The sequence below is a fragment of the Culex quinquefasciatus genome, chromosome 2, assembly GCF_015732765.1.
Source record: "Culex quinquefasciatus strain JHB chromosome 2, VPISU_Cqui_1.0_pri_paternal, whole genome shotgun sequence".
NCBI lineage: Eukaryota > Metazoa > Arthropoda > Insecta > Diptera > Culicidae > Culex > Culex quinquefasciatus.
In genome coordinates this window covers 141,405,346-141,549,524 of record NC_051862.1, presented here as the reverse complement: position 1 = coordinate 141,549,524, position 144,179 = coordinate 141,405,346, and the positions used below count along the sequence as shown (strand labels likewise).

General features: G+C 36.3%; 3 protein-coding genes across 8 annotated transcripts in view; all 3 read left to right on the top strand.

Moving 5' to 3' along the window:
- The first annotated feature begins 27,448 nt into the window (after positions 1–27,448).
- On the top strand, positions 27,449–90,758 carry LOC6037123 (tyrosine-protein kinase receptor torso). 5 transcript variants are annotated; one of them, XM_038253111.1, is made up of 22 exons: positions 27,449–28,020; positions 43,378–43,472; positions 47,870–47,894; positions 47,959–48,158; positions 54,658–54,799; positions 56,392–56,554; positions 60,128–60,324; positions 60,510–60,535; positions 60,773–60,797; positions 60,903–60,931; positions 61,042–61,163; positions 61,482–61,548; positions 67,668–67,833; positions 71,093–71,247; positions 73,836–74,020; positions 75,005–75,072; positions 75,370–75,511; positions 80,600–80,667; positions 80,964–81,105; positions 85,188–85,293; positions 86,296–86,401; positions 89,897–90,758. In XM_038253111.1, exons 2-22 carry the CDS (start codon positions 43,410–43,412, stop codon positions 90,175–90,177), a joined length of 2,478 nt encoding a protein of 825 aa, XP_038109039.1. In that variant the 5' UTR covers positions 27,449–28,020; positions 43,378–43,409; the 3' UTR covers positions 90,178–90,758. The 5 variants fall into 5 exon arrangements, with proteins under 5 accessions (XP_038109039.1, XP_038109042.1, XP_038109040.1 ...); XM_038253114.1 differs by having other exon boundaries at positions 43,365–43,472; positions 75,008–75,072; XM_038253112.1 differs by having other exon boundaries at positions 43,365–43,472; positions 80,603–80,667.
- A 16,057-nt stretch (positions 90,759–106,815) lies between these two features.
- LOC119767625 lies at positions 106,816–116,782 on the top strand. 2 transcript variants are annotated; one of them, XM_038256583.1, is made up of 3 exons: positions 106,816–107,044; positions 115,845–116,128; positions 116,650–116,782. In XM_038256583.1, exons 2-3 carry the CDS (start codon positions 115,866–115,868, stop codon positions 116,765–116,767), a joined length of 381 nt encoding a protein of 126 aa, XP_038112511.1. In that variant the 5' UTR covers positions 106,816–107,044; positions 115,845–115,865; the 3' UTR covers positions 116,768–116,782. The 2 variants fall into 2 exon arrangements, with proteins under 2 accessions (XP_038112511.1, XP_038112510.1); XM_038256582.1 differs by having other exon boundaries at positions 115,793–116,128.
- A 5,746-nt stretch (positions 116,783–122,528) lies between these two features.
- The window catches only part of LOC6037124 (unconventional myosin ID), an 83,796-nt gene continuing 62,145 nt past the window's right edge, over positions 122,529–144,179 (top strand). Inside the window, exons 1-2 of the mRNA XM_038251617.1 lie at positions 122,529–122,724; positions 136,559–137,133. Coding sequence (XP_038107545.1) covers positions 137,036–137,133 — 98 coding nt within the window. The 5' untranslated portion in view covers positions 122,529–122,724; positions 136,559–137,035. The remainder of the gene's footprint in view (positions 122,725–136,558; positions 137,134–144,179) is intronic.

Genomic DNA, 144,179 nt, shown 5'->3' with positions numbered 1-144,179 from the left:
CGGCAGATTATTTTATTTTGAGGGAACCCGAGTTTTGGCTTCTCTCCGAGGAATGCCATATAAAATCACTTGAAAATTGGCCAAAAATGTCACTGCGATTTCTCGGAAATGGCTGAACGGATTTGGACACTTCCGGTTGCATTCGATCCCTCTTAGCTTCCGATAAGTCGCTATTGAAAATCTTCCCGTAGCCCTTTCCTGTCAAAAGATATTTACGAAAAACGATTTGCAAAACTAAAATCAAAAACAAAAACGATGAAAAATTTTCAAAATTGCTTCATTTTTGCACAACTAGGTAGTCTGGAATGTCCTCCATCCCTGGCTGAAACGGGACAAAAATCCATTGAAATTTGCCAAAGTTACAGCCACTTTAAGAAAACTGTTAGCATTCAGACGCCTCCAAATCGACTAAAACGAGGCCAAAATCAACCAAAATGTTGGCATGTTGCACATTTTTGTAAAGCTCTTTCAAAACCCAATCCACTGAGATACATATCTCGACGAATTATTAAGCTTAGTCGTTAATATCTGCGCTAAACTGGTATTTTTGACGATACCAAGGCATTATCACATGCTGGTTCGCCCATCCGGCTAAAAAACCCAGAACTATTATACTTCACTCGAAAGCATTTTTCATCGTGCTTCGAATGTCATCTTAGGAAATAAAATTCCCTTTGTAAATCGCGTCCAGCATGCAAAGATTCCACCCGACCTCAAATCAGGTCCAGCATAGCCTCAAAAGTCGAGCGGCCGGAAGATTGCTCGAAAACTCAAGTCGAGCACCTTCCGGCCGGAAGATTGCTCGACTACGCGCAGAGAGAAAAAAACAAACATATCAGCTCAGAGAGCGAGCAGCGGAGAGAACGAGATTCGAACCCACGGGGCACACACCGGCCAAAAATAAAACTCTGGTGCGCGCCCTAGCTCACTACACCGACTCGACTTGCTGAGAAGAGTGCAACAAAAACGCGACCAACTGGTCGCAATTGGTTTACGGCAGATTATTTTATTTTGAGGGAACCTGAGTTTTGGCTTCTCTCCGAGGAATGCCATATAAAATCACTTGAAAATTGGCCAAAAATGTCACTGCGATTTCTCGGAAATGGCTGAACGGATTTGGACACTTCCGGTTGCATTCGATCCCTCTTAGCTTCCGATAAGTCGCTATTGAAAATCTTCCCGTAGCCCTTTCCTGTCAAAAGATATTTACGAAAAACGATTTGCAAAACTAAAATCAAAAACAAAAACGATGAAAAATTTTCAAAATTGCTTCATTTTTGCACAACTAGGTAGTCTGGAATGTCCTCCATCCCTGGCTGAAACGGGACAAAAATCCATTGAAATTTGCCAAAGTTACAGCCACTTTAAGAAAACTGTTAGCATTCAGACGCCTCCAAATCGACTAAAACGAGGCCAAAATCAACCAAAATGTTGGCATGTTGCACATTTTTGTAAAGCTCTTTCAAAACCCAATCCACTGAGATACATATCTCGACGAATTATTAAGCTTAGTCGTTAATATCTGCGCTAAACTGGTATTTTTGACGATACCAAGGCATTATCACATGCTGGTTCGCCCATCCGGCTAAAAACCCAGAACTATTATACTTCACTCGAAAGCATTTTTCATCGTGCTTCGAATGTCATCTTAGGAAATAAAATTCCCTTTGTAAATCGCGTCCAGCATGCAAAGATTCCACCCGACCTCAAATCAGGTCCAGAATAGCCTCAAAAGTCGAGCGGCCGGAAGATTGCTCGAAAACTCAAGTCGAGCACCTTCCGGCCGGAAGATTGCTCGACTACGCGCAGAGAGAAAAAAAAACAAACATATCAGCTCAGAGAGCGAGCAGCGGGAGAGAACGAGATTCGAACCCACGGGGCACACACCGGCCAAAAATAAAACTCTGGTGCGCGCCCTAGCTCACTACACCGACTCGACTTGCTGAGAAGAGTGCAACAAAAACGCGACCAACTGGTCGCAATTGGTTTACGGCAGATTATTTTATTTTGAGGGAACCTGAGTTTTGGCTTCTCTCCGAGGAATGCCATATAAAATCACTTGAAAATTGGCCAAAAATGTCACTGCGATTTCTCGGAAATGGCTGAACGGATTTGGACACTTCCGGTTGCATTCGATCCCTCTTAGCTTCCGATAAGTCGCTATTGAAAATCTTCCCCGTAGCCCTTTCCTGTCAAAAGATATTTACGAAAACGATTTGCAAAACTAAAATCAAAAACAAAAACGATGAAAAATTTTCAAAATTGCTTCATTTTTGCACAACTAGGTAGTCTGAATGTCCTCCATCCCTGGCTGAAACGGGACAAAAATCCATTGAAATTTGCCAAAGTTACAGCCACTTTAAGAAAACTGTTAGCATTCAGACGCCTCCAAATCGACTAAAACGAGGCCAAAATCAACCAAAATGTTGGCATGTTGCACATTTTTGTAAAGCTCTTTCAAAACCCAATCCACTGAGATACATATCTCGACGAATTATTAAGCTTAGTCGTTAATATCTGCGCTAAACTGGTATTTTTGACGATACCAAGGCATTATCACATGCTGGTTCGCCCATCCGGCTAAAAACCCAGAACTATTATACTTCACTCGAAAGCATTTTTCATCGTGCTTCGAATGTCATCTTAGGAAATAAAATTCCCTTTGTAAATCGCGTCCAGCATGCAAAGATTCCACCCGACCTCAAATCAGGTCCAGAATAGCCTCAAAAGTCGAGCGGCCGGAAGATTGCTCGAAAACTCAAGTCGAGCACCTTCCGGCCGGAAGATTGCTCGACTACGCGCAGAGAGAAAAAAACAAACATATCAGCTCAGAGAGCGAGCAGCGGGAGAGAACGAGATTCGAACCCACGGGGCACACACCGGCCAAAAATAAAACTCTGGTGCGCGCCCTAGCTCACTACACCGACTCGACTTGCTGAGAAGAGTGCAACAAAAACGCGACCAACTGGTCGCAATTGGTTTACGGCAGATTATTTTATTTTGGGGAACCCTGAGTTTTGGCTTCCTCTCCGAGGAATGCCATATAAAATCACTTGAAAATTGGCCAAAAATGTCACTGCGATTTCTCGGAAATGGCTGAACGGATTTGGACACTTCCGGTTGCATTCGATCCCTCTTAGCTTCCGATAAGTCGCTATTGAAAATCTTCCCCGTAGCCCTTTCCTGTCAAAAGATATTTACGAAAAACGATTTGCAAAACTAAAATCAAAAACAAAAACGATGAAAAATTTTCAAAATTGCTTCATTTTTGCACAACTAGGTAGTCTGAATGTCCTCCATCCCTGGCTGAAACGGGACAAAAATCCATTGAAATTTGCCAAAGTTACAGCCACTTTAAGAAAACTGTTAGCATTCAGACGCCTCCAAATCGACTAAAACGAGGCCAAAATCAACCAAAATGTTGGCATGTTGCACATTTTGTAAAGCTCTTTCAAAACCCAATCCACTGAGATACATATCTCGACGAATTATTAAGCTTAGTCGTTAATATCTGCGCTAAACTGGTATTTTTGACGATACCAAGGCATTATCACATGCTGGTTCGCCCATCCGGCTAAAAACCCAGAACTATTATACTTCACTCGAAAGCATTTTTCATCGTGCTTCGAATGTCATCTTAGGAAATAAAATTCCCTTTGTAAATCGCGTCCAGCATGCAAAGATTCCACCCGACCTCAAATCAGGTCCAGAATAGCCTCAAAAGTCGAGCGGCCGGAAGATTGCTCGAAAACTCAAGTCGAGCACCTTCCGGCCGGAAGATTGCTCGACTACGCGCAGAGAGAAAAAAACAAACATATCAGCTCAGAGAGCGAGCAGCGGAGAGAACGAGATTCGAACCCACGGGGCACACACCGGCCAAAAATAAAACTCTGGTGCGCGCCCTAGCTCACTACACCGACTCGACTTGCTGAGAAGAGTGCAACAAAACGCGACCAACTGGTCGCAATTGGTTTACGGCAGATTATTTTATTTTGAGGGAACCCGAGTTTTGGCTTCCTCTCCGAGGAATGCCATATAAAATCACTTGAAAATTGGCCAAAAATGTCACTGCGATTTCTCGGAAATGGCTGAACGGATTTGGACACTTCCGGTTGCATTCGATCCCTCTTAGCTTCCGATAAGTCGCTATTGAAAATCTTCCCGTAGCCCTTTCCTGTCAAAAGATATTTACGAAAAACGATTTGCAAAACTAAAATCAAAAAACAAAAACGATGAAAAATTTTCAAAATTGCTTCATTTTTGCACAACTAGGTAGTCTGGAATGTCCTCCATCCCTGGCTGAAACGGGACAAAAATCCATTGAAATTTGCCAAAGTTACAGCCACTTTAAGAAAACTGTTAGCATTCAGACGCCTCCAAATCGACTAAAACGAGGCCAAAATCAACCAAAATGTTGGCATGTTGCACATTTTTGTAAAGCTCTTTCAAAACCCAATCCACTGAGATACATATCTCGACGAATTATTAAGCTTAGTCGTTAATATCTGCGCTAAACTGGTATTTTTGACGATACCAAGGCATTATCACATGCTGGTTCGCCCATCCGGCTAAAAACCCAGAACTATTATACTTCACTCGAAAGCATTTTTCATCGTGCTTCGAATGTCATCTTAGGAAATAAAATTCCCTTTGTAAATCGCGTCCAGCATGCAAAGATTCCACCCGACCTCAAATCAGGTCCAGAATAGCCTCAAAAGTCGAGCGGCCGGAAGATTGCTCGAAAACTCAAGTCGAGCACCTTCCGGCCGGAAGATTGCTCGACTACGCGCAGAGAGAAAAAAAAAAAAACATATCAGCTCAGAGAGCGAGCAGCGGAGAGAACGAGATTCGAACCCACGGGGCACACACCGGCCAAAAATAAAACTCTGGTGCGCGCCCTAGCTCACTACACCGACTCGACTTGCTGAGAAGAGTGCAACAAAAACGCGACCAACTGGTCGCAATTGGTTTACGGCAGATTATTTTATTTTGGGGGAACCCGAGTTTTGGCTTCCTCCGAGGAATGCCATATAAAATCACTTGAAAATTGGCCAAAAATGTCACTGCGATTTCTCGGAAATGGCTGAACGGATTTGGACACTTCCGGTTGCATTCGATCCCTCTTAGCTTCCGATAAGTCGCTATTGAAAATCTTCCCGTAGCCCTTTCCTGTCAAAAGATATTTACGAAAAACGATTTGCAAAACTAAAATCAAAAACAAAAACGATGAAAAATTTTCAAAATTGCTTCATTTTTGCACAACTAGGTAGTCTGGAATGTCCTCCATCCCTGGCTGAAACGGGACAAAAATCCATTGAAATTTGCCAAAGTTACAGCCACTTTAAGAAAACTGTTAGCATTCAGACGCCTCCAAATCGACTAAAACGAGGCCAAAATCAACCAAAATGTTGGCATGTTGCACATTTTTGTAAAGCTCTTTCAAAACCCAATCCACTGAGATACATATCTCGACGAATTATTAAGCTTAGTCGTTAATATCTGCGCTAAACTGGTATTTTTGACGATACCAAGGCATTATCACATGCTGGTTCGCCCATCCGGCTAAAAACCCAGAACTATTATACTTCACTCGAAAGCATTTTTCATCGTGCTTCGAATGTCATCTTAGGAAATAAAATTCCCTTTGTAAATCGCGTCCAGCATGCAAAGATTCCACCCGACCTCAAATCAGGTCCAGAATAGCCTCAAAAGTCGAGCGGCCGGAAGATTGCTCGAAAACTCAAGTCGAGCACCTTCCGGCCGGAAGATTGCTCGACTACGCGCAGAGAGAAAAAAAACAAACATATCAGCTCAGAGAGCGAGCAGCGGAGAGAACGAGATTCGAACCCACGGGGCACACACCGGCCAAAAATAAAACTCTGGTGCGCGCCCTAGCTCACTACATCGACTCGACTTGCTGAGAAGAGTGCAACAAAAACGCGACCAACTGGTCGCAATTGGTTTACGGCAGATTATTTTATTTTGAGGGAACCCGAGTTTTGGCTTCCTCTCCGAGGAATGCCATATAAAATCACTTGAAAATTGGCCAAAAAATGTCACTGCGATTTCTCGGAAATGGCTGAACGGATTTGGACACTTCCGGTTGCATTCGATCCCTCTTAGCTTCCGATAAGTCGCTATTGAAAATCTTCCCCGTAGCCCTTTCCTGTCAAAAGATATTTACGAAAAACGATTTGCAAAACTAAAATCAAAAACAAAAAACGATGAAAAATTTTCAAAATTGCTTCATTTTTGCACAACTAGGTAGTCTGGAATGTCCTCCATCCCTGGCTGAAACGGGACAAAAATCCATTGAAATTTGCCAAAGTTACAGCCACTTTAAGAAAACTGTTAGCATTCAGACGCCTCCAAATCGACTAAAACGAGGCCAAAATCAACCAAAATGTTGGCATGTTGCACATTTTTGTAAAGCTCTTTCAAAACCCAATCCACTGAGATACATATCTCGACGAATTATTAAGCTTAGTCGTTAATATCTGCGCTAAACTGGTATTTTTGACGGTACCAAGGCATTATCACATGCTGGTTCGCCCATCCGGCTAAAAAACCCAGAACTATTATACTTCACTCGAAAGCATTTTTCATCGTGCTTCGAATGTCATCTTAGGAAATAAAATTCCCTTTGTAAATCGCGTCCAGCATGCAAAGATTCCACCCGACCTCAAATCAGGTCCAGCATAGCCTCAAAAGTCGAGCGGCCGGAAGATTGCTCGAAAACTCAAGTCGAGCACCTTCCGGCCGGAAGATTGCTCGACTACGCGCAGAGAGAAAAAAAACAAACATATCAGCTCAGAGAGCGAGCAGCGGGAGAGAACGAGATTCGAACCCACGGGGCACACACCGGCCAAAAATAAAACTCTGGTGCGCGCCCTAGCTCACTACACCGACTCGACTTGCTGAGAAGAGTGCAACAAAAACGCGACCAACTGGTCGCAATTGGTTTACGGCAGATTATTTTATTTTGAGGGAACCCGAGTTTTGGCTTCCTCTCCGAGGAATGCCATATAAAATCACTTGAAAATTGGCCAAAAAATGTCACTGCGATTTCTCGGAAATGGCTGAACGGATTTGGACACTTCCGGTTGCATTCGATCCCTCTTAGCTTCCGATAAGTCGCTATTGAAAATCTTCCCCGTAGCCCTTTCCTGTCAAAAGATATTTACGAAAAACGATTTGCAAAACTAAAATCAAAAAACAAAAACGATGAAAAATTTTCAAAATTGCTTCATTTTTGCACAACTAGGTAGTCTGGAATGTCCTCCATCCCTGGCTGAAACGGGACAAAAATCCATTGAAATTTGCCAAAGTTACAGCCACTTTAAGAAAACTGTTAGCATTCAGACGCCTCCAAATCGACTAAAACGAGGCCAAAATCAACCAAAATGTTGGCATGTTGCACATTTTTGTAAAGCTCTTTCAAAACCCAATCCACTGAGATACATATCTCGACGAATTATTAAGCTTAGTCGTTAATATCTGCGCTAAACTGGTATTTTTGACGATACCAAGGCATTATCACATGCTGGTTCGCCCATCCGGCTAAAAACCCAGAACTATTATACTTCACTCGAAAGCATTTTTCATCGTGCTTCGAATGTCATCTTAGGAAATAAAATTCCCTTTGTAAATCGCGTCCAGCATGCAAAGATTCCACCCGACCTCAAATCAGGTCCAGAATAGCCTCAAAAGTCGAGCGGCCGGAAGATTGCTCGAAAACTCAAGTCGAGCACCTTCCGGCCGGAAGATTGCTCGACTACGCGCAGAGAGAAAAAAAACAAACATATCAGCTCAGAGAGCGAGCAGCGGGAGAGAACGAGATTCGAACCCACGGGGCACACACCGGCCAAAAATAAAACTCTGGTGCGCGCCCTAGCTCACTACACCGACTCGACTTGCTGAGAAGAGTGCAACAAAAACGCGACCAACTGGTCGCAATTGGTTTACGGCAGATTATTTTATTTTGAGGGAACCCGAGTTTTGGCTTCCTCTCCGAGGAATGCCATATAAAATCACTTGAAAATTGGCCAAAAAATGTCACTGCGATTTCTCGGAAATGGCTGAACGGATTTGGACACTTCCGGTTGCATTCGATCCCTCTTAGCTTCCGATAAGTCGCTATTGAAAATCTTCCCCGTAGCCCTTTCCTGTCAAAAGATATTTACGAAAAACGATTTGCAAAACTAAAATCAAAAAACAAAAAACGATGAAAAATTTTCAAAATTGCTTCATTTTTGCACAACTAGGTAGTCTGGAATGTCCTCCATCCCTGGCTGAAACGGGACAAAAATCCATTGAAATTTGCCAAAGTTACAGCCACTTTAAGAAAACTGTTAGCATTCAGACGCCTCCAAATCGACTAAAACGAGGCCAAAATCAACCAAAATGTTGGCATGTTGCACATTTTGTAAAGCTCTTTCAAAACCCAATCCACTGAGATACATATCTCGACGAATTATTAAGCTTAGTCGTTAATATCTGCGCTAAACTGGTATTTTTGACGATACCAAGGCATTATCACATGCTGGTTCGCCCATCCGGCTAAAAACCCAGAACTATTATACTTCACTCGAAAGCATTTTTCATCGTGCTTCGAATGTCATCTTAGGAAATAAAATTCCCTTTGTAAATCGCGTCCAGCATGCAAAGATTCCACCCGACCTCAAATCAGGTCCAGAATAGCTTCTAAAATGTCTTAGCCAAGCCAAGACAAGTCAAGTCATTTCGGGAAATGACAATATGTAATGTGTTCTTAGATACCTTTTCTTGAGCCATCGATCGACTCCGTTAGCGATACACTTTTTACCCTTTCTTAAATTTTCGCTTTAGCTACGGAATGTGAGAGCGGAATGCGAGAGAGGGAGAGAGTTTACGGAAATTATGAATCGTTCGAGCACTGCATTAGTTTTTAAGCCGTGACAGCATTAGACAGCTCGCGTGCACTGGTTACATGGATTTTCGTCGACAGACCGTAGGCCTATTTTACTTTTACTGGTATAAATATCATTCGATTTAGTAAGTCTATAGGCTATATACTTTGTAAAGTAATATTCTTTCTGTCAAAAAGGATCACAAAGTTTTTTCTTTAAATTGTTTTAAAAATCCATTTTAAATCCTTTGCGGTCGTATAAAGTGTCATGGTACACAGAAAATTAAGCTTTATCATTGTGAACAATAATATTAGCAATTTAGTTGAATCAACGAATCGTATATATATATATATATATATATATATATATATATATATATATATATATATATATATATACAATGTATATTATACTTGTACATTCTCAATACACAAATTTTTGTATGAACCGAGAAGAGGAAGCCCCCATTCACCTAGGTGGATTAAGTAACGTTTTTTTTTCAGAAACACGTTAGCGAGGTTAAATCTTCATCAAAAATACTAGCTCAATATCATTTTTGAAATTTTTTAGCTAAAAAATACAAATTTTACTCCCTAAAACGCTCTGCCATGCCTAAACACAAGCTTTTATGGACCATATCTGTACAGGAATTTGTTCAGGGGACATAAAACTATAACTTGAAGCCCAAGGCGACCAAATTTGAATGACTTTTGTGTGATTGTTACGCGCATTTCTGAAAGATACTCGAAAAATGCACTTTTTTCATTCATGCTCCGCGCGCGATTTGTAAACCATTTTTGGGATTTTGGAAAATTTGATATTTCGGTCATATATGACCCATCAGGCTCGAAAGGGTTAAAACAGAAAGGGTATATTTCCCCTAGCTGTAAGTTCGCCATACATCGTATATGAACGCAGTAATTACATGACGGTGAGGTAGCCGAGATGGTTGAGGCGCGGACTTGGTAATCTGGATATGACTTTCCGACAAGTTTAACGACTGTAGATAGTGGTTCTGCTTTTTGTTGGCTGTGACAGTCGGGGCAAATGAAACACCGTTTTTTCAAAATTACTCGACGTTTCGACTCTCTGGTTTGAGTCTTCTTCAGGAGGATCTAGGGTTTATTGAAGACATAACTTAGTTTAATCCCTCCCAAATGTGTCCAGCCACTTACTTCGTGTCAGACAGTGTCCCAAGTCCAAAATGCTTACACAAAGCTTGGTCGGGGTGGGGTTTTGGAGATCCTTTCGTCCAGACCGGCTAGCAAAATCGAGTAGGAAAATCAACACATCGCACAAGAAGTTGTTTTGTTCCAGACTCACCCCAAAATAGTAGTGAGGCCACCGTGAAATCTGGAGTTCGCTCGATTTTGCCAGGGGGAATTGCGCCATCAACACTTCACTACACAACGGGTTTTGAACAGTGAAGGCTGGTGACGTAACTCGGGAGAAAGTTTGTAGTGTTGTGCGTACGTAGCTTATTGTGTGTGTGTGTGTGTGTGTGTGTGTTCCCGAAAAAGGGGTGTTTAGATGGGTGGTATCACGGTACTATGTGTTTTGGTGTGTGTTTGGTTGTTGTGGATTGTTTACATTTTGTGTTCTATTGAGTTTCATGGATTTGATAGTGTGAAGAATGCCCTGGTAGGTAGAACTGATCCGGTCGACATCTGTGCGACGGTTTACCACATCCGGAGTGTTCAGAATGTGGAACATTTCCAAAAATTACAGATTCCACGGTTTGAAACTGCGATCCACAATTTGTGTTTGTTGTAGACCAAACGAGTGTTGTTCGTCTATGCAGTGTTCAACCAGAGCCGTCCGCTCTCTTAATTGAACCATAGCTGTATCGTCCGCCGTCAGTCCTCTGCAAGAGTACAGTTGAAGTTTGTTGATGTCGGATTGGTGTCCGTACAGTCTTTCTCGCAGCTGTTGGGTGGTCATTCCAATGTACGATTGTGAGCAGTCGTTGCAAGGGATTTTGTAGATGACGTTACTGTGTTGTAGTGTTTTGATGGGATCTTTTACATTAGTGAAGAAAGTAGCAACGGAGTTGGTATTGGTGTAAGCAATTTGGATATCGGGATAGTCTGTTTTGAGTGTTTTGGTGATTGCTGGGCTAATTGTGTGTATGTAAGGAATGGAAAAATATCGTTTGGATTGATCAGCTGTTTGTGTATGTGTTGGTGTGATCATATTCTGTTGTTGTGATGATTGGGGTGGTGGGCACTGTACAGTACGATTGACGATCCTGTTTACCAAACCGATCGGGTAGCCGTTCCTCGTGAGTTGTTTTACAATTGTGTTCTTGGTTTCTTGGGTACGGCGCACTGTTGTCAGCGCGGCAACCCGGTTCGCGAAGTTGTAGGCTACGTTAATCTTCAGCTGTAGTGGGTGGAAGGAGCAGTAACTCAGCAGGCGGCCGGAAGCTATTGGTTTGGCGTACCATTCAGTGGCCAAACTTTGATCTGGTTGTCTGATGACCACGGTGTCCAAGTAGGGGAGGCGGCCCTCCTTTTCCTTCTCGATCGTGAACTGGATGCTCGGGTTGTAGGCGTTGAACGTTTTGAGTGTGTGTTCGATCTGGTCTTCTGGCAAGGCCAGCAGCAGGTCGTCCACATACTTTTTAAGTATTGGTATGTGGAAGTTGAGTTGGCGAGTTACGTGGAGTAGCAGCATGTTGAGCACAAGGTCCGCTAGAATTGGTGAAAGCGAACTGCCCATCGCAGTGCCAAACAGCTGTAGGTACACCTTGGACTGGAACGTGAAATAGCTGGAGTTCAAGCAGAATTCCACCATCTCCAAAAACATGACCAGATCGATGTCAGTTTTCGGTCCTATCACATCCCAGTTCTCAATGACGTCGTGCATTACCAGGTCCTTGGGGATATTAGTAAACAAAGATACGACATCGAAGGACACTAGCACATAACCCTCAGGGAGTGTGAGTACCGTGATACCACCCATCTAAACACCCCCCCCCTTTTTTCGGGAACACACACACACACACACACACACACAATAAGCTACGTACGCACAACACTACAAACTTTCTCCCGAGTTACGTCACCAGCCTTCACTGTTCAAAACCCGTTGTGTAGTGAAGTGTTGATGGCGCAATTCCCCCTGGCAAAATCGAGCGAACTCCAGATTTCACGGTGGCCTCACTACTATTTTGGGGTGAGTCTGGAACAAAACAACTTCTTGTGCGATGTGTTGATTTTCCTACTCGATTTTGCTAGCCGGTCTGGACGAAAGGATCTCCAAAACCCCACCCCGACCAAGCTTTGTGTAAGCATTTCGGACTTGGGACACTGTCTGACACGAAGTAAGTGGCTGGACACATTTGGGAGGGATTAAACTAAGTTATGTCTTCAATAAACCCTAGATCCTCCTGAAGAAGACTCAAACCAGAGAGTCGAAACGTCGAGTAATTTTGAAAAAACGGTGTTTCATTTGCCCCGACTGTCACAGCCAACAAAAAGCAGAACCGGATATGACTTTCTCCAGATTGTTGTTATTTGTACACAAAGGTGATGTGCATACTTTTGCATGCAATTTTACCATCAGATTTTTGGCTGTGTTGTTGAACGAAAAGAACCTCCAAAACACAGAAATATATTTTTTTTAAATTATGCTTCGCTTTGAAAAGGTCCAAAAATAGATAATTTTCCTTAGCTTATATTTTGACAAAATTTTAAATATATGCTTTTTAAGTTTAAGATAGGGTTTTCCGTTTTGTTATTCTCACCAGCCCGGGATGGAAAAAGATCCCCTAGAGCAGCGATTCTCAACCTTCTTCTAGGCCGGTACCCCCTGCCATGTAAATCAAGTAGGCCCGGTACCCCCGTTGAGAATCGCTGCCCTAGAGGTTTTTTTGTAGCATTTTTTCGAAAAATGTGTGTAACACAATCCAAACAAAAGTGTTTCCCAAAGTGGGTACTGGGGCCTGACAAGTTCCTGAAAGGGCCGTGGGCATCACTGGGCCCCACCGTTGATGTTTGGATGGGCAACAAATGTTTGGGAATCAGTGCCTTATACTGTGAGTTTGTTTTTATCCCACACGCTGACGAGATACAAAGTAAGGGATCAAGTAGGGTAGAGTAGTCATCAATGAGACACGGGGAACAATGATAAAATGGCTCTCACAAGTCGTAGTTTCAACCAATCAGGCTCATATTTGGGGGAAAGGTGTGTCTACTGGATATACGTCTGCCATAATAGTGGCTTTGGTTATGGACGCTCCCTTGACAAGTTATTCATAAATGTTTGATTCTGGGGTGTAAAAGTAAATTATGGACAAAACATATTTTTTCGCTCGTAGGCTGCCATTTACACCAAAACTAACATTTCTTCAAATTTCTTTTGACGTTCCATAGGGATTAAGTTGGGTTACAATGTCCTTTCATTAGATTTGGCCAAAATTTAGAATATACCCAGAATCGAGGGCTGTCTCATTGTTCCCCACTCCTTTCAGCCTATGGGTAACAATGAGACACTTTGATTTTTCATCAATAAACTTTTCAAAATCGATGGAAATCTTTCAAAACATGAATTAAAAGTGATTTTTGGCATATTTATAGAGTTTAAACTTCATTTAACCTAAAATACAAAGTTATTTGGTATTAATATGTCGATTTTACAAAATTTAAATACTTTTTAGTGTAACTTTTGTTAATAAAAGTTTCATGTTGGCAAAATTGCTCTAAAATGTTCAAGGCAAGTCACCTGCAATGGAAAAATACAAAAACATGATGTTTTGCTAGAAAAATGTTAATTTTCGTAGAGTGTCTCATTGTTCCCCAGCTGTCTCATTGTTCCTGCCAAGTGCGTCTACAATGAGACAGTTGAATAACTCTGGCTGTAGTCGTCAGATCGATCTCATATTTTGGTCAATGTTAGAACACATTAAAAGAAAGATAATGCAACTAAAAGCTCATTAAAAAATGCTGATGAAAAAATTAGAAAAATCGTTGAAAGTTGAAAACCAAAAGTGTCTCATTGATGACTACCCTACCCTACTTTCGAGAATCAAGTCTCCCCACACTATCCTACATGGATTGGGGTGCAGGATACTCTGCTCGAAAAATATTTTATGAACACCGAGTTTCATATTGTTCGGTGTAAACGGGATTGATTTATTTCTATAACTTTTCCTGTTGTTGTTAACATGGTTTAATTGATGCAACTTCATTTGCATGCATGGGTTTTCATATTATTGTGTAATGGAATGGTGTAATGGAAAGAACATTCGAGCATCAGATATGTTTATTGGTTGACCTGTTTTCCGAAGCCAATTGGATTTTCCAACAGTTTTTTGTTTCGATTTTTATTTTTGTATCAATAAAAAATCATATTCAGTTGATGTTCATCTGATTTGATTGAGGCAGAAAAAATGTGAAAAGTCACACAGATAAAATATACCAGAATTACATTCTCAGTTTCTGAGAGCAACACCTTCCAAAAGTATCGTCACTTTCAAGCTGATGCACGTTTGCTCATTAGCGTTCACTAATGACGATTTTCGCACCATTTTTCAAACGCTTTCCCGTTAGATCCTGACGCGCGTAACGCAAACAACTAATCAGTTTTCCACGCAATTTTGTACTTTTTCACAGCTAGCTGAGTTTCCAGCCAAACGTTCAGTCTTTTTTATGTTTATTTGTTGTTTTTTTTTTGCTAAATAAAACAAGACCTGGAGCGACAGTTGGATTGACTAGAAACCATAGGATGTAACAAAATTGAGTTTTTGCGGGCACTAGGGCGGTCCAAATCCGGGCGCTCTCGGGGCTACCCCCTGAAATCAAAGATTGGGTTTTATCCCATATTCCCGAATCCCACTTTCCCGAATCCCATATCCCCGAAAATCATTTCCCCGAAAATTCCACATTCCCGAAAATCATTTCCCCGAAAGTGCCATTTCCCCGAAAATCATTTTCCCGAAATTTCCACATCCCCGAAAATCATTTTCCCGAAAATTCCATATCCCCGAATGTCATTTACCTGAATGGCCATTTTACCGAACTGTCGTTTTCCCGAATTTACATATACCCGAATGGTTATTTCCCCGAAAGTTCCATTTTCCCGAATGATATTAACTTAGATATAAACTAAATTGTTTTTTATGGATATTTTTACAAAAGTATGACCTTAATATTAAATTCTCCTACGTGTGTTTTTAAATATGAAAAAAAAAAACAAATGACCGTATTCATAAACCACGCGGAAACTTCAAGAAAGCGAGGTTTTGAGATCATCCATGTTCAATAAAAAAGATTTTTTTTGTATCGGACAATTTTCAGCAAAGCACAATTTTCCAAAACGGTATCCACGTGGTAAGGATTGCACAGCACCGAAATGATCAATGTATCAAATCGACCCTGTCGTGCTATCTTGTCGTTTGTCGCTTTTTGACGTTCCGAGAAAAATGCGTGTTAGTGTTTGACCTTGAATAAACGAAAAATAGAGCACGCTATGTAAACAATAACAATCACGTTATATTTTGTTGACCATTCTGTGCATTGTCCTGAAATTTGTTTGAATTTGGTTGCTGAGGCCCCGAGTTATAATTACAATCGTTTACGGTAGTCGGGCATGTACGTGTGTCAAACGCATTCTGATCTGAAACCTCTTTGGCCAGTTGTCTCACTTACAGCAATTTTCAGAGTGTGTCAAGTTAGCACGAGACAAAAATTTTCGGTTTTTATTGAATATCTCAGAATTGAAATCGAGTTTTGGGCAATGTGAGCTGCACAAAATGGCTTTCTTAATTCAATTTGGCCCAAAATCGACGTACGACAAGTTAGCTCGAATGCGACGAAATGAGAAAAATAGGCAAATGAATTAAGCGGCACGCAGCTATTTAGATTTGTTCATTAGAAATAAGGAGCGTTCTTTTATTACGTAACGCAAAATTTGGGATTTGGGAGAAACTCAAGTGGAGCTGGAATAAAACGCTCGTAAAAATCTCGGAATTTTTTGAACGTTCAATTGTGGACATGATACTTTATTGATCGCCACTTCCCCGAACCCGGTCAGGCGGGTATGCCCGTTGTCCAGAACCGCGCGCGCGGTTCTGGGCAACGGGCATACCCGCCTGACCGGGTTCGGGAAGTGGCGTTCGAAATGGCCGTTCGAGGATATGGTCATTCGGGAAAATGATTTTCGGGGATGTGGAAAATTAGGGAAGTGGCCATTCGGGAAAATGGTTTTAGGGAAGTCGCCATTCGGGGATGTGGCCATTCGGGGAAATGGATTGTTCGGGGAAATGATTTTCGGGTAAATGACATTTCGGGAAAGTGTCTTTTCGGAGATGTGGCATTCGGGGAAATGTCTTTTCGGGAATGTGGGTTTCAGGGAAATGTCATAGATTCCAAAGATTGACCCATCACTAGGATAAATTCCAAATTTGAGCTCGTTCTGACCACGACCCTCTAATCGCTTGATGGTATGGGATCGTATGGGAAAAATCGTCAACATGTATGGAGAAAAGCAACTGTTTCAGTTTTTTACCTGTGGAGGGTGCTGTAGTCGTCCAATCTTTATCAATTCTCAGATGTAGGACCTTCATCAAATTAAGAACAACTTTCCCCAAGACACCGTATTTTTTGTTGTTTTGCTGAAAAGTTATTAGCTTCCGATAAGGACCATTAAATTTTAAATGCACGTGCTTGCTCGCTTGCCTGTCTGTCTGCGTGGCAGTGCGGCTGTTATGTTGCCCCTTTGAGCCGGCCGCGTAAATCTTCCATGCGAACTATCGTTGAATAGGTTTTTTATCAGACCTTGCCGATGAGCCAGAAATATTGAAGGTATGCGAACCCTATCAAAAGAAATGAGTAATAAGGTTGATTTGTTAAACATGTTAATCGGGAATGTTGCTATTTTTACTGAATGTATTGACTTTATGAATGTGAGGGAGGCACCAACCACCGAAAGGTGGATCAAGTAACGTTTTTAAAGAAAAAGTAAGCTGGAAACTTCTTCAATACTGAATGGATGCAAATCTCACAATATAGATTTAAAGCCCTTGAGGTATGGCCTTATTTCCACCCAAGGGGGAATTCCTCACCGGTTGAGAAACATTGGTCTACGGGGACAAGCCCCCAAAGGCCGGCAAATAAAGTCATGTTTGTTACACCCTTCTAGTCACACTGAAAATCAATTTTATAAATTAAGGTAAACATAGCTCATGCATCTCATAATTTGTATCGAAAAATCAACAAAGGTATCATGATTACTTTTACAAGGTGTCATCGACGGAGATGGAACATCAAGTGCCATGCTAGTCCGTTTCGTGCATCATTTGTAGGGATGTTGGTAAGGGAGGCAAACTTTGCCAATATGATTTTTAATTTAGATGTTCCACAACTGGATACAATAACATTCCACCATTTGCAATTACAAAAGATTGTGATTTTAAAATTAATGTGAAAAATCAGCTACGCGCAGTCTTTTTTTTGGCAGAAAACCTTTACATACATGGCACCTATTTTTTTTACTTAAAAATAGATGGAAGTCACCAGCTAGTGGAAATTCTCGTATGTTTGGCAGGTTAAGCACTCGCTCCTAACTCCATCCAATTTGCTGATTTTCACTATTTAAACAACTGATTTTGCAAAACTTTTGATAGAAACTTGCTTGCTCACTTCTTATTGAGCTATTTATCATTCGATTTCAGTTGAAAACGCTTTTAATTTACTTTAATTGAACGACAAAGTTCTGACCTACCAACATTAGAGGCACGCTGGAATTAGATGCTGTTCCTCTATAGATTATACGTGTTGAAATTTAAAATTTAAATATTTTGATTTATATACCACAGTTTAATAATTGCCAAACAATATCCTCGTGAAAAATATGTTTTGCAATAAAAAAACTTTGTTGAAATAAATTTCACTAATTTTGAACATATTTTTAAAGGGGACAAAACATGATAAGGAAAGTGTTTTTTAAATGGCCTTCAGTAGATTGCACTTCAAACAGAAATACAAAAATGTCTATGTTCAATTCAAAATCACATGGTAATTTAACTCAACCAATCTTTTTGCCTTCCTCACTGAGGAAAGGCTATAAAATCACTCGATAATTGAACTTCTTAAGGGGTTTCATACATGTAAATCGTGAAAATTTTCCGAGGTTGGTATGGGCACAGACTTAAAGATTTTTTAAATCCTTTTGCAGGGCATTAAAATAAACATTTTCATCAATTAACAAAATAAATATAAAAACATTTGGACGTACTATTGCCGAGATATAGATATTTTAAGTTAGCAGTTTCAAAAAACGGGTGCCACGATATCTCAACACTGCTTTGACCAAATCGGCTCAAAATTTTGGTGAAGACTTGTTAAACCGATCCTGTGTGCATGACGAAGCCTGATTTTCAAAAACTTAATTTAAAAGAAAGATAAAAATATATTTCTGCTTTTCATATATTTTTTTCTGTTTTTGATTTTTATATTTTTAAACAAAAGTAATATTTCAAAATCGGGCTTCGTCATGCACACGAGATATGTTTTGGAAGTTTTCACCTCGAATTTCAGCCAATTTGGTCCATCTCATCTCGAGATATCGTGGCACCCGTAAATCAACTCGGTGTTTAGAGAAAATCGTTCACAAAGTTTGACAGTTCGCATTGCGAATGGCAAAATTGTGAACATAAATCGTCTCTTACTCAGTTTAGTCATGGAATATCTTCATGAAACTTTCAGGAGTGATTGTTAATCATTTTTTTAGTGAATTTAGTGATATATTTTTATTTTCTACATGTATGTAACCCCCCCCCCCTGGAGGGCCCCGTGGCGCGGTGGTTATCGGCTTCGGCTGCCGATCCCTACGTTGCTGTAGTGCGCGGGTTCGATTCCCGCCTTATCCTCCTGGCCTTCTATCGGATGGGGAAGTAAAACGTCGGTCCATTTGCGTAAAAGAGGTTTTGGGTGACTCACCACACATAACCTTCGGACGCCTAGAAATGAGCAGAAACTTGCAACAGAGCCCACAAAAGACCCGGGGGTCGTTAAAGTGGATTGCTTTTTTTTATGTATGTAACCCCTCAAATACACCTCCTAGATAAAGCTACACATATACATATACATATACTCAGAATCATTTTCGGATCAACTCGGATCGGGTTTTACCCTTCGACGAAGTTGAGGGGAATTGAATTTCCTACAAGAATCTCACACTTGGACCGTTTTGAGCGAGACCCACGCCACCTGGCAGAAAAATACTGAGACGATGTTTTTCTCCATACATTTTCGCGATTTTCTTTATATAAACTACAACGATAAAAAGCGACCTCTTAACCTGAACCGATTTGGCTCAAAATTGGCCCAGTTAGGGGAAAGTGGGGCAAGTGTAACAAGCTAAGGAAATGTTCGTTATAACTAGGCTTAGTGATTTTTCACGCTCAAAAATTGCAAATTTCACGGGGACCTCAATTTCAAAACACCAAATTTCACGCAAATTTCGCGGATCTTGAAAAATATTAAAATAACTCTGAAAATCCAATGTTAAATTCACAGAAACTACTATTTATGCTACATTATATATTGTTCTTCAATAAACTAAAAAAATCTTCACTAAATTTGAATGCGACGCAAAAAAAAAATCCTCCTGGTTTATGGATGGGCTCTATATATATTTTGAAACAAAATGTAGGGCATGCGTCCGGGTCCGGTGGTTTAGTGGTTAGCGTGGTAGCCTCTTAATCCCAGTATGGCCTGGGTTCAATCCCAGACGGACCCGGTGGCATTTTTCGAGACGAGATTTGCCTGATCACGCCTTCTATAGGATGGGGAAGTAAAACGTCGGTCCATTTTCGTAAAAGAGGTTTTGGGTGACTCACCACATATAACCTTCGGACGCCTAGAAATGAGCAGAAACTTGCAACAGAGACCACAAAAGACCCGGGGTCGTTAAAGTTGATTGCTTTGCTTTTTTTTGTAGGGCATGCGTATTCTCATTAACTGAACTGCTCTTATAATATTCGACTAATAAAGCTATAATGTTTTCTGTCATATCATTTTTCATTTTATTGAATTTCATATCAAAGTAAGATTTAACAATCTTGTCCAGTCAAAATGAGTAAATAAATTGAATTTTCTGCGACATTTAGCCCATTAAGCATATTTTTAAGGGTTTTAGCTTACTTTTCTAAAACTAAATTTAAAATCAATTTGCAAAAATAATATATTTTTTTGCAAAAGAAAATTAAAAAAGTAGCATTTTTTTACTTTCTAGTTAAAATTAAATGGGCCCAAAGGAAATTATATGTTTTTAAAATGTGATTCCTAAGATAAACAATACTTTTCATTTTATTTTGAATAAAACAAAGCTTGATTCTTTTAATTTCTTTCAAAACTATACCTTTCAAATTAAATAGCAGTGAAATGTTTGATAAAGCGATTGAAAATATTGCTAAATTTAGTTAGTTTCTAAAAATTTTAAAACTCTGAACATTTCTTCAAATGATTCATATCAACTTGACATACATATATATTCAAGCTTTTTAATTGAAAACTAATAAAATTTAATCAAATAGTCTTTTTGGATGAAATATTTATTAACTTGTTATGATTTGAGATAATTGATAAATTTCACGAATTTTATGCCGTCCACGAAATCGTCAAAAATCACTAACCCTATATTAGTTATTAAACCAGAGTATTCACTCGCTTAATTCTACAGTAGTTCATGAGATTATTTTTATTCTTTTTTGAGTTTGATAAATTATTTTGAGAGAATCGTTACATTTTCACACAAACATAAAATTTCACGGGATTTCGCGGAAAAATCCAAATTTCGCGGATTTCACGCTGTCCGCGAAATCGTGAAATTTCACTAACCCTAGTTATAACTCATTAAAAACGTTAAAAATCTCTCGGATTTTTTTAAAACCATCTTATTCTAGGTCTTGACTAAGACTTTGATAGACAAGTTTTTAAAAAATCCTGTATTTTAATGTAAAAAAATGATTTTAAAATTTTTGATTTTCCGTACGTTCTACTCATCTAGTGGGGCAAGACGAAAAACCCGTTGGGGCAAGAGGAACAATGCATTAAACAACATGTTAATTTGCTAACAATTGAGCTGTTATCACTTAGATACATTAGATTAGAATGTATTTTAAAGGTTTCTTTCATTTTTAGATCAAATAATAATATTTTACTAAAAATTGGATCGTTTTTACGAAAAAAAATATTACTTCGATGATAAATAGTAAATTTTCATAATATAACTATATTTTGCGTGAAATTTTTTTTCACAATTGTTTATCAGTTTTTAAGTACATTTATGTATTTATTTCCCAATAAAATATGTTGTTGCAGCAATTCGTATTATTTTCCATACTAAAAATCCATATGGTACACTTGCCCCATCTAAACAAGATTTTTCAAAATCTCCTAACAAAAATAACCAAAATTTAAATCATACTTTATAATAGGTGCAAGTCATTGGTAGGGACACAACTGATCTAGGAAAAATAGAATTTTGATAAAATGAGCCTTAAAACGAAACCTAAGCCTTATTTTGTACTGTCCAAATATTAAAAGAAAACAAAGGTTTTGAAAAAAAAACTTCATTAAATCTTATGCCCCGTGGCATTTACGTCGTTTTGGTGGCTATGTGGTAGTAGAATCAGCTAATTGCATTACTAGCAACAATTTCTCATACTGGAAATAATCAAAATCTTAAAAATTACGGCCGTACGAGCGATTGTTCCTTTTGCCCATATGGTCGTCTTGCCCCACCTTCCCCTACTTATTATTGCCTAAAGAATCGAGTCAAGGGGTATCTGATGTTGATTTTTTTTTATTGTCACCCTAGTGGCCACCCTGTCATAATAGGGTCTGAAGACCCTATTACATTCTACTAAGGCTACCAACTCTTGCTGAACAAAAATCCGTACACTTTGCCGATATGACAACATGGTATAACAAAAACTGTCAATGAATTATTTAGATATATTAAATTTCATAAATTTGAGAATTAAAAATATAAAACTGTGTCGTTTTTACAGCTAACAAATTTCACTAAATGCTATCAGAGTGCTTATGACTTGCACGTTTAAAAGTATTCATAAAATAAACCGTGATTTGAATCAATCCTTATGTTTTTAATTTTTTTTTTAAACGTTTAAAAGTTTACGAAATGTCAAGTTTGCTTTTACGAATAATATCGTTCTTTGTGTTTTCACGAACACTTTTCCAGAGTTTTTTTTAAATTGAAAAGGTCCTATAACATGTGAAACACAACAGTTTATAGGACCTTTAAAAAAACTCTAGATTTGTTAATTGAAATGTTCAAATGTTTTCACAAGTTTTAGAAAGGGATAAAAAAATTTAGAAAGGAATTTCTAAAAGAACAATTCCAGAGTTTTTTTTAAAGGTCCTATCAACATATGAAAGACAATAGTTCAAAAACTCTAGAATTATTGATAATCAAGTTTGAATTGAGGAAACCCCGAAAAACTCTCCCCTTTTAAATCGAACTCACAGAAAAATAAAAATTTCTAGTCAACAAAAGCAATTCAATGATTAAAAAGTTGTTAAAATTCCGTACAAATCCGTATAAAGCGTAAAATTCCCTACAAAAATTCCGGCCTGTTAAAAATCCGCGAAGAGGTTCAAAAATCCGTATGGTAAGGAAAAAATCCGTACAGTTGGTAGCCTTACATTCTACCCTATTATACCAGGGTGGCCACCAGGATGACAACAAAAAAAAAACGACATAAGAAATGTCCTGGCTGTTGAAGTTTAGTGAAGTATTGTGGGAAATTTGGTTAATAGAGAATTTTAAAAATTGTGGACCGTAGTAGCCTTTAGCTCAAATAGTGGAAATTTCAATTGCCATACTTCGCTCTGTTGAATTACTAAACGCTAGGTGTTGGAGGTGTTTGACCTTTGCGCGCCAGGACAACAATCGATAATTGAAAACGACGAATGTGATTAGTTTGCACTAATTGCAACGAAGAACTTCTGAATTCCATCAAAGACTACTTATTGTAGACATCGCACACGTTGTGTATTTCCCGAGGGGATATTACGAACATGAAACTTTCAGCATTTATCCTGGATAGAGTAATGCATAATTGGGTTCTTAAATTGAAAAAGATAATTAAAAAAGTGACAGCGAAAGATTTTCTAGCATTCCTATCGTTGTATATTAAAATTAGAATGGGGATTTAGGACCCTATTGAATGTTATGTAATTCGATGCATCTGTGCTCTTTTGTCCTAAGCTTGCTGGGAGATTCCAATCTAGTTAGCACAAGGCAACGATTTGAGGGAGCAAATGGATGTTTTGGCGTAACGGGGGAGGTGTAAAAATGTTTGATCCGTTGTCCGTGATCTGGTTCGCAAAAAGTTGTTCAGATCGATCTGAAAATTAAATTAAATGGTGAAGGTCGATTCTTCATTTAAAAATAGGCAGATGGCAGAAATTTTTCATGCAGTGCAGTGCAGAAACAGGAGCTTTCAATTTTTAATCAAAACTCACCTATGGAGTGTTCATTTATTACGTAACGCAGTCGAAGGCTGTCTTACGCTTCATTCATTTTTTAACTTGTACTGCAATTTTGTTAGGATTGGTGGGTTGGTCAAAAAGAACGCTCCCCTAGGTGCAGAAAAGTGAGAATGCGTAACACGTTTTTCGAATAATCCCCATTCCCCACTGATCTGTAAACATTAACAAAGTACGGGGAATTGTTCAAGCTCAAGCGTGACATAGCTTTTACTGTAGCAAGCTGAGGTTTGGAATAATGGTACTAGTTGCACTGTAAAATTTAGTTTAAGTTGTATACCAAAAGTTATAAGGTGAATACTCAATACTAAATATTCAAATATTATTTTTTGGTTTTCACAGGAGTTTTCCTTCAGGAGAAATTTAGCGATTCAAAAGTGCCAATGACTCAACTGACCCAACGGCTCAAAAAAAAACTTGCATTATAGCTATTGAAAATATACCAATCATATCTTCGACCAAATAAGCTGTCCGCTTAGTAAGCGAAAGATCATGGGTTCGAATCCCATCTATTCCAACCTTCCATCGAATGGGGAAGTAAAACGTCGGACCCGGCCTTGGTTGTTGTTACGCCGTTAAGTCATTCCAGGCGTGGGAGTAGTCTCCCTGCTATAAAGACAAACAACACATCAAACCGAGCCTGTTCCGGATCGCTGGCGGCGGTTGGACTCGCAATCCAAAGGTTGTCAGTTCGAACCGTGGAGTGGAAGGTTTCTTGGAGTAAAAATAGGTTTGGGTGCTCTCCCGATTTAAGCCTTTGGACTCCTAGGTACGAGCAGAAACTTGCAATAGAGACCACAAAAGGCCTGGGGGTCGTTACTGTAGATGGTTTGATTTTTTGACTCCAACACAGGGTACATTATCATTTATGGTTATGCATTCCCGGACAAAATGCAAGAAAAGTCTTACCCGGTGGCATTTTTCGAGACGAAATTTGTCTGATCACACCTTCTGTCCCCTCTCCCCTCTCCTTTCTCCCCTCTCTCATCTCCCCTATCCTCTTCCCCTCTCCACTCTCTGCCTCTCATCTCCCCTTTTCCCTCTCCCCCTCTTCTTATGACAGCTGTCAAAATTGTATGCTAGATTGTGTTGATAGATTGTTTATAGTAAAAAAAAACTCCGTTGCTATTTGAAGAATTACTCCCAACGGTTGTTCAATATGGTTTGTTTGTGTTTTGTGGCCGTAGTTGAAAGTTGAGAGTGCCTAATAATAATGTTCGGGTCAGGCTCTTTTTAGTTGGATCCATCCTGTTGAATGTTCCTCGCTTTCACGATGCTAATAGTAGGGGGAAATTAACCTATTTTCAGCACACTAAACTTATGGCCATACTCCCATTACGTTTGCAGTTTTACACTAGCCGCCGTTCGCTAATGACGTAGTATTGTAGAAAGGGGCGAAGGGCTGAGGGTGCGTTACGATTCCCTCACATCCTCCCCTTTCCCCGTAAGTACGATTACTGCAGGGACAGCTTTAAAAATTGTATGATAGATTGTAAATATGGATGAACAACTTTTATAGTAGAAAAACCTACGTTGCTTTTGGGAGAGTTGCTCTCAACGGTTGTACAGCATGGTTTGTTTTTGTTTTGTGGCCGTAGTTGAAATTAGAGCGTGCCTAATACTAATGTTCGGGTCAGGCTCTTTTAACATTCCAACGCCCAAGGCTCCAAAAAAGTTGGAACGGTAACTTCAACTCAATGGTTCTCGGGCATAACACAACCAATCAAGATGATTCTTCTTTCCAGTGATTTGTTAGGATGTCTAGATGATTCTGGAACTTTGCAGAACTTATTTTGATCAAATCTGTATTTTTTGCGATCAAAAACATCGTTCCAACTTTTTTTATGGCGTGTAAAAAAACTTCACCAAAAATTCCGCAGAGGCAGTTGTTTTAAAAAAGGTGGAATGATGTTTTCGGTCGCAGAAATTACAGATTTGTCCAAATCAAGTTCTGCAAAATTTTAGGATCAACTAGACATTCTTACAAATCACTGGAAATAAGAATCGTCCCGATTGGTTGAGTAATGCCAGAGAACCAGCGAGTTGAAGTTACCGTTCCACCTTTTTTGGGAGGCTTGGGCGTCCGTGTAAGTTGGACATGCATTGGGCGTTCCAGTGATAATAATGTTCGGGTCAGGCTCTTTATAGTTGGATCCATCCTGTTGAATGTTCCTCGCTTTCACGATGCTAATAGTAGGGGGAATTTACCTATTTTCAGCACACTAAACTTATGGCCATACTCCCATTACGTTTGCAGTTTTACACTAGCCGCCGTTCGCTAATGACGTAGTATATTGTAGAAAGGGGCGAAGGGCTGAGGGTGCGTTACGATTCCCTCACATCCTCCCCTTTCGCCGTAAGTACGATTACTGCAGGGACAGCTTTAAAAATTGTATGATAGATTGTAAATATGGATGAAAAACTTTTATAGTGAAAACAACTACGTTGCTTTTGGAAGAATTGCTCTCAACGGTTGTTCAGTATGGTTTGTTTTTGTTTTGTGGCCGTAGTTGAAATTAGAGCGTGCCTAATACTAATGTTCGGGTCAGGCTCTTTTAAGTTGCATCCATCCCGTTGACTGGTCCTCGTTTTCACGATGGTAATGGTAGGGGCAATTTACCTATTTTCAGCACACTGAACTTAGCGACCTACTCGCATTACGTTTGCAGTTTTACACTAGACGCCGTCCGCTAATGACATAAAATTTTGGAGAGGGTGAACGTATTTGTATGGGCAAAATGCTATTTGTTTCGGGCACCTATGAACAATTTTGAATTTGAGATTGTCGAAAACACTCTCAGAAAGCTGTATTCAATGCCAAAGTTTTGATAGGCCGGAAACAGTCATGTGAACAGAATAGGCATACTGCCCTTAGCTCGGTACCGGTCGGGACGCACTTCTGATTAATTCTCTAGAGTTTCGCTTTATTTTCGAAACATATAATTTTGTAGTTTTGGGTTTGCATGAAACTTTGCCCATATACCATTAATAAGTTTTCCCATACAAGTTTTGATACAGATTTGTGAATTGGTCGCGAAGGAATTTCCTGATCGATTTGGTGTCTTCGGTAAAACTTAGGGTTAGGGAGTTAGGTAGCGTTAATTTATTATGTAACACAATTTTGTTTTTGACATTTGTATGAAAATGTTGTTACGATGGGGCCCTCCCCCGGGAGCCGATATAAAATTCATTTTTTTTGCATTACGTAATAAAAAAACGCACCCTTATGACTAGGGTTGTTAAAAAAGGAAGCACGGAAAAAACTATTTTCTGTTAGAAAAAAAAACATGCTAAAATACGTATTACCTATGTGTAAACGAAAATTATTTGATTTTGGTCACAAAATATAAAAGCGGTAGACCGGGGCTCAGACCAAGCTCAATGACTTCTCAATTTTTTGAAGAACGCGCCCCATTTCCAAGTGGTAAGCATTATTTTGGTTTACATTTTCGGATAAACAGTTTTTGCAACATAAAAAATCATTCTTGGATTGATTTTGGATTTTTTTTTCAGCTGTTCGGAAATAATTTAGCGGGGTGGTTCTCCTTTATAAATAGTTAAAACTACTGTTTTTCGGGAATTCAAACCAAAAAATGTATATTACTAAACAGTAAAAAAAGGGTAAATTTGGAAGGTGTAATTTTGGAAGGTTGAATATTATCTCTTTAATGTTGTCATTTTACCTCAATTTATAGACAAAAAGAGGCATTACACCAGAAAAGTGGTAAAATTACACATTTTTTCTAACATAAAAGATATAACCCTGATTTTTTACTGTGTACTTTACACCCCAAAAAAATCGATGATTTTACAAAAATGTTTTTGCGTTAAAACAAAAAAGTGAAATAAAAAAACAGGATTTTTCATGCACCATTTCGTTCTAAAAGTTCAAATCTTTATTCACAATTTTGCCCATGACAAAAAAAGTGTATGGAAGTAGATATGCGAAAACGTAGAGAACTACCATACGTCATACGCAACAGCGCAGTCAGGGGGTAAACATATCTTTCGGCTGGCTGATAGCTGCCAGTTGCACTTTGGCGGTCGGACCGTTTGGATGTGTACGGAAATTTCGCAGCAACTTCCGGCGGAGCACATTTGCCATATTTATCGTGTGGACTCGTGACGATTCGCTCGCGGAGTTTGTTTTGTGGCGGATTTTCTCGATTTTCCCGGAAGTGGGAATTTCGCGCCCTTTGTGCTCAAGTGGCTCCCCGGTGTGAATGGTGGTGTGGTAAATGAAGCAGACTATTGGTCCTGTCGGTTAACCTATGGTCCATGGTGACTCGTGATGGATTGAACGGCAAACGCAAAAAAAAAGTGGAATTAATTTAGTCGCTTCCGTCATATGTTTATTGGCACTGGTGTTTTGTGTAAATGTTGATGGTGCTAATATTTGTTATTAGTTTTATTGATGGTGAGCGACTGAGGCGTGTTGATGAGGGCGGTGTAAATATCTATTACCATAAGAAGAGGGAGTTCCACGTAGATACATTTTCCAATCGACTTAATTATAGTGGTTGAAGGTGACTTGTTACGTTGAATTTTGTGTAATCGTACAGCAGCATATTTAAGGATATTCATAACACTCAGCATCAACTGTGTATTTCTTGGTAAGTCTATAGTTTTATTGGTTGCTGCACGTTATCTGATAACTTGTGATCGTCTTAATCAAATTCTGACTACAATTTAAAAAAAGATTAATATTAATTACGTTAACATGCTTATGCCATAGAGCATAAATGGCATAGTTTAAAATCCGCTTCGGTTGCTCCAATTGATAAATAGCAACAATCGATCAAAATCAGTATCGGGTTAAAAAGGCAGATGTAAAAATGGAATAAACATTGAATAAATCTCAAGTGATACACAGTAAACAAATCACGATAATATTACATCTGGAAAGAGGTACATCTTTTATGTCAGAAAAAAGTGCAATTTTGTTCCTGAAAATTCGCAATTTTACCACTTTTCTGGATGTCGCTTTTTCAGTCATAAAAGAGGTATTACTGAACTGGGAGCGGCCGTGGCTGACTGGTTACGGTGATCGCTTTGTAAGCGAATGGTCCTGGGTTCGATTCCCATCGATTCTGCTCTTAACGAGAAAGTATAGGAAATATTAATCTTGAAACTCTGAACATGAACGAAATATCAAAGTCACTCGAGTCGGGGTTAGATTCCCCGTCCTTTGGATTGGTAAGCAAAAATGCTTACCACTAGGCCATCGCGACTTGGTGAGCAATATCTGGAATTAGGAATACTGTTACTACCAACGCTGGGTCCTTGTCCATTTGACAAGGGTTCTGACATTCTAAATAACATTTGAATTCGATTGGTGCAAACGTTTTTCAGGGCGGAGCTTGTCGATAAAGCTGAAGTACCGTAAAACGGGGTGACTTTGATAGGTTTGCGATTTTCCTGTAAAATGAAGAGAACAATTAAAATACGTAAGGAATGGTTCAGAAACATACTGACCGTGGTAGAGAAGTGTTCGAAGTACCTCAAGAAGAACTTTTCATAAATTTTTGAAAGGTTTATAAAGTTAGTTAACTATAGCTAAGAAAATGTTGATGGAAGTCATTATTTTAAACTTCTCAAAGTGTCATGATTTTCTCAATGAACATGATTTTTAATCGTAAAACGGAATGCATTTTCGGATTCTTTGGACAATTTTCCACTAGGAGAAGGTTAAATAAGTTTGTAAATAATAAATAATATGTGTTTTTGAAACACAATTAAAAAAAATCTCCAAATTTATAGGCAATTTCAGTTGAACAAATTTCATGTAAAATGTGAAAACTTGTGATTCGTGCTTCGAATTCAGTATAAAATGCAATATAAATCGATAATTTTATTAACAAAACTAGTTTTAACAAATTTCAGGCAAAATTTCAACTTTTTAACAATTTTACCTAAAATTTATATGTGGGTAATTCTCTACCAACTCACACGAAATCGGGAAAAGTTGCCCCGACCCCTCTTCGATTTGCGTGAAACTTTGTCCTAAGGGGTAACTTTTGTCCCTGATCACGTATCCGAGGTCCGTTTTTTGATATCTCGTGACGGAGGGGCGGTACGACCCTTCCATTTTGAACATGCGAAAAAGAGGTGTTTTTCAATAATTTGCAGCCTGAAACGGTGATGAGATAGAAATTTGGCATCAAAGGGACTTTTATGTAAAATTAGACGCCCGATTTGATGACGTACTCAGAATTCCGAAAAACGTATTTTCATCGAAAAAACAATAAAAAGTTTTAAAAATTCTCCCATTTTCCGTTACTCGACTGTAAAATTTTGGAACATGTCATTTTATGGGAAATTTAATGTACTTTTCGAATCTACATTGTCCCAGAAGGGTCATTTTTCATTTAGAACAAAATTTTTCATTTTAAAATTTCGTGTTTTTCTAACTTTGCAGGGTTATTTTTTAGAGTGTAACAATGTTCTACAAAGTTGTAGAGCAGACAATTACAAAAATTTTGATATATAGACATTAGGGGTTTGCTTATAAACATCACAAGTTATCGCGATTTTACGAAAAAAAGTTTTGAAAAAGTTACTTTTTGCGTTTCTCTTTGTTTCGTCGTCCGTGTCTGTCGCGGGTGACCATGAACGGCCATGATCGATGACGACCAACTTTTTTAAAACTTTTTTTCGTAAAATCGTGATAACTTGTGATGTTTATAAGCAAACCCCTTATGTATATATATCAAAATTTTTGTAATTGTCTGCTCTACAACTTTGTAGAACATTGTTACACTCTAAAAATAACCCTGCAAAGTTAGAAAAAACGAAATTTTAAAATGAAAAATTTGTTCTAAATGAAAAATGACCCTTCTGGGACAATGTAGATTCGAAAAGTACATTAAATTTCCCATAAAATGACATGTTCCAAAATTTTTACAGTCGAGTAACGGAAAATGGGAGAATTTTAAAACTTTTTAGTGTTTTTCGATGAAAATACGTTTTTCGAATTCTGATTACGCCATCAAATCGGGCGTCTAATTTTACATAAAAGTCCCTTTGACACCAAATTTCTATCTCATCACCGTTTCAGGCTGCAAATTATTGAAAAACACCTTTTTCGCATGTGCAAAAATGGAAGGGGTCGTACCGCCCCTCCGTCACGAGATATCAAAAAACGGACCTCGGATTCGTGATCAGGGACAAAAGTTACCCCTTAGGACAAAGTTTCACGCAAATCGAAGAGGGGTCGGGGCAACTGCTGTGTGAGTTGGCGGAGAATTACCCGTATTTTGTTAAAAAGCTTATAAACTTAGTTAACTTAACATAAACATTGATTTTTTTCTTACAAACTATATCAGCTACTTTAGTGATGGTACATTTAACGTACAAATAAAGTTTGAACATCTTAAATATGATTTTAACAAGAAAAACTATGATTATCAAAGTCACCCCGGAATTAAAACTAAGAATTTTTAACGTAACTATTTTTCTAAACACTATTGAAAAAACATTTTTTCCAAAATAGTGCATGGACTTTGTGTGGCCTACCCCAGTACATATTTTAAAAATAATAATCTTGAGAAAAATCTTACCTGTTGGAAAATATTCTAAAAACAAATTGAAATCCTATCAAAGTCACCCCGGTTTACGGTACCTCGCGCTCGGCTAGCTAGCGTAGAAATGGGTCACCGAAGGTCGGCAGAGCTAACACCTTGCAAATGCCAATGCGAGTTATTTGCATGTATAGAATGTAGATCTAAAATACATGGAAACAACTCAATTTGTAAGAAGCGGCCGCGTGGTCCCGTTTGGTTGGTTGAACACACACACGCGAACATAAAGGAGGTATTATTGAACCTTCCAAATTTGCACAATTTTTTACCGTGTTCCCCTGACCCTATTCTTCAGGCAAAAATAAGCAAATGTGCCAATTTTGAGCCCATAAAAACTTCAACGATCTATACGATCCTAATGCATAAACCACGTGGCACAGGGGGCGAGGCTTGGTACACGGAGAAAAAAGAGTTCCCAAAATCGTGAACAAGCGTTCATGAAAATGGGAACCTCGAACAAAGTGTTCAAATCCCATGGTACGATTTTGAAAAACGTACCATGAAATTTGAACACTTTGTTCGTGGTTCCCATTTTCATGAACGCTTGTTCACGATTTTGGGAACTCTTTTTTCTCCGTGTAGGCTCGTGGTATGCGAGATTTTCAAATCAAACCAATGAACCTTTTTTTCAAACTTTTTTTTTATTCAGGTGTTTTCTTATCTTTAGGTAGTCGTGAGTCATCAGTTCTATTTATTACGAATTTTGAGAATTTTGAGATTTACTTTTGATTATTACTTGAAAAATAAAATTGTTTCTATTTAGAAACTTGCAAAAAAATACTCGTTTTTCGCTAATTTTTCACTATGAAAGGGCGTATCTCCATAACCAACTCACATCAAGCTTTGAAATTTTGGATTTTTCTTAGGGGAGCATCCACAAACCACGTGGACACTTTTTTGAAATTCTCAACCGGGGGGGAACTATCCATAACCTCATAGTTCCTAGTTAGAGTGATTATTATCGACAAAAAAAACCAAACAATATTTTATCACCTCGTCATCGTCGTGCTTACTTGTCGTACGTGCATTTTGGGTAAAATTGAGTTAAGCTTGCCATTTTTTGCAGCTCACAATGTCTCACCTTTTGACCTTCATAGATCACCAAAATTCGATTTCAATCAAATCAAAACTTGTTTGGTATTGTTTACATTGCGTGCTTCTATTTTCGTTTATTCAAGCTCAAATATTAAAATTCGTTTTTCTCGGAAAGTTGAAATGGCGTTTGCAACGAGAAAGCACGACGGCGTCGACCTCAAAATATTGTTTGGTATATAATAAACACTCTAACTAGGGACCATCCGTAAACCACGTGAACACTTTAGGGAGGAGGCGGTTGGCGATTCTCCACGCTCCATACAAAAACAGCCCGGGAGCATGTTGACAGCTCCCATACAAACTGTGCGTACCCCGTTTTGTGGGCCCAGTGGGCCTAAGATGGCGGCCTTCGATATTACCTAGCCAAACTTTTTAAAATGGCGAATAGTTTAATTAAATATAATTTTTGCCTTGTTTTGGTTTAAAACGATAAAATAAGCATTATGGAATCATTTTCTTTAAAAACTTGTTTAGAGATACGCCACGTTCAAATATTAGTCTAGAACTGTTGAAGTGAGCGTGCCACAAAAGCCGTCACGAAAAAAAAGTTTGCCATGCAAATTTTGAGTTGCGTATTTGATGGGCGTACACCGACGAGGCCCACTTGCCATCTGTCGGTGGATACGCGCAACTCACGAAAACTGTCATGTTAGGGGACGGTTGTACAAAAAAGATTTTATTTGTATGGAAATTATTCGCAAAAATAAACTTTCCCGAATACACCATATTTTTATTTTTTTTTTTTGAATTAAATATACTTTATTGAATCTTTCTTATAATAATTACATTTGGTTTACATAATAAGTGGTCAGCTGTGGCTCTTCAGCTTTAGTTTGCTTTTCGTGATTTAAACACTGTTCATATTCATAACTTTAAAAGAATATGATTTATCATTTTTGTAACACTAGGTACAATGAAGAAAAAAAAAATAAGAAAACATAACCTAACCTAAAACTAACTTAATCTTACCATAAACTAAACCAATCCTTGAATCAAGGGGTATTCAGATATAGCACATTTTTCCCTGAATTTCAAACATTTTTCTTGAATCTTCTGATCCAACATTTTTACTTCTGCTAATTCATGAACCTCACTTGATCTTGTCCAGCCAGGAACATTCAAAACCATTTTGAGTACCTTGTTTTGGACACGCTGGAGCTTCAATTTATGAGTTCTAGCGCAACACTCCCAAACAGGTACTGCATACTCAATAACGGGGTAAATTATTTGTTTGTAAACTGCTAGCTTATTTTTCAAAGATAACTTTGATTTTCTGTTAATTAAAGGATACAAACACCTGATGAGAATGCTGCACTTGTTCAATATTTTATCTACATGCTGTCGAAACAATAGTTTCGAGTCAAGTATGAGACCTAAATATACAACTTCCTTTGACCAGGGTATTGAAACATCATTCATTTTAATCAAAACATCATCCTTTGGGACAAATCGGGCCGATTTGGAAAGTGGAAAAATGATGGTTTGAGTTTTGGCTGCATTTATGCGAATTTTCCAGTCGCCAAAGTATTCGGAAAGAACGTCAAGACCCTTCTGAAGACGGCCAACTAAATATCTGGTTATTTTACCCTTATAAATAACGGCAGTGTCATCAGCAAAAGTGACAACACACCATTACCAGGAAGAGTAGGCAAATCAGATGTAAAAATATTGTACAGAAGTGGGCCAAGAATACTTCCTTGGGGAACCCCAGCATCAATGTTGAATAATCCAGAAGCAATCCCATTCAGAAAAACCCTGAACGATCTCTCCGAAAGATAGTGCTGGATAATTTTGATAAGATACATTGGAAAACCGTATAAATACAGTTTATGTATCAAACCATCATGCCAAACATTGTCAAAAGCCTTCTCAACATCCAACAAAGCCATAGCAGTTGATTTAGACTCAAGCTTGTTCTGCTTGATGATTTTAGTTACTCTCGTAAGCTGATGAGCAGTATTATGCCCTTTCGGAAGCCAAACTGCTCATTCAAAATTATATTATTATCGTTGGTAAAATCCAAAAGCCTTGAATAGATGACCTTCTCAAAGAGTTTGGACAGACTACTCAAAAGACTAATGGGACGATAACTTGTTGGCGATGTTGGATCTTTTGAGGCTTCAAAATTGGTATGACTTTGCCCAGCTTCCAATTGGTGGGGAAGTAACCAAGTTGCAAACATTTATTGAAAATATTGGCTAGATGTTGAAAGAACTGATCACTCTGTTTTTTCAACACTAGATTAAAATGTTATCAAAGCCAGGAGCTTTCATATTTTTCATTTGTTTAACTGCAACTTTGACTTCCTCACCAGAAACATGGGAATCTGCAGGAAATTCAAAGGTAGAGTCATTGATTGTTGAAATACTATTGGCAACTGATGTTTCTTTACGGCTGGTCATGGAAGCGCCAAGATTATGTGAACTAACAAAATGAAGCCCAAGTGCATTTGCCTTTTCCTCGGATGTAATCAAAGGAGAATCCTCAACAATAAGAGGAGGAATAGGCTTTGGTTTGTTTTTAAGAACTTTTGAAAGTTTCCAAAATGGTTTTGAATAATTCCCAAGCTGGCTTACATGTTTTGAAAATTCTTGATTTCTGATATTGTCAAGTCGGTCTTGTATGATTTTGTTCAAATTGTTAACTGAAATCTTTTGTCATAGTCCCCAGTCCGTTGATATTGTCTCCTATAAACATTCCTAAGTCTAATCAAGTGTTTAGTATCTACGTCAATATCAGTTACCTTAAAATTAACAGGAACCTCCCGAACGTTGGCAGCCTCTGCTTGGTTGATAGCCTGCTGGATCACCTCCAGCGAACGATCAATATCAGCAGAAGTTTCCGGGTGTTGATCATAGTCGATGTTGCTGTCTACCACTTGCTGAAACTGCTGCCAGTCAACGTTGTGGTAATCTTTCCGGGTTGGTTGCCGCTGCGGAGTAACGGAAGCTCCAACCTCCACAACCACCGGATAGTGATCAGAACTCAACTCTTCAAACACCTCAGGATGAGCCACGTTCTCAGCCATATTGGTAATGAAGAAGTCGATGATTGAGTGATTCCCAGACCGAGCCACCCTCGTTGGACGATCCGGACTCACAACGTTGTAGTATCCGTTTTGCAGATCGTTGTGCAGAATCACTCCGTTCCGATTCCTCCTGCTGTTGCCCCAAACTTCATGCTTCGCGTTGAGGTCACCAGCGATGATGTACTTTGCGCTCCGCCGTGTCAGCTTCTGGATATCGCTCTTCAGTTTTGCTGCTGAACCATCTCTGGCATTCACCTGACGTGGGCAGTATGCAGCAATGAAGAGTACTGGGCCAACCGAAGTGGGAATTTCCACCCAACGGCCTCGATGATGTCCAGCTTAAAGTGTGGCAGCCGGCGTGGCTTGAGATCACGATGAACAGCGACAAGCACACCTCCTCCTCCAGAGGTGGTCCTGTCGAGCTGCGTCGCGATCTTGTAGTTTTGCAGATAAACTTTTTCACCGGGCTTCAGATGAGTTTCCGTGATGGCAGCTACGTCGATCTCCTTCTCGCGAAGAAAATCCACCAGCTCTAAGTTCTTCCTCCTAATGGAGCAAGCGTTCCAATTCAGCAGCTTGAGGGACCTACGATCCATACTGGATGACGAACGAGGTCAGCACTTCAATCTGCTGGGTCTTGGTTTTGCATCCACGCAGTGCAGCGGACATCTGTTTGAAAATATTGAGGAGTTCGGTTGAGGTGTAAAGATCATTACCATTTTCCTCAACTGCTGGTTCTTGGGTTGGTCTTGGCTCCTGGCTGAAGCCCGGTGGTGGCGGTCTCGGCTCCTGGCTGGAACCCGGCCGTGGATGATTCATCTCAGCTCTCTTCCTGGGATCCAACGGCAACGGTGCCAAGTTCGGGACCTGGCGTCGCGGTTGAAGAGGTGGAAAATTTTGCTCCACCAGGGCTGGAGGAGTTCTACGACGCTGAGGCTGATTCTTCGTCGATGCTTGCTGCCGAATTTTCACGAACTCAGCTCTCTTGGGGCACTTTCGGTCGGTTGACGAATGCTCACCGTTGCAGTTGAGGCACTTCACCAGCGAATCTTGGATGCACTGGGACGTGATGTGCGCATCAGTACCACATTTGGCGCAACGACGCTTCAGGTGGCAGTTCTTACCTCCGTGCCCGAAGCCCAGGCAGTTGAAGCATTGTGTGACGTCACGATGCACTGGTCGGTATCGCTCCCACGACACGATAATGTTGAAAACCGCTCGGATTGCCTTCAGCTCAGGAAGCGTCGTCGATCCCTTAGCCAAATGCAGCAGGTAGAGCTGGTCACGGTACTTGATGTCTTTGTTGCGTCGGCTCATTTTGTGCACGGCCAACACATCCAGTTTCAAAACTTTTAGCTCGGCAGCTAATTCCTCCACTGGCATGTCGTACAGACCTCTGACGACGATTTTGTACGGCTTATCCATGACGACATCATGGGTAAAGTACTCCGCCTCGTTTTCGGTCAAGTAATCCTTGACCAGTTGATAGTGCTGCCTGGATTGCACCAGCACCTTAAATCCGTCCTGACACAGACGAATGTTGCCTTGGACTTTCCCAGACTTGATGAGTTCAACCAGCCCCGCTCGAAAGTCGATCGTTGCTGCTGATTGCCGCACATAAAAAGGAGGCAGTTTCTCCTTTCGCTGTTTCACTTCATTCTCCTTTGCTTCCGCTACCTGGTCCTCGTCAGGCAGTCCAGCAAACTTGTTGTTCTTCAAAAGCTGCTCCTCGTGCGATGAAGAGTTCTCCTCCTCCTCATCCATCGGTACAGTACCGTCGCTCTTTTTCGTCTTTTTGCTGTTCGATGTCACTTCCAAAAGCACCTTCCTTTTGGAAATTCCCGGTTTTTGGCCATCAGTTGAGGCCTCAACCTTCCTTTTGGAAATTCCCACTTTTTTGCCTGCTTGAGCCGCAGGTAGGGCAATATTGCCGGCGTTTTGCGCCGGGACGCGACGAGTCATGTTGATTCAGACAACCTTCACCAACGAATGCTCGGATAACAATGACCATATTTTTATGATTTTTTGCTCATAAGGTATTTGTCTCATTTCCGCGCGGACCGCTCTAAGGGGCTACCTGGAAACAATTATTTTAAAACTCACGTGCGTGTAAGCTTGGCTGCCTGACTGGCATTGCACCTGTTATGTTGCCCCATTGAGCCGGCGGCGTATGGTCTTTTTCGGAGGCTAATAACTTATTAGCATAAAATCCTATAAATATGGTGTCTTGGGGAAAGTTTTTCGAAATTCGATGAAGGTCTTAGTTCCGAGAATTGGATAGTTATTGCGCCAACCACGGGTAAAAAACTGAAACAGTTGCTTTTCTGCATACATTTTGGTTGATTTTCCTAGGGACCTACAGATTTTCCAATGCAAACTTCAAGCGATTGGGAGAGGGGATCCCGTGATCAGAAAGAGTTGAAATTTGGAATTTGGTCAATCTTTGTTTTCAAGGGGTCACTCTATTTCGGAGAACAGCTTCTAATTCCAGCGTGCCTCTAAAGTTGCCATATCATCAATTTGACACTAGATTACAGCTCTTAAAAATCGTTTTCAACTTTTTCTTAGTCGGCATATACGAGCACGTTGAGATTGTATCTAAGAATGAAGGAAACATCTTTTACGTGCAGATTGAAAAGAAGAGGAGATGGGAACCTTTATTGTAATCACCCCGTAACTGACATAGATTGATTCTGAAAATGCATTTTTGAAGCTTACGTGAGACTTAAACCATGCCAGAAGGTTTTTTCTCATTTTTTTTTTTCAAAGGGTACCGTAAACTGGGGTGACTTTGATAGCCCGGGGTGACATTGATAGAAATTTAAATTGGCCACTAATTTTGATACATCCAATGTAACAGTCTCATTGTTGCATATATGCTCGATAATAAGCTATCCCTTAATGCTTACATACGCAAAATTCTCAAAAATGTTTAGATATTAATTTGACGGGCATTTGAAAACCCTATCAAAGTCACCCCGGGCTATCAAAGTCCCCCCCGTTTATGGTAATGTTTTTTCGTCAAATGCTCAGCTAAAGTCCGTGTAAAGCTTGTTCAGCCAGAGTTTGAAGCAGGCCTGCCCAACGTTCGGCCCGCGGGCCGGATCCGAGATTCCGCAAAAAAATGCCGGAAGTGATGCAAAACTTGGAGGCATCATCCTAATATATCATCCTGCAAAAGTAGTTGACCTGGTTAAGTTAAGGTGCCGGTTCCAATTGGCCACAAATCGACATCAGCTCAGTGCAACGTTTCCGGTTGAAACTGAAAGTTTGTTTGGAGAATTAGTGCTGTTCGCTTCTCCAACAAATTGCATGCAATTTATGCTTTTATGCAACAGGAATGAACCGCCCTTATTCTCCATACAAACTGTGGAGAAAAACCATTGGGCCCTGTATAAATATTTTTGGAACGGTAACTTCAACTCGCTGGTTCTTGGGCATATTTCAACTAATCAGGACGAATGTTTTTTCTCAATAGTAACAAAAGCGCTATCTATTGATGAATTTAGGAAAACTGTTAAGATGTTTTGCAATAACAAGTTATAAACCAACCTTCAAATTTAAATAACACAACTTTTTCAATAGACTGTGTATCCCGAATGCTGAAAACCTGAGGAGAGAAAATTTGCTGCAGCTTTGAATTTGAAGAAATTAATTTCAGTTGGTGGAATCTTTTGGCTGTGAAGTAATTGAATTTCTTCCAGCCAAATGTTTTGGCGAGTAAACTCTCTATATCCCAACTTTGCATTTTTATGGAGTAGAGTAAAAATCGCCGACGACATCAATTTCATTAAAATTGAGTTGTTGACAAATCATTGGCCATTTCATTTTGAGAATTCATAGATGATTTTTTTTGCAGAAATGATCGAAAGAAAGTTTGCAGAAATGGTTCTGGAAATACATTAAACATGTTTATTTTCCACATATATACAAAAAGACGTGTATGAACCAATAAACCTAATTTAATTATTTTTGCAATCGTATTCAGTAGAAAGGTTTCAAAAACACTCAAAAAGCAAAAAAAAAAAAAGTTTCAATGAATTTATTAGGTTTACCACATCACAACTGTAACGTCTTTTTTATATCGTTTTATATCGTTTTATGTGCCCCCACTGAAGTGTCTATTAGTTTCATAATCTTGAAATTTTCTGCTACTTGCCCTTGCAGTTTTTGGGAACAGCCTTAGATCGATATCAATTTTGGCTTTCAGTAAACTGATTTTTACACATGTTCTATGAATACAAAAATTTCGTGCAGCTGCCTTTTCCTTAGGTGGTTGGAATTTTCTGAGGAATATTACTTCTGAGAATTTCTTATCAGCAGGTGACTTTCAATGTAGCTATCGTGAAGAAACCTGTCGCCATCGCCTTGCCCAGGGCAGTTTTGTGTCGTAAAGGAGGGGCACTGATAAGATTACTTGCGCTCTGTGGACTTCTTCTATATTATAGGCGTTGTTCCTGATAAGAAGCCGATGTCATTATATTGTAAATGATATCAAGCTATGAAAACACATTGGATAACGTGTTTTGAATTGGGCCGTGCTTTCGCAATTAAGGTGAGTGCGACCTCTCTGTCAGCGTGATTTAGTACAATCGTTTGAAATTGCAGAAATAAGCTTAAAAGTAGTTTGTTTTTGAGACATATGTTTTCTAGATATTTGCGATGAGAATAATCGTGTCACATATTTGAATTAATTCGTTAATTCTAATTAGAAAAAGCAAAACATGATTTTAGTACAACAGTTACCTTGATCAATCTGTTGGGCTGCCAGAAATTGGCAAAACCACTCTGTTTAAGGACCGCTCATTTTCGTTCGCTCTTTAAAATTAGCGGCATATTTGGTCGGCTCTTTTTATTTCATTGAACTTTTATAAATTAATTGACTAAAAAAAGAAGATGCGCATGAAAAACCATAAGTCTTCGCGGTTTATTTGTCAAGATTTTTACTCGAACCTAACCGTTCTAATATTTGCATGGCATTCACGTTTTATAGAAAACCGGATCAAAGACCTTATATGCGGAATGTTCAGAGTTATATAAACTTTTATAATAAATTATTAGGATGGTACAAATTTTAACTAAAGTTAACCAAAGTTTTTGTCAGACGTTGGGGCAAAAAATTAGGTGGCAAAGGTCTCTATTTAAAATCAGCAAGTTTAGTAAAGTACTTAAAAAGTTATGCTAAAAAACCGATTTTGGCGTATGTCCGGAAGATTGTAAAAAGGGTGGTTTTTGCAGGAAAACCTATCATGTTATTTTCAGAAAGAAATTAAAAAGACCTTTCCAATGAGCCCAAAACATTGAAGATCTGACAACTCTATCAAAAGTTATTGGCACTTAAGTGTTATTTATACACTTTTTGGAGGCCGGATTTCAGATATTTCAATGAAAATGATGTCCGGGTCCATCATGCGACCAGTCGTTAGTAGGATAATCGAAAGAACTTTCAAATGAGCCTAAACCATCGAAGATCTGACAACCCTATCAAAAGTTATTAGCACTTAAGTGTTATTTATACACTTTTTAGAGGCCGAATTTCAGATATTGTAATAGAAATATTGTCTGAATCTTCCATGTGAACTATCGTTGAATAGGTTTTTTATCAGACCTTGCCGATAAGCCAGAAATATTGAAGGTCTGCGAACTCTATCAAAAGAAATGAGTAATAAAATTGATTTGTTAAACATGTTAAGGGGGAATGTTGCTATTTTTACTGAATGTATTGACTTTATGAATGTGAGGAAGGCACCAACCACCTAAAGGTGGATTCAGTAACGTTTTTCGCTGAAATGTTTGTTTTCATCAAATCTTAAATTTTTTGAAAACTAATTGCAAAACAACTGGACTACTGTAAAATTCATTTTAAAAAACTTTTTGCATACAAACTATAACTTGTTATTTAATTTTTATATATATTTTTTAATATGTTTAGAAAATCCATTTACTTTTGGGATTTCAAAGAAAAAAAAGGAAAACTGAAAATATGAGTTGGAAAACTTTCAAATGGTGTTCAAATATTGGCATCAATGCTATTTAGCCTGCCGTTTTTTATCCTAAAGTACTTAACAAAGAAACCGTGAGACAATTTTGGGATTAAATTTCATAAGCTTTTAAATATTTGATATTTCATTTTCATTTTTCGAAAACGAATTTATTACACCATTTTGTTGTAAATTCAATAAATTATATTTATAACCATATAAATAGACAGAAGTTGAAACACCTTTCCATCTTGGAACGGTTCTTTCAAAGACCGGAGTGTCAAAAAGAATCGCGGTTCTTTTTGTGTAGGTCATGGTTCGTACGCTTTTTTCAGTGATCGGTTCTTTGAACGACTCGCTCTTTTTTTGCCCACCTCCAAGCGGTGTATTCTCAGGGTGATTGCATTTAATTGTAGCATTCTCGCAATCAAATAAAGTCCACAAGTTAGTTTCAAAGGTTCACTAACAGAAGGACATATATGAGATTCTTAATCTTATGTTTATTTGTTAAGGCCTAGCTTGTGATGTTACACTACCATTCCTGTACTAGTCATCGAATATAGGAAAAGATCAAAATCAAAATCATCTTTCAAACGAGTCCAACATTTTTATGATTTGGCCATCCTGCCCATAGGTATGATCATTTAGGCGATATTTATGTACCGTAAAGCGGGGTGACATTGATAGGATTTCAATTTGTTTTTGGAATATTTTCCAACAGTTATGGTTTTTCTCAAGATTATTATTTTTAAAACATGTACTGGGGTAGGCCACACAAAGTCCATGCACTTTTTGGAAAAAAAGTTTTTTCAATAGTGTTTAGAAAAATAGTTACGTTAAAAATTCTTAAATTAAATTCCGGGGTGACTTTGATAGTCATAGTGTTTCTTGTTAAAATCATATTTTAGATGTTCAAACTTTATTTGTTCGTTAACGTGAAGACTTCCATCATTGTCATGATTTTTCCTTCAAAGATATAAATTTTGCGTCGCTTTCAATATTTTGACAAAATTCCTTCAACAAGTTGTTTAGAATAGTGCCCTACACATGCTGATTCCTTTTGGTAACGATTATCCAATTCCTTGTAAAGTTATGGAAATCGTCATTAATCAATGATTGCCAACTAGGACGTTAATGACTGTGCCACAAAATTATATAAATTTTGAAGCAAAATTGATTTAGATCAAAAATTCCTTCAGTGGCTTCAAGAAGGAAACAACCGGCACATGTTGATTCCTTTTGGTGCTGAAATTCGTTAAATTGAATTTAATACAGAATATTTTATAGTGATGGTTAATTTTCTTCGAAAATGATCAACGGCTTCACCTTAAATGTACCATTACTTAAGTAGCTGATAAAGTTTTTAAGAAAAAAAAAAAATCAATGTTTGTATTTAGTTAACTAAGTTTATAAGCTTTTTAACAAAATACAAACAAATTTTAGGTAAAATTGTTAAAATGTTGGAATTTTGCCTGAAATTTGTTAAAACTAGTTTTGTTTATGAAATAATCGATTTATATTGCATTTAAAACTGAATTCAAAGCACAAATCACAAATTTTCACATTTTGCATGAAATTTGTTCAACTAAAATTGCCTATAAATTTGGAGATTTTTTTTAAATAGTGTTTCAAAAACACATATTATTTATTATTTACAAACTTATTTAACCTTCTCCTAGTAAAAAATTGTCCAAAGAATCCTAAAATGCATTCCGTTTTACGATTCAAAATCGTGTTCATTGAAAAAATCATGACACTTTGAGAAGTTAAAAATAATGACTTTTACCGACATTTTCTTAACTATAGTAAACTAACTTTTTAAACTTTTCAAAATTTTATGAAATGTTCTTTTTGAGGTACTTTGAACACTTTTCTACCACAGTTAGAATGATTCTAAACAATTCCGTACGTATCTTAATTGTACTCTTCACTTCATCTCAAACATATCAAAGTCACCCCGGCTATCAAAGTCACTCCGTTTTACGGTACTAATTTTCAAGCCGAATCTAACTTATCTGTTTGAAAACTATGTCTGGATCAATCAACCGATTTATCGTTGGATACCTTATCAAAAGACCTTGGAAACGAGTCCAAAATGTTAAAGATCTGGCAACCCTGTTGTGATGCTTTTCTGGTGTTCTGGTAGAAATTTTAGAAGAAGTTTCGGTATTGATTGGCTTTCAAATTAGGCATGAGTTGATTTGTTTCGGACTTTTTGCACAATCCAGTAATGTTTCGTATAATTCGAGTATCTTTTGTTTTCTCCATTGCAGGTGTCTCATGTAGATGCACGAGAATGAAAATTCCCATTGCAGTTCATGGATGAACTAATAGGACAATTTTTACTCGTTTTCGCAGTATTTGTGCTTTGGATGAAGCCGGTAAGTAAAACAAACAATTCTTCTTGTTAGAAAAAAGCTCAAAGGGTCAAGTGTCAATATTTTGTAATTGTTTTTATTTTTTAAAAGCTACATTATACAGAAACATCAGCAAATATAAATTTAAAAAAAATGATGGTTAACCTAACCAAAAGTTTGGGTTCAACAAATTTAAGCATTTTATCAACATTTGTTTGTTACATTTGCTAATCGGAAATAGTTCGATTTGCCATTGGGTCATTCCAGGTCAGCTGGTACCCCGAGCAGGTGGAAATAACTGGAAATGTTCAAGTTCTGTTATTGTCAGGAGGTCTGAACTTAATATTAAAACACCTAGATTAGCTGTTTTAATAGCTCAAATAATAACAGAGATTTGATCGAAAAAATCTGTATTTGAAAATGTCTTATTTTCAAGGGAAAAGTGTATGGGATCACCCGAAAATTGTTCAACTGTATATTTTTCCATGCTATTTTCCACACTGAATTGAGCCAAAGTGTAAAAAAAGATTTTCGGTCATATCTTGGATTTCTATGTAAAGTTATCATAAACCCAAAATATGACCAAAAATCGATAAATTTTGTTAACACTCTTTCATTGCATATGATTCAATTACTTTTGAGTCCTATCTACTCATCGTTCTTCAATTTCTGAAAAAATGTATTCAGATTTGCTCAAAAGTTTACTGAGTTATTTCTTGCAACAGCACTTATTATTGAAATATTATTTAACTTTTAATAATGAAATATTATTTAACTTTTAATAATGAAATATTATTTAACTTTTAATAATTTATTTTTTTTGTTACTTTTAATATTAACATTTCCTTTCATCACAACTCTTGAATCGGAAATTTTGTTTATTTAGTTGTTTTGGCAAAACCATCAGTGCACTAATTTAATGAAGCTGAGATATAGGGTGCCCTTCAACAGCTAATTATTTGGGGTACAGGTTTACTGATTTATGGACCAATTCTTGAACTCACACGAAATCGTAAAAAATGTCCCGAGCCCTCATCGTTGTGTCATGTCATTCCATCGAAAACTTAATGTACTTTTCGCATTTGCAATTATCCAGAAGGATATTTGTTTATTTTGAACAAAATTTTTCATTTCAAAATTTCGTGTTGTTTAGAAATCTGCAGAGTTATTTTTTAGTGTATTTGTTTCAGAAATGTCCGTAGAATTTCCTACAATTTTGTCTTTGACAACTTTTTGATACGTTGCAACGGCTTCGAGATACAGTAATTTTTAAATTGCAAAATACAAAAATATTTCAATAACTTACGCCCTTCTCAAATGTTATTTTCGAGTACACTTGGCTCGATATGCACAAACATGGTTTATATAGACCTAGGATCAAAATGTATACAAAGTTTCATTGAAATCGGAGAGGGTCGGGTACAAAAGAACCAGAAAAATTTCTGATTTGAGCTGGAATTGCTCATCAATATTCAACAAAAATTTAGAACATGGGTAATTCCAACCCCACTTCAATTTGCATGAAACTTTGTCCTAAGGGGTAATTTTTGTTCCTTATCACGAATTCGAGGTCCGAGGGGTCGGGCAACTTTTCCCGATTTCGTGTTTGTTGGTAGAGAATTACCCCCATACAATTACAAAAAAATGATATGTAAACATAAGGTTTGCTCGTAATCATCACGAGTTATCGCGATTCTTCAAAACTTCGAAATAGCTAAAAGATGGGGGATAGTTAATGGAAAGAAGGCCACGGCGTGTTTTCTAGAACAACCTTATCAGGAAAAAATAGTCATCGCCACTTTCAAATGTGTCTTATAGGAAATTTTCCAAGCGAAATGTTTCATCGGGAAATTTCTGAGATATCTCTATTTTAAGTTTTTTGGTTTTAAATTCCTTTATTATTTATTGTTAACTTTATACTAACAGTTCAGAAAACTTATCAAATGATGTGTTTCATGAGTCATTTACTCATCAAAATATTTGCACATTTTGATGAGTAAGATAAAAAACAATTTTGTAGAAGGTTGCAAACCGCTAAACATTTTGAAAATTATGTTTTGTCTAAGTTTTTGAATATATGGGATTTATTCAGAAATTAAAATCATATAACAGTGTAAAAATGTATTTTTACAAGAATTTTTTGATATTTACATATTTTTTGTGTACAAATATCACTTGTCTACTCTGATTTAGCTTGTTCAACCGAAACTTTGGCAGGTTTGTGATTATTAATGGTATTATTGAATTTTAATGAATAAATTTGATATTTTCTTAAGCAAACATTAACCTGGAACATAAATACAAATTTGATTTGAAATCGAAAATGTACTACATATTACTGTAGCAAGCTACAAAAGTCATATTTTCATGAGTATAAAATAAAGATAAAATTTATAAAATGTTTTCTGTAGAAAATGCACTTAAAAGTAGCAATAAAACTTGAGTCTTCCAACTCAGAATTCTGAAAACACCGTCACAAACATTTATTTCTATTTGAACAAAAATTAAATAGTATTTTGACAAAAAAATCTAACAGAAGCTTTCTTTCCAAACTATTTGAACAAAAATCAAGAAATATACATTTTTTTAAAATGAGATTGAAGATGAGAGTCTTATAAACTTCTAAAATATTGCTAATTCCTTGATCATTTAATACAAAAAAACTGAAACAATTATTTCATACTAATGAAAAGTAAATCTCCTAAAGCTAGCAACAGTAATTTGCAGTATAATTTCGAGTATAAAACATGTTTTGTATCCATGCAACTAGTTAGTGTTTGATTAAGGAAATATGATATTTATTCATAAAAATCTTGTAATATCCTATCAATCTCAAACCTGTAGAAATTTCGGTTTATCAGCTAATTCCAAGCTGAATCAGAGCAGATCGTTTTTTTTTGTACAAAACAATTATGTAATAATCTATTTGTTCTTGTAAAAATAATATTTCGATACGGTTTTATTATTGTATTATTTGAATAAATCTCACATATTCAAAAATTCGGTTAAAACCTAATTTTCAAAATGTTTAGCGGTTTGCCACCTTCTACAAAGTTGTTTCTTGTCTTATTTTGCACATTTTGGTCAGTAAAATACACATGAAACACATCATTTGACAAGTTTCCTGGACTGTTATTTAAAAGTTTCCAATAAATGATCAAGGACTTTAAAAGAAAAAACATAAAATAGAGATATCTCAGAAATTTCCCGATGAAACATTTCGCTCTTAGAAGCATTGAAAAGCTGAGAAAATTACCTATAAGACACTTTTGAAAGTAGTGATGACTATTTTTTCTCCTTAAGGTTGCCCAGACAACACGCCGTGAGGCATTTACTATTCTAATTTCACAGCTCAAGGGAATCAACAAGATTTTATTCGTCGTGTGCACGGTGCTTTTCAATAATTAAGTTTTCTAATTAAAATCACAATAGGTTGCTGATAGTTGGCCCACAAGTCTCTTCTACTCCCCCTCCCCTTTCTCTCACTCCCTTCTTATAAAACCCCCAACTCTATCGCATCATAGGTTCTCGTGGCGAATGTTCTCCTGTTGCTCTTCATAGTTTATCTCCTGCAAGGAAATCATCAACAAACCTACTCATCAATTCCTCATCCACTTGATGTTCACTTTGATTTGCTCTCGTTCGAATCCTTGCTTCAAATGATAGATTTGAACAAACTCAAGTCCATCTTTTATACATTCATTGCAAATTATCAACATTATTTTTCCACCAGCTGTCAAATATATTCAACCAACAATGTTTTTGATTGAACTAAAATCAAAGCTAACATTTTAGAACGTTTTCGATTCCGGGAAAATCTGTCAGCTTTTTGTATTCAACATTAAGTTGACATTATAGGTGTAAAAAAAAGAATTTAGATATGCACAAAACAAAATGATTAGCTATGTACTAAGATAATAGGATTTTAAAAGTTATTTTGAAGGTAAGGATCGAATTTCGATGTTCGTGAAACTATGTAGTTTTGGTTCCGTCCACGGATCCGAGGTTCATTTTTCGATATCTCGTGACGGTAGGGCGGTACGACCCTTGTCATTTTTCTGGATGTTTACTAAACAATTTTTTTTATTGATTTATAGGTTGAAATCGTGAAGAGATATGAATTTGGTATTTAAGGGACTATCATGTAAAATTGGACGCCCGATTTGCGTTGTACTCAAAATTCATCAAAATTCATACTTTTTGAACTTGAATAATTCAATATGCTTTTTGAATCTGCAATAGCCCAGTGAAGCCATTCTTTCATCTAGAACAAAAATTTTCACTGTTCTGTATATACTTATAAAATAAACAATCCATCGCATGCTTGCAAAAATAAAAAGAAAATATCTTACATGCAACATGGAGTTTACTTAGATATTCCGGATTTGGTGCTAACATATTCCATTTGTTTTCCTTTCCAGGAATCGTTAGCCGAGAACACCCATGGTATAAGTAGCTACATATGCGGAAAGAAGCCAGTTACAAATGACAGTTTAAATGTTTCTTGCAGAGCTCAGCATTGGTGCTGTTCGCCTAGACAATGCTTCCAGAGTGCTTCAGTTGAATATTTCGTGGGAAGGGGCATTTGCGGAGAAAAGCTCTCTATACGATGTGAAAATAAATCACATCCCAACGAAGAATTGCTCAATCGAGCGATCCCTATTCGCCGATCGATCGGACATCAAATGCGCTCCGGTTGTGGCAGAAACGGTAAGTACTGCGTGACAATTAGATTGTGAACAACAGATTGTGTGGAAGTGGTAATATTTAATAACTCACGTCAGTTAATGTTCACAACAGGAACTAGCAGAATAGAGTCTTTGTTTAAAATAAGACGCTAAATAGCGTCATCCATTGTGTTGGGAAAACTCTGCTGTCTTCTCAAAATCTTTAAGGATAAGAGTAAGGTTTCCAGATTTTAGCTCAGTTTACGTTACGACTTCTTGCCATAATATTTGCTTTTCAAAAGTTGATTTTTGGCGGTGAAGCTCTGCTCGAGCTATCGTTCAATTTAGCTCACATCCGAAATTTACACAGATAAAATAATAGTAACAATACATCTGGGAATGGGGACATTTACATTAGCAACTAGTTAAATTTTCCTGAGTTTTTGTTGAATTTCACGTTGTAACACATTATTTTGGTAAGATTACTAAAGAAACGATTTTTAAGTTTTAATTTTTGTCAAAAGAAGGCATTTTGTATCATTAGTTTTTCTATACAAGTCTTCATGCAATTTTCTGGGCTGGTTATAGGTTATTTCGGTAAGTTGTTGATAAATTGATCCTTTTTATGATTTTTTTATCACTGGTTTATTGGTATGCTTTAGGTGACAAAAAAGTGTGGTTACGTTACACATGACCAGTATGTCAAAGATTTTTGCACAAAGCTCTCGAAATAAAATATTTTATTTTTATGAAATTAAAACTAGATGCAACTGTCAACCAGCTTATGTGCCTTTCAAAAATGTTTTTTTTCAGTTTTGGCAATACCATTGTTTCTTGATTGAAATTTCTTAACATTCCAACGCCCAAGGCTCCAAAAAAGTTGGAACGGTAACTTCAACTCGCTGGTACTCAGGCATATCTCAACCAATCAAGATGATTCTGTAATTTTTGCGATTAAAAACATAGTTCCAACTTTTTTTTCGCGTGTAAAAAAAATCGCCAAAAATTCCGCGGAGGCAGTCGTTTTAAAAAAGGTGGAACGATGTTTTCGGTCGCAGAAATTACAGATTTGTTCAAATCATGTTCTGCATAATTTTAGGATCATCTAGACATTCTTACAAATCACTGGAAACAAGAATCGTCCCGATTGGTTGAGTAATGCCCGAGAACCAGCGAGTTGAAGTTACCGTTCCACCTTTTTTGGGAGGATTGGGCGTCCGTGTAAGTTGGGCGTTCCAGTGTTAACGGGACAACTGTCAATCGATAAAGAGCAATTTAGAGCGTCCAGTTTCCCGGGAATTCCCGGGATTTCCCGAAAAAATATATTTCCCGTTTCCCGGGAAATTTGTTAATTTCCCGGGAATTCCCGAAATTTAAGCAAAAGTACACATTTTCTATACATTTTGGAACCGTTTTTTAGATGCTCAAAAAAAAATAAATGAAGATGATTTTGTTCATTTAAATTTATTGTATAGCTCATGTACAATTAACAGTCAAGTTACTAAGCCCCGTTTTAGCGTTACATGGATTTTCAACAAGCTGTAACTTGGTGAAAATTACATCAACTTCATATATACCATTGGATTCGTAAATCAATCAACTTTAATATAAAAATATTTCAAATGGTGGTTTAGGGGGGCGGGTCTTCGGGGGGAGGGGCCAAAGGAAAAAAACAGCGTTACATGGAATTCATGGGCCCAGAGCACATCGTAAAATGACCCAAAATACCAACTTATATAGGTTTTTGGAAAGGGGAGAACCTCTACTTTAAGAGAAAAATATTTAAAACATGATAAAAGTTTTTAACAATTTTTGAAAAATAGTTATCAAAATAGCATATCAAAATTCATAAAATTATTCCAGGAATCGATATATGAGCAATTCAACCTGATTCGGTTGAACCGGTAAAATTACCGGTACCGGTTGAACCGATTCCGGGGTTGTATCACTAACCTTGTCATGCGACGTGTCAAATCTCTTCAAATAATCTCAACAAACTATTCGTGATAAATTTTAACCGTTTTAGTTGAACCGGTTCAAATAACCGGTACCGTTTGCACCGATTCCTTGTTTTTACAGCAAACCATATAGTGCGACGTGTCAACAATCTTCAACAATCTATTGGTAATGAAACAATCAACAATCTATTGGTAATGAATATGAACCGATTCAGTCAAACCGGTTCAAACAACCGGTACCGATTTGAACCGATTCGTGTGTTCACTGCAAGTCATGCCATGCGACGTGTCAAAATTCTTCAAATAATCGTGATTTTTTCGTGATAAATTTGAACCGATTCAATTAAACCGGTTCAAATAACCGGTACCGTTTGCACCGATACCACGTTATTACAGCAAACCATGTAGTGCGACGTGTCAAACATTTTCAAATAAACACAACAATATATTGGTTATGAAATTGAACCGACATGGTTGAACCAGATCAAATTACCGTAAGATTAAATATCAAAACATGTAAGACTGATTGTGATATGATGTTGATTCCAAATATTTGAGAACATTGAGTTGTTTGAAGTAAACAAACAAGAGAAGTTTGATTTTTGCTTTGCCATTTTGTCTAAGAACAGAAACCATTATGATTTTTTTTTAGAAAAGTTATTTGTCCTGAAAAACATAATTTGTGCATGTTTTTTTTCAACTTTTTGTATCAAACCATGCTCTTACTGGTCACAGAGGCAAGAAAATAATGTGTATGATTGTAGAGTATGGATTCATTTTTGGGGAAATTCTCGTAGGTTTCGCAGTTTAAGCACTCGCTCCTAACTCCATCCAATTTGCTATATTGTATTTAAACAACTAATTTTGCAAAACTTTTAAAAGTAACTTGCTTGCTCACTTCTTATTGAGCTATTTATCACTCTATTCCAGTTGAAATCGCCTTCAATGAGTTGTAATTGAACTTCAAAGTGCTGACCTGCCAACCTAAGAGGTACGACGGAATTAGATGCTGTTCCTCTACTCACTGTCTAATTACCTTGATAAAAAAATAAATGAGATTATTTTTTGATTTATTGTGCTATTGGAGCTTATAAAATAAGAAAAAGATAACATTTTCTTGCAGTTTTATGATTTTTTACATGCAGTTAAGCTGTTAATTGATCTTCACACTTGTTTTAGCCTTTCAGTCGCTGTTCTAAGCAACTTAGTTGCAGCAGAACCAAGATCAAAACAATTTTCAATAAATTTAAATTTCCCGGGAATTCCCGGGATTTCCCGGGAAATTGGTTGAAAATTTCCCGTTTCCCGGGAAATTTGTAACCCCGGGAAATTGGACGCTCTAGAGCAATTCCATGCGAAATAGGAAATCGGTTGTACCTGACCCTCTCCGATTTCAATGAAACTTTATAGACATTTTATCCTACGCTTATATAAGCCATTTTTGTGTATATGGAGCCAGTTACACTCGATAATGACATTTGAGAAGAGCGTAAGTGTTTTAAATATTTTTGTATTTCGTAATTTAAATATTGCTGTATCTCGAAGCCGTTGCATCGTATCAAAAAGTGGTCAAAGACAAACTTGTAGTAAATTTGACGGACTTCCCGAAAAAAATACATTGAAAAAAAAAACACTTCACTTTTATGAGATTTTTTGATTTTTAAGTTTAAAAGTCAAATTTGAGGGTGAGCCCACGATTTTTTTTCGTTCAAAATTTTTGTGAAAAGAGCCTAAGATGTTACAAAAAGACCAAAGTACTATCCAGGTTACTATACTACACTGAAAAAATATTAAGTTTTCAGTTCTGAGCAATGTAATTAGCTTATATCTGTAAGCCTATACATCAAATTGAAATGTGGTCAAAGACAAACTTATGGGAAATTGGACGAGCTTTCAGATAAAAATATTTTCGGGACTGAAAAATCAAGTCTGTCATATAGAAATTGCGAAAAACCATCAAAAAACCTATTTTTTCAACATTTTTATTTTTAAAACCACTGTAACTTTACAAGGATTGGAATTAGAACAATGGCCAAGCCAACTTTTATGTAAAATTTTCCGAAGAATCCACTCTCGTGTTCGGTTTTTGAAAATTTTGATGTTTAGAGCACTTTTGAAAAAAAAAAAAACAGTTTTAGTAAATGATTTTTGTATTTTTTTTTAGGTGAGTTGCTCCGTCCTGCATTTTTCGTGAGTCTTTTTGTAACGTCTTAGGCTATTTTCACAAAAATTTTGAACGAAAAAAAATCGTAAGCTCACCCTCAAATTTGACTTTTAAACTTAAAAATCAAAAAATCTCATAAAAGTGAAGTGTTTTTTTCATTCAGTGTATTTTTTTCGGGAAGCCCGTCAAATTTCCTACAAGTTTGTCTTTGACTACTTTTTGATACAATGCAACGGCTTCGAGATACAGCAATATTTAAAGTACGAAATACAATTTAAAATTTAAAACACTTACGCCCTTTTCAAATGTCATTATCGAGTGTAACTGGCTCCATATATACAAAAATGGCTTATATAAGCGTAGAATAACATGTCTACAAAGTTTCTTTGAAATCGGAGAAGGTCGAGAAAAAAGTACTTAAAAATTTCCTGTTTTGGGCTGGAATTGCTCTAAATTGTCATTAATCAGAATTGGCTTTTTGTGTCAAATTAGTAAATGAAAAAACTTTCCTATTATTCAGATTCCTTAACCCGGACGTTACTTCTAAATTTAATCGGATTTCGCGGCTGGACATGGTCGGCAGAGTTTCCGGCCATCCCTATGAAGATGTCATTCACACAGCTGTTCATGATGTGCATGGGGAGCGTTCTTTTATTACGTAACGCAAAAAAAATGGATTTTTGGACCCCCTCCCCCCCCCCCTCGTAACAAAATTTTCATACAAATTTTAAAATTTTTGTATGGAGCGTAACACGTCCTCCGACCCCCCCTCCCCCCCTACTGCGTTACGTAATAAAAGAACGCTCCCATGGCTTTGAGCGAAATTCCAGTGTCCGGGTGGACGATCTGCCAGGGGGAACCTTTCCTTAGGGCACTGTCCACTCCAGGCTGTGGGAAATGTTGTGAATATGACCATTTTCATTTCCAGTATCAAAAACCATGAATTTTGATGCACATATTGTCCAAAGTCTTATGGTCCGGTAAATGTCCCCCCGGGAGAATCTTCTTCTGGGGTAGTTTTTCTCATGGTTTTACGATTTTTCTTTAACAAACTTTTGTCACCGATAACTTTTGCCCAGAAGGCCAACAAGATGGCAAATTTGGGTTTTAATTTCAACATATTCGGAATCCTCCGGAAATTCCACGTAAGATGTTGAAGTTGTAAATCTCATCTCATGTATAGACAAACAAACGCTGAAAGTATCATCCAAACCAGAGTGCCTCGATACGAACTGTGACTGAGGTGAAAATCTCGCTCTTAAGAAAGTGACCGAGATTTCGAGTTAGCTTTTTTACGACAGCAAACTGGCGATGATAGTGCGACATTTTTACAAAAAAAAAAAGTATTGGCGCTAAAAACACTCAGAATCAGGACGAAGTTATTTGTCAAGAAAGCACAAGTACAGCAATTCGTGGCTTACTTTTTTCTTAGGGCACAACACTTTTGTAAAAAAAGTGTATCCCTCTCACTCCTTACGCAAACTGTCATTTAAGTGAAAGGGATACACTATTGTTTACAAAAGTTTTGTGCCCTTTTGAAATGGTATGCTCCAATTAACGCCGCGTTGTCAGTTCTATGAAAACTGATGAACAAAATTGCCAGTAGCAGCACTTGAACAGCTAAGTGCTGCATAATAAGCGCTGACGGGCACGTTCCCGTGCTGTCTCATGACTAATGTGGCACTAGTATGCCAATTGATTGTTGTTTAAGTTTTTATTTTAGTGCTGGATGGTAACTTGGGTAGTCAAGATGGGTAGCATCAGTAGAATTACCTTCAGTTTTCATTTGGTGTTTTATATAAAATATGAAACCTGAATACTTCTTCAAAACAAACAATGTGCCATGGATTTGCTTGGTATATAGGACCTTTTGAAAAAGTAAACGAGACTGTCAATTGATTTAACGATTGTGTTGATTGTTCGGTTGTCAAATTCCCAAGGACAAGGTAAATCAGCGTTCATTAAATGTCCATTTATATTCATCATAATTATATGCAAAATTATTCTTTTGAATGATTCCCAAAGCAAAAACAACAAACTGTGCATTTTAGCACCGATGAAAATCCGATGGAAAATCCCAGCGTGTACATCATCTTTGTGAGAAAAGGCATTCATTATTACAGTTTGCAAGTACTGTTTTCTACACTAAAAAAAACTCAAACGGGATTTGAACTCAGCTCTCACTGAAAGGCTGGCGCATTAGCCCGCTTGATTATCAATTCCTCGTGCGTCAAGAAAATAACATCACAAAAATATTGTCACGAACTTTTAAAATATGTAGTGCCATGTGCATAAGCTTTGCGTTAGGTATTGTACTATTTGATCATCAAGCGTCGACATGCTGTATGATTCACTCAAATTTTGATCCTGGCAGGCAAATCGTAACGAACAACTACTCCTCCTTGGTGTCTCCCAAACAGGAATTGACAACACTTTTACTGCCACGGGACACACGAGCACTGCACAAACACGAATGTGAAATTTTACCATCGTGCGTCTACGAAGTGGTGGTGAAACCGCTGGATTTCATCAGCACGCTGAAACGAGTGTACCATGTACCAGGTAAGTGTTATTAAAGTGTAATTAGTAGTAAATATTTAAGTAACACCCCTGGGGGAGGGGGATAGGATCATTCTTTAAAAAGTCGATGAAACATCATTGAAAAAAGAGAATCAATAATACAAAAATGCAAAAATACAAAAATACAAACATACAAAAATACAAAAATACAAAAATACAAAAATACAAAAATACAAAAATACAAAAATACAAAAATACAAAAATACAAAAATACAAAAATACAAAAATACAAAAATACAAAAATACAAAAATACAAAAACAGAGGTGATTTTTGTGAAATGTGTCCACGTGGATAACGAGCCCAAACATGCTTTATATGATTATCAACGCTGCAAATTTCATTTCCATTTTTTTCAGTTGATTTTATCTTCTATTTCCACAATAATTTGGAAACATTTTGATTTTTTTTTTCAGTTGTTGCCATCAAAATTTTTTCCGAACAGAATCGATTTTGGGCAACGTCCTTAGTTTTGGAGAAAAAATGGGCTGTCAGTTTCAATTAGTAAGTTTGCGACTGTTATTTTACCAGTTCCAAATTAGTGAAATTATCAATATGTTAGATGATTCGACTGAAAAATTTGTACTCTCACCATCTAATGGGAATCGGTCAATTTTAGATAAAACTCCTGTCCGCGCATGGTATCCGACTTTTTTTCCTTCAAAATCTGTTATATCTTATGTTTTTGTGATCTGTTCACCTGTAAGACCAGCTCAGTTGAAAACCGTTTAAAATACTGTAAAATTAAAAGATAAAACTTTTAAGGTTAAGCCTTTGGTCATTTTCGAAGAAAATTGATCATCACTCTTAAATTCTCTGTATTGAATTCAATTTTACGAATTTCTGCACCAAAATTAATCGGCAATAGGGTGACAAGAAAAATTGAAAATTTTGGAAAATCTGAACCCCCTGGCCAGATTCTATAGGCAATAATAAGTATCTGTGCAAACTTTGAACCATATCGGTTAAGATTAAGGGATCGCTTTTTATCGTTGAAGTTTATATGGGGAAAATCGGTAAAAATACTCGTTTTTGGGACCACCCTAGCACGGTGTAGGCCCCTAACGGCTAAACCAAAAATACGGATCTATTTATTTCGGCTAAGGAACCCCCAGAGAAATTTTGTTTTTGTTTTTCAGTTTAGGCTCTTTTCAAATGGAATAGAAACATTTAGCATATTCGAAATCCTTTTAAAACCATTTGAATTTTTATGAAATACCAAAATATTTTGTTTCCGTAAATACATCGATATTTTGAAAACTGATGGAAAATAACTGGAGGCTTGCAAAACACTTTTTTCATCCATATGTTGAAACCTTGGGTTAAAATTGAAATTTTTATATTTTTATATTTTTTAACCCTCCCCCCAGGTCGTGGGACAGAAACGTCAAAAAATATTTGCAACGGCCTATTCTTTATTAAAAATATTTCAGTTACTTTTGATTTTGCTTATTTTTAAATTACAGTGCGGATAATATAATCATGAACAAACATTTTTTTTCGTATTTTTTATTTTCTTTCTTTTGGAATCAAATTCAAGTTCTGCGAAAACATTAAATTCAAATTTTATTTCCAGATTGTGTTAACAACCTCTGCTCCTGCTTCCACGAAAAGTTCCTGCCGTCCATCCGCACCAATGCATCCATTTCTTCTGACCACCTGGTGGTCAACTGGACACTGGGAGAATACTCCCGCCATGCTCTCCCAGATGATGTTTCATTGGACTATATTACGATTACGTAAGTTTTTAAGATTTTTGCCTTCCTCACCAAGACGGTCCTGGAGTCATTTGGATGACACACAGGGATGATTTGTCTGTGTAGGTTGCGACTCAGTACTTGTACACAGCCAAATTAGAAGGTTAAAAGACTTGATCACAAATGTACGCTTTCTCATATGGCCCTTTCGCTGACTTAGTTTCCGTCCTTTTCAATCTTCTTCAAAGACACTAGTCATCTATCCACCTATCAGTTTCATTTCTTTCTTCTAATTTGTGAGTTTAATTTCACCGAAAACTACCGATAAAAGCCCGTAAATTCAACAATGTAAGGTGATTAAAACAATTTGGGTAAATAAACAATCAGTCCCAATACTGAGCATAAAACGATATGAGACATGTTTGAATCATGTTAAGACATATCAGAACTGATAGTTTTTACTCATACGCGTCGAATGAAGTCAAGATCAGGCCTGCAAAATGTTTCCAACCCAGCGTACACATAAAGCAAACCAAAATGTCATTTTGCATCATTAGTTTGTCCATATAATTTTCCATACAAATTTGGCAGCTGTCCATACAAAAATGATATGTGAAAATTCAAAAATCTGTATCTTTTGAAAGAATTTTTTGATCGATTTGGTGTCTTCGGTAAAGTTGTTATGGATATGAACTACACTGAAAAAAATGATACACGGTAAATTTTTTTTTGGTGATTTTTTATTTATCTTTTTGTCACTAAAAACTTGATTTGCAAAAAACACTACCTTTAATTTTTTTAATTTTTTATATATTTTAGAGGACATCAAATGCCAACTTTTCCGAAATATCCGGGTTGTACAAAAAATCTTTCGCCGAGTTATAAATTTTTGAATCAATACCGAAAACTACATTGCTTTTGATTTTTGAACACCTTGTGTAAATAGTGGTCCACTTTCAACGAGAATTACTCATTATTACATTTGTTTTCTTGCTAATCCAATCAGACCTTAGCGCAGCCAATCTTTCCAAGGGATCCTGGAGAGTGCCTTAGGTTAGATGACGCCTAGCACCAGGGTTGCGAATGAGCGAGCGCTCACGGAAGGCTTGCTCGCTCCAGCTGGAGCGTGAGTTTTTATCAGGTAGCTCGTGCTCGCTCACGCTCACTGGAGCGTTTTGCGCTCACGTGAGCTGGTGAGCCAAAGTAGGTAGTTGTTTTTCCCTGTTGAAGCATCTGCCTGTTTGAAACGAAGTTTCTAGAACTATTTCAGCACAGGCAGCAAAAACAAACAAGAAAGTGGTCGAACAAACAAAAGTAGGCAATGAAATGGATTTGATCAGAGAACCGAAATTTACGTTCTATTTAAAATCTAGTTTCCTTTCTCTGTGATCATCCTGGATGAAGCCATAGTCTCACTCTTCCTGCTCAGCGGCATTCGCCAGAAAGAGACGACGATGATGACGATACCGACTGAACACAAAGCGATCTAAGTCTACTGTTCTCAGGCTGGAAAAGATACCAAATTGTCACACGTAGCACTAAGGTGGCTTGAGACATCTAGAATCTCAAGGGCCTCAGTGGTACAATTGGCAGTGCGTCTCAGTACTAATGAGGAGGTTGCGGGTTCAAGTCCCGCCTGGAGCCCGGTGATTTTTTTCGCTTCGTGGATCAGTTGGATACCAACAGTCGTCGTTTCTTTCGAATGTCGTCCCTAAAGTAAAAATCGGAGACATGTCGTTAGTGTCGATACAAAACAATTTTAAAATCTAGACATTTTTCGAACAAGGAACAAAAAACTAAATTCATAATGTAAACATTCATTGGCGTGAAGAGATGCACTGTTTGTTCACAAATCAAATCCATATTGTATTGTTGTTATGTACAAAAATATTGACAATTTATGTATATTTTTTTTAATTTTTAAATAATCTTTTAAACAGTTACAATCATCCATGTTAAAAAAAATCATAGATAACTTGTAATTGAATATTTTCAGAGGTTTGGTTGCGAAAGTGTTGAATAAAATCCACTTGTTGGAAGAAGAGCCAACCTTTTCGTGGTGAAAAATGTTGACAATTCATTTGATTTGAGTCAAAAGGGTTATTTCAACCCTTAGGAATTTTGAGGCATATATTTAAAATTGAACTGTTTCAAAAATGTTACCCTATTTTCTAAAATGTTTGCTAAATAAAGACTAACCTTATAGAAATGATTAGACGTTTCTAATCACTGAATCACCGAAAGATTTAATAAACGGAATAACTTTTTTTAATGGTAGCTCATTCTGACCCGCAATCTGGAAATGTAGTCAAAACACTGATTAGGTACATAAAACAGTTTAATGTTATATTTTAATCAACCAAGCATTTAATCTTGAATCGAACTTACCAAAGCATAAATCCTCTTGAATCAATTCATTGTTTTGTAAGTTTTTCTAAGGTTTACAGGCCCTTTTATTTAGGCGTGTAAACCCCTCCATCCCTCTCTGCTACAATTTAAATTCTAAAAATATTTATACATTCAACGGTATGTCTAAAAATTATTTGACCCTTGCGAATCCAACCTTTTATTTAAAAACATGATTGATAAAAATGAGCTATTCCAATTCATATATCATAAAATTTGTTCACAAAGTCATATTTCCACAGCCCTACTGCACCTTACGCAAAAAAATCCATCTAGAATTGAAAAAAAACTTTCTCAAAAACATTAAATGATTAGCGACACGTCCTAAATGAGCGCTCCGTGAGCGAAATATGAGCGTGAGCGCGAGCGTGGAGCAAACGCGAGCTGAAAAAATCGGAGCAAACGTGAGCGCGGGCAAACGTGAGCTAGCTCGCGCAGCGCTCCTCCTCACGAATGAGCGAAAAGTGAGCGCTCACGAGCGCGTGAGCGCGTGAGGAACGCAACACTGCCTAGCACTCTTCTTGTCATTTATTAACATTTGTAGTGCGCCATTGCATTTCAGTGCATTGAAACATCACAAGCGTTAAAGCGGCCAGGCCTACTTGGTAAAGTTGTATCGTGAAGACATGATTCGTTTTTGAAGTGGAATTTTCGAATTCTGAATCGACAGGGGAGCATACGCTCCGAGATTTGTTTGTATTCGTTGGGAGCACCATGCTAAGAAGGTTTGGTACTCGAGTTCCTCTGGGATGGGACATGGTATTTCCACGAATGCCCTGGACACTATTTGCCGTGGTTGTAGCGCCACAGCTTGCTCTTTATTACATTTGTTTTCTTGCGCCATTTTTCAGTTTACTACTGATAAAAATTAAATACAAACATGAAAAATGTTAGAATTAGAACAAAAAAACATTTTTAATAAGACAAAAGCAGAACCTAGATAATGAGTTGAATTTTCAATCAAGTTATAATTTGATCTAATTTTTTTTTATTTGGACGCCGAACTGACTTATTCAATATTTCATGAATAGCCTTAAGGGCCACTCATACAACTTTTTTAAAAAGCCGTCGAGGGCCAGATCCGGTCCGCAGGCCGGACGTTGGACAGACCTGGCCTAAGGAGAGTACATTTTTTTTACATGCAGTATTCAGTGAATATTAACAAAGTAGGTTGAATAACAGTCATTCACTTTTTTCCACTTCGTTTAGCGTTCGCCGGGGACTGAACGAGGACCTGCATTGGGGAGGACAGGAGAGCAGCAAAAAATCATTCAACTTGCCCGTGGCGTCAGCCGGCGGTTTTCAATTTAACGTTGCCGATTTCCAGGGTAACAAGACGATTTTTCTCGTGCATGCTACCCTGTACGACAGCAGACGGTGCTTTTCCGAGGCCCCACCAGTCAGAGGTATTTATAACGGTGTTTTATGCAAGTTTTTTGTTTTATCGTTTGGAGTTATACCCAGTGTTTGTAATGAGGTAGAAATGTTGATTTATTATTTAAACAACTTATAATTCAATCAAGGTAAAACATGAAAGTTGCACAATTCAAAGGAAATGAAAATTGATTTTGGTAATTTTGTTTTCTTGCAGTTTTTCTTTCGGTAAAGGACTCTCGGGTAAGTTAATTTCGTATCATGTAATTTCATGGAATTGATAAACAGCAAATAAAATCAGATCAGATGCTCCTATTGATATTTTTAAAAAGTTGTGGACTTATAGATGCTTTCAATTCATTCAATGATGAATTTACAGAGTGATGGACAAGGAGACTATTTTTAAAACCTTTGATATTATTTGCTATTACAGTCGCTACTTTTACTCATGCAATAATCATTCGCTTTAAACTTTTTCAGCCCGATGCTATTCCGTTCGAAGAAGGTAAGCTCTCACACGAATTAATTTAAATTGAAACACAAAAACTATCCGTAGTGATATGCATAAACTATATTCCCTTGACATTTTGTTTTTATTTTTGTCTTCAAGCGGTTGCTGCAGATTCCAGAGCAATTAAGGTACTTTTCGAATAAGGGGTCATACACAAGCCACACAGTAAAAAAAATGCAAAACGTTTTTCGGATGACTCATATTGGCGTAAACAAAGATAAAACAAATATTTTTCCAGGCCACAGCTATTGCACTGGGGGTTCTAATTTTGCTGGGTTTGTTGGTGAGTGCTACGGTCAATATCCGGCGAAAACGCAAATTACGTAGAGTTAAGCAAAACTGGCCGAAAGTCGTAGCAAGGTACGTATGTTTTTATTTGCTATTTTATAAAAACATTTGAACTTCGGTCAACGTGCATGCACAGAGTAGCTCGGAGAGAAGAATCCGTAAAAAGTCATTCTATTCTGTGGCTCCATAAGGTTTGCTGGTTGCAGGCGTGCGATGGACCATAAAGTGGAACCAAAAATCAAATGCCAGTGTCTTCTCTGGGCTACTCTGTGGTGCAGGCCTCACGCTTTGTATTTCGTTGAGTTTCCTGGGATCATAGAACGATCCGGCAGACGTTTTAAAAGTTATTTTTCGTGTAGTGCCAATCTTCATACATATTTACTGTTTCAGTGAAAATCATCATTTTCCATCAATTCCGATGGAAGAAAATCGTCTTTACGTCGAAAAAGAAATTGAGGTAAGAAGATTTTTTTTCAAATAATATTCCTTAATATTCTATTAATCAACCAATGGAACACATTTAAACTCAAGTTAAGAGTACAAATCAAATCAAACCATCCACTTTAACGACTCCAGGTCTTTTGTGGTCTCTATTGCAAGTTTCTGCTCGAACACAGGAGTCAAAAGGTTTGAATGGGGAGAACATCCAAACCTCTTTATACTCCAAGGAACCTTCCATCCCAGGGTTCGAACTGACTACCTTTGGATTGCGATTCCATCAGAGCAGGCTTGGTTTGGTTTGTTGATTGTCCTTATACGAGGGAGACGACTCCCAGATCTGGAATGACTTAACGGTCTAACAATAACTGAAGTCGGGACCGACGTTTTACTTCCCCATCCGATAGAAGGGAGGGCACACAAACATTGAAAAATATGTGCAACGGCCTTTCATTACCATTTACTAACAATAGAAAAACAATACTTTTTTCATTATTTTACTTTTCTAAAAGTTCTAACCATAAGTGCATCTCCAGCGCTGGAGGCAAACATCGAAGCAAATCAAATTTACACGTCGGTCCATTTGCGTAAAAGACCACACATAACCTTCGGATGCCTAGAAATGAGCAGAAACTTGCAACAGAGCCCACAAAAGAGTCAGAGACCTACGGGAGCGAATGACCCATAGGGTTAAAGTTCTCCCAATAAAATCAACAACAACAACAAGTCAGAGACCCTTTTTTGTACAGCAAAACAAACAAGTACAGTGACACTTTGTACGACCGCAAAGGATTTAAAATAGATTTTTAATTCAATTTTAATCCTCGCGACAGAAAGCATCTTGCTTGACAGTGTTTTTTACAAGGATCAGAAATGGTTTTTGATCGCGTTTTACTCGTTAACATGAAAACTGACATAGGGCTTTAGGAGCCTATTAAAGTTGCACCCAGTCATCCAGTGCCATTACCTGCATCCATGTGGTTGGAGATTTTCGAATTTGCATTCATTTTATTATTTTTATTTTTGATGATACTCTTGACTCCGGCAATTATAGCAGATTCCGGCAAAAATTACCGAACGACCAGTTGAACACACTAATTAGCTCACTATCAGTATGCTCTTACAACTTGATTTGAATTATTTCCACGCCTACGTTACACCCGACCATGGCATAGACGACTTGTCACAAACAGCAAAGTGACGTGAAAGTTGAGTTCAAATTATAGCCAATATCGAGGCAACCCATTTTTGGTCACGGTGCTCCCGAAGGTGAAGTTTATAAATCAAAAACACGCCACTGAGATTTTCGTTAGCTTGAAAAAAAAGGGGTCTAAAAAGTGCTATAACTAACCAGGGGAGTCGTATTTTTCCTATAACATAATTATTGAACATACGAACCCAGTAGGGGAAATATATTATTTTTCGTCACACTAAGCTTTTCGACGTATTCTCGTCAATTTGGCAGTTTGCTGCTTTTCAAACATCACTTTCTGATACATCAACTTTAGAGCGTTACTTGCTCACTGTTATTTGAGCTATTTATTTCTTTGAAATTGCCAAAAACACTTCATAAAAGCTGTAATTCATGCTCAAAGTTCAGATTAGCTGTTAATAGAAATGATCCGAGAAACGGTTCCGTAAACCGGGATGACATTAATAGGGTTTCAACTTATTTTGAAACATTTTTATTTTTTTAAATATGTACTGGGGTACGCCACACAAGGTTCATGCACTATTTTTGACAAAAAAGTTTTTCAATAGTGCTTAAGAGCGAGTCCACGAGCAAAGCATACCCATCTCGCATCGACCTCACCAATCTGCCTGAAATTTTCAGGGGTTGTTTGTACATATATAACTAGCATCTGGTAAAAATATGAGCACTCTAGGTCAACGGGAAGTGGGGCAAATCGGGACACAAAGTTTGATGGTTCAAAAACGTCAAAAATCTTAAAATGGCTATAACTTAGGCAAAATTCAATTTAATTTCAAAATTCAAAATGCATCTAAAGGGCTTGAAAAATGCAACAAAATGCAGGGTAGAGCATCTCAATTGGTTATTTCTAAAGGGAGTTATTGGCATTTTAGTGAAAAAATAGCATAATTTTCAAACTCAAATAAAAAAGTGTTCCATCCAGATATCAACTCGGTTCGACCTGCAGCTTGCAGGGGACATCTGGGACTACCATCTGAGACTGAGAACGCTTTGGGTAAGGCAGTTCAACATATTAAATGGACACTTTTACTTTTAGTGATTTTTTTGGTTGTAAATTTTTGCTCGGGGGACCCCTTAGATCCCATTTTTTGGTGATAATTTTATCATATTCGTGTTCCTGAGACAATTTCACAATAGAAACATGTATAAAAATGTTCATTTTCATCCATTTTAACCCTTTAAAAAATAAAAGTTAAAAAAAATCTTCGATTCACATTTAATGAAAATCAAGTTCGTTTCCAAGGATACTAGATGACACCAGAAAAAAGCAGCTTCTCAATTTTTTTTAACTTTTATTTTTTAAAGGGTTACAATGGATAAAAATACACATTTTTATACATGTTTCTATTGTAAAATTGTCTCAGGAACACGAATATGATAAAATTATCACCAAAAATGGGATCTAAGGGTCCCCGAGCAAAAATTTACAACCAAAAAAATCACTAAAAGTAAAAGTGTCCATTTAATATGTTAAACTGCCTTACCCAAAGCGTTCTCAGTCTCAGATGGTAGTCCCAGATGTCCTCTACAATCTGCAGGTCGAACCGAGTTGATATCTGGATGGAACACTTTTTTATTTGAGTTTGAAAATTATGCTATTTTTTCACTAAAATGCCAATAACTCCCTTTAGAAATAACCAATTGAGATGCTCTACCCTGCATTTTGTTGCATTTTTCAAGCCCTTTAGATGCATTTTGAATTTTGAAATTAAATTGAATTTTGCCTAAGTTATAGCCATTTTAAGATTTTTGACGTTTTTGAACCATCAAACTTTGTGTCCCGATTTGCCCCACTTCCCGTTGACCTAGAGTGCTCATATTTTGGCCAGATGCTAGTTATATATGTACAAACAACCCCTGAAAATTTCAGGCAGATTGGTGAGGTCCAAACGACGTCCCATACAAAGGGGTATGCCCTGTTCGTGGACTCGCTCTTAAAAAATAGTTGCAATGAAAATTCTTATTTTTAATTTCGGGTTGACTTTGATTGCCATAGTTTTTGTGTTAAAATCAGATTTAAGGTGTTCAAATTTTATGTTTACTTAAATTTATTGCTTATTGCGAGATAAAATCACGTTTCTCCTTCACTGTGAGAGACAGGAGATTATTGCCGCCTAACTACCGCAGTGTAAAAATCAGCAAGTTGAACTGAAATTTGCGTTTATTTGGCTGTCAACTTGGTTTGTTTTGAATATTTTCCCAAAAAGTCAGCTGAAAACTCAAGTCAACCTTCGACAAAAGCCAAAAAATTGTTCTGCGGTTGTCATGCGGCTGTCATGCAACCATTATCTTGCGGTCGTATCACCGCGCGTGAACTCTAATTATTGACGCCCGCAGTAATACCATCGCTAAGGTGGTTAGAGGAAAGTTGGGCAAGCGTAACAAACTAAGGAAATGCTCATTATAACCCATCAAAAACGTTAAAAATCAATTTTGATTTTCCGTACGTTCTACTCAACTAGTGGGGCAAGACGAGCAACCCGTTGGGGCATGATGAACAATGCATGAAACAACATGTTAATTTGCTAACAATTGAACTGTTATCGCTTAGATAATTCAGATAAGAATGTATTTGAAAAGTTTCTCTCAATTTTAGATTAAATATTGCTAAAAATTAGATCGTTTGTAAGAAAAAAAATATTGCTTTGATGAAAAAAGGAAATTTTCATAATATCACTGTATTTTGCATGGACATTTTTTTCTAACACTTGTTTATCAGTTTTTAAGTACTTTTATGTATTTATTTCTAAATAAAATATGTTGTTGCAGCAATTCGTATTTTTTCCATACTAAAAATCCATATGGTACACTTGCCCCACCTGAACAAGATTTTTTGAAAGCTCTCAACAAAAATAACCAAAAATTAAAGCATACTTTATATTAGGTGCAAGTCATTGATAGGGACACTACTGATCTAGGAAAAATAGCATTTTGATAAAATGAACCTTAAAACTAACCCTAAGCCTTATTTTGTACTTTCCAAATATTATAAGAAAACGAAGGTTTTGAAAAAACTTCATTAAATCTTATGCCCCGTGGCGTTTACGTCGTTTTGGCATTTATGTGTTAGTAGAATCAGCTAATTGCAATGCTAGCAACAATTCCTCATACTGGAAATAATCAAAACTGTAAAAATTACGGCCGTACGAGCGATTGTTCCTCTTGCCCCGTATGGTCGTCTTCTCCTAATATAGTTTTTACGAAAAAAATATATATCAGGGGTGCCCAACCAGATTAATGTTAAAAAGAAACATAAATATTAAAATGAGTCAAATTAAAAAGCTGTCAAAGACAAACTGATGGGAAATTGGACGAGCTTTCCGATAAAAATATTTACAACATGAAGACACATGAAGAATGTTATGGAAAATTGTCTGGAAAATCGATTCCCACTATCTGTTAAAAAAAGACGTTTAGACCACTATTCAGGAAAAAAACAGTTTTAGTTTTAGTATTTCCTCAAAAATTTTAAACGAAAAAAAATAGTGACGCCGCCTTAAAATTTAACTTTTAAGCATAAAAATCAAAAAATCCCATAGAAGTGGTGTGTATATTTATTTCAGTGTTTTTTCTTCAGAAATTCTGTTCAATTTCCTACAAGTTTGTCTTTGACCACTTTTTGAAAGGATGCAACGGCTTCGAGCCATATTTAAATTACAAAATACACAAATATTTAAATACTATGCCCTTCTCAAATGTTACTTTCGAGTATGATTGGCTCCGTATTCACAAAAATAGCTTATATAAGCCTAGGATAACATGTCTACAAAGTTTCACTGAAATCGGAGAGGGTCGGGTACAAAAGTACTAAAAAAAATCCTGATTTGAGCTGGAATTGCTCTATTATATGTGAAAATTAGATCCCAATCATTTCTTTTTTAATTTTGGCTCTCAACTTATTTATTGAGTAATTTTAGGTTAAATTGTTAAAAAGTCACAATTTTGCCTTAAATTCGCTAAAACTATTTTTGTTTATAACATTATCGATTCATATTAACACTGACACTATGAAAATATTAAAATAATGTTATTCAGCAACGTTTTCTTAATTATACTATAGACATTTTTATACGGATGGCATCTGTTTGAAAAATCGAGCTTCTCCACAGGATCCACAGGAACCACCAAGTAATCTCCGCAAATTCCAAAACCACTGGCCATATCCAAAAATGGTTGCGTTTATTTCAAAAACTTTTTTTTTCTAAAAACTGATCGTTGAAAAACGACAGCAGAAAAAAAACACGTCTGTCTACACGCCCGGCTTGCTGCGTTTTAAATACCGTTCAAAAGGGTTTTGAATGTGAGAAAAAGGGATAACAATATTTTTTTTAAATCTATAAATTTTCAAGGAAAGTTCAGTCAGAAATCTGTGCCAAAAATCAAAACCCTAAAATAGTTGCACCGAAAAAATGATCTTCACATTCGGGGCCGCCGTTGTTATAACACCTGAATGAATGCCGAATTTTGCAATATCCAATCCATGTAGGGCATGACATTGTATGGCATGTGATAACATGGCATGTGCAGTTTTATGGTTACAGATTTTGAAACGAATTTGGTGGGGATCTGTAATGACGGCCTCGAATAGCAGAACTGAAACAAAATTCAGTCTGGGTCAAAATCGGCATGCGGCAACAAAGCCCAACCATGACAGTATTGCTAGTTAGTTTGCAAAACGTAGCAACAGCCATCACGGGAATAGCATTAATTTCATCATACCCAGCTATTTAAAATTATTTTTGTACGCTCTTCTATAAAATAATGTAAAAATTACGCAGTTTCGAAATTTTGAGATGTTGGAGGGTGTGTTTAAACAGTTTAGTTCGCTTTACATGAATCTGGAGAAAGCTATCCCGAGATATATACTGCAATTGCAAATAGGACCGCTGATAAAAAAAAACCTTCTCTTCTCCAACGCACTCCAGGAAGCTCGCGCACGAGGTGATGCTGACATGCTTGAGGTGGCCCACACCTGTCTGCGGATCGGACGTGAAATCGGCAAGGGGGCCTTTGGTCGTGTTTTCATGGCCAGTGCAGTCAACATCGCCGGATGCCCTGATCCTTTGATAGTGGCCGTAAAACAACTTAAAAGTAAGTCTATTGTATAACGTAAATTTTGGAAAGACTAAAAATAACTCGCTCGTGTTCTTTATCTTTCCAAGTTTGCTTAAAGATACCCCTTAGAGTTGTTTATATTGTAAACCGGGGTGAAATTGATAGGATTTAATTTTATTTAAATATTTCTCAATTGGTAAGGTTAGTTTTGGCCACCAGATGGCGTCATTGAAATCTACTTTTCCTGCTCACTTCCCATCGTCAGTAGGGACAATAGTTGTGAAGATGGCAGAGAAAGTGTTCTTGAAATATTTCCCTGCTAACGTAAGCAGGATTTTTAAAAAGTAGTTTGTATCGTATTAACACCCCCTTTCCCTGCTTATTGAGCCAGAAATGACCTTACTGATCCGGGAATGTATACAGCAAAAAATCCGATGGTAAAATCGCATGCAAATCACCTTCTTCAAAAAAGACACTTAATATTACACGCTGCATGTACAATATTTGCAAACACAAAAAAAAAGTTGCAACCGACGGGACTCAAACCCAGCACCAACAGTTAGGACTGGCGCCTTAGCCCGCTCGGCCATCAGGCCGATGAAAAATTGAAAAGATAAACGTATATGTCAGCTTGACATTTCGGTCAAGTAGGTTTCCCATACTGATGGGCTACATATTTCAGGGTGTAATATTACGCAGAATTTCATAAAATAATGCAAAATTTATTCTACACCCCGGCCTTTTACACGCAGCTGGATTACTACTTTATTTGCTACACAGCTAAAAAAGCAGTAATCCAGGCAGTAATCTACCTACTTGACCGAAATGTCAAGCTCATATATGCGTTTATCCTTACAGCTTTACATCTGTCTAATGGCCGAGTGGGCTAAGGCGCCAATCCTTACTGTTGGTGCTGGGTTTGAATCCCGTCGGTTGTATTTTTTTTGTGTTTGCAAAAATTGTACATGCAGTGTGTAATATTAAGTGTTTATTTTGACTAAGGTGATGTGCATGCTTTTGCATGCGATTTTACGATCGAATTTTTTGCTGTGTATGTATTGCTTATTGCGAGATAAAATCACGTTTCTCCATCGCTGTGAGTGACAGGAGATTATTGCCGCCTAACTACCGCAGTGTAAAAATCAGCAAGTTGAACTGAAATTCTGCGTTGATTTGGCTGTCAACTTGGTTTGTTTTGAATATTTTCCAAAAAGTTAGCTGGAAACTCAAGGCAACCTTTGACAACAGCCAAAAATTTGTTCTGCGGCTGTCATGCGGCCATTATCCTGCGGTCGTATCACCGCGCGTGAACTCTAATTATTAACGCCCGCGATAATACCATAAATAAGCATTTTTCAATTTAAATTTATATGTAGGGGAGTGTGGGGTAATTTGGACACCCTAAGGAAATTGCTCTGCCACGGGCTGTATGGATATTTTAAAGGAATGTGGATGACACCAGAGGATTATAGAGACCATATTCAGAGGAAAGTGTAATTTATTTCGATAAATTTTGATGAAAACCCCATTTTTATCGCAAAAATTAAAAGGTGTCCAAATTACCCCCACATTTTTGTGTGGGGGTAATATGAACACCCCTATGGGGTAATTTGGATATGCCTTGTGGGGTAATTTGGACATGCCTTGTGGGGTAATATGGACATACCTTGTGGGGTAATATGGACACCTTTTGTGGGGTAATTTGGATACATGTTGAAGAATAAGTTTAACATTTGATTTTTTGAGCATGTTTTTTATACTTCAACCTTGTTTTGTAATTGCTTTATATTTTGTAGTGTTTGTTTTGCTCACAATATTTCATCAAAGGTTTAAATAATGATTTTGTGATAGAACTATAATTCAATAGGAAGAATTCTGAAATGATTTAAACATTGATTCTGGATTAGGCACAAGTATATTTTTTAGTGGTTAAGGTATCGTTTAGGTTTATATAAATCAATCTTTATATAGAACTAATTAACCTGAATCTATCCATTTTTTATTTTACGTTCTGTAGCTCTTCACATTTAAATATTATTGTAAACCAGCATAGAAATTAGAAATGTCAAAGAAATTAATTAAAAGCAATCAACATTAGAGTCTAGTTCAACGCCAAATGTGCAGTAATCAGATTTTCATCCATTCGAATATTGGAATAAATTTATCTAAATTAAAAAATAGGGGTTTTGTGAAATGGTCCGGCCGTGTGGATCAATCGGACCGCGCACTGGACTCACAATCCAGAGGTCACCGGTTCGAATCCCGCGGCGGGCGCTCTAAAATTCTTTGTGTCAACCATGAAAGTTACTTTTTTCTGCCTGTCAGGTAGACTTTCAGGTATGTCCAAATTACCCCACAAGCCATGTCCGAATTACCCCCATAGAATGTTCTATCATAAATTGCAATATTTTATGATAAAAATGGATAAAATGCACAATATTTATACGTAAACATCTCAGGCATCGTCCAAGCAACCCCCTTAAACAAGAATTGTCCACTTTTTTTGCCATATAACCCCTGCAAAACCTTATTTCCCAACCCTCAAATATTAGAACTTAATGCAGTGCCTACCGGCCTTTGGAAACTTTTACATATTATACCAAAACTACTTAACCTATTCCAACTTTTTTGGTTTGTCCATACTCCTAGGCCATTACTAGTACTAGCCTTATCACTTAAATTGCTGTTTTCACTTTATATCCGAAGAAAACGTGATTTTTAATGGGGTGTTCAAATTACCCCCACTGTCCATATTACCCCAAACTCCCCTACTACATCGCATATTTTGATGATCAACACATTCCTTGACATATAATTTTCTTTCTGGCCCTGTAATAACATTTTACAAAAAAAAAAAAAAAAATTCACGATACGATTTTTTTTTCAAGTTTCCTGCTAGCGTTAGCAGGGAAATTTCTGATGAACACTTTCCATGCTTTCTTCACAACTTTTTTCCCTGCTGACGATCTGAAGTGAGCAGGGAAAGGGGATTCAAATGACGCCACTTGGTGGCCAATACGAGAACATTCAATTTCCCTGCTAAAGTCACATCAGTCAAAAATCGGTGTTATTCTATTGAAGGGACAGAGCCATGGGTACGGTGTTCTCTTTGTGAGCGAAGACTCCGTGCTCAAAGAATCATTTCTGCAGTAAAACCTTACGCTACTTTAACGTTTGTGATGTTTCAATGCATTATGATGCAATGGCGCGCTGCACATGCTAATAAATGACAAGAGGCGTAATGTAACCTTAGGCTTTCTCCATAATTAACCCGTGCACTCAATTTGTTGCACAGAGAGCTCAAAGACGGATGCATTCGATGAATTCTTGGACGAGATTGCAATGATGAAACGCGTCGGTCGGCATCCCAACATCGTTACTCTCCTCGGATGCTGCACCATCAAGGAACCTCTGACGATGATAATGGAGTACATTGGCTGTGGCGATCTGGTATGTACCATTAAGTGACATTGCTAACAACATTATATATAAACTATATATATTATCTACCCAGATTTTGTTTTCATACACTCTACCCAGAACGGCATCAAAACTTTTGTGGCATCGAAGGAATTTTTAGTTGACTGGACTGCGGCATATGGGCTAATTCAGGCCCGAAAACTAGCCTTTAATTGTCATATGGTCATACGAATCATTTTCTCACAATTAACTTTTTTTTTTAAATTCAATATATATTGCAAGGTTAATAATGATAACCATATCATGGCTCAATGACGAAAAGAGCATAAACCGAAAAAAAGTTCCCCAATCAGGTTCAAAATTTTCTGGAGGTCCATTGGTCAAAATAACTAGACCCGTATTTTTTGTTTGTTTATTAGAGTAACTTACACCCTGCTAAAGTGGACCCAAAAATGGCCATTTTCGTAATTTTTACCAAAAAAAAAAACAATTTTTTTCATGAAATCATAACTCCACAACACACAGAAAAAAATCAATCCTCGTAATCGTGAATTAAGTTCACGAATGTGAGAACCACGAAGGAATTTATTCATGAGTATGGTGCATTTGCACTATAAACATGCATATATTCCTTCGTGATTTTCGTATTCGTGAATTTAATTCACGATTTCGAGAAATGATTTTTTTCTGTGCATTTCAACCGATTTTAGCTGTCTTGGACGCAAATGAATGGTGAATAAATAATCTTTCAAGGAAAAAGTAAATTACATACCGAAAAATCTAGCCTACCCAATGAAAAAATCGAATGCAACATTAAAACGCCGTTCTGCTGGTGTCTGGTCTATGTTTGACAATATTTTTATCGGATTTCTTGGACATAACATTCGTCAGTGGTAACATGTTCAAAAATAGGAGGATTCCGGACATGATTTTTTGAAAATAAAAACCTATACTGCCCATGTTCGCATAAATGTCCCATATGCAAAAACAGCAAGCTAAGAAAAACGCATTTGAAGTTTGTCCCACACATAAGGCTACGTGTCATGTTTTCGCGAAAAAACGGAATTTCCTCCGGATTCCTAGAACAAAGTACTGGATGTTGTAGGCTTTTCTGAAAGAGCACATGATTTTGAACCAAACTGCATCAATATCTCAAAAGTGATGAAAATGCATATGGGACATTTATGCAATCAGGGGCAGTATACATGTTTAGGTATCAAAAGATGCGTATTTTAATCAACACAAAAACACATTAATCATTGTTTAATATGTTATGGGTAGTTTAGGGTGTGCCTTAGGGTATTTTTTTTCGAAATGTATTTGTCAATGACTTCAACTTTTTCTAAGGTATCAAATCGGTTCCCAATTCTGAAATTCTCATAAATATGTTTGCATTAAGGCTCGTATAGAAAAACTGTTGATTTAAATTGATGTCTTCAAATCCAGGACAAAAAAACACATCTGTGTGTGTGTGTGTGTGTGTGCAACCGACCAAACGGGATCACGTGGTCGCATTTTACAAATTGAGTTGTTTCCGTATGTTTTAGATTTCCATTCTATACATGCAAATAACTCGCATAGGGATTTGGAGGGTGTTACCACTGCCGAGCTTCGGTGACCCATTTCTACGTAGGCTAGCCGTACGCGAGGTACCTTGGCTTGAACCGACAAGCCCCACTCTAAAGAACGTTTGCATCAATCGGATACAAACGTTTTTAAGAACTTCCGATTTCTTAAATCAAACCAGCGCGTATTTAGTAAGCAGATTTTTATTTATATGTTTTTTTTTTTTGGATGGAAGTTTAGCGAGAGGGTTTTCTGTTTTATATAAAAAGAACGGGCTCACCGAATAATAATATCTTGAAGACAAGCTTCAGTTGAATTTCGGGAGTTGTCCGATTTGTTAAACTTGCGATCCGCTAAATCTCCATCGCCAAACTTGAAACAGCCGACGTTGACGACGGACCCACCCGTTGTCCGTAGAAGTGTACCAAATGCAGATTGCCATCTGCTGATAAGTTTCAGCTGCTGGAGAATCCTGACCGTGATGATTCTTTCCTTTGCCTTCTGCAACAGGCTCGAGCTTACACCATACTTCTTTTTGGAAAATCCAGAAGGTTGTGCTCCTAATTTTCCACTGGAAATCACTGCTGAACCGCTTTTCTTTGACCACCACCTTTTCCACCGGATATCACCGTAATTTTTGGTTGAAAATTAAAAAAAAAATAAATGGGAGAAAAACTACGGAGTGAAATTTGCAAACGTCAACGCGCGCGCACGGCTTGCTTCCAAGACAAAAACACACATACACACACATCTCCATCATTAACCCTCCTACATTCATGGTTGCTCAGGAGCTCCGCTCAGTTTTAGTTTCAAATTGAAATACCTCAACGACACGCCAATTTTCTGACCTGATTCAAAATGCAAAGGATTATGTAGAGTGTCATCTGTCAGGTATTGCAATTTTATCTATTTGGTTAATTGAGTGTCTAGTATTGGTATGGGTGGAAAGGGGTTATATAAAATCTAAATACAAATTACGTTTTTGCTTTTATTTCTGTTAATTAATTTAACGATAATTTTTACTATGTTTGTTTCAAATCTCTTCAAATCAGCTCGAGTATTTGCGGAAAGTTCGTTTCAAACATGAGGCCAGGACAGCCGCGCAAAAATCGGAGGGCTCCTGCAGCACTCCAGCGAACCCAATCGACAGCACTAGTTTGCAGCGGTCAACATCGAATCACTCTGAAATAACAGTGTTTGGATCGACAATTAAGTACCTGGACATTGGACACGCGTCGTAAGTGTCGTAATTCACTAGAAATTGAGCAACTGTTGAGGTTTCGTGTAACTAATTTGCATGAATGCTTCCCTGCATTTTTTTTATAGTGGGATGAAGTAAACGCCACTGGCCCCATTTTGAGCTGGATGTAATTTTCTAAATACAGTCCAGACTCGATTATCCGAAGTAGCGCTTCCCAAGCAGACGGAAATAACTTGGGAAAAACATTTTTGATATTTGAAAATACTATTTTTGTTATTTATAACAAGATTTGTTATTCGCCGTTATGATTTTTTTGTTGACTAATAACATTTTAAGTTATTCTTTGAACAAATCTTTGTTATTATTTTTTGTTATTTTAACAACTAATCCGATCATCCCAGTTTGAGGTATTCTTCCATAACAAAAAATGTTATTCCCAAGGTGTTCTGGCTTTCAACCAATATCAGACCGATAACAAATTTTGTTATGATAACATAAACTTTTATTGAACTCTTATGCAAAAATGGATTTTGCAAGAATATTCCATAACACTTTCTGTTATTTTAACAGTATTTAGTTATTACCATCTGTTCGGGTTATCAGAAGGTTTGTATGGGACTCCGGATAATCGAATTATGACCAAAAATATTCTTGTTGGCCTTATAGCAATTAAGTGGTAATACTTAGATACGATAAACAAAAGTAAGTCAACAGAAAACATTTTTTTTGTTATTCGATCATCCGAAGTGAAGTTTTTTCAAGACCTTTTGATAATCGAGCCTGAAATGCGTATGATTAGCACATTGTCTTTTTCATACATATCATAATCTGGAGAATAAACAATGCAAAATGGTGAAGTTTATGGGAATAAGTTCATGCAAATAAATTAAAAACAATAGCAAGCTTTTTATTGAAAAAATATGAAAAATTGCTGGAATGCTAAAAAATAAGACAAATTCGCCCGCCTTAAAAAACAACAAGCTTAACTTTACATAATGGTCATTGTTTTCATTATTTCAGTAGCTCAAATTCGGACGCCTCTTACATTGCACAGCCTGAAACGTTGGTGAGGCCATCACTGACTGACAGTAAGTTGGAGCATTACACATTTGTGAAAAAAAATGCTTTTTCATATTAATTCCTTTTTTTATTTTATGCCTAGGCAATTCTATGCCGTATCTTTTTTTTTCTTCAAAGTGCTGGTGTCACGCTTTGCTCTTCGCCTATTTCTTGAAGCAGTATCATTTTTTATATCATTTGCTGCTGTTACTTTGTGAATAGAGAAATGCAAAATATGATCGAAAACATGCAAAGTGCACCCCACCACCGCAAAAAAAAAACAGTTTCTAACAGTTTGAAATCCTATTTGCTCTTTTGCTTGACAGCACTTTATACTACTCTTAGCGGCAAGACTGCAAAGTCAGGAACGTCGATAGAGTACGTTCTGGATCACAATGAGCTGCATGACTTTGCACAACAAATTGCATGTGGTATGCACCACTTGGAGAAAATCAAGATAACCCATCGGTAAGCTAGCAAGTGTTTAGCATTTTAAGCTCAGATTTCTACAAACGTTATGAGGTCAGTGGTTTTGGTCTAAATACACACTACGAAAAAAAAGTGTAATTCTCGGTCAAATTAGATGCACTGCACTGGAGCTCCAAATAAGATGCAAAGCTGGGTCAAATTAAACGTAATATTACACTAGCGTGTCCCAAAAAAAAAAAAAACACGAAGATGAGGAAATCAATATGCTATGTTTTCAAATGACAGATAATCATGTTAGAAACAACTCTCTCATACATGCAAACTTTCGAAGAAATCGTTTGAAAAATGACAGTTTTTTCGACAATTTCACAAAATCTGCTTAGAAAAAATAGAAAATTTCAACTTTCAAAAAGGCTATAGCTATATAGATACCGTTAACCGGGATGACTTTGATAGAATTTCAATTTGTTTTTAAAATATGTATTTTCCAACATGTAAGGTTTTTCTCAAGATAAGTCCATGCACTATTTTGGGAAAAAGTTTTTTCAATAGTGTTTAAAAAAAGTTACGTTAAAGATTCTTAGTTTTATTTCCGGGGTGGCTATCAAAGTCAGTTTTTTTTTTGTTAAAATCATATTTAAGATGTTCAAACTTTATTTGTAAGTTAAATGTGCCATCACTATAGACGCTGATACAGTTTTTAAGAAAAAAAAATCAATGTTTATATTTAGTTAACTAAGTTTATAAGCGTTTTAACAAAATACTTATAAATTTTAGGTAAAATTGTGAAAAAGTCGGAATTTTGCCTGAAATTTGTTAAAACTAGTTTTGTTTATAAAATCGATTTATATTGCATTTTATACTGAATTCTAAGCACGAATCACAAGTTTTCACATTTTAAATAAAATTTGTTCAACTGAAATTGCCTATAAATTTTGAGATATTTTTCAATTGTGTTTCAAAAACAAATATTATTTTTTATTTACAAACTTATTTAACCTTCTCCTGGTGAAAAATTACCCAAAGAATCCGAAAATGCATTCCGTTTTCCGATTAAAAATCATGTTCATTGAGGAAATCATGATACTTTGAGACTAACTTTTTTAACTTTTCAAAATTTTATGAAAAGTTCTTCTTGAGGTACTTTGAACACGTCCCTACCACGGTCAGTATGTTTCTAAACCATTCCTTACATATATTAATTGTTCTCTTCATTTTGCGGAAAAACCACAAACCTATCAAAGTCACCCCGGCTATCAAAGTCACCCGTTTTACGGTACCATAAAATGATGATCTGTGGTCCAAGTTACTGTATCAATTTGGCCTTTTAAATCCTTATTTTCACTTTCCCAAAAGCTTTTATGTAAAAAATACGAGTTTTTGCTTTGCTTTACTAAACAAGAGTTCTTTACTAAAAGTAATTCATAGATTAAGCACGTAGTCTGCCATGAGAAAACAACACAATGTGGCCTAAATATCAGAGGATGAGCTAATCATGTTTAAAAACAGATTCGATATAGCCTCACTTCAAATAAGGGTTTAGTTTCCTTTAAGGTGAAGCCGTTGATCATTCTCGCAGAAAATTGATCATCACTCTAAAATTCTCTGTATTGAATTCAATTTAACGATTTTCTGCACCAAAATGAATCAACATATGCCAGTTGTTGCCTTCTTGAAGCCACTGAAAGAATTTTTGGTCGAAATCAAATGTTTTTCAAAATTTATATCATTTTGTGGTACAATCATTGACGTCCTAGTTGGCAATCATTGATTATTGACGATTTCCATAACTTTGCAAGGAATGGAATAATCGTTACCAAAAATAATCAGCATGTGTAGGGCACTATTCTAAACAACTTGTGGAAGGAAGTTTGTCAAAATATTGATAGCGACGCAAAATTTGTAACTTTGAACGAAAAATCATGGCAATGATGGAATTCTTCATGTTAACCTCTTCCCGCCCAGAGCAAAATCGAGGTTTTTTGCGTTTTTCTACAATGATTGTAGCTGGATCGTCCAAATTTAATTAAATTTTGATGGTTATAAATTAACATTCTATATAAACAAATGAAGATTAAAGCAAGTTGAAACAAAATATGGTTGCAGAGAAATTTGATTTTGGACACAAAAATTAGTGGAGTACCATGGGCGATAGAGGGTTATGGCCTATCTACAATCACTTAGCTTAGAATAGTTAAGTAAAGTAAAACTTAGAAAATGTACACAACTTATGGGCTATCTACAATCACTTAGCTTAGAACATCTAAGTAAAGTAGTTACTTAGGAATGTACGCAACTTACGGCCGTCATCCACAATCAACTTAGAAATTTTGCTGGGCTGATATACGTTGCTATGCAGTTGTTTGTTTACCTTTGATATTGAAATGTCAACTTACCGAAGATTTTGAAATTTTTCAAACCATACGTCAGTTTCTAATTTGATTACTTTTCCATTGTAGAAGCTCGGCTTCATTTCCATTGATTCAAATTCCTAAGCTAAGTGAAATTTTCTAAGCTAAGTGATTGTAGATAGGCCATTACGGCCGTCATCCACAATCAACTTAGAAAATTTGCTGGGCTGATATACGTTGCTATGCAGTTGTTTGTTTACCTTTGATATGGAAACGTCAACTTACCGTAGATTTTGAAATTTTCCAAACCATACGTCAAGTTTCTAATGTTATTCCTTTTCATTGTAGAAGATCAGATTCATTTCCATTGATTCAAACTCCTAAGCTAAGTGAAATTTTCTAAGTTAAGTGATTGTAGATAGGCCATTAATATTGTGTGCCAAAGATGAGCAATTTCAACATTTTCAGAAATTCAATATTCTTTCTTCACAAAAAACTGGAATATCTCAGCTCAGAATTGATGAAACTTAAATGTTGCTTAGATCAAAATCTTTGGCGGAAAATTTCTTACAAGATGCATGTACCCTCACTGATGAGGAAATTTTTGAGTTCAATACCGAGGGAAATGATTGATAAAAAGTAAAGCAAAAACTCGTATTTTTTTATATAAAAGCTACCGGGAAATCGAAAATAAGGGTTTCAAAGGCCAAATCGATACATTCATTCAATGGACCACAGACCATCATTTTATGGTAAAAGCCATTAGAAATTTTAAGATTTTCTATTTTTTTCAAGCAGATTTTGTGAAATTGTCGAAAACTGTCATTTTTCAAAAAATGTTTCATGTATGGGAGAGTTGTTTCTGACATGATTATCTGTCATCTGAGAACTGAGCACATTGATTTCCTCGTCTTCGTGTTTTTTTGGGACACACTAATTACACGTTCCAAATAGCTTCGAAGATCGTGTAAAATTACATAAGTTATAATATGGGTTGGAAATAATTCTTATTGCAATCTTATTATTCTTGTTGGGCGAGAAAACACGTGTATAAATTTGTTTAAAGCGATACGTTTTTACATCACTCATCAAATCTTAGCAAATTCCAATATGTTTACTCATCACCCAAACTTGTCTTTTCTTGTGTCTCAATTACGATCATTCGCCAGAATTGCTCCATTTAATCACTGCTTTTATTTTACATTTAATTTGATTTAATTTTACATATAATTTGATGCTCCAGATATGTACATCTAATTAGGCGTGAAGTTAGGTTATTTTTATGTAACTTTAGGGTTTGCACGATGTAAAGGAATTCCAATGGAAATTTTATCGATTTATATTAAAATAAACCTAATCTTACATAGAAAAAACGTTTACATGACGTCAAATGTAAAATTCCATTTTTTCGTGTGTCATACTGTTCAATTTACTCCGAAGCCCAACAATGCATTGCACGGAATCGCTGTGCAAGTTTTCATTGTGGCAATATTAGTTGCTTTGCAGACGAATGTAAATTGAACGTATGGGACCATCCATAAACCACGTGGAAACTTTTTTGAAATGTCAGAGCCCCTCCCCCCCTCGCGGGCAATTTCCATACAAAACAATTTTTTTTGTACGGAGCGTGGAGAATCGCTGAACCCCCCCCCCCCCTTCTTAAGGTAACAACGTGGTTTATAGATGGTCTTTGTCTACACATAACAATACTTTATACCATTCGCTACAAGAGTCGCGGTGCCCGCCTATTAAATGCTAAACTTTCTCCTTTCTGTAGAGATCTAGCAGCGCGGAATATTCTGATCGATGAGAAATTGAGCAACTGTTGAGGTTTCGTGTAACTAATTTGCATGAATGCTTCCCTGCATTTTTTTTATAGTGGGATGAAGTAAACGCCACTGGCCCCATTTTGAGCTGGATGTAATTTTCTAAATACAGTCCAGACTCGATTATCCGAAGTAGCGCTTCCCAAGCAGACGGAAATAACTTGGGAAAAACATTTTTTGATATTTGAAAATACTATTTTTTGTTATTTATAACAAGATTTGTTATTCGCCGTTATGATTTTTTTGTTGACTAATAACATTTTAAGTTATTCTTTGAACAAATCTTTGTTATTATTTTTTGTTATTTTAACAACTAATCCGATCATCCCAGTTTGAGGTATTCTTCCATAACAAAAAATGTTATTCCCAAGGTGTTCTGGCTTTCAACCAATATCAGACCGATAACAAATTTTGTTATGATAACATAAACTTTTATTGAACTCTTATGCAAAAATGGATTTTGCAAGAATATTCCATAACACTTTCTGTTATTTTAACAGTATTTAGTTATTACCATCTGTTCGGGTTATCAGAAGGTTTGTATGGGACTCCGGATAATCGAATTATGACCAAAAATATTCTTGTTGGCCTTATAGCAATTAAGTGGTAATACTTAGATACGATAAACAAAAGTAAGTCAACAGAAAACATTTTTTTTGTTATTCGATCATCCGAAGTGAAGTTTTTTCAAGACCTTTTGATAATCGAGCCTGAAATGCGTATGATTAGCACATTGTCTTTTTCATACATATCATAATCTGGAGAATAAACAATGCAAAATGGTGAAGTTTATGGGAATAAGTTCATGCAAATAAATTAAAAACAATAGCAAGCTTTTTATTGAAAAAATATGAAAAATTGCTGGAATGCTAAAAAATAAGACAAATTCGCCCGCCTTAAAAAACAACAAGCTTAACTTTACATAATGGTCATTGTTTTCATTATTTCAGTAGCTCAAATTCGGACGCCTCTTACATTGCACAGCCTGAAACGTTGGTGAGGCCATCACTGACTGACAGTAAGTTGGAGCATTACACATTTGTGAAAAAAAATGCTTTTTCATATTAATTCCTTTTTTTATTTTATGCCTAGGCAATTCTATGCCGTATCTTTTTTTTTCTTCAAAGTGCTGGTGTCACGCTTTGCTCTTCGCCTATTTCTTGAAGCAGTATCATTTTTATATTATTTGCTGCTGTTACTTTGTGAATAGAGAAATGCAAAATATGATCGAAAACATGCAAAGTGCACCCCACCACCGCAAAAAAAAAACAGTTTCTAACAGTTTGAAATCCTATTTGCTCTTTTGCTTGACAGCACTTTATACTACTCTTAGCGGCAAGACTGCAAAGTCAGGAACGTCGATAGAGTACGTTCTGGATCACAATGAGCTGCATGACTTTGCACAACAAATTGCATGTGGTATGCACCACTTGGAGAAAATCAAGATAACCCATCGGTAAGCTAGCAAGTGTTTAGCATTTTAAGCTCAGATTTCTACAAACGTTATGAGGTCAGTGGTTTTGGTCTAAATACACACTACGAAAAAAAAGTGTAATTCTCGGTCAAATTAGATGCACTGCACTGGAGCTCCAAATAAGATGCAAAGCTGGGTCAAATTAAACGTAATATTACACTAGCGTGTCCCAAAAAAAAAACACGAAGATGAGGAAATCAATATGCTATGTTTTCAAATGACAGATAATCATGTTAGAAACAACTCTCTCATACATGCAAACTTTCGAAGAAATCGTTTGAAAAATGACAGTTTTTTCGACAATTTCACAAAATCTGCTTAGAAAAAATAGAAAATTTCAACTTTCAAAAAGGCTATAGCTATATAGATACCGTTAACCGGGATGACTTTGATAGAATTTCAATTTGTTTTTAAAATATGTATTTTCCAACATGTAAGGTTTTTCTCAAGATAAGTCCATGCACTATTTTGGGAAAAAAGTTTTTTCAATAGTGTTTAAAAAAAAAGTTACGTTAAAGATTCTTAGTTTTATTTCCGGGGTGGCTATCAAAGTCAGTTTTTTTTTTGTTAAAATCATATTTAAGATGTTCAAACTTTATTTGTAAGTTAAATGTGCCATCACTATAGACGCTGATACAGTTTTTAAGAAAAAAAAATCAATGTTTATATTTAGTTAACTAAGTTTATAAGCGTTTTAACAAAATACTTATAAATTTTAGGTAAAATTGTGAAAAAGTCGGAATTTTGCCTGAAATTTGTTAAAACTAGTTTTGTTTATAAAATCGATTTATATTGCATTTTATACTGAATTCTAAGCACGAATCACAAGTTTTCACATTTTAAATAAAATTTGTTCAACTGAAATTGCCTATAAATTTTGAGATATTTTTCAATTGTGTTTCAAAAACAAATATTATTTTTTATTTACAAACTTATTTAACCTTCTCCTGGTGAAAAATTACCCAAAGAATCCGAAAATGCATTCCGTTTTCCGATTAAAAATCATGTTCATTGAGGAAATCATGATACTTTGAGACTAACTTTTTTAACTTTTCAAAATTTTATGAAAAGTTCTTCTTGAGGTACTTTGAACACGTCCCTACCACGGTCAGTATGTTTCTAAACCATTCCTTACATATATTAATTGTTCTCTTCATTTTGCGGAAAAACCACAAACCTATCAAAGTCACCCCGGCTATCAAAGTCACCCGTTTTACGGTACCATAAAATGATGATCTGTGGTCCAAGTTACTGTATCAATTTGGCCTTTTAAATCCTTATTTTCACTTTCCCAAAAGCTTTTATGTAAAAAATACGAGTTTTTGCTTTGCTTTACTAAACAAGAGTTCTTTACTAAAAGTAATTCATAGATTAAGCACGTAGTCTGCCATGAGAAAACAACACAATGTGGCCTAAATATCAGAGGATGAGCTAATCATGTTTAAAAACAGATTCGATATAGCCTCACTTCAAATAAGGGTTTAGTTTCCTTTAAGGTGAAGCCGTTGATCATTCTCGCAGAAAATTGATCATCACTCTAAAATTCTCTGTATTGAATTCAATTTAACGATTTTCTGCACCAAAATGAATCAACATATGCCAGTTGTTGCCTTCTTGAAGCCACTGAAAGAATTTTTGGTCGAAATCAAATGTTTTTCAAAATTTATATCATTTTGTGGTACAATCATTGACGTCCTAGTTGGCAATCATTGATTATTGACGATTTCCATAACTTTGCAAGGAATGGAATAATCGTTACCAAAAATAATCAGCATGTGTAGGGCACTATTCTAAACAACTTGTGGAAGGAAGTTTGTCAAAATATTGATAGCGACGCAAAATTTATAACTTTGAACGAAAAATCATGGCAATGATGGAATTCTTCATGTTAACCTCTTCCCGCCCAGAGCAAAATCGAGGTTTTTTGCGTTTTTCTACAATGATTGTAGCTGGATCGTCCAAATTTAATTAAATTTTGATGGTTATAAATTAACATTCTATATAAACAAATGAAGATTAAAGCAAGTTGAAACAAAATATGGTTGCAGAGAAATTTGATTTTGGACACAAAAATTAGTGGAGTACCATGGGCGATAGAGGGTTATGGCCTATCTACAATCACTTAGCTTAGAATAGTTAAGTAAAGTAAAACTTAGAAAATGTACACAACTTATGGGCTATCTACAATCACTTAGCTTAGAACATCTAAGTAAAGTAGTTACTTAGGAATGTACGCAACTTACGGCCGTCATCCACAATCAACTTAGAAATTTTGCTGGGCTGATATACGTTGCTATGCAGTTGTTTGTTTACCTTTGATATTGAAACGTCAACTTACCGAAGATTTTGAAATTTTTCAAACCATACGTCAGTTTCTAATTTGATTACTTTTCCATTGTAGAAGCTCGGCTTCATTTCCATTGATTCAAATTCCTAAGCTAAGTGAAATTTTCTAAGCTAAGTGATTGTAGATAGGCCATTACGGCCGTCATCCACAATCAACTTAGAAAATTTGCTGGGCTGATATACGTTGCTATGCAGTTGTTTGTTTACCTTTGATATGGAAACGTCAACTTACCGTAGATTTTGAAATTTTCCAAACCATACGTCAAGTTTCTAATGTTATTCCTTTTCATTGTAGAAGATCAGATTCATTTCCATTGATTCAAACTCCTAAGCTAAGTGAAATTTTCTAAGTTAAGTGATTGTAGATAGGCCATTAATATTGTGTGCCAAAGATGAGCAATTTCAACATTTTCAGAAATTCAATATTCTTTCTTCACAAAAAACTGGAATATCTCAGCTCAGAATTGATGAAACTTAAATGTTGCTTAGATCAAAATCTTTGGCGGAAAATTTCTTACAAGATGCATGTACCCTCACTGATGAGGAAATTTTTGAGTTCAATACCGAGGGAAATGATTGATAAAAAGTAAAGCAAAAACTCGTATTTTTTTATATAAAAGCTACCGGGAAATCGAAAATAAGGGTTTCAAAGGCCAAATCGATACATTCATTCAATGGACCACAGACCATCATTTTATGGTAAAAGCCATTAGAAATTTTAAGATTTTCTATTTTTTTCAAGCAGATTTTGTGAAATTGTCGAAAACTGTCATTTTTCAAAAATGTTTCATGTATGGGAGAGTTGTTTCTGACATGATTATCTGTCATCTGAGAACTGAGCACATTGATTTCCTCGTCTTCGTGTTTTTTTGGGACACACTAATTACACGTTCCAAATAGCTTCGAAGATCGTGTAAAATTACATAAGTTATAATATGGGTTGGAAATAATTCTTATTGCAATCTTATTATTCTTGTTGGGCGAGAAAACACGTGTATAAATTTGTTTAAAGCGATACGTTTTTTTACATCACTCATCAAATCTTAGCAAATTCCAATATGTTTACTCATCACCCAAACTTGTCTTTTCTTGTGTCTCAATTACGATCATTCGCCAGAATTGCTCCATTTTAATCACTGCTTTTATTTTACATTTAATTTGATTTAATTTTACATATAATTTGATGCTCCAGATATGTACATCTAATTAGGCGTGAAGTTAGGTTATTTTTATGTAACTTTAGGGTTTGCACGATGTAAAGGAATTCCAATGGAAATTTTATCGATTTATATTAAAATAAACCTAATCTTACATAGAAAAAACGTTTACATGACGTCAAATGTAAAATTCCATTTTTTCGTGTGTCATACTGTTCAATTTACTCCGAAGCCCAACAATGCATTGCACGGAATCGCTGTGCAAGTTTTCATTGTGGCAATATTAGTTGCTTTGCAGACGAATGTAAATTGAACGTATGGGACCATCCATAAACCACGTGGAAACTTTTTTGAAATGTCAGAGCCCCTCCCCCCCTCGCGGGCAATTTCCATACAAAACAATTTTTTTTGTACGGAGCGTGGAGAATCGCTGAACCCCCTTCTTAAGGTAACAACGTGGTTTATAGATGGTCTTTGTCTACACATAACAATACTTTATACCATTCGCTACAAGAGTCGCGGTGCCCGCCTATTAAATGCTAAACTTTCTCCTTTCTGTAGAGATCTAGCAGCGCGGAATATTCTGATCGATGAGAGGAAAACGCTGAAGATATCCGACTTTGGAATGTCACGAACAGGCATTTACGTCAATACTAGGAACAAAAAGGTAATTCCAGCATTTATATTGTGCCGCTCAAGGCAAGCCCGTCCCATATGCGATTTCGTCAATTTTGATTTGCAGTTGTAGTTTGCTTCTAAATCACGTGAACTATCAGAAAAAGTTAAAAAAAATCTCGGCTTGCTATTTTTACATATAGGACGGATCATTATCATTGAGTATACACAGAAAAAAATATGTGAATTTACTCGACACGGAAAAAATGAATCACATATAAACTCAGTTGATGTAAACATGAGATTCGACGTAAACGGTTGAATCACACGTAAAATCATGTTTTTACGTATAATTTGTTGCAAATTTACATCAAATTGCATTTAAATATAAATGTTCAATGACGTGCTAAAGTGTTACATCATAAATGATGTAACATTCGGAAATATTTTTTTGTGTGTACACTAGGGTGACAAGGAAATATAATATTGAAAAAAATGTAAATTTTAAATCGATTATGGTTAAAAGCCGCAATTGATCGTTGAAGTTTGTACGGGAAGATTCGTAATGTAATTAAAATAAATCGGCTTATGTACTTGAAAATGTATAACATGTAAATAGGGTGTATATAAGATTTTTTTACTAATAAAAAATCATCTGATTAACTCGGATCGATTTGCACCCTTCGACTGAATTGTAAGGAATTGAAATTCGTAGAAAAATCATACACTTAGACAAATTTGGAAGAGGCCTACAAACTTCAACGCAGAACAACGGCCCCCAAACCTTAACCAGAGAGAAAGGAAATACTCAATACTCTTCGCCTTAACTGGGAACTATAAATCGTCGAAATTCAATCTTTTTTTTTCAAATAACCCAACCGTTTTCCTCACGTTCCTCCGAAATTTTCGCATAATTAATTAATATAATTATTAGTTAATTAATTTATTTTGGGCAGCTTTAACCTGAAATAAATAAATTAACAATTGCAACAACACTATGCGCATAATTCGCAATAATATCCACTTTATATCTGTGTTTTGAATTTGCTTACAGGTTCCCCTCCGGTGGCTCTCTATCGAAGCAATGAGAGACAATTTCTACTCTAGCAAAAGCGACGTGTGGGCATTCGGCGTTGTGCTTTGGGAAATTGGAACCCTCGGTAAGGTTTGCTAATCATAGTTTTGTTTCATATTGTGCATGTTCGTTGAAAATATGGGCCAATAACATCGAGGCAGTATTTATAGATTCGGCTCGGTTTGTTCTAGAGGTCGTACTACGATCTGGATAAACCTTTCCGCTTTTTTTTTCTATACATGAGATGAGCTCATGCCATGCCAATTTTACAACGTTTTACAACTTTAATTTTTGCGCGGTAGGCCAACAAGACGGCACTTTTTGGCCTCAATTTGTGTTGGAATTTTGAATTTGATTGGAAAAAATGTCATTTAGAATGAATTAAAATAATTTTTGCCATTTTGTCGGATTAGGGGTAAAAAAAAATTCACCTACTTGATAAAACATTTAACGTATTGATCACAGGGTAAACTTAATCTATCTTTTTCAGAAATTCGTTATCTAATTATTTTCTAAATCAAATTCAAAACACCGACACCTCAAACTAACAAGGCTTTTCCCGAGAATTCCGAATATGTCCAAATTGAGACCAAAAAGTGCCGTCTTGTTGGCCTACAGGGCAAAAGTTAACGTTTTAAAATGTTTGTTGTAAAAAAAACCGTATGATTCCATATGCTTATTAGAGTGTAACAAAAATGACTTTCTAGCGGGCATTCAGGGGATTGATCCGGTGGGTATACTGAGCCAAAATCTCACATATCGTCGCCGTCATGTTACGAACGTGCATTTTGAGCTAAATTGAGCTAAGAACGCCATTTTGTGCAGCTAGCAATGCCTCAACTTTTTACCTTCACAAATCCCTAAAATTCGATTCCAATTCTGATATAATCAATTAAAACCGAAAACACTCCGTTCTAGCTCTCTAGTTTTTGTTTATTCAAGGTCAAACCTTAAACCGGGTTTTTCTCGGAACGTCAAATAGCGACGTACGACATGATAGCACGACAGCATCGATTTAAGAATTTAGCTGTTCTATTTTAGCTTAGCTATTGTACGATCAGTTCCTAACTGGACTCGGTCGTTGGAAACGACCGTCGGCTCAACGACCGACGAAATAGGCGGCGGGTCCGACGTCACTGGTCAAAACCTCTCCCCCCTCACTTCGTCTCACCATGCAGCTGCTGCTTGGTTGACAAACAAATGGAGCACGCAGTCGCATGATGGCAGCATCGAGCTAGAATTAGGGGTGATCATGTGGTTAAAAATTAAACTTTTTTCAAGAAAAATAATATTTTGCCGACTGATTCAAAAATTTGCGAGAAGGTTTAAACAATTATTCCTGATGTAGGAGAAGAGATTAAAAATCGAAATTTTAATCCATATTTTTTCTATTAATTGAAATTTTTCTCACCAATTGGGAACCCCTAGGTCTATCCACGACCGTTTCCAATGACCGTGAGAAGATGCCAGAAAATTCAGCTACCAGCTAAATCAACAATAAAAAATAGACATTAGCGATGATACCTTCTGATTCGATTCTTTGGAAAAAATAAGTATCTTTGCGAATTCTAAGGTGGTAGATGGTGTCCTTTACTTTTATGGCAATGACTGTCAATGATGGTTCTGCATAAACGTGAAGACTTCCATCATTGACATGATTTTTCGTTCAAAGATATAAATTTTGCGTCACTTTCAATATTTTGACAAAATTTCTTCAACAAGTTGTTTAGAATAGTGCCCTACACATGCTGATTTTGGTAACGATTATCCCATTCCTTGTAAAGTTATGAAAATCGTCATTAATCAATGATTGCTAACTAGGACGTCAATGACTGTGCCACAAAATGATATAAATTTTGAAGCACATTTGATTTAGATCACAAATTCTTTCAGTGGCTTCAAGAAGGCAACAACCGGCACATGCTGATTCATTTTGGTGGCGAAATCTGTTGAATTGAATTTAATACAGAATTTTTTATAGTGATGATTTTCTTCGAAAATGATCAACGGCTTCACCTTAAGGCTCTAGAAGTAGTAAAATGAAATGAAAAATAATCACTATATGTAAAATGCTTCTACAAACAACACAATGAAAACCATTTTTTGATTGAAACATTCTGAATCAAGATTTGAATGTTTTTTCCTAAAACAAACATGGCCGATTGGGGATGATGTCTTCCAGAGCCTTAAGCCAAAACGGTTAAGGTTCAGGGGTCGTTGAAATTCGCGAGAATGTGTGCATAATAACATCGTTTAGTATTTTTCTACCAGGTGGCGCAGGACTCGCCCAAATTTGTTCAAGGGTGAGATTCTGGTAGGAAATACAATTTCCTACAACTATGTTGAAGTATATAAGCCGATTTGTAACTCCTCAGGATCAACTCGGAGCGTTTGCACCCTTCACAAATTCGTAGGAATTGAATTTTCTACGAGAATCTCACACTTGGGCACTTTTTGGGAGAGACCTGCGCCACCTGCTGACAAAATCCTGAAGCGATGTTTATCCCCATACTTTTTCGCAATTTTACACATATACCTAATTTTTAACAAAAAGACCCCTGGCTCAAAATTGGCTCTGTTACTTTTTTCCAAAGAATCGGAAAATCTCATGAGATTTTCCGAAATTTTCAATTTTTCTTGTCACCCTACCGTTCAGACACAAGGCAAGGATCAAAGCTTTCGAAAGCTAGGTTGTTGACGATAAGGAAAATAGAAGCGCCAGAAATGTGTTGACAGACACATTACCACAATTACCACAATCTGATGCGATCAACTGGGAAAAGGAAAGGGAAATGATGTTTGAGTTGTATTTCATTAAATACCCCCTAGAGATGCCTCAGAATTTAAACGATTTCCACAATTTACGGATTAACATGAAAATAGTTTGCAGGGAAACTTCAACGACAAATGAAGTAATGTGAATTATAGATTATTGTAGCGGAACTTTTTTTTTTTAATTTAAATGATATAAACAAATATATTGAATCCGACCTCCTGTTGCTGACATAATTGCTGTGCATCTGTGGGTATTGACAAGGGAATGGTGGAAAGAGAGGAATCACAAATCAGTATAAATAATTTCAAGATTTTTCAGGTGTAAACCGAAAACGCGATCAAAACTTAAAGTGAAAGAATAAGGCTTTAAACTGCTTATTTAATTGTCGGTGTACAGGACGCCGCAATTTTTAATCATTTTCTGACGTCCATTCAATTTTGCAGTCCAAACCCAGTCATTGAATTGGAAGAATAAAATCTTTTTCAAATTTTCTTTTGTTGATTTGTGTACACCTGCTTCGAAGACCAAGATTGTTTACTTTTTGCTCTTTGGTCTGACAGTCTTGGTCTGACAGATTTGGTCTGTCAGCTTTATCATGGATTTTGGTCTGGTCTAGGCGAGAGATAGGACACAGCACCTTCCTGGGTATTGATAGCACAAACGAAATGTTTCTAAGGGGGGTGTTATGATTCTGTGTTTCGTTCCAAAGTGGAGTCCATGTTGAACTGGAAGTTGGACATGTCCGTAGTACTTATCATCGCAGCATGAAGATTCCATAAAAAAAACTTTTTTTTTCTGTCACAGGTGGTTTTCCATATCCGTCAGTGAGTAATCACGAGCTGTTGGCTTTCCTGCAGGAGGGAAATCGAATGGCAAAACCAGACAATATTACCCCCGAATTGTACGAACTAATGCAAACCTGCTGGAAACCCAACCCAGATGACCGACCCTCATTCCGTGAGATCCGAACGTTTCTGGAGCCACACCGCCAGATCTACATCGACTTCAATGCAATTGAACCCTCCTACGTGTTTCCCCCGACTGCCGAGCAGAGTCGTCAAACGATGGCAAACAACAAATCGTAAAGTGCGCTGCTATTTACAGGTCACCTTACTCGTGTCGACAACTGTCCCACCGTTAGCAGCATCTGACATGGATGGTATTTGGATCCCTTTGCTGTGCGTTTGAACCAATGGTTGTGCAAATCAGTGTTACAGTGGATGTTTCTGATCTATCAGTGTACAAATCTTGCAATACCAGATAAACAGTATTCATAAGCCAGAGTCAAAACATAAAAAGGGCACAGATCCCCCCTCCCACTCCCAATTTCACAAGTTTTACACGCAAAAAAATAATAATGCAACTGCTAGTTAACGGTGCACATCAATCGGAGATTTTACACCAGAGAATTTAGCATCTTTGAAACTACGGGAACTACCGATATGATTTTTTATTCATCCCCTAAAATACTGGCTGCAATGTTATGTACAGCAAAATTCAATCATATTGTTTTAAGATTGGGTCCGTAATTTAAAGTAAAATAAAATAAAAAACAACAACTTTCTTGGTTGATGTGAACCCTTAAAGGCCTGCGTGTTTAATAAAATTTGCATTATTTTAGGACAACGTTTTGTAATATTGTTCCACAATCACATGGGCTCCTCGTAGCCAGCTTAAAAATGTAAACAAGGTTTTAACTCATACAACAAGAATTCCAAGGTTTAAAAAAAAACTGATCTACGACTATCAATAAATTAATCATGTGTGCGTGCAAAATGGAGTTAAACTTTCCAAAGAACTATGGTAAACCTTACAGCAACTGCACAGAAAGTTTAACTACATGCTGCTGATTTAACTGAGCTAATTTCGATTAGAGAAAGGGTAAGAATCGGATAACTATTGCGCCCTCCACAGGTAAAATCTGAAACTGTTGCTCTTCTTCATACACTCTGACGATTTTCCCATACAAACTTTAAGCGGTTAGAGCGATTTTGAATTTAGCCTAGTGATGGGCCAATCTTTGATTTGAGGGGGAGCCCGGATTTGGACCACCCTACTGGGTATGGGCAATCATTTGACTTTGTTTTTTTTTCTGATTTTCTTTAAATTGAACTTTTCCAAACCTTTTGGGTATCCCTAGGCCAATCCAAGGCGATTTCCAAGGACCGTGAGACGATGGCAGAAAATTCTGATATCAACTTAATGCACAGTATAGCATTGGACATGCAAATTTACGTGAAAAACTATAGTCACCAATTTAAATGTTCAACTTATCTTCAATGTAATCTGCCAACTATTAAACACAATTTCAAAACAATAACGGAAATATGAACTTCAAATTCGATCTCATGGATCAAAATAACTAACTCGGCAGCGATTCCCCACTAGGGTGAAAAGAAAAATTGAAAATTTTGGAAAATCTGAAGAGATACCTTCTGGCTCGATACTTATTTTTGCCTAACGAATCGAATCAGATGGTATCCGGGCTCGGGCTCAACATTTTGCTGGGGGTCCCTGACCGAAATAATTAGACCCGTATTTTTTATTTGTTTGGCCGTTAGGGTAACCTACGCTCTATTAGGGTGGTCCAAAAAAATGACATTTTCGCCAAAACTCATATTTCAAAAAAAAAAAATCTTAGCTCCCCTCCATGAAATGGCGTATGCATGTTTGGTAATCAAAATTTTCGCAATCGAAAGATGCAACTTTTGTTACCCAAATGTGTGTTGGTATCAATCTAGAGTGTTTGAAAAGGTCATATTCTGTTGGAGAAAAAATACCCTTGAAATGCATATGTTGCTTGCTAGCAAAGATACATCGAATTTAAAACTAGTACAAAACAGGATTTTTGCACACTCGATCTTAGATATCCTATCCATATTACAAAAAAACTGATTTTAATTTTTGATGAACAAAGCCAAAAAAATAAAAGATTGTTCCATATCTCAAATAATGTCATCAAACATTGAGCCAATTTTGTTTACATTAAATATTTGCTAAATGAAAAAAAAAAAAAATACACTAATTCATGATTTTAGGGCACATTTTTAATGTATCAACACATTTTTTCTTCAAGGCTTTAGCAAGGTATTTTTTTATGCAACATTCCTTTTTCCGTGAATCATTATCAACTTGTTATGATCAATTAGAATGACATTTCATAAATAAAACATGGGTAATTCTCCACCAACTCACACAGCAATTGCCCCGACCCCTCTTCGGTTTGCGCGAAACATTGTCCTAAGGGGTAACTTTTGTCCCTGATCACGAATCCGAGGTCCGTTTTTTGATATCTTGAGACGGAGGGGCGGTACGACCCCTTCCATTTTTGAACATGCAAAAAAGAGGTGTTTTTCAATAATTTGCAGCCTGAAACGGTGATGAGATAGAAATTTTGTGTCAAAAGGACTTTTATGTGAAATTGATGCTCGATTAGCATTGGTGTCTACCCGTAGTTGCTACTCTGTTATTGGCCAGGACCTCCAATAATTGCTCCGTGGACCACAGATGAAGAGTAGGAACCAATCATCACCACTTCGCAACTTTCAAATGTCCCTATCATGCTAGCCAATCACAGCGCCGGCCACGACCAATGGTAAGACACGAGGAAGTGGATAGGAACTTTAGTCCGATACTTGAGTGATGAAGACCGCTAAATCGGCTGCGTCTTCGACAAAGTATCATGTGAGGTTTGAGGGTGTTAGTAAGACGGGTGTGAAGCCAGGATTCACCGTGGTAAGTGATGCGGCTGGTCAAATCTATAGGGACGTGGCGTTACATCGTGCTGCCATCTAGTTTTTTTAAGCGCAAGAGTGGAAAAGTGCTGAGTCATCGTCTAAAAATAGACGGCGTCCTATCTCGCCCAGCAAAATGAAGTCGATAAAGTAGTCGGTTTCGATGAGAAAAAGTGGAAAACGTGGTCTAAAAATAGCGACGCCATCCCCCTATTCATAGTCCTTAATTCTTCGTATGTTCTTGGATTCATTTTGAAAGCTTTCCACAATTCGGTTCACCAAGCTTTTTGTTGTGGTGAATTCTTGTCGTGTTGAAAGTTCAATATTCACCTAACGAGTTTGCAACCGAGTAAGGTCTTGAATTCAACTTTGCATTCAATATTGCATTGTCTGTTCTTTGGTTCTCAGATTCTCATCAAGTTTCTTGGATTCTTATAGCATTCTTGATCCTATTAATCAACTAAACCTCGATGGTCTGGTGGTAAGCATTTTTGTCTGCTGACTCCAAGGACGGGGGATCGAACCCCGCCGCGGGCTAATGAATTTTTCGTTCATATTCAAGTATTCAGCATTCCTTCTTTCCATAATTTCTCGATAGGAGCAGAAGGGAATCGAACCCAGAACCTTCCACTTACAAAGCGAACAGCGTAACCATTCAGCCACGCCTACCCCCCATAACTTTGTAGAAAATTCTTCACTCTAAAAACTAATCCTGCAAAGTTAGAAAAAACATAAAATTTTAAAATGAAAATTTTTGTTCTAAATGAAAATGACCTTTCTGGGTCAATGTAGATTCGAAAAGAACATTAAATTTTCCTTAAAATGGCATGTTCCAAATTTTTTTATAATCGAGTAAGGGAAAATGGGAGAATTTTGAAAAAAAAATTAAGAGTTTTTTGGATGAAAAATACATTATTTCAGAATTCTGAATACCCCATCAAATCGGGCGTCTAATTTTAAAAACACTTCTTTTTTCGCATGTTAAAAAATGGAAGGAGTCGTACCGCCCCTCCGTCACGAGATATAAAAAAACGGACCTCGGATTCGTCATCAGGGACAAAAGTTACCCCTTAGAACAAACTTTCACGCAAATCGAAAGAGGGGTTGGGGCAACTTTTCCCGATTTCGTGTGAGTTGGTAGAGAATTACCCACATAAAAAATAAAACAAGTCGTAAATTCGTGATGTACAATTGCTAGGAATATGTAATAGATGTTAAAACCGAAACACACACAAAGAACACACCCAACATGAATACAACGATCAAAGTGTTTTTATTTTTCAACGGAAACGATTCAAATACTCCCGCAAATAACGACTCGGCGTTAAGAACATAAAATCGTATTGATTTGTAATTAATGGTGCTGATGACTGTAGTAGAAGGACAACACAAAGAACCATACTAGCTGTTAATCTGTGATACTTTGTGAGTTACAAAATATATGAAATTTACACTGAGATGTTTGACGTTTTACTGTGAGTGAAAATGTGTTTGATGGTTTATATAGAAAAAATGAGAAATCCCAAAAAATGTATAAAAAAAAGGGTATAAAGAAGCTTGGATTCTCTCCCCAATTTTGAAGTCATTATTTTTACCTAGTTCATATAAAATAGAACATGCAATCGAATAATATTCAACATCATTGTTGATAAAGTGTAACGTTTTCGAAGTAGGATCACTTCAAATTTGATTTTTACTAAAAATGTGAATTCTTCGATTTTTTTAAATAGTGCCGATGAGTGACTTGGTCTATTCCCGGCATGCAGATTCGCAGAATTTTGCAGCCAGCAAAAGTAACTTTTTGCAGCGCGTCCTCGTACTTTTTTGCTACTCTCTCCTTTGCAGAAGGCTGCAACAGAGTAAAAAAGGGAGATAAATATTGAGGGTAGAGGAGTCATCAATGAGACGCTTTAGGGTTTTAACTTTCAATGGTTGTTGCATATTTTTTCATCAACCTTTTTATATCAGCTTTTTAATACATTTTCTTTCTTTTAAAGTGTCCTTACATCGCCCAAATTATGAGATCGATTGATGAATAATCTACTCTACCTACGCACTATGGGGTTTTTCCGGCCAAAACATTTTTTTACCTTTTGCCTTTCTTACAAAAGAAAGGTTTGAGGTTTGCTTATGGAAAAACGCTTTTCTTAGAAATTTGTATCCGTTCTTAAAAATTTATGTCCGCTCGTAAAACCCACAATTTTTATATTTCAGATTTGTAGCCGTGGGGTCGGAGACGAACATTCTATTTTTCGAATCACAATTTTGGACCAGTAAATGAGGTCAAAGTGATTTTTAGAGGCATTTTTTGGACTATTTTACGGATAATACTATTAAATTAAAAGAATTTAGTTTAAACAAAAAGCCATTCATAACATGCGCCATAATCTGCTTGGGCCCAAAATTTGAAGCTTTTCCAAAATTTATTTCCAGAGATATAGCCATTTTAGTGTTTCACGTCTTATTTTTACCCTATTTTTTCCTATTAAATTGTTAGTTTTATACAGAATCATATACTGAACATCAAATTCGAATTCAAGTCGAGGCATAAACACCAGCACATTAACGCTTGCGCGTGAAAATGTTCTTTCTGGCTTCTCATGATAGATCAACAAAGTGCAATATCGATACATATTTTTTAAGTTAATCATAGAATAATATTAAAGACTGAGTACCCTTTTTTCTGATTATGTCAATCCAATATGTTTTTCATAATTATATAATTATCTTGCGACCCATAATGGGACCATCCATAAACCACGTGGACACTTTAGGGGGGGGGGATATGGCGATTGTCCACGATCCATACAAAAAAGATTTTTTTTTTTGTATGGACAATTGTCCACGAAGGGGGGGGGGGTTATAGATTCCCAAAAAAGTGTACACGTGGTTTATGGATGGTCCCTAAGGTTCATCATTTTGTAATAAAGGCTCGAGATAAAAAAAATAAATTTGGAATAAAAATCCATCCTTTTATTTTTTTTGTCGGTAAAGGTATGCATGGTTACATGTTCTTGACAAGTTGATTCAATTACCTTTCTGAAAATATATAATAATGCAGGAAAAAACATGAATAGCTACACAGTACAACTATTCATATTTTTTTTTAGTCGAAAAATAAGATTTTTTCCCATTATCATGCCAATGTAACGAGAGCTTTTTACCTTTCGGCTGCTCATCAAAATAAATACCAACCAACAACGTTTGATTTTAACATTTTTCTATAGCAATTTAACATCGAGTACAAGGTCTTTGGCCAAAATGTTTTGCTTAGTCTAGTTCAGGCCTGCTCAACGTCTGGCCCGTGACGGCTTTTATAATTTCTATGTTGATATTACTTAACTAAATAATGGTGCAGGAAAAAAATATTCATTTCATAAAATTATGAAATTTATGAAAAAAAAAACTTGGATTGCTGTCTAAAAACGTACAAAAAGACACTAAATTTGAATTTCTTTCAATTTTAACTGTGTTTACCTCAATTTGAAGTTTTTTTGTTCTATTTTCTATTTTTTTAAATAAATAAGCAAGCAAATACTGATGTATTTTTTCAGAAAAACATTTCATCGATAAAGTTTTTTTTTAAATAAAGCTTAAAAAGGCATATTATTTATACTGAGAATGAATCACTGTAAATATTTTAAAAATATTTAAAAATGTCTCAAAGTGAGTCAAGAAATTAGGGAGCCAAAATATATTTTCCATAAATATTGAATTTCGAATAATAACGAATTGAAAATGATTTAATTTATCATCGAAAAAAAAAATACCAAAAAAAAAATTAGAGTGTGTCGGTTATTTGATTTATGGCCACTTGATACCCCATAGTGCTACGCAGCTATCCAGAAAAAATACTCCCTGCATAATAGTACAGGAGCGTGTTTCCTAAAACTTTTGCTTCTCTCTTTTTGCTGACAAAAGTTCTAACGAGAAAAGTAATTTGTGTTGCAGCACAGTACTGGAACGCTCTGCTGCCGTTTTTTTTGCAGAATTTCAGAATTCTGCGCACTCAACTAAAACATCCCAAGTAACCATCCAGCACTAAAAGAAATCATATATGAGCTGCTAAACAGCATTCACCAGCTAATCAGTCATAAAACAGCTAAGGTGATTGCAAATTAGCATTAAAACAACTGCTCTAATAATAGCTGGAATAGAGCTGATTTGATGCTGCTACTAGCAACACTGCAACCAAATTGTTCACCAAACTGGCAACACTATATTGATTCGTGTAAGAGCGAAAGAGAGAGATCACCAACAAACAGATTCAAAAATATTCCTTGCTCTCTCTTCTATCAAACCAAAACAAATCGAGCGGGGAGAAAAAAGCAAAAGATTAAAATTTTTGGCACGCTGCTATTGAAGCCGTTTTCATCATTATTGATTCTTAATGATAAAAGAACTTCTATGACCTTTGCAGTGGCCTCGACCAGCTGACACGTAGCTACAAATACAAATGGCAAATTTATGCGGAAAGCTGGAACAACCGGCTTTGAACATCCAACATGGGCATTTCCAGAGGAAATTCCTTCAACTTGCAACACACGGCTGGTCGGTGCGGTAAATAATATGGAATTAAACAGAGTAGGCATGTATGGAGGCTGTAGAATGATTACAATGTTTCAAATTATAATAAATTCATCCTGAATCCGCAAAAAATGTGTTTTGAAAAATATAGAGAAAATTCCTAGTGGCATGGTCGATTGGAAAATGCTCATATTACATAGGATTTGTGCATTTAACTGAACAACAAAACTGCTTATATAGATCTGACAACTAACCTGGAAATCCATACCTCATTTGGCCGTGAGGACAAGGCATCAGGATTCATCGAACATTATCAACATACAGCATCGCATCGACACTACCGCGAGTTCAAGCAAATAATTCAAATTCCCCTCTCAGTCAGCTGAGTCGGCAAAGTAGCAAACAACCCAAAAATAGAATTGAGAAAAGCAGAGGAGAGAGAGATGGAAAGGGACAACAATATTTTTGCCTCTTAATTTTTTGACATTTTGCAGGGGTGGAACAACAACAGTAGGGGCCCAGCTGTAAAAAAGAAATATAACGTCCAAAACCAGCTGCAAACCTGCTGTAAAAGTGCTTTTGGTGCAGATGTCAAAACAGTTTAGCTTTTATCCGCAGCTGTAAATGCGCTGTTAGTGCTGAACAGTGACTTTATTTAGTGCTGATTGGTTAATTGGGATGGTCACTGTTCAGCACTGAAAGCGCTTCTACAGCTGCGAATGAATGCTAAGAAGTTTTGAGATCAGCACCAACAGCTACTTCAGTGCTGAGCAATGGCCGAATTTGGACTTTACTCGGCCGGTTTAGTGCTGGCCCCTACTGTTGGTGTCCACCCCTGCAGAAAATGTAAAAAAATGAGTGCGCATGTATTGCATGGTTGTACACGAAGGGTTTTTAGGTTAAAATTTGTACCCGCCAGCAAAAACAAATGGTAAGCTAGTGTGCGTGAGTTCGGGCTTAGATAGCTCTATATCAGCCGGCGGCTCATTGTTGCGGTTTGGCTCTCGTTCGTGTTAACTGTAAAGTATTAATTTCTCTTTAGTAATATAATAAAATACATGTAAAATTTAGTGTTAAATACTTACGAGGATGATGAAAACTAAAATGAAAACGGTTTGTTTGGCTGGTTTCTCGACAGCTTCCGTTGTTTTTTTTTTGTGCGAAACGAGAAAGTGAGAAGTTTGTTGTTTTCTCGCGTTCTCTCTTTTACTCTCCGCTCAGAATGAAAACAATGATGCCAGTTTGATGGAAAATGCATGACAGTGTTGCTAGCGGTTGCACTAAACCAGCATTTATTCAACTTTGGACAGTGCATTTGGATGAGTGCTGAATCGCATTTGTAAATGCTGTTGTGTGACTAATGGAATGCCAATCTGTTGCCGATTTCTGACTTTCTGCTAGTGCTGGATGGTTACTTGGGCGGTTCAATATTCCGAAGGTCTTGGGTTCAAGTCTCGGTACTGGAACTTTTTTTTTGATAGATGAACTTTTTGGAAAATGAACCCATGAGTAAAGTACTTTAGCTAATTTCCGCACACAGTACCATTTTACTACCGAACCGGGCTCTTTATCCTCTCGTATGCCGATGCACAATTCTGGGTGCAGGTACGGTAAAAAATCGTTCCAATTTCAAAAAAAAAAAAATCTTCTGAGAAGAAGCATTGACCTATGGTACTGACATACAGTAAATAAAAGCAAAAGAAATAACAAAATTGAAGGATGATAAGGCCGACACAAGTAGACCCCCTTTTCCTAATGCCTGTATTTTGAAAATATTGAAATAGAGAAGCGTATTTCAAAAGGCCCAATTCAAAATTATTCCTAAAATAACGCAGGTTGCCCTTCGCCGTACAAATATACAGGCATTCCGTTTGAATAGAGCCTAAATCGAAAAAAATGTTTTCCGATCGAGCTCAAAATTTTCTGGGGGTTCCTTGGCCAGAATAATTAGAACCGTATTTTTTTTTCGGCCATTAGGGTGACCTACGCCGTGTTAGGTTGGTTCAAAAAATGGCATTTCGCAAAAACCACTTTTTTCAAAAAAAATATATCTTCGCGCCATTTCATCCGGTTTTAGCTGTCTTAGACGCAAAAGAAAGGTGATTAGTTTGGCTATTTGGGAAAAATATTAAAAAGTTTCAAAACTCTAGCTTAACATTTAAAAAATTCGTATGAAAAGTTAAACTGGCGTTTTGACCGTGTCTGGACCAAAAAGCGTCTGAAAGTAGACCAAAGAGTGTCTGAAAGTATTTTTATCGGATTCCTCGGAAAATTTCACATAATCCATCAATAAATTGGCAATGTCGAGCCGTACGTTTCTGAGATATGATTTTTTGAAAATAAAAACTGAGTTTTTCGACGCGCCACGCGCAAGAACAGGAAAATGACAAAAACGAGAAAAAATCAGCTCTTTTCACTAAAACTGCGATAACCTTCAAATTCTAGCGATGACCAATACATGTTTGGTTATCAAAAGTTGCGTTTTTCAAAAACGAAAATTTAAATGTACATATAAAACGTGGAAAATCGACAAAATAGTTTCTAAGTTTTTCGATGGAAAGTGTGTACTGATACGCTCGGTATATTTTTCCGAGAACTTAAAGATAAAAATTGGGTATATATGATATTTGGCACCGTGAAAGAAGAGCTCTTTTTGACATTTTCCCAAAATATTTCATCGGGGGTTCTAGAGCAACTTTTTTTATGTTTTTTTTCGGTTTTAGGGATATTTCTTCAGAACAGTCGCTGAAAATCGATGGGAGACTCTAACTAACTTTATTTGACCAATATTTGGCATCCAATAAAAAGTTTTCGAACCAAATTTGTCAGATTTCAAGCATTCTTCGAAATTACCCCAAAAGTCAAACTTTGTCTGTTGTCAAAGGTTGCCATGAGTTTTCAGCTGACTTTTAGGAAAATATTTAAAACAAACCAAGTTGACAATCAAATGAATGAATGAATGAATGAATAATTCTCATACCCGCCGGCAGCTTGGTCCAGTTCACAGGTGTTCGCTTGATCAAACAGTTCGTCATCTTATGTTCAGTAATCTGTACACCCACGTACATATATTTTTTGTACGAATTTTGTTGTTACAAATACCAGTGCTTAAATCAAAAGAATTTTCCCATCCCATCCCCAAAGCAACGGAAATTTGTAACGGGTTTAGGGATACATCACACAGACGCCCATGTTTAACCGTTACGACATTAAGGGTATGGGATGTCGCAAAATTAATAAGCATACTACCCATAGCCGAACCTTCAACACTCTGCAGAGTGCCGGCAATCGAACACTCACAGCGAACGACCAGGGTAGTACCCTACCGCGTGTTTAGTTATATTGGCGTGGTTTGACTTTAGTGGCGTGTGTGTAGGCTAGAGTAAGTGAAAGAATATTTGTATTAATAAAGAAACGGGTTCACCAAATCTGGTATCCTTAAATCCCAATCTTCAAGAATTTTTCAAATCTTCTTCAAACAGAGTAGCTGCCTACGTCCGACTTGATTTGAAGATGTCACGATCATCATCTCATAGAATCTGCAGCGACGACGTCGACGTTTCAGCCAGTTGACCAGAAGCACCTTCTTAGATTTCTGGTTACGATGATCGAAGCGGGACCGGAACCACAGGGATATTACTCTCCATGGATGCTCTTGGCTGCCTTGCGGTATCACTTCAGAACCGACTTGTACTGCTACAAACGCCAAGTTTCTGCCACAAGAATCACAAAGGGCCTTCCAGTAAACACTTCTACTGGCCATCATAGAGAAAGAGACTATGGCATAATTATTTCCAATTTAGAAGAAAACACAGTTTGCTACGATCAATGACAAATATTTAAAACAAACCAAGTTGACAATCAAATCAACGAAAAATTTCATTTCAATTAACTGATTTTTACCGCGGTGGTTAGGCGGCTATAATCACCTGCCACTCACAGCAAAGGAGAAACGTGATTTTATCGCGCAACAAGCAAAACTCAATTCCGAAAAATAAATAGTGATTTTCTCCAAAATTTCTAGATTAAATCCCTATTCAAACGATGAACACCGCCTACTGAGTTTTTTTTTATGATTCTTATAAAATTATTTCCACAAATTTCAATACAACATGATATGATTTTCATGGTTCAATAAAATATTATCACCATAAAAATTATCTGAGTAGGCAGTGTTTATCATATGAAAGGTAATGAAATTTATTTGAGGAAATTGGGAATATCTTTACTAATATTGAACCAAAACTGATACTTTTAAGGAAATTGTTAAGAAAACTGTTCTCTAAAATGTGATTTTTAGCGACTTTTTTGAAGAAATATCCCAAAAAATCGGAAAAAGGTAAAAAAAAGTTGCTCTACACCCCCCGACGAAATATTTCGATATATTCCGCCAAATGTCGGGAAAGAGCCCTTCTTTCACGGTACCAAATATCAGACATAACGATTTCTGAAGTTTGTTCTACAAAACACACCGTGATGCCACTGAAATGTGTGGAAAACGGGCACTCTTAACCAGGGCGAGCAAAGCAAAAGACCGAGAAATCGACAGCATTGAAAGAAAGAAAAAAGGTTAGAACGTGCTAATCGTGTAGATTACCCTGGATTATGTGACAGGTAGGTCCAACTTCCACCTAATAAATTTACGATTTTAGTTAAATAACTCAAAACAATTTCCAGTAAACACTTCTACTGGCCATCATAGAGAAAGAGACTATGGCATAATTATTTCCAATTTAGAAGAAAACACAGTTTGCTACGATCAATGACAAATATTTAAAACAAACCAAGTTGACAATCAAATCAACGAAAAATTTCATTTCAATTAACTGATTTTTACCGCGGTGGTTAGGCGGCTATAATCACCTGCCACTCACAGCAAAGGAGAAACGTGATTTTATCGCGCAACAAGCAAAACTCAATTCCGAAAAATAAATAGTGATTTTCTCCAAAATTTCTAGATTAAATCCCTATTCAAACGATGAACACCGCCTACTGAGTTTTTTTTTATGATTCTTATAAAATTATTTCCACAAATTTCAATACAACATGATATGATTTTCATGGTTCAATAAAATATTATCACCATAAAAATTATCTGAGTAGGCAGTGTTTATCATATGAAAGGTAATGAAATTTATTTGAGGAAATTGGGAATATCTTTACTAATATTGAACCAAAACTGATACTTTTAAGGAAATTGTTAAGAAAACTGTTCTCTAAAATGTGATTTTTAGCGACTTTTTGAAGAAATATCCCAAAAAATCGGAAAAGGTAAAAAAGTTGCTCTACACCCCCCGACGAAATATTTCGATATATTCCGCCAAATGTCGGGAAAGAGCCCTTCTTTCACGGTACCAAATATCAGACATAACGATTTCTGAAGTTTGTTCTACAAAACACACCGTGATGCCACTGAAATGTGTGGAAAACGGGCACTCTTAACCAGGGCGAGCAAAGCAAAAGACCGAGAAATCGACAGCATTGAAAGAAAGAAAAAAGGTTAGAACGTGCTAATCGTGTAGATTACCCTGGATTATGTGACAGGTAGGTCCAACTTCCACCTAATAAATTTACGATTTTAGTTAAATAACTCAAAACAATTTTTTTATAATCTTTCATCAATTTTTGATTTAAAAAAAAACCATTATTTCGATGATATAAAAAAATGATCAATCAGCTACCCAAGTAACCACAAGCACTAAATCGGAACTGTAAATCAACACTAAATCATTATTTCCATGTTTTGAGCCCCTAAAATGCAAATTATAATGTTACTTTAGAGTTCTAACTCTATATAAGCTTTGGTTAAAGTTTCAAAACTTTGACAATTCATGTAACTCTAAAATAACTTTATATCAACTGTTCGAGTGCTTCATTAAATTGTAAACAAAAGCGACATTGAAATATTCAAAGTGTTGATTTTGGTGTTGATTTTTTCGCCTAAACTGTGATAATGATGGGTAAGCTGGTGATAAACTGCAGTGGAAATTATTTGTTACTAAAACATTATTGAACATTTTCAGCATACTCCCAGAATTCCGGGCTTTCCCATCGACTTATCCTAGGTGAAAGTACAAGACTACAAGGCTAGTCTACGTGTGACGGGACGAGAACCATCTCAGGCAAGAAAAAACCGGCTGCTGCTTAAAATCCAATAAATGGTGATATGTGATCAAGTTAAAAGTGATTGTGTATTGAAAATGTTTAAAATAATAAATAAATAGCGATCAGAGAAAGGAGTTTCTAAATTGATTACTCAGGTGCACTTTTGGAACGATCTCTGGGGAAGACAACATCGACAATTTTCTTCGATGAAAAGCGTTTTACTTTACAGAGCAGTTGGTTAGTGCACGGCATCATAATCTTGGAGTTCATCACAACATCATCACCGACCGACCCGGACCCGGAGCAGCAAATTGGAAGAAATCACAAAAAAAAAACACATAAGCTTTGGTAGCGCGCCATCTGAACTTGAAAAAGTTCACCAATCAGATATGCAACAGATGGCGCGTTGCAAAAAGCTTTTTCTTCCTTTTGACATTTTTAAGGTGCTTTTCCAATGCACGTAAACTCTATATCCACTGTTGCAGTCGCCACTTTTGGCTTTAAACTCACTTTACAAGGGAATATAGAGTTATGTGACTGTAAATAGCTTACTTTATATTTTGATATAGAGTGGATTTAATGTTAAGTTTAAGAGTCCCGCGGTTACTTGGGATATATATCAGCTAGAAAACAATCTTCTACAACAGAAAATACAACCATGTTTCTGGAAGCGTTTAAGAGCAACTTTTTTAGGTTAGCAGCTTTCTTAGGTATTTTTCCCCGTTGTGCTGCTGCTTCACACCTTACAGGTGTCAATTGTGATGCTTGGCAGTCAAAATAATAGAAACTTTACGGCACTGGATTCGTTCTCGTTTCCTGGAAGGATGAGCACGTTTTATGGATTTTTTTAAAACTTATTCATTCTTGGCTGGTGCCTAACTTTTTTTGCATCTAGAAAATTGTCTAATCTAATCAAATCATACCCTGGCAGAGCCATCCTTTCGAAAGTATCCTGGCGGAGGTCGGGGCGATTACTTCCAACATCTTTCTTTTTTAAACGGCCAGGCCAACTGCGTAAAGTTAACCGCAATGATGATTCGTTAAGATGGATTGAGTTTGAGCACGAATGTTTAAACAACAATACAGTTCTGAATCTTCTCACGTTCCTGTCCTCAAATTGTTATTGAAATGACCTCCGTTTTGTTATCCCTACCTGCCCGGGTGTTTTTGATGTTAAAAGCGAGTAAGCTGTATCTTTTTTGAGGTCTTTTGAATCATAAGGCTGCACAATTTATCATTTGCGACCTTTTTCAATGTTTCTCTAGACAAATATCTTAAAACACGTCGGCTTTTTCAAGCTTTTGAAACATTGGGAAAGGGAGGTTTTGTTTTTTGGCATGGTTTAATTTATAGATGACGAGGCGATGTAGAATGAAATATTTTGCCAATAAATATCAAAAACGGACTCGAAGTAGGTATTTGAAATCTCAGGTGTTTATCATTTTTATGTTATAGTTTCAATTGAAATGTTTTTTTTTTTAAATTGTGTGATCTTTTTGTTTCAAATACTTTTTTTGGATTTAAGTTGTTTTAAAAGAACTAATACGTTTCGACACATTGGACGTAAATGATCCTTTCAAGCAACAAATATAGCTGAAAATTAAATTATTATTTAAAAAAAAATTGCAAAATCGATTAAAATTTATGTGTGATATATGTATTTATAAATTAAAATTTTAAGACTTGTCATGCCTTCTTACGCCCACACAGCAACAATGTTGTAATCCAGCGGCGTGTAAAAGGCTGGGGTGTAAAATAAAATTTGCATTATTTCATGAAATTCTATGTAATATTATCAGTATGGGAAACCTACTTGACCGAAGCTCAAGCTCATATATGCGTTTATCCTTTCCATGCTATATCGGCTTGATGGCCGAGTGGGCTTAGGCGCCAGTCCTAACTGTTGATGCTGGGTTTGAATCCCCTCGGTTGCAACTTTTTTTTTGTTTATAGAAATGTACATGCAGCATGTAATATAATATGTTTAACAAATCTAGATTTTTTTTTGAATAGGTCCTATAAACAAATGGAAAATATTGTTTATAGGACATTTAAAAAAATCTCTAGAAATAATAAACATGTAAATTATAGTCCAACGGAATAGCCTTACTACATGTGGACCGCATACATTGAAACCACGCAAACATTTGACATTTGGGATGGTACTGCAAGCAACAAAAACAATGTGTGAAAATTGAACATCTGAATGGAAAATACATTTACATCAACCCAGTTGTTTTGCAATAATTAATTTTTTAAATATCTAAGTAGTGGAACAGCTTCTAATTCCAGTACTTTTACATTCAATTACAACTCATTAAAAGCGTTTTCAACTGAAATTGAGTGAAAAATAGCTCAATAAAAAGTGAGCAAGCAAGTTTCTATCCATTTTTTTGCACAATAAGTTGTTTAAATTGTGAAAATCAGCAAATTGGATAGAGTTACGAGCAAGTTCTTAACCAGCCAAACATACGAGAATTTCCCCTATTTACGAAATTTGTTTTTTAGCAAAACTGTTTGTCAAAACGCAAAAAATAACTGTTTATACATCAGAAATTCATAAAAAATCATAATATTTTTTCTTGCAATTCCGTCGTGAAACTACTTACTTTTCCTGTCATTCTTGAATGATGAAAAAGCCTACTTTTCTGTACCAAAAATAACAGAATCGAATAGTAACACTTATCAAAATAAATGCTGAAAAGTTCTACTTTGGGATGATGCAAAAATTTTTGTATGGAACTCGTTGCAAAACTTGATTTTTTCAGCACTTGTCATATTTATCCAACTCAGTGAACCTCGTTGGATAAATGTATTGACTCGTGCTGAAAAAATCTTCCTTTTGCAACTTGTTGCATAAACTACTATTATTGAACCCAAAATGTATTTGACATTGTTTTCAGATGATAAGGCATTAAAGTTTTAAAGTTTTCTACCATTGGTAGACTACCAAAAACAATGTTGAAAGGAAGGGAATTATGGAAAATATTTTTCAACACTTTTGATTTCAATGCGCCGAAGGTGCTCTGGTGAACTGTTTAAAAAAATAACGAGAAATAAATCAAATACGTTAAAATTTCATATTCAATTGTATCCTTTTGTGACATGCAAATATTTTTTGTTTCATCTTGGTGTCACCACTGCCAGCTTGTTAAAATAGCTTTTAATTATTTTCCAAATCATACCCCAAATTGCGCATGAATTTTGATTGTGCTTCCAAGAAGTGAATACGTGGCAACAATAGCATAAATGTAAGCCTGTGCTAAACGATCACATTTCCAAGAATGCGAATGAAAAGAATAAATAGGACTTTGATAACCGGCACCCCACTGCAGAACCGTTTCAATCCACTCGCCGAGCTTGAAGCATCTGGATCATCAAACTTTAACTTCTCACAGAACGCGTGTTTTTGGTTGTTAATGATGTGGCATTTGCCAAGGTTGCAAGTTCCGCAAGTGGTAATTGAACTATGTTGCGTCCTGCTGCTTGTGGCAGAAGTTGTTCCTTCGAGTTCGGCAAACGACGGCCATTTCTACCGAAGGCCAGAATATCGTGGTGACAGCATGCGGCAAATTGGATGGAATAGGTAATTAGTTACGGAAAAAGTTCATCAACACGAACAAAACCAGTGGACAGAAAAAAAAATCTTTAACGCGATTCATGTGGTAGAACGAGTTATAAACACTTTGAACATATTTATTTTTTAATTAAAAGTGTTGCTTATTGTAGAGTAGCCCGGGGCAAGTGTGAGCACCTAACAAACATCGTTCTGGTTTCTGCTGAAAATGAACGAAAGTAAGTTGTATCAATGAATTACTAGACTTAAAAAATATGTGGCTCGAGTTATAGGCAAAATCTGTAAAAATGACAAATACGGTGTCCGGACAAGAGTGCGCATTAGGGTGGAATCCAGCTATATGGGAAATTTGAAAATGATAAAAATCCAATCAGCAACACATTTTTTGAGTCCCTTTTAGGTTCCCAAAAAACCTCCCAAAATTTGGTAGCGATTGGTTAAGCCCAGTCGGCCTGGGTTCGATCCCAGAAGGTCCCAGTGGCAAATTTTGAGACGAGATTTGGCTGACCACGCCTTCCGTCGGACGGGGAAGTAAATGTTGGCCCCGGTCTAACCTAGTGGTTAGGTAGTTAGCTCAGTTGGACTCACAATCCAAAGGTCGTCAGTTCGAATCCCGGGGTGGATGGAAGCTTAGGTGTAAAAAAAAGGTTTGCAATTGCCTCAACAATCAAGCCTTCTGTCACCTAGTTTCGAGTAGGAATCTCGCAATCGAGAACGCCAAGGCAATGCTGTAGAGCGAATAATTTGATTTTGATTTTTGATTATTTGATTGGTTAAGCCCACAGTATGGTGCTAAGGTGCGTAGAAAAAAGATATAGGGTTTTCAAAAGCAGTGTATTGAAATAATCAGTGAAACTCGTATTTTTTGCCAACATTGCCAAAGGAACCAGAAAATACAAAACAAACATGATTGTTCTTATATTTAGATGAACCTTACGTCAAATTTTTATGAAGAAATGTTCAGAAGACATTATTTAGTAAATTGCACCCAAGTTTCCGCTTGACTTGGCAGTGTTAGCAAAAAGTATGATTTTTTTCGAGTATTTAAAAAATGTCGCTCAATCTGTAACTTTTGTTAGATGCGATTTATCATTACACTGTATTCGAGAGAGTTGTTAAGGACATCCAGGGCTATACTTCTACGATGTTAGTTTCATGAAAAAATAAATAAAACATGGATTTTATAAGCTAAAAAATATGGAAATGTTACTTTCCCCATAGTAATTTCCACATAATTTTCATTCGCTTTGCGCCAATCGTGAGCTGAAAAATCAATTTTAGATTCCACCCTAGTGCGCATTGGATATTATTGCTTCTTTATGAACTATTTAACCTATTTTAGTTCACGGGGTTGATTTTAAATCAAAATACAACATATTCAAAGATAAATCAAAACTTATTGCTAAAAGAGGCATATGCAACAAGACGTTTAATGTTTCGATTATTTTATATTTCATAGTTTCAACATGTTTTTGTTACGAATCAAGCAATTTCAGTATTTTTTTTTCTCCATATAAATTTGTATGGGAAAGTTAAGTACGCACACTTGCCCCGCACACATTTTTATTTTTTGATTTTTGATCATACTACAATTCGAAGAAACAATTCAGTGAATATATTTACACGTATTTACCCAAATTTCCTCAATTATCTAGCTGCATGCTTTTAAACCTTTTTCAAACATGAAATTTACCAACAAAATTGCATAAAATGATATTTGTCCGCAAAATAAACACGCATATTTTTTTCTAATTTTGTTTTACACATGAATTGTATGCCAGGCAAATATTGATTATATTGATTTTTTATTGCAATTAAAGCCAGAGCAGGGCCAGTGCGCACACTTGCCACGGTTGACTCTATAGCAGTTTGTATAGAGATGTAGCTTGCACACGCTTGAAACATTGACGGCTATGAAACAATTTTAACGAGAAAATGCCTTTTAGTGAACGTTAACTAGTCTGCCAATCATTGAGAAAAAGGTTGTTATGCTGAAAATTGAGCTCCAGGTGGCAGAGAATGCTTCAGGCTTCTTCTGAAACAAAATGATCAGAACGACAATCCAATCCACAACGCCATTCCAATCGACCAATATACCATTTGAATGAAAAGTTTTTTACTTGAAGAAGTAATAATCACGATTTTTGAACGAACTCTTAACTATTCTTTTTTTTTATCGGTACATCGGGCCTCAGGTGTCTGCACCATGCCTAGCGAAGACTGAGTGGACCAGATCATTTGAAATTTTTTGGAGAAGACTCTCAAGAGTCATGTGCAAGCTGAGCCAGATTGTGAAGAAATATAAAAACAAATATTTACTTTTTTCTTGCATAAAAATATAGAATTATACCAATGATTAAAAAAAAGCAATTTTATCAACAAGGTGTGAAACATTGAAGAACCTGTTACTTTTTAAACTTTTGCCTTTCTTACAAAGTTTTTACAAAAGTAAGGTTTAAAGTTTGCTTGTGGAAAACTCAGAAAAAGTTTGCATTACTCAGAAATCTATGAAAACTTGTGCGCGGATTAGGAATTCTTCCCACAATAAAATCCTAGAGAACCTGGAGCTTATTAGAGAACGGCCCGGCCATCTCTAACGAATTGTCAGTATTGTCAGTTTCTTTCAAAGGTACACGCCGCGCGGCATTTCAAAATATGCCATAGACCAAGGAGCTGGAAACTCTAATATTACTTAGGAATACTGAGTATACTAACGATATTCCAGTATACTTGTTAGTGTACTAACCAAAAAGCAATAAACTGTTAGTATATTAAAGATACTCTCAGTATATTGGTAAGTATACTGGCGATATGTAAAGGAAATAATAAGTATACTAACATATATTTTGATATACTGGTGAACATAATAAATATAGCTCTAAGAGTTTCCAAATCTTGCCATAGACCTTGTTGCCAGCGATTTCTGCACTTTTGGTGCAATATAAAACATACCTAGCAGCAATGCCGGGCGATTCGAAGAACAACAAAAACAAAAAGCGCAGTATGGGATTTGACAGCACGCATTTGCTGAAAGTGCGGCGCGTCGTTTCGAGGCTGGTTTGCCGCGTGTCTTTTTCGGGGAAACGCGCAATATCAATCGAAGCACGACAACTGTCAAATGGAGGTAACAATCGAGCAAAATCCTTCGTCTTTTGCTCGATTGGTACCTCCGTTTGACATTTCCAGAGCTTCGATTGGTACTTTTGGTTACAGCCATTCTCTAATAAGCTCCAGGCTCTCTTTAAAATCCCATTACAAATTTAAAGGTTTTGATGCGCTCTTCCGATTTAATTTTGGCTCTTAAAACGGAACTCAGAGCCTGATTTTGCGAGCTTTTTTACGGGAAAAATTGAGCGATATCTGTATATGCTGTTGATAACACCGGCCAACAAAATTTCTGCGCAGGCTCAACTCGAGGGTTCTTTTATGTCGCTGTTTGTGTGCTTGGGTGAGTGGTTATTATAACTTATTGGACATCATAAGTGCAGTGCTTCTGGGGACGCGCAGTCCTGTTTTTTCGCGATAATTTTCATCGTAAATGATCGTAAAAATTTATTCCAACTGTCATCGATCGATTTTATGAAGAGTAAAGCGTCAAAATAGTAAAAATATACTGATAAGTGTAGCCCATAGCACTACTGCTCGGCTGGCACGCGTTCGATAAAAAAACTTTTTAAATGATCAATTATCTATCTTTCCGCAGCCGGCTGCCTAAGATTTAAAATTTTCAACCGATAAACAAAATGCTCATGGTCACATCACTGCCACTCGTGAATCCTGACCTCATACCCATCTACTAACTCCTCAAAACTCATGTGATACTTTGTCGGAGAAGCAGTCGATTGGGCGGTCTCTATCACTCAAGTATCGGACTAACATTCCCATCCACTTCCCCGTGACCCTACCACTGGTCGTGGCCGGCGCCGGTATTGATCAGCATGATAGGGGCCTTTGAGAAGTTGCGAAGCGAGGAAAGATAGCACCCACTTATCTTCCACGGCTCGTGGATGTAACTTCTGGAGGTCCTGGTCAATAACGGAGTAGCAACTGCGGGTGGGCACCTATGCTTATGCTTATACAAACTTTGGAGGAAAACCTTTCGGCCCTGCCTAAATATTTTTGAAAAATTCAAAGTGTACGTGTTTCTGGAGACCCCAAATTTCATGCTTCCCCTCGAGTTGTGAGAATAAAGATTTTCCCACTCGCGAGCGAGAAGAGAACTTGTAGTCCTTTGCTCTCCTCACTCGGGCTCGCTTTTTTGCTCGCGAGCGTCTCGTGCTAGTCATTCGCTCCAAGATAGCAATTTGTTTTTTTAGGGTATGAATGCGAAACGATACGTTGGTAAAGAGGTGTAACTTCTTTAATTGTGCTTTTTTTCGATGCCAAATCGTTTTAATTCTCACTCGCGGGCAATTCTTCGTCGCGAGCTAGCCCATTCGCGAGCGGAGGAGAGAACGGGGAATCGGCGAGTTGCTCTAGGCAGCTCGGAGAGATGATTTTTTTCTCGTGAGAGTGCGAGAATGCCAACACTGTTTGTAGGTCAGTGTAATTGGTGCCTTCCATCATTGGAAAACCGCTTGTAAATCCCACAATATTTATTTTTCATTTTTGTAGCCGTGTAGTAACATACGAGAATTCTTTCATGGATTCACAACACATAAAACATTTCAATTAAACGATTGCAAATATTTTCCACATTTATGTTGCCCACACCCTCCCCCTTCCCTCAAAAATATCTCGAATAATCGAGGGCCCGCGGCGACGGGATTATAAACGCTACCGAACCACTTTTTCAATGCCGCGCCATTTGTTAACCAACATCAAAAGTTTTGCACAAAGAATAAAAAAACTTTTTTGTTGTGCTATCTCAAATTGCAATAAAGGCCAGGACAGACGTTTTACTTCCACATCCAATGGAAGGTTGTAGCAGATCGGAATCAAACCTCAGATCATCCGCATACAAAGCGGAATTGCACCAAACTGGAATGCTATGCAAAAATGTTATTTAAAAAATCGCCAACTGCTAGAATGTGCGGTTGTCTCTATTTGGAAATAAAAAAAAAGTCAAATTTGACTAGCACGTTTACCTCATCTCACGACTTTCGATGGAAAGTGAAGACTGACTGGTCTCAAGTGGTTTTGTTTACTCGGTGAAATGTGTGAAAAATGGGCACTCCCAACTAGGGCACGCTCAGCGGAAGAACGAGAAACGGGCAGCAGTTGAACAAACAGGTTAAATAGTGCTAATAATAGATTGCTCCAGAATCAAAACTATCGTACTAAAGTTATGAGTCATACGATGAAAGTATGTTTCTAGAGATGAATTGATTTTTACTTGAAAAACAAGTCAAACATTGCCATAATTAGTACACCCGTAGAGTGAAAAAATAGAAACATAAGTTTTATTATCTGAAACTACATATACCAGATTGCCATCACTACATCCTCATCCCTTAAAATTTTGAAAAATTCAGATGAATACATACCTTTATTAAAAAAAAAACTTTTAAATAATAATTACAAATATTTTGCATCGACCATGCTGCCACACATTCTATCAAAAATTTGTTTAAGTCAGAGGGAGGATTTAAACATAAAAAAATCAAGAGCAATAAAAAAATAAATTATTAACTTGAATTCAATTTAGAAAGCATTTCCTTGCGTTTTCCATCGTTATATTTAACTGAGGACCATTATAGAATGAGTAATTGTCTAGCAACTCACTTAACAGTTTCTAAGATACCTCTTCGTTTTTCGAATTTAGCTCAAATAGTCACATCACTTAAAATTTTCTGAATATTTATTCAAGCCAAATGAATCAAATATTCATTAATTTCATTTCTCTAGTTTGTCGAAAAAAAAACAAAAAAATAGCATCATTTTAATATTCTCAAAGTGTCATGATTTTCTCAATGAACATGATTTTGAATCAAAAAATGGAATGCATTTTCGGAGTCTTTGGACAATTTTCTACTAGGAGAAGGTAAAATTAATTTGTAAATAATTGATATTATGTGTTTTGGAAACATAATTCGAAATAATCTCCTAATTTATAGGCATTTTCACTAAAACGAACTTCATATAAAATGTGAAAACTATCTATTCTTGCTTCGATTTCAGTATAAAATGCCATATGAATCGATAATTTTATAATCAAAACTAGTTTTAACAAATTTCAGGCAAAATTCCGACCTTTTAACAATTATACCTTAAATTCATATGTATTTTGTTTAAAAGCTTATAAACTTAATTAACTAAATATAAACATTGATTTTTTTTATCTTAAAACTGTATCAGGTACTTGAGTGATGGTACATTTAACGTACAAATAAAGTTTGATCATCTTAAATATGATTTTAACAAGAAAAACTATTACTATCAAAGACACCCCGGAATTTAAACCAAGATTTTTTAACGTAACTATTTTTTTAAACACTATTGAAAAAGCTTTTTTCCCATAAAAGTAAATGGACTTTGTCTGGCCTACCCCAGTACACGTTTTAAAAATAATAAGCTTCGGAAAAACCTTACCTGTTGGAAAATATTCCAAAAACAAATTGAAATCCTTTCAAAGTACCCCAGTTTACGGTACCTCAACATGGTATTGAAATGGTTTTATTTTGTGGTATTATTTTACCCTCGGACTAACATGGTTTGGCATTGTTGTGGGGTCCCGCATACAAAATTTTGGTATTATTTCGGGACCCGTGGTTTAGGGGTTTGCGTGATTGCCTTTGAGGGCCTCGTGGCGCGGTGGTTAGCGGCTTCGGCTGCCGATCCCTAAGATGCTATAGGGCGCGGGTTCGATTCCCGCCTTATCCTCCTGGCCTTATATCGGATGGGGACGTAAAACGTCGGTCCATTTGCGTAAAAGAGGTTTTGGGTGACTCACCACACATAACCTTCGGATGCCTAGAAATGAGCAGAAACTTGCAACAGAGCCCACAAAAGACCCGGGGGTCGTTAAAGGATTGCTTTGCTTTTGTGATTGCCTTTCACCCAGTCGGCCTGGGTTCGATCCCAGAAGGTCCCGGTAGCATTTTTCGAGACGAGATTTGTCTGATCACGCCTTCCGTCGGACGGGAAGTAAATGTTGGCCCCGGACAAACCTAAAAAGGTTAGGTCGATAGCTCAGTCCAGGTGTAGGAGTCGTCTCCTTAGTTCCTGTCTCGGTGGAGTCGCCTGTAGGCAGTTGGACTAACAATCCAAAGGTCGTCAGTTCGAATCCCGGGGTGGATGCAAGCCTAGGTGTATAAAGTGGTTTGCAATTGACTCTCAACAATCAAGCCTTCGGACACCTAGTTTCGAGTAGGAATCACGCAATCGAGAACGCCAAGGCAATGCTGTAGAGCGAAAAATTTGATTTTTTTTTTCACAGTATTTTACCGTCTATTACTGGTCAACCAAGGGCACATCTTATGTTGTGTGAAATCTGACTTCTAGTAATATTTTTAGGATTATTTTTCTCTTCTGGTATGTTGTTGAGCATTGCAATCCAAACAACTTTGTTCAAGGCGAAAGTAAGTAAAGTAAATCTTTCCCTGTTCCTGAGGGGAACACCCGTGAAGAGTATCGGGGCCGGCATTTACAAAGCGGATTCAGTGACAGTTTACTAATCAACTTAATGTTAACTTGTTAAGGTAAATGTTAACATTCCATAGGTTGTCTTCCAAAGGTGTCGTGGTATGGTCCAGTTTGTGACGATACACTACCTTCCCTTTACTAAGCAATCGAATCCAGAAGGGAAAAGATCACCAGTTGTGTTGGTCCAAGCCAGGATTTGAACCACTGGGCTACGTGGCTTGGTCCGACGACTCCAACATTTAATCTAATATTATACGCCTTCGGGGGCAACAATATGAGCCATTTGGAAATTTCGTGATTTATGGGCACCCCCTGCGCAATTTTAGAACTTATTTAAGAGAATGGTGAGGCAACCGCCCAATGGTGCGCCATCCTGTGCACGCTTGTAATCTTACCCTAATGAAATTGGAAAATTGTTCAACTTTGTGTTTTCCCATGGATTTTTCTCCGCTGATGGAGTAGTACGGGGCATATTGGATAGCTTTTTGTTCAGCCAGAGGCTGACTTCGAATTCCCTACGTTGTGTGTTGTTGTTGTTGTCCAGACGCGTAGAATCACCAATTGAATAGAAATAAAACAATCGTTTGAGTTGACTGCAGAGCCAACCGTCTTGGACGGTGGTCAGCGCGCGAAGAGGTAGAACACATGTTTATTGTTCTCGAAAAGGTACAGAAGTAAAGACACATGAGACGGGCAAAAATACCGTCTTGCTCGAACACTAAATAATAATATTTCTGACAAAATCGGACAAACATTTTTTTTTGCGAAAATAGTAAGGTTTTAACCCTAAAAATGAAACATTGTTGATATAAGTCTATATATCTATACAATCTACATTAAATTATCTTGACTTGGGGTAAATAACAACCCCCAATTAAAAACTAAATGAAAAACTAACTTTAACACCAAAAATTACTAAAAATCATTTTGCCCCACTACGGGGCAAAGGTGCGCAATTTTTTTTTATCAGTTGCCTGGTTCTCGGGATGTAAGCGATTTGAGGGTACCATTAGGTAAATACAACGAATCACAAATATTGTATGGTCACCGGCGACAGAATGAATGTTATTAGGTGCGCACCTTTGTCCCACTCTACACTACAAACAAAATTTAATTTTGAGAATTCCACTCGAATGAGTAAAATGAAAAAAAAATTTCTACCATCATGTCTAGCCAACAGTATCCACCTGCTGTCGAAAGCTTAGGTTGGCTTCCCAAATTCCAGCCCGTACAAAGCAAACCATTGATGCGTATGGACTACGGCTACTATTCACCCACCTCTGTCTACGGTCCCGTATATAACCGCCCCACGTATCCAGATGACAGCGTTCTGGGATATCGTTTCGGTTCCCCATGGCAAAACAACTTCAAGCGAAGAATGCTACAATCATCATCAGCACCTCTGTTTGGATACGATTCTGGCCCCAGCAGTGGCTACTACTACCCAAATGCAGGCTATGGTTACGGACAACCAACGGCACTGGCCTGGAAGCATTACGGAAATAGAAGGTAAACGTTCTTACTAAACATACGTAAACTTATTTTTCGAGAGTAATAAAGTCATACTTTGATTTTTTTTGTTTTCTTGTATCAATGTATAAACCATTTTGCGATACTTTAGAATATTCTAATATTGATTTTTTAGCTTTTTAGGTGTTTTGGAATACCCCTGACTCAGCACAGTTTCAGCACAGCTCAAAAGCAAAAAATAAAAATTTAGGTTACGTTGGAAAAAAAATTCGCAAAATTCATTTTTGGCATTGTTGATCGGACAGCCTGTAACAGTTTAATTTTTAAACTCGCGATATCTCGGAAACTTTTGTGATTCATGCGTTTACCCAGTTACGAAATGTGCTAGCAGAACTTGTTCTGTCAGAGTTCTGCTAGAATGGTTCGTATATTCCAGCTAGAGTTGTAATCTGTAAAAAAAATGCCGGAATCCTGGCTCACAACATTGTTGACGACTGCTCCCCAAAAACTTCAATCAATTGTTTTCGTTATCCTTTTGGTATTTTTTTCTCTTTTAACAGGGAGGATTTCACGATGAACGGCGACGTTTGGAGCAGTGCCTCAACCACAACCACTACGACGCCACGGCCGCACAGGCCTAGAAAAAGTAAACTTTTCGTGGCAAACGTTTGGGGATGATGTATCTTTTTTCAATAAAGTGGATTTTTTAAATACGAATTCAAAAGTTCTTAAAAAGCACCTTGATTTTATTACACAATAATATCACAAAATCGTGTGCGTAGTAAACCACATGAAATCTTTTTTTTTTTTTTTTGGAAAACTACACTATGCAAATGGTCGTAACGCTTGCTTAGAGCTTATCCTAGACTTTTTACCTTGCCAAAAAAATCAAAATTGTCTCTTGTGCGCGGTGGAGATTTGAGCGGCCGGCCATTGACGGCTTTCATGGTGGTGAGAATCTGGTGCAGGTGGAACTGGTTATATTCTCAGTTATGAATTCTTAGAGGCCTAAAATTGAGTTTAGATTGCTGATATTATTGTTCATAACGATAAAACTTATTTTTCTGAGTACAATGACCCTTTGTACGATCGCAAAGGATATTTCAATCAATTAAAAAAAATACTTTGCGGCCCTTCTTGACAAAAAGGCCCTACTTGGCAGCTCGTTCCAAGGGGACCATAGTTGATCCTGCGAAAAAATGTTGTCTTGTCAATTTTTTTTTGCATTAAAATGAAAAAAGTGACTAGAAATAGTTTATCGTGTTTTTTATCGTTGTACATAAAAATTAACATAGGGCTTTAGGACCCTATGGACATAGCGAAATCCAGTCTGCAATCAGCTAAAATCACCGTCTCCAAGCAAAGCGGTGCGATAACGCCATTCGGTTACGAGTACAATTGTCTACTGATAACTGAGATTCCGTAAATCGTTATTTACAAAACCTATGGAACTAAAATTTCAACAACATTTAAAAATCAAAGGTTGAGCATTTCAGTGCACTGTACAGCAGGTTGGTCCAAATTTACTTTTTCTAGTAACTTTATAAAAAACGTTACTTAATCCACCCTAAGGTGGTTGGTGCCTTCCTCACACTTAGATCCGGACAACGTTCTCATCATAATATGTGAAATCCGGCCTCCAAAAAGTGCATAAATAAAACCTAAGTGCTTCTAACATTTGATAGGGTTATCAGATGTGCAATCTATTGAACTCGTTGCAAAGGTCTTTTGATTACCTATCCAACGAAAGGTCGCATTATAGATCCAAACAACGTTTTCATCAAAATATGTGAGATTCGGCCTCTAAAAAGTTTATAAATAACACTTAAGTGCTTATAACTTTTGATAGGGTTGTCCGATCTGCAATCTATTGAACTCGTTGGATGGGTCTTTTGATTACCCATCCAACGACAAGTCGTATGATAGTCGAAATATATTAGATCCGTCCTCTGAAAAGTTCATAAATAACACTTAAGTGCTTATAACTTTTGATAAGGTCGTCAGATCTTCAATCTTTTGAACTCGTTAGAAAGGTCTTTTGAATACCTTTCTAAAACTGTATAACATGACGAGATTTCTTACAAAAACCACCCTTTTTACAATCTTCCGGACTTTTGCTGAAATCGTTTTTTAGCATAACTTTTGAAGTTTTTAACTAAACTTTATCATTATCAATAGTGACTCATGGGACCCCTAGACGGATCAAATAAGACTAAAACGATCCAAATCGGTTCAGCCAGTGCCGAGATAATCCAGTGCAATTTTTTTTATCAACATCCCACCACATACACAGACATTTGCTCAGAATTTGATTCTGAGTTGATATGTATACTTGAAGGTGGGTCTAGGAGGTCAAATTAAGAATTTCGTTTTTCGAGCGATTTTATAGCCTTTCCTCAGTAAGATGAGGAAGGCAAAACGAGTGTCCGGATTTCAAATCAGCTATTGTCAGTGTCCGGGATTCGAAGCACAACAAGTCATTTTTATTTTAAAATTCAGGTGAAAAATGGTTATAAAAGACATATTTTGCATGAATTCTCTGAAAATGGACTGCTTTTACTACATCCTGATTATATTTATGTAACTCTAACTTATTACATGATTTTGTGCCAGCAAAAACAAAAATGATATGCTACGGAATGATACGGTGTCCGGATTTCGAATCATGACGTTACCTAAAGAAAATCGGCCGATTTCGACTATTTTTATTTTTTGTGCCTTTTCGATGACCGAAGAAGCCATTTTGTCATTGGTTCAGCCATATAAGCCATATGAATTTGGAAGCTGTCCATACAAAATATTCGAAAATCTGTAACTTATGAATGAACTTTCTGATCAAACATTCAATATTACACCCTTTTAAAATGTTAGTCTTGGTTTAAAAGTTTTGAAAATATTTTTTTCGAAAAGATCGGAAAATTTCACGAATATTTCATATTTCAACATTGAAAATCGGACCATTAGTTGCTGAGATATCGACATTAGAAAATAATGTGTTCTTTGGGTGGGATTTAAAAAACATCAATTTTCCTGTTTTTAAACCTTTGCATGGCAATATCTCAGCAACTCAGGGTCGTATCAACAAAGTTCAAAAATGCAAAATATAGAGAATTTTCTCAGCTTTTCAAAAAAATTTTTTTTCAAAGGTGGGCAAACATGCATGTATAGATATAAGCTAATTACATTGCTCATAACTGAACTCATAATATTTTTTCAGTGTAGTATAGTAACCTGGATAGTAAATTAGCTTATATCTGTAAGCTCATACATCCAATTGAAATGTGGTCAAAGACAAACTTATGGGAAATTGGACGAGCTTTCCGTTAAACATATTTTCGAGACTTAAAAATCAAGTCGGTCTTATAGAAATTTGCCAAAAACCATCAAAAACCCTATTTTTTCAACATTTTTATTTTTAAAACCGCTGTAACTTCACAAGGATTGGACTTAGGACAATGGTCAGTATGGAGACTTGTCTGAAGAATCGATTCCCGTATTTGGTTTTTGAAAATTTTGATGTTTAGAGCACTTTTCAATAAAACAGTTCCAGAAAATGATTTTTGTATTTTTTAGGTGAATTGCTCCATCCTGCATTTTTCGTGAGTCTTTTTGTAACATTTTGGGCTATTTTCACAAAAAAAATTAACGAAAAAAATCGTGAGCTCACCTTTAAATTTGACTTTTAAACTTAAAAATCCAAAAATCTCATAAATGTGGATTGTTTTTTTCTTTCACTGTATTTTTTTCGGAAAGCCCGTCAAATTTCCTACAAGTTTGTCTTTGACAACTTTTTGATTTGATGCTACGGCTTCGAGATACAGCAATATTTAAATGACGAAATACAAAAATATTTAAAACACTTACGCTCTTCTCAAATGTCATTATCGAGTGTAACTGGCTCCATATACACAAAAATGGCTTATATATGCCTAGGATAACATGTCTACAAAGTTTCATTGAAATCGGAGAGGGTCGGGTACAACCGATTCCCTATTTGACATGGAATTGCTCACCTAAAAATGGATTTAATTTGAAAACGGTGCACTTTATCAAAATTTCACTGAAGTACTTTTTGATTGCAAATTTGATTTTACATCGAAAAATGAAGTTGAAAAATTTTTCCGACCATTTTTTCGTTTTTTTGAAAAAATCAGTATTGATTCAAAAATTCATAACTCGCTCACAGATTTTTTGCACAACCTAGAAATTTCTGAAAAGTTGGCATTTGATGTCCTCTAAAACATATAAAAAAACAGTGTTTTTTTGCAAATCAAGTTTTAGTAACAAAAAGTTAAATAAAAAATCACCAATTTTTTTTTACCGTGTATCATTTTTTTTCAGTGTAGTCCATATACATACCTACAACTTTGTCCAAGACACCAAATCTATCAAAAGATTCTTTCAAAAGATATAGATTTTTGAATTTTCATACATCATTTTTGTATGGACAGCTGCCAAATTTGTATGGAAAATAATATGGACAAACTAATGATGCAAAATGGCTTCTTTGGGCATACCGAAGGCACCAAAAAAGTTTCAACCGGATTAAAAAATACAAAAGTGAAAATTGAAGAAAAAGACCGATTTCGTAGAGAATTGCTCAAATGTAAACGTGACAACCACAAAAAAATGCTTTAAAATTTTACTCAAATATCTCGGAACTGGAGTGTCGAATTTGCATTTCCTCCCAAAATTACTTTACATGACCTCAATATGGGACAGGCTAATAGTTAATAATGCCTTCCCTGGAAAAGCAATTCATGTACAGTGGACTCTCTCGTTATCGATATTGAAGGGACCGTCGAGAGCGGGAGTTATCAAATTATAGACCGAAAAATCAAAGCAATTTATTTGAAGGGACTGAAAATTTTATTGATGGATGGAGCAATATTGATATCGAGAAGATCGACAGCCAGAGAGTCCACTGTATATCGCCTTAAGTTAGGCTTAAAAGTTAAAAGCTCTTAATTGAGAGTGCGATTGCAATAAAATCTATTCACAAGCGTGTTTAAGCATACGGAAATCAAACTCTTTAATCCGTTTTAGCTCCAGACAATTTAAAGCAGCTGCTTATTGTTCTATGTATGCTTTGTCTATATAGCTAGTACTAACCGTAATGCCACAAACAGTAGAACACCAACAGCTCTCGAACAAAAACAAAGGCGAAAGCATTCGTCATTCATTGATGAAAAGCTTTTGCCGGCATCTCACAAACACAGGCTTGATTATGTTGCACACCCGGCGACGCTAAATGATCTCATTCAGTATTACAGTTGTGCCACACACACACAATCATACTCATACATTTTAGTTGTGACATGCATATACATTTTGTTGTTGATGGTATTCACGGGCCCATGCGACGCAACATAAACATTGCGGTGAGCATACATGTGTTGCAATACACATTTGCTTCGATGATTAATGCTTATCGATGCACTATGGTCCATGGCAGATTGTTTTCTTGTTTATTCTCAGCGGTAAATATACGTAACGAGAAAAACAGCTTAATTTTTGAAGGTTAAACATTTAATTTTGATCATCAACTTAGCTTAGTTTTCTTATACAACTGCCTTTTGTTTGAGATTTTTTTACTTGATTCCTACGCTACGTATAATTTTCAAGTTATGTTCACATACAATCCAGCCTCGATTATCCGAAGGTTGATATAGGACTTCGGATAATCGAATCATGAACAACATAAATATTTTTCGCATTTTTTTTCTTATTTATAACATCAAATCGAGTTCTGTGACCCTATTAAAAATAACATGTGAGTGGTTGATTACCAATTAAATAAAAATATCATTTCTTCAATATTTTATTAGCATCATTTTAGCCGCCATCTTGGATTTAAACATTCTGTACCACTTTAGAGTAGTTTTGGGCTCGACAATAAAAAAAAACAGTGAAAAATGTAATTTAATTATCTGAAGTTTCGATTATCCAAAGTAAATTTTTTAAGTCCTTCGAGAAATCGAGTCTGGACTCGTCGTCATTGACGCTGTGTAAAATGCTAACAATATTTCGATGCCTCTGTGCTCTCTTACACTAAGCTTGCTGGGATTCTAGTTAGCATTAGAGATCACAGAGGCACCCATTTTGAGTGATACATTCTGAATCAAGTTTTCAATGGTTTTCTGAAACAATCATTGCCAACAAATGGCTGGCTTTTTACAGCTAATTGTAGATAGACCATAACTCTTCTGGAAACTTTTTTTGTCAATTTTAAACTTAAAATAGCCAAAAATCTCTTTTGCTTATTAGCAAACAAATATTTGTTGACCAGTGCCCTTGGCCATGTAAACCGACGGAGATGGAATCTACCGGTGAGTCAGAGTGCAAGTGGCTTTGTGTTGGTGCAGCTTTAATACGCACGCTGTAGTCGTGCTGGTTATGTCTGACGGACGAACAACACCCCGTATGTGTCATCGATTGCTTTGGTTTGTGTTGCTTCAACGAAGTTGCTGTCGAGGGTTGTAGACCGCAGACGGTGCACACCCAGCTGTTAGTTTTTTCCGTGCTTTCTGCGATTCCGAACCGATTCTTGGTGGTTTTTTGTTGTGTTCCGCGTCGTGACGTTTGAAGAATCTTATTTTTTGAGTGCCTGTGCGTGCCATCGTGTGTTTTCGAATGTAGGTTCCAAAACGGCAGTGAAAGATGATTGAGGTGTGCGTTTTGCAGGTTGTAGCAAGCTACGCAACAATTGGAAAGGTTCACAAAAAATGCATGGCCTGTTTTGCTTATGTCATCCGCACTATGTTGTCCACCGATGGACGTTTCCATGGTTGATGACCAAATTGGAAATCAATTAAATTTCCAAAGGCTTCTGCTGAGCTGACCTTTCTCTGGCAATCGAGGGCTTCACCTTCTCATTAGAACCTGACTGTCTGTGTTCTTCTGTTTTTTTTTTGGGGTGTGTGATGGTCATACGGATGAATTAGTGAATGCTACCGTCGGACGATGTGAAGTGACAATACAGCAAAACAAACTCTTGTCGTTTTGCGTGCTGGAATGCGCGGATAGCTGCTGCCGTACTCACGTCGAAGTCTTCTCCAGTGTCCGTCCACTGCCGCCGACCGATACGTCTGTTTTAACTTTGTAATTGTTGTCACATCGCGTTACATGCTGGTGCACAGTATGTACCTTTGTTTGTGCGGAAGAAGATAGTGCGGCGAACTTTCGCGTATTGCCATTATTTAATTTAATTCAACAAGTGTGCTGCTGAATGAGTTGCACCAGCAGCAGACATCGCGATTAGGCCAATTTCGGTGACTTTAAGCCCCTCGTGAATGTTAATGTGTGTGGTTTGATGTCAGCGCAGAACCGTCACCGGGGGTGGCCCTGGTATCGTAAGGCCAATTTTGGAATATGGTCTGGAATCCATAGAGAAAAATCCTGTTTGAATTATTCTCAATGCAAGCACGTTTCACTAACTATGTTACCTAAAAACTCGAAACTGGACCGCATTTCCATCATATAAAGAACGGTGCATGCTGTTTAGGGTGTCCAAAATACGGAACTTTTGTTTACAACCGGGCCCCACAAGCTGAAAATTGTTCACAGGGTTATATTGAGCCATGAACCTAATATGAGCAGAATTAATCAACATTTCCCCCTTGATACTCGAGAATGAAGTTGTGAGGAAAGGGCGGATAAGCATTTTGACAGATTTTTTTTGCAAATTCCGGAAAAATCAACTTTAAACTAACACAAAACTTAGAAAACTCGAAATGTTAAACAATAGCTGGCCTTCCCAGCTACTTTTTAACACTGCCAGTTTTGTTGAATAGTTACCTGTTGGCTCGGAATTTGCAAAATAGTGCTGGCTGTCAAAATGCTATGCATCCTTTTCAAATGTTGCTCCAGAATTCTTCTGTCTCCATTCAAATATTGTCAAAAGTTAGATTATAATAGAAAACTTAGGCCATTGCAAATATTTTTCAAAGTTTATGTCGCCCCCCTCCCATCAAAATTGGTCTGAAAATCAGGGGGCAAAAAAAAATATTTTTCCAAAAAAACTTCAAAATTTCCACGAAAATAGAAATCTTATCAACCGAAAACAATCTAAAATGCATTTTTCTGCATTGATTATATAATATTTGGCATGTTTGGGCTTGTTAAAAAATGTTTTGAATGTTCATGAAATTCCAATGCACAGCACCGCAAAAAAAATCGAAAAAATTAATTTTTTCCTCAATACTTAGATATTTTGTAAACTAATGATGGCAAAACAACTGGACAGGTGTATAATGCATTTTAAAACAATTTTTTCATTAAAATGTTGAAACCATGGCTCTTAATTTAATTTTTTTTATACGTTTTTTTTTATTTTTTGCCCCCCCCCCCTCGACTTTGGTCAGAGTCGAGGGACATAAACTTCGAAAAATATTTGCAACGGTCTTAATGCTTTGTAACTTTGTTAAATAACTAAAGCTGTACAACTTGAACCTGAAAAGTAACACAGTCCAACAAGATTTTGTCTCTGAGACGAGTATATATGTTCCTAGTAGAATTTTGCCTGCTGAATCCGAATCCGGGTCCAAAATTGCTCCAAATGGTCCCAATTTTGAGATACACCCATTTGAAATGTTAGTTTAGGCCAAAATTAGCTACTTTGTCGACTATTTTACAAAAGAACTATTGAATAAACAACTGAACCAATACATGTATCTTATAGTTCACGTTTTCCCCTTTCTGAAACACGCCTGGTTTTTAAAATTTGATTGTTTCTACGCATATTTATAGCCATTTTAAAATTATATTTTCAGTTGGTTCTCATTCAAGTTTTTCCAACTTGCATGCAAGTCATATTATGCTGGGATATCAATAATAAAAATCAAAAATGCTTTGCAGAACGTTAAATAAGTACGTCTCGATAATCTAATTGATCATATTTCATGTAATTTTGTCTGCTGAATCCATTCCTATCATTAGATTTTTTCAAAAAGGTCAGCTTTTTGAGTAAAAATTGAATTTTCGATGATTTTTTCAAAATAAAATCTATTTTATGCTAAAGTATGACTTAGAGATAACTAAATGTCGATGTCTAGTTAATCTAATTGATCATTTTAAATGTATTTTTTTCTGCTGAATCCATTCCCATCATTGGATTTTTTTTTTCAAAAAGGTCAGATTTTTGAGTAAAAATTGAATTTTCGATGATTTTTTCAAAATAAAATCTATTTTATGCTAAAGTATGACTTAGAGATAACTAAATGTCGATGTCTCGTCAGTCTAACTGATCATTTATAATGTATTTTTGTCTGCTGAATCCATTCCCATCATTAGATTTTTTCGAAAAGGTCAAGTTTTTGAGTAAAAATAGATTTTTTCAAAATAAAAACTATTTTATGAGCAGTTCTTTTCGAAATCGGCCGATATCGACCATTTTTATTTGTTGTATTTTTTTTTATTTGGCTCAAACTTTGTGGAGCCTACCCTATGACCAAAGAAGCTATTTTGTTCCATTGGTTCACCCATACAAGTCTCCATACAATTTGGGCAGCTGTCCATACAAAAATGGTACGTAAAAATTTAAACAGCTGGAACTTTTGAGTGAATTTTCTGATCAATTTGGCGTCTTCGGCAAAGTTGTAGGTATTTTTAAGGACTATTAAGAAAAAAATAGGTACACGGAAAAATTGCCGAATTTTTTATTAACTTTTTTTCACAAAAACTCAAATTCCCAAAATACGTATTTTTTGATTTTCGAGATTTTTCATATGTTTTAGAGGACAAAAAACCCCATTTTTTGAGCCATAGATGTATATGGTCCAAAAATCTGACGCCAAGTTATGATTTTTTGAAAAAAATGTGATTTTGGAAAAAATCGAAATTTCATACAACACGAAATTAGACCTAATCATTTTATGTTAAATTTGATTTGCAATCGAAAAGTACTTTACAGATTTTTTGATAAAGGACTCCGTATTCAAGATATAGTCACCCAAAGTTTGATTTAAGCGAAATATTTGCAGTTTTTGATTTTTAAAAATATTGACCATGAGTGACTTTTCTAAAAATATCAATTTTTAAAAGATTCTGATCTTTGATTTTCTATGAAATTGTCAAAGAGACATAGAACAGCGGTTTAAACAAAAGAGAAAAATTGAGGTTGTCTAAATCTTACCCAAAAACCCCATAATTTTATAATGTCGATATTTATCTCAGCAACTTATGTTCCGATTTTCAATGTTGAAACATAAAACATTCGTAAAAAAATCCGATCTTTTCAAAAACAAAATTTTCAAAAAAATCAGGAATAACATTTTTAAAGGGCGCAATATTGAATGTTTGGGTGGCTATATCTTGAAAACGGAGCCGTTTAACAAAAATCTGTACTTTTCGATTGCAAATTAAATTTAACATAAAAATTAAGTCAAATTTTGTTTTGTATGAAATTTCGATTTTTTCCAAAAATAACTGCCTTTTCAAAAATTCATAACAAGGCGGCAGATTTTTTGACCATACTTCTCTATGGCTCAAAAAATGGGGTTTTTTGTCCTCTAAAACTTTTCAACATTTGGGAATTTGAGTAATTGTAAAAAAATGTTAATAAAGAACTCGGCAATTTTTTTCCGTGTACCTTTTTTTCTCAATAGTCCTCAACAAAACCTACAACTTTGCGGAAGACGCCAAATTGATCAGAAAATTCACTCAAAAGTTCCAGCTGTTTAATTTTTACGTACCATTTTTGCATGGACAGCTGCCAAAATTGTATGGAGACTTGTATGGGTGAACCAATTGCACAAAATAGCTTCTTTAGTCATAGGGAAGGCCCCCACAAAGTTTGAGCTAAATAAAAAAATATAACAAAAAAAAGGTCGATATCGGCCGATTTCAAAGAGAATTGCTCATAAAATAGATTTTATTTTGAAAAAATCATGGAAAATTTAATTTTTACTCAAAAATCTGACCTTTTTGAAAAAATCTTATGATGGGAATGGATTCAGCAGACAAAAATACATAAAAAATGATGAATTAGACTGACGAGACATCGACATTTAGTCATCTCTGAGTCATACTTTAGCATAAAATAGATTTTATTTTGAAAAAAACTCATCGATAATTCAATTTTTACTCAAAAACTTGACCTTTTCGAAAAAATCCAATGATGGGAATGGATTCAGCAGACAAAAATACATTATAAATGATCATTTAGACTGACGAGACATCCACGAGGCATACTTTGGCATTAAATAAATTTTATTTTGAAAAAAAATCATGGAAAATTCAATTTTTACTCAAAAACCTGACCTTTTTTGAAAAAATCCAATGATGGGAATGGATTCAGCAGACAAAAATACATAAAAAATGATCAATAAGACTGACGAGACATCGAGATTTAGTCATCTCTGAATCATACTTTAGCATAAAATAGATTTTATTTTGAAAAAATCATCGAAAATTCAATTTTTACTCAAAAAGCTGACCTTTTTGCAAAAATCTAATGCTAGGAATGGATTCAGCAGACAAAATTACATGAAATATGATCAATTAGATTACCGAGACATACTTATTTAACGTTCTGCAAAGCATTTTTGATTTTTATTATTGATATCCCAGCATAATATGACTTGCATGCAAGTTGGAAAAACTTGAATGAGAACCAACTGAAAATATAATTTTAAAATGGCTATAAATATGCGTAGAAACAATCAAATTTAAAAAACCAAGGGTGTTTCAGAAAGGGGAAAACGTGAACTATAATATACATGTATTGGTTTAGTTGTTTATTCAATAGTTCTTTTTTAAAATAGTCGACAAAGTAGCTAATTTTGTCCTAAACTAACATTTCAAACGGGTGTATCTCAAAATTGGGACCATTTGGAGCAATTCTGGACCCGGATTCGGATTCAGCAGGCAAAATTCTACTAGGAACACATATACTCGTCTCAGAGACAAGAAACATTTGATTTTTTGTTGAACTGTGTAATTAGGTATCGATCTAAAAAAAATCAATTTTGCATATTTTTTTATTTTCGCAAACTTAAGCCTCGGTTATGAAAGGGTTACCCAAAAGGCAAATCCTTTTTTTTTCTTAGCAAAAAATCCCTACTCTTTGCCGATATGACACCATGGTACAACAAAAACTGTCCCTAAATTATTTAGATAAAATTAGAATTTTGTAACCAAATATATAAAAATTCAAAATACAATTTCACTTTGCTATCAGAGTGCTTATGATTTGCACGTTTATAAATTGTATCAAAATAAATAAACCTGCACGGAGAAAAAAGAGTTCTCAAAATCGTGAACAAGCGTTCATGAAAATGGGAACCACGAACAAAATGTTCAAATGCCATGGTACGTTTTTCAAAATGATTTTGGGAACTCTTTTTTCTTCGTGTAGAGTTTTTATGGAAAAGGTCCTATAAACATTTGAAACACCTTGGGTTTGACCAAAATCGTTCAAGTTTGAAGCATTTTGTTATACTTTTAGTTTCAAAGTTTTGAAAATCCTGATCAGAATTAGATTTTTCCATTTTTGCTGACATGTGCAAGAGGGCTTCATCCGATACTTTGCTTGTCAAGAGCCTAAACTGTGTATTATCTCAAGGCATCAAATCGAAACACTTTAATGAGATAAGATAACTGGGGGAAAGTGGGGCAAGAGGTACAATCGCTCGTACGGTCGTTATTCTTACAATTTTTGTATTTCCAGTATAAGAAATTGTTACTAGCACTGCAATTAGTTGATTCTACTATCATATAACCGCCATAATGACGTAAGGGACCATCCATAAACCACGTGGACACCTTTGGGGGGGGGGGGGTATGGATGGTCCTTAAACGCCACGAGACATAAGATTGAATGAAGTTTTTTCCAACACCTTTGTTTCTTATAACATTTGGAAAGCACAAAATAAAGCACAAAATAAAGCTGAATTAACATATTTTATTGGGAAATAAATACATCAATGTTAGGTACATAAAACTGTTTTTAAGAAATATAAAAAACAAGCCTTACCTGACAAACTTCGTTCTGTCAATTTTCGTTTGTCGACGTTTTTAGCTTTTTCCATATCAGCCTCCTATGATCAAAATTTGATTTTACGCAACTTTTTCCATACAATCTGCAGATTTTCCGGAATCGGTTGCCACTTTTTGTCGTAAGAACCTTCTTTGGGCTTAGACCAGGGGTGCTCAAAGTTTTTGGAGGCCGGGCCAAATTTGAGGCTCAAATGAGCTTGCGGGCCAAACATACAAAATAAGATTTTATAAACAAAAATTGAAGTTTTTTATACTACAAAATACATTGATAAGCTGACATTTGTTTTTTTTTATTTCTGTTATTTTTTCAGTATTTCCCTTAATTAAAAAAATCGATCGTCCATGATTTTTTGCAGATTTTTCGAATGAATATTTCTCGAGAAATGATTTGGGAACGAAGCTTGATTTGGCGTCGGAGCCAAAAGCAAACACTATACCTTTCTTTAGTAAGAAAGGCAAAAAAAACGAAAAAACAAAGTGGCCGTTTTATAACGGTGTTGATTTTATTGAAAAAAAAAAGCAAAAAGTTTTTAGCTGAATATACATGTGTTTTCAATATTTTTTTATATTTTGAAACTGGTGACATGTAATCTGCATAATTTTTCTAACGGCGTAATTTGTTTCATTAAATTAAGTGTGACTAATAAAATATCGTTGATAGCCAGAATTTCAACTAAAAAAATCTTTAAAAAATGTTTTGAGCAGCCGTAAAGTTGAATTGCAATTATTATTTTTAAAATGTAAATTTCAACAAAAAATCATTTTAGCAAAAAACATACATTAATCGAAAATTCACTAAAATACAAATTATTTTTTAATAAGCGAGAACATGCTCAAAATGATTCTTAACGCCGAGAAACGCATTTTTAATTGATTTGAGCTGATTGCACTTAAATTTCCGTTGATATTTTGAAGTTTAAAAAAAATGTCCATGATTTTTCGAGCCAATTTTTAATAAAAGGAGGGATGTTGAAAAAAGCTTTGTAAAATACTTGCAAAAGCCTTATTCCTCCGATTTCAACATTTTGTCTGCCTTAATTTTGAAAACCAGAATTTCCAAAAATGTTTGATGAAAGTTTTGACGATATTTACTAGCTTCAATCATATTAAAATTTGTGAAACTGTATCCTAAAATGGGGATAAAAACATTATTAATCATTTGTTTTTTTTTGTCAGCAAAAAATAAAAAAGATTCGCCTAAATTCGCCAAAAGGCAAATCCTTTTTTTTTTTCTTAGCAAAAAATCCCTACTCTTTGCCGATATGACACCATGGTACAACAAAAACTGTCCCTAAATTATTTAGATAAAATTAGAATTTTGTAACCAAATATATAAAAATTCAAAATACAATTTCACTTTGCTATCAGAGTGCTTATGATTTGCACGTTTATAAATTGTATCAAAATAAATAAACCTGCACGGAGAAAAAAGAGTTCTCAAAATCGTGAACAAGCGTTCATGAAAATGGGAACCACGAACAAAATGTTCAAATGCCATGGTACGTTTTTCAAAATGATTTTGGGAACTCTTTTTTCTTCGTGTAGAGTTTTTATGGAAAAGGTCCTATAAACATTTGAAACACCTTGGGTTTGACCAAAATCGTTCAAGTTTGAAACATTTTGTTATACTTTTAGTTTCAAAGTTTTGAAAATCCTGATCAGAATTAGATTTTTCCATTTTTGCTGACATGTGCAAGAGGGCTTCATCCGATACTTTGCTTGTCAAGAGCCTAAACTGTGTATTATCTCAAGGCATCAAATCGAAACACTTTAATGAGATAAGATAACTGGGGGAAAGTGGGGCAAGAGGTACAATCGCTCGTACGGTCGTTATTCTTACAATTTTTGTATTTCCAGTATAAGAAATTGTTACTAGCACTGCAATTAGTTGATTCTACTATCATATAACCGCCATAATGACGTAAGGGACCATCCATAAACCACGTGGACACCTTAGGGGGTATGGATGGTCCTTAAACGCCACGAGACATAAGATTGAATGAAGTTTTTTCCAACACCTTTGTTTCTTATAACATTTGGAAAGCACAAAATAAAGCACAAAATAAAGCTGAATTAACATATTTTATTGGGAAATAAATACATCAATGTTAGGTACATAAAACTGTTTTTAAGAAATATAAAAAACAAGCCTTACCTGACAAACTTCGTTCTGTCAATTTTCGTTTGTCGACGTTTTTAGCTTTTTCCATATCAGCCTCCTATGATCAAAATTTGATTTTACGCAACTTTTTCCATACAATCTGCAGATTTTCCGGAATCGGTTGCCACTTTTGTCGTAAGAACCTTCTTTGGGCTTAGACCAGGGGTGCTCAAAGTTTTTGGAGGCCGGGCCAAATTTGAGGCTCAAATGAGCTTGCGGGCCAAACATACAAAATAAGATTTTATAAACAAAAATTGAAGTTTTTTATACTACAAAATACATTGATAAGCTGACATTTGTTTTTTTATTTCTGTTATTTTTCAGTATTTCCCTTAATTAAAAAATCGATCGTCCATGATTTTTGCAGATTTTTCGAATGAATATTTCTCGAGAAATGATTTGGGAACGAAGCTTGATTTGGCGTCGGAGCCAAAAGCAAACACTATACCTTTCTTTAGTAAGAAAGGCAAAAAAACGAAAAAACAAAGTGGCCGTTTTATAACGGTGTTGATTTTATTGAAAAAAAAAGCAAAAAGTTTTTAGCTGAATATACATGTGTTTTCAATATTTTTTTTATATTTTGAAACTGGTGACATGTAATCTGCATAATTTTTCTAACGGCGTAATTTGTTTCATTAAATTAAGTGTGACTAATAAAATATCGTTGATAGCCAGAATTTCAACTAAAAAAATCTTTAAAAAATGTTTTGAGCAGCCATAAAGTTGAATTGCAATTATTATTTTTAAAATGTAAATTTCAACAAAAAATCATTTTAGCAAAAAACATACATTAATCGAAAATTCACTAAAATACAAATTATTTTTTAATAAGCGAGAACATGCTCAAAATGATTCTTAACGCCGAGAAACGCATTTTTAATTGATTTGAGCTGATTGCACTTAAATTTCCGTTGATATTTTGAAGTTTAAAAAAAATGTCCATGATTTTTCGAGCCAATTTTTAATAAAAGGAGGGATGTTGAAAAAAGCTTTGTAAAATACTTGCAAAAGCCTTATTCCTCCGATTTCAACATTTTGTCTGCCTTAATTTTGAAAACCAGAATTTCCAAAAATGTTTGATGAAAGTTTTGACGATATTTACTAGCTTCAATCATATTAAAATTTGTGAAACTGTATCCTAAAATGGGGATAAAAACATTATTAATCATTTGTTTTTTTTGTCAGCAAAAAATAAAAAAGATTCGCCTAATAAAATCACTTTATAAGCGATTAACGGGCCATTTTACATGATTATTCAAAACGGGTCCGCGGGCCACAAAAAATCACCTCGCGGGCCACGTTTGGCCCGCGGGCCATACTTTGGTCACCCCTGGCTTAGACGAACCCAACGCAACAAAGAGCACCTCGATCCGACGCTCCGTATTGAACTGATTCGCGTTCGAACAAAACCGTCGAAATTTTTTATATATTTAAAAAATGTCCATACAAAATACTAGAGGTGGGCAAAACCGCTCTTTTTTAGGAGCCGCTCATTTTCGTTCGCTCATTAAAAAGAACCGCTCTTTTGAACGGCTCTCTCGATCTTTTTCAAAGTTTGGATAGAAAGGTTTTTTTTATGAATAATGTGATTTTAAAGGTATCCTAACATTGGACTTTTATAAATTATTTGATAAAACAAATTAAAACTGAAAACGAGAAGATGCCCTTGGAAACCATAGTTGTTGGTGGTCTCTTTGTCAAGATTTCTACTCTAACCTAAACATTCGGGTAATTGAATGGCATCCAAACTTAAATCTAGGATGCTGGAAAAATTGTTTTTAATTGCGTTTATTTCTGCAAGAACTGAACTAATTCTGATGTTTTATTTGAAGAAAATATTCTGTGAACTCTTTTCTACATTCTGATTTAATCGATAAAGTCTCTAAACGCTAAAGCTTAATCGGACAAAAGGGTTTATTTTTTTTTTTCAAAAATCTCTAAACTATTCAGTAGATTTTTGGTAGTATTTTACAAATTATGCAGTTTGAAATTCTCAAATTCGTATTCTGGTTTAACTTTAGTGTACAATGATTATTTTTTTTCATTTTGTTCAGACAATTATTTACTTTTGAGATAAATTTTTATTAGCATTGAAATATTTGAAATTGCATTTTCAATTCTCAAAAACAAATGTAATACTATTTTTTTGTAAATTCAATAAATTATATTTATAACATAAATCATGCCATCTTGAAACGGTTCTTTCAAAAGACCGAAGTTTAAAAAGAACCGCGGTTCTTTTTTTCTGAGCCACGGTTCGTTCGCTCTTTTCAGTGAACCGGCTCTTTGAGCGGCTCGCTCATTTTTTGCCCACCTCTACAAAATACAGTGATATAATCAAACTGTATAGCTTATCTTTTAAATAATATTTTTATAGAATCGAATTATCCTGGAATAAGATGATTATCAAAACATCTGACAGAAATTTTAACATTTCCAATGGTTTTAACAAGCATTTCCTTAGCTTGCTACACTTGCCCCACCTTCCCCTACGGGACACATAAATATTATTTCAATTGTTTCACCTTGCGTTTACATCGATTTGCAGCATTCTTTGGTTTGGGCGTAGGGCGCCATCCACAAACTACGCAGCATTTATTAAAGACTGCAGACCATCTCTCCGGATCATTTTTCCCGTGCAAAATCCAGTCGTATTGTTTGAATAGTCACACATTCTCAGCCTCCCCTTCTCAAAATGCAGCGTTATTTATGGATGGTGTCTAATGGAATTCGGTCGTTCCACGAAATAATCATCAGGATCATTGGTAAATGTGATTCGGAATTTAATTCAGTTGTATTTCATGATGGTCAGGTGGTCAAACCCCTTCGGAAGACACACACTCATAAATGGTGATGGAAATTCGTTGAATGGTATTTTAGGTAACAGCATTTCAACGTCGTTGGTCAACGATTTATATTTTTGCTATTTGGGGTTACAGGAATGACAATATGTTATTGAATTAACAGTTCTTAAAACAACTATTTAGCAAAAATTCGAGTGGTTCCGCGTTAGGCTTGCTGTCCCCTATGATTTTAACGAACAAGTATTTATTTTTTTTTCTCAATATTTTGTTGCTTCCGTCTAATTTCCCGTCCCGGGATTTCACTGGATTTCCCGAGTTAAAATATTTCCCGTTTTAAAATATTTCCCGTTTCTTGGGAAATTTGTAAATTTCCCGGGAATTCCCGAAATGTAAGCGGAGTATACGTTTTCTCACCTTTTCGATTTTATTAATTTCTAAAAAAAATATAATGAAAGAGCTCAGTTTTATTCTATTCAGTTCAATTCTGTGTTATTATAGAACTTATCAGTTTGTCTGAAAATTGTTTGTCAAGGTTTATTTAACCCTCTCCCGCCCATGGTTACTCCAGAGCACCAAAACTTTGAACTCAAATATCTCGGAACTGACACAACTTTTCATGGTGCTTTAAGTTGCAGATGTTCATGTAGAATGTATACTAACATCTCCCCAAATTTCACCAAATTTGGTTAAGCACAAGCAAAGTTACAGTACGAAATGTAGGGGGGTAGTCATCAATGAGACACTTTTGGTTTTTAACTTTCAACGATTTTTCTAATTTTTTCATCAGCATGTTTCAATGAGCTTTTTGTTGCATTTTATTTCTTTTAGTGTGTTCAAACATTGACCAAAATATGAGATCAATCCGACATCTACTGCCAGAGTTATTCAACTGTCTCATTGTAGACGCACTTGGCAGGAACAATGAGACAGCTGGGGAACAATGAGACACTCTACGAAAATCAATACTTTTCTAGTAAAACATCATGTTTTTGTATTGTTCCATATAGGTGACTTGCCTTGAACATTTTAGATCAATTTTGCCAACATGAAACTTTAATTAACAAAAGTTAAACTAAAAAGTATTTAAATTTTGTAAAATCCATATATTTATACCAAATAACTTTGTATGTCTGGTTAAATGAAGTTAAAACTCTATAAATATGCCAAAAATCACTTTCAATTCATGTTTCGAAAGATTCACATGGATTTTGAAATGTTTAATGAAGAAAAATCAAAGTGTCTCATTGTTACCCATTGACTTACATAAGTGGGGAACAATGAGACAGCCCTGGATTCTGGGTATATTCTAAATTTTGGTCAAATCTAATGAAAGGACATTGTAGCCCAACTCAATCCCTATGGAACGTCGAAAGAAATTTGAATAAATATTAGTTTTGGTGTAAATGGCAGCTTACGAGCGAAAAAGTATTTTTTGACCATAATTTACTTTTACACCCCAGAATCAAACATTTATGGATAACTTTTCAAGGGAGCGTCCTTTATCAAAGCAACTAATATGGCAGACGTGTATCCCGTAGACACACCTTTCCCCCAAATATGAGCCTGATTGGTTGAAACTACGACTTGTGAGAGCCATTTTATCATTGTTCCCCGTGTCTCATTGATGACTACTCTACCCTAAACAAAAATGGGCCAATTTTAGAGAAATAAATAAGACCTGTTTTCGAAAGCCCGTAAAAATTACCAAACACAAAATTTTATGAAACAAAAAATGTTTTGCTATCATTTGAACCTTGGACAAGAACCCCTGTGAATAACATTGTGAGTTTGGACCGGTTTTAAGTGTTTTTCAACCTTTTTCATTTGGAAAATGGTTGTTTGTGGGTTTTGAATGAGCCAATCAAAGAAACCTAAAAATGCAGAGATTTTAGAATTTGTAGTTAATACTTCAGAAATATGGTCTTACAGCAAAGAATAAGTAGTTTTTAACACATTTCGAAGCGTTTTCAAACAAATGACCCAATAGGTTTGAAGAAAACGAGATTTTGTGGTTTAAAAAAAAGTTGCTCATCTTCCTGATGGTGCTCTGGTGCACCACTTCAAATTCTACTTTTTTGCCCCAATTCGATGTGTGTGGATCAAAGTAAAGTATTTCCTGCATATTTGTACCAAAATTAAGCCATTTACTAGTTTTACGATAAGCAAACAGCTCTGGGCTTTAGAGGGTTAAAAAAATATTGCTGAAGCATTCAAAACTGGGAACAGATCCTGTTTATTTGTTGGGCAACAAAAAATATAATATTATGTAATGAAAATAAACTATTCTAATTTTGGTAAGGTTTTTAAAGATTTTTTTTATGCTCCAGATTTTACGTTTTGTTGACATTTTCTGCCTGAAGGCGGTTCAAAAACACACTTGTAATTTTCTTTAAAATAAGATCAACAAATACATTGACACATCGATTTTCAAAAACGAAGAGAATTGTTCATCTGTAACTATTTTTTCGATGCATAAAAATATTGTTTCTTTTTTCTTTTCTTTCTCAGATAATGATAGATCGGCGATGTGATGTCGTTTAGCTCCTAGATATGTAAATGTGTAAAGTTACCATCGAATGATTCCCGTTTGATATTTGTTGTGGTGCTAGTTACAGTGATGTGTGTGTAGAAAAAAAAGACGTTTCACAAAGTACGGCCAAATTGGGAGAAATACGTGCGGTCGTGATTCATCGGGCAAGTGAGTGGGCAGTATCATCAACGAACGAACGCAAACGTATATGTGTGAATGAGAACATGGAATAGTGTTCATCTGAAAATAAAACAAACACAAAAATCAACCAAAACAAAATCAGAATTCTTACAACACCAACTCAAAGTTGGCCAGCTGACGAATATTCGCCGATCGTAATAAGTCGTTTTTCGTGAGTGAGAGCAGAAAAAAAACACCAATCAAAGAAAAGAAGCACAACCACCAGCTCCGTAATTAAATTTTGGCAACACACAGCTCGACGAGACTGCAACAAGATGGCACAGCATCAAAACAGCCAAGAGGTCGGCGTGCAAGATTTTGTACTGCTCGATGTGGTCACCAAGGAAAGCTTCATGGACAACCTGAAAAGGAGGTAAGTAGGAATTCAAACGACGCCGCTTCGACCCAGTTGTGATACACTGGAATGGCCCCGAGAAGCAAATATAATTAATTTAATAGACGTCAGTCAGTTTCTAGATTTATTACTAATTGATAAGAAATTGTATCAATTTCTGGAAAATGTCAATCAAAAGCAGAATTTGGAAACTCACTCACGAGTTACTGAACTATGAGGCAAAACTAAGTGACCTGCGATCAGTGTCTTGTGAACCTTCGTGGTGAACGGACACTAGAGCTGCGGTATTTTTTACTACCTAAGCTCAGAGTTATTTCAAAACAAAATTCACAGTCTTTTTAAAGACTACCTGAGTTATTTTCCAAAATTCTAAACAGTTTTTTCAAGACTAACCCCACCTGAAATTTTGTTGTATTTTACAAACAAAGCTTTTCTTTTCAAGAGAACTCTGCTTGCAAAATGCGGCAAAACAAAGGTAGGGTAGGGTAGTCATCAATGAGACACTTTTGGTTTTCAACTTTCAACGATTTTTCTAATTTTTTCATCAGCATGTTTTAATGAGCTTTTTGTTGCATTTTATTTCTTTTAGTGTGTTCAAACATTGACCAAAATATGAGATCAATCCGACATCTACTGCCAGAGTTATTCAACTGTCTCATTGTAGACGCACTTGGCAGGAACAATGAGACAGCTGGGGAACAATGAGACACTCTACGAAAATCAATACTTTTCTAGTAAAACATCATGTTTTTGTATTGTTCCATTACAGGTGGCTTGCCTTAAACATTTTAGAGCAATTTTTCCAACCTGAAACTTTAATTAACAAAAGTTATACTAAAAAGTATTTAAATTTTGTAAAATCCATATATTTATACCAAATAACTTTGTATGTCTGGTTAAATGAAGTTAAAACCATATAAATATGCCAAAAATCACTTTCAATTCATGTTTTGAAAGATTTACATGGATTTTGAAATGTTTAATGAAGAAAAATCAAAGTGTCTCATTGTTACCCTTTGGCTAACATGAGTGGGGAACAATTACACGGGTCCCCCACAGACCGTTATTATGAAGAAAAAATTTCCACCCAAACCAATGATTGGACATGGTTTCTGGGACCATTCTGCACCTCTGGGCCAAGTTTCAAAATATTTGCCGGCAGAAATTTCGAATACGGTCAGTTTTAGTATTTTTAGTTGAAATTAAGGGAAATCACATGTAAAATGCATAGGAAAACTTCAAAGTTTCAATGCTTAAACTCTGAAACGTTACTGATCATGGTTTTAAATTGTACTTACATGTAGCAAAATGATATAAAACGATTTACGGAACTGACTTAGCCGGATTAAGCCGTAGTTAAGTGACTTAAGTACATTATTTACAAGTTTATATCTAAATATTTTTAAATCTCCTACATTAGGCAATTTTAAGTCTAGGAAGACTAGATTGCATAAAAATAATTAAAATGGGGTGACTTTAAGCCAAGGGGTGACAATGTACAAAAGATTGTTTTGATAAGCATTAAGTTTATGTCAATATTTGTTTGTAGACTGCTTAATTTGGTCTATTTATGTTCCCAAACCCAAAAATAATTTGATGATATTGCTTCGCAGATCGCAAATTAATATGTTTGAATAGGCCTATTGATTTTAAATCACCTATAAGTGACAGATTTAAAATGCTGCGCACATGTTCCAGTTCTGAATCGATTCGTTCTGAATATAAATAAAAGAAAAACAATTATGTGACGTGTCAAGTTTGTAATCAAAAATCACATTGTTTTGTTTTAAAACGTTTAGAAATTTGAATGAAATGCAGTGAGTATTTCAGCTGTAATTTAGCTCAAACATTTTTGTTGCCCTGTATAATGATTATAATTAGCAAAAGTTTAATGGCACAACTTCCCACAGGATTAATATCTCAAACTAATTATGATTTTGCAAAATTGCAGGTAATCATCACAAAAACTGTATTTTATAATTGATTAATGTATTGTTGATACAGTTTGATCATCAATGAAATTCATCAAAACTTATTATTGATCAGCAAGTACTTTTACTGATAATATATTTAGTTAAAACAAAACCTAATCCTGTCTCATGTGAAAACACAACCACTCATCCACTATTTTAACAATCCTGACATATCTTAAGAAAATGTGAAAATAGTATAGTCTGATATGTATAGGTTATTGAACTTATAAATATTTACATATGAAGGACGATTTAAGTTTTCAATGTAGTTTGTGTCTTAAAACTCTTGTCAGGCTAGGTTTTTATTTAACTTTTTATGGAATTTTTCAAAATTGTGGGAGAGGACAACAATATTTGCAACGAGTAATCCTTATAATTCAAGCTTATCGAGCTTGTTGTTAAGCTATTTAGTTATTAAACAAACGAAAAATTTGGTACAATGTCACCCCTTGGCTCAAAGTCACCCCATTTTAATTATTTTTATGCAATCTAGTCTTCCTAGACTTAAAATTGCCTAATGTAGGAGATTTAAAAATATTTAGATATAAACTTGTAAATAATGTACTTAAGTCACTTAACTACGGCTTAATCCGGCTAAGTCAGTTCCGTAAATCGTTTTATATCATTTTGCTACATGTAAGTACAATTTAAAACCATGATCAGTAACGTTTCAGAGTTTAAGCATTGAAACTTTGAAGTTTTCCTATGCATTTTACATGTGATTTCCCTTAATTTCAACTAAAAATACTAAAACTGACCGTATTCGAAATTTCTGCCGGCAAATATTTTGAAACTTGGCCCAGAGGTGCAGAATGGTCCCAGAAACCATGTCCAATCATTGGTTTGGGTGGAAATTTTTTCTTCATAATAACGGTCTGTGGGGGACCCGTGAATTAGACAGCCATGGATTCTGGGTATATTCTAAATATTGGTCAAATCTAATGAAAGGACATTGTAGCCCAACTCAATCCCTATGGAACGTCGAAAGAAATTTGAAGAAATATTAGTTTTGGTGTAAATGGCAGCCTACGAGCGAAAAAGTATTTTTTGTCCATAATTTACTTTTACACCCCAGAATCAAACATTTATGAATAACTTTTCAAGGGAGCGTCCATAACCAAAGCCACTAATATGGCAGACGTGTATCCCATAGACACACCTTTCCTCCAAATATGAGCCTGATTGGTTGAAACTACGACTTGTTAGAGCCATTTTATCATTGTTCCCCGTGTCTCATTGATGACTACTCTACCCTAAACGCTAATCTTCTGAAGATTTGGTCGTTACGTCGGTGAAGCGTTTGAACGCTAAACCGGCTAACGGAAACAGAAAAAGAAAACAAACACTTCTGAGGTCTGATTCTGATTTTGAAAGTGATGTCAATCCTCCATGGCGGTAATGGCCAGAATCTGACCCAGTGCCGGCGTTGCCAGGCATTCGGTCACGGTACTGATCATTGCGCCATGGTTCCAAAATGCATGGTTTGCGGGAATTCTGCTCACGACAAGGACAATTGTCCCGTGAAAGAAGTCACCCAATTTAAATGTGCAAATTGTAGTGGAAATCACAAATCAAATTTCTGGGATTGCCCCATCAGAAAAAAGGTTTTGGATTCTCGTGCTAAGCATCAGCCGAAATCCAAACCGAAATTTTCTCAAAGTTGTACCTGCATCTTTAAATCAAACGTTGTGCTGTCTCACTCGAACAATGCTAGAAATACCCCTACCGTGGAAAAGTTAGGTAACAACAATGGTATTTCTTATGCCAACGTCGTTTCGGGTTCGGGTTCATCCACGAATCTACCAATCTTCCTGATATTGGCCAGGTACCTCAAATCTCATTTGAAAATTTTTCTGCTGGCAACGCTTTGGGATCTTCTGATCTCGGCGATGTTACGTTTGAAAAAATGACTTTTTTTTGCAAAACTCACTGTTTGGTTTGATTCAAACAATGAGTAATGCTACATTTATGATGGAAGAAATCCAGATTGGATAAAAATTTGCGAATGATGTTGTTCTTACCCTGAAGTTTAATCATGGATCTTAGTAATTCCATCAATATTATGAATTTTTAAATTTTAAATACACCTCCTATAGATATACCTTCACGTATACCTATCGACTCAGAATCAAATTCTGAACAAACGTGGGGATGTGGGGATGTGTGTAGACATGATTTTTTTCCACACGATTATCTCAGAACTGGCTGAACCGATTTTGGCTGGATCCGCCTTATTCTGTTCAATTTGGGGTCCCCTAAGACCCTGATTAATTTTAGTCTGTTAGGAAAGTATTTAAAAAGTTATACTAAGAAAAAGATTTAGGTATCTACAAAAAAGGTGATTTTTTGCATAACCTCAAAAGGCCGGGTCTTTTTGTTTAAGTGCGAGAGTCGCGCCAGATGCGAAACCAGGCATGCTAGATTTTGAAGATTTTCGGGCACATCACAAAAACGCAAATGAGTTTAACTTGATGGTAAAATAATATTTTACAAATCTGTTTTTGGCAAAAGAAGGAAAACATTGTTATCTTTTTCGTGAGTAATTCATTTAATTAAAAATCATCGAATAACATGGCAAAACAATACGTTTGAGCATTGAGCCTGTGCTCGAACATCTTCAAATGTGGCATCCCTGTGCGAAACGCCCGGTTGCCACATTGTTTCAAATGAGAGTCTGCATGTTTTCTGGAAAAATCTGTATCAGGTTTATATTGCCTTCCTCACCTTCAAGTTCAAGTTCATTTTTCGAGTGAGTTTATAGCCTTTCCTCAGTAATACTGAGGAAAGGCTATAAACTCACTCGAAAAATGAACTTATTAATTTGTAACTTATTAATCACGTATAAATATCGACTCGATTTTGCCCGTATCAGTCTCATTCGATCCGTTTTGGGGTCCCATAGGTCTCTATTTAAAATAAGCAGGTTTAGTTAAGTACTTCAAAAGTTATGCTAAAAAAAAGATTTTGGCGTTTGTCCGGAAGATTGTAAAAAGGGTGGTTTTTGCAAGAAATCATGTTATACATTTTCGGAAAGGTATTAAAAATACCTTTCAAATGAGCCTAAAACATCGAGGATCTGACAACCCTATCAAAAGTCAGCACTTAAGTGTCATTTATACACTTTTTGGAGGCCGGATTTCAAATATTGTGATAGAAATATTGTCTGGATCTTCCATGTGAACTATCATTGAATAGGTTTTTTATTAGACTTTGCCGATGAGCCAGAAATTTTGAAGTTGTGCGAACCCTATCAAAAGAAATGAGTAATTAAGTTGATTTGTTAAACATGTTAAGGGGGAATGTTGCTATTTTTACTGAATGTATTGGTTTTATGAATGTGAGGAAGGCACCAACCACCTAAAGGTGGATTAAGTAACGTTTTTTCATAAACTTATTTTCATTATTACTTTGAAAATGTGAGGAAGGCACCACCCACTTAATGGTGGATTGAGAAACGTTTCTTCATATAAACTTCAACGATAAAAAGCGTCCCCTTCACCTTAACCGATTTGGCTCAAAATTAGCACAGTTACTTATTTTTGCATAAAAAATCGAGTCAGGAGGTATCCCTAATGTCGATTTTGCTTTTATTGTCACCCTAGTGGACAATCACACTTAAATCACCACCAAGATAAGCGTGGTTGGCCTCTACTCATGTATCATTATTTGATACAGTTTATCAATGATACCGTTCTTCAAACCATGATAAGCCAGGAGGTGTTGTGCCATTTTCAGCTTTTTGTGAAGCATAAGGAATGTAACGCCTTTAGATTTAATATGGACATGTGGGCGAGAAACACCCGCTTGTACTTTTTTTTTGATATTTCAAGTGTGATGAGTCGTAGTTAAAAAAAAACTTTAATACGAAACCCCCACTGTCACACACTTTTCCTATACCTTTACCTATATATTTACTATAAAAGAATGGTGATACTTAGGTCAGAAAAAAAAAACATTGTAGTTTGATGTAAAAAACTTTCAGGAAAAATATGTTTTGCTGCAATAAAAAAATATTTTGTTTATTATATAAAACCACAATTCCTGGTCCCCGGAAAATAGCAAAATTCAATTTATATATCCCACGAAATTTAATATTTCGAAAATCTTCACCCACCGCTCACGAATCAGCTTGAAGCCCAAACTACAACCCTTAGTTGACCCTTTTCGGTCTAAGATGCAAAATGTCACTACAAATTAATCCTACCCCAAATAGTAACATTAGCCCCGTGCGGACTATGGTAATTAATAGTAATGAGGCACAACTGCACCTGCTCACAGCAATAAGGCAACCAATCACCGCCTATTGATCAATAGCTTTAGCTTGTTTGGGTTCATGACTCTTTTTTGTTTTTTTATTACAGTTGCTTGAATCAAATAAAAACAATAAATTGCTCACATTTTTACCGTTTTATTGTCTAATAGTGTAGGATCAATCGATTCTTATCAACGCAAAGGCACTCGCAATTTGTGCGCGAAGACGCCCAGCGAGTTTGCTAAAGCTTTATCTTGAACAGTTCAATTGTTTAACTGCAAACAACACAGTTGCTTTTCAAAGATTATTTCACCACCATTACTGCGAGCGATAAGCACTTGGGGGGGGAGAGGGGGTAATATGCACGCCTTGGGCTAAATGAACCGGGTAAAATTTTCGGGCTAGAATCATAGAAATTGGACGCATTATAGAACAATAATGCCTGCAAAAAGTTTCCAACCCAGCGTACACATGAAGCAAACCAAAATGTCAGTTCACTGCTAGCATGTGACTGACTCGTGCCGGTCGGCTGCTGGATGTAACAGATTCCCAAAAAAGTGTCCACGTGGTTTATGGATGGTCCCTATAGGGGCATGGCCTTTTTTACCCGTTAGGGTGGATTTTCATGGATTTTTCGATGACCGACATCGAAAGCGGCTTTCGATGCTCGTGGTCAAATTTGGTCGAAAACTCATATTTTTCGACCAAGTTAAGTGGTAAAATAGTTTAGATTGATTGTTCATGGCAGTACGAACAATAAAAACAAATACTAATTGCCGGAAAGCCCCGAAAATGTGATTTTCCTACTTTTGATTTTCGATGCACGAGCATCGTAAGAT

Coding starts and splice junctions, on each gene's coding strand:
- LOC119767625 (XM_038256582.1), top strand. CDS start 106,878: ATGATGTGGCATTTGCCAAGGTTGCAAGTTCCGCAAGTGGTAATTGAA. Junction 107,045..115,792: donor CGGCAAATTGGATGGAATAG/GTAATTAGTTAC, acceptor CATCATGTCTAG/CCAACAGTATCCACCTGCTG. Junction 116,129..116,649: donor AAGCATTACGGAAATAGAAG/GTAAACGTTCTT, acceptor CTCTTTTAACAG/GGAGGATTTCACGATGAACG.
- LOC6037123 (XM_038253111.1), top strand. CDS start 43,410: ATGGATGAACTAATAGGACAATTTTTACTCGTTTTCGCAGTATTTGTG. Junction 47,895..47,958: donor GTTAGCCGAGAACACCCATG/GTATAAGTAGCT, acceptor TGTTTCTTGCAG/AGCTCAGCATTGGTGCTGTT. Junction 60,932..61,041: donor CAGATTCCAGAGCAATTAAG/GTACTTTTCGAA, acceptor ATATTTTTCCAG/GCCACAGCTATTGCACTGGG.